The 104,045-nt window shown below is 61.7% G+C and overlaps 13 protein-coding genes across 15 annotated transcripts; 8 read left to right on the top strand and 5 right to left on the bottom strand.

The window, feature by feature from the left end:
• Nucleotides 1-875: 875 nt before the first annotated feature.
• LOC134433822 (ubiquitin-like modifier-activating enzyme 1) lies at nt 876-15,674 on the top strand (the record flags this gene model as incomplete). Its single annotated transcript, XM_063182531.1, is given in 13 exon segments — nt 876-1,041; nt 3,334-3,480; nt 3,483-3,529; nt 5,340-5,404; nt 7,157-7,352; nt 8,799-8,873; nt 9,776-9,965; nt 11,267-11,355; nt 11,452-11,544; nt 12,305-12,496; nt 13,421-13,522; nt 14,330-14,430; nt 15,436-15,674. Coding segments are annotated over 13 exon segments (1,599 nt in total), but the record flags the coding sequence as incomplete, so codon positions are not given.
• Nucleotides 15,675-16,133: 459 nt separating this feature from the next.
• Nucleotides 16,134-19,299, bottom strand: LOC134433813 (coiled-coil domain-containing protein 115-like). The gene is given in 8 exon segments (XM_063182519.1): nt 16,134-16,336; nt 16,423-16,638; nt 16,875-17,003; nt 17,236-17,327; nt 17,772-17,875; nt 18,690-18,790; nt 19,139-19,238; nt 19,240-19,299. Coding segments are annotated over 7 exon segments (783 nt in total). The 3' UTR covers nt 16,134-16,336; nt 16,423-16,441.
• A 20-nt stretch (nt 19,300-19,319) lies between these two features.
• LOC134433811 (U3 small nucleolar ribonucleoprotein protein IMP4-like) lies at nt 19,320-24,826 on the top strand. Its single transcript, XM_063182517.1, has 9 exons — nt 19,320-19,445; nt 19,831-19,939; nt 20,271-20,354; nt 21,034-21,143; nt 23,019-23,151; nt 23,918-24,072; nt 24,248-24,342; nt 24,423-24,493; nt 24,575-24,826. Exons 1-9 carry the CDS (start codon nt 19,443-19,445, stop codon nt 24,685-24,687), a joined length of 873 nt encoding a protein of 290 aa, XP_063038587.1. The 5' UTR covers nt 19,320-19,442; the 3' UTR covers nt 24,688-24,826.
• Nucleotides 24,780-25,981, bottom strand: LOC134433812 (tyrosine-protein phosphatase non-receptor type 18-like). The gene is made up of 5 exons (XM_063182518.1): nt 25,840-25,981; nt 25,546-25,601; nt 25,245-25,456; nt 25,094-25,168; nt 24,780-24,974 (listed from the first exon to the last, which is right to left on the bottom strand). Exons 1-5 carry the CDS (start codon nt 25,888-25,890, stop codon nt 24,907-24,909), a joined length of 462 nt encoding a protein of 153 aa, XP_063038588.1. The 5' UTR covers nt 25,891-25,981; the 3' UTR covers nt 24,780-24,906.
• A 703-nt stretch (nt 25,982-26,684) lies between these two features.
• Nucleotides 26,685-30,668, top strand: LOC134433816 (vacuolar fusion protein MON1 homolog B-like). The gene is given in 6 exon segments (XM_063182525.1): nt 26,685-26,736; nt 27,166-28,227; nt 28,615-29,431; nt 29,647-29,794; nt 30,485-30,631; nt 30,633-30,668. Coding segments are annotated over 5 exon segments (2,097 nt in total). The 5' UTR covers nt 26,685-26,736; nt 27,166-27,278.
• A 1,630-nt stretch (nt 30,669-32,298) lies between these two features.
• LOC134433821 (synaptonemal complex central element protein 1-like) lies at nt 32,299-35,175 on the top strand. Its single transcript, XM_063182530.1, has 10 exons — nt 32,299-33,002; nt 33,110-33,184; nt 33,475-33,522; nt 33,649-33,748; nt 33,846-33,935; nt 34,035-34,098; nt 34,205-34,271; nt 34,520-34,574; nt 34,661-34,750; nt 34,890-35,175. The coding sequence occupies exons 1-10, from the start codon at nt 32,750-32,752 to the stop codon at nt 34,942-34,944; spliced, it is 897 nt and encodes a 298-aa protein (XP_063038600.1). The 5' UTR covers nt 32,299-32,749; the 3' UTR covers nt 34,945-35,175.
• Nucleotides 35,176-35,346: 171 nt separating this feature from the next.
• Nucleotides 35,347-53,631, top strand: LOC134433817 (CXXC-type zinc finger protein 1-like). Its single transcript, XM_063182526.1, is given in 19 exon segments — nt 35,347-35,401; nt 35,479-35,576; nt 36,046-36,146; nt 37,259-37,362; nt 38,829-38,984; nt 41,138-41,216; nt 41,983-42,120; nt 42,123-42,148; nt 43,398-43,505; nt 43,884-43,916; nt 44,615-44,668; nt 44,670-44,782; nt 47,111-47,318; nt 49,947-50,057; nt 51,137-51,186; nt 51,468-51,564; nt 51,932-52,001; nt 52,004-52,083; nt 53,362-53,631. Coding segments are annotated over 19 exon segments (1,788 nt in total). The 5' UTR covers nt 35,347-35,380; the 3' UTR covers nt 53,503-53,631.
• A 705-nt stretch (nt 53,632-54,336) lies between these two features.
• On the top strand, nt 54,337-64,615 carry LOC134433814 (methyl-CpG-binding domain protein 1-like). Of its 3 annotated transcripts, none has more exons than XM_063182521.1 (16): nt 54,337-54,429; nt 55,718-55,839; nt 56,274-56,388; nt 56,661-56,920; nt 57,157-57,242; nt 57,640-57,680; nt 57,786-57,935; nt 59,482-59,616; nt 59,752-59,799; nt 59,904-59,960; nt 60,036-60,101; nt 62,933-63,043; nt 63,116-63,196; nt 63,279-63,365; nt 63,443-63,532; nt 64,169-64,615. In XM_063182521.1, the coding sequence occupies exons 1-16, from the start codon at nt 54,421-54,423 to the stop codon at nt 64,601-64,603; spliced, it is 1,893 nt and encodes a 630-aa protein (XP_063038591.1). In that variant the 5' UTR covers nt 54,337-54,420; the 3' UTR covers nt 64,604-64,615. The 3 variants fall into 3 exon arrangements, with proteins under 3 accessions (XP_063038591.1, XP_063038590.1, XP_063038592.1); XM_063182520.1 differs by having other exon boundaries at nt 60,033-60,101; XM_063182522.1 differs by lacking the exon at nt 60,036-60,101.
• A 1,134-nt stretch (nt 64,616-65,749) lies between these two features.
• LOC134433818 (activator of basal transcription 1-like) lies at nt 65,750-67,887 on the bottom strand. Its single transcript, XM_063182527.1, has 4 exons — nt 67,835-67,887; nt 67,323-67,682; nt 66,937-67,115; nt 65,750-66,155 (listed from the first exon to the last, which is right to left on the bottom strand). The coding sequence occupies exons 2-4, from the start codon at nt 67,675-67,677 to the stop codon at nt 65,862-65,864; spliced, it is 828 nt and encodes a 275-aa protein (XP_063038597.1). The 5' UTR covers nt 67,678-67,682; nt 67,835-67,887; the 3' UTR covers nt 65,750-65,861.
• Nucleotides 67,888-69,644: 1,757 nt separating this feature from the next.
• On the top strand, nt 69,645-82,123 carry LOC134433820 (metabotropic glutamate receptor 6-like). Its single transcript, XM_063182529.1, has 10 exons — nt 69,645-69,935; nt 72,044-72,260; nt 73,683-73,818; nt 74,636-74,790; nt 75,593-75,754; nt 77,201-77,398; nt 77,955-78,091; nt 78,780-79,323; nt 79,907-80,298; nt 81,860-82,123. The coding sequence occupies exons 1-10, from the start codon at nt 69,660-69,662 to the stop codon at nt 82,121-82,123; spliced, it is 2,481 nt and encodes an 826-aa protein (XP_063038599.1). The 5' UTR covers nt 69,645-69,659.
• Nucleotides 82,124-82,131: 8 nt separating this feature from the next.
• LOC134433815 (ZW10 interactor-like) lies at nt 82,132-87,520 on the bottom strand. Its single transcript, XM_063182523.1, has 10 exons — nt 87,462-87,520; nt 86,927-87,011; nt 86,431-86,536; nt 85,550-85,716; nt 85,214-85,264; nt 84,752-84,834; nt 83,481-83,655; nt 83,140-83,249; nt 82,715-82,871; nt 82,132-82,275 (listed from the first exon to the last, which is right to left on the bottom strand). The coding sequence occupies exons 1-10, from the start codon at nt 87,488-87,490 to the stop codon at nt 82,213-82,215; spliced, it is 1,026 nt and encodes a 341-aa protein (XP_063038593.1). The 5' UTR covers nt 87,491-87,520; the 3' UTR covers nt 82,132-82,212.
• Nucleotides 87,521-87,824: 304 nt separating this feature from the next.
• LOC134433819 (uncharacterized) lies at nt 87,825-90,554 on the bottom strand. Its single transcript, XM_063182528.1, has 5 exons — nt 90,387-90,554; nt 90,107-90,197; nt 89,925-90,016; nt 88,627-88,694; nt 87,825-88,049 (listed from the first exon to the last, which is right to left on the bottom strand). The coding sequence occupies exons 1-5, from the start codon at nt 90,552-90,554 to the stop codon at nt 87,851-87,853; spliced, it is 618 nt and encodes a 205-aa protein (XP_063038598.1). The 3' UTR covers nt 87,825-87,850.
• Nucleotides 90,555-93,842: 3,288 nt separating this feature from the next.
• Nucleotides 93,843-101,075, top strand: LOC134433810 (serine/threonine-protein kinase WNK1-like; the record flags this gene model as incomplete). Its single annotated transcript, XM_063182515.1, has 15 exons — nt 93,843-93,916; nt 94,797-94,952; nt 95,017-95,237; nt 95,299-95,456; nt 95,546-95,634; nt 95,721-95,940; nt 96,412-96,621; nt 97,029-97,032; nt 97,666-97,796; nt 97,868-97,969; nt 99,172-99,648; nt 99,724-99,840; nt 100,727-100,837; nt 100,916-100,943; nt 101,011-101,075. Coding segments are annotated over exons 1-15 (2,163 nt in total), but the record flags the coding sequence as incomplete, so codon positions are not given.
• Nucleotides 101,076-104,045: the final 2,970 nt, after the last annotated feature.

The raw sequence follows: 104,045 nt of genomic DNA, 5'->3' as shown, positions 1-104,045 counted from the left end.
GTGACCCGAGGGTTGGCCAACGTTGGGTTGGCTACGCCAAGTGGGGAGGGAGGAGTTGAGGAGACGATGAGGGGCAGAGCCAGGGGGAGTTGGGTGGCCACCCTTAAGATGCTGCCATTGAGTTGGCCAAGGTCAACAGTTGAGTTTCTTGGTCAACACCAGTGGTTGAGTTTCGTGCTCAACATCAACAGTTGCATTTCTTGGCCAATGTCACCTTCAGAGTTTCTTGGTCAACATCAACAGTTGAGTTTCTTGGCCAGTGTTACCAGTTGAGTTTTGTGCTCATAAGTTTCTTGGCCAATATTAATGATCAAGTTTTGTGCTCAACATTAACGGTTGAGTTTCTTGGCCAATGCCACTGATTGAGTTTCTTTGGTCAACGTCAACAATTAGTTTTTCGATTAATATCAATTACACTTTTGTACTCAACGTCAACAGTTGAGTTTCTTGGCCATTGTCAACAATTCAGTTTTGTACTCAGTGCCAGTAGTTGAGTTGTTGGCCAACACCAACGGTTGAGTTTCTTGGCCAACATCAACAATTGAATTTTGTGCTCAACATCAACAGTTGAGTTTCTTGGCCAACATCAACAATTGAATTTTGTGCTCAGCATCAACAGTTGAGTTTCTTGGCCAACATCAACAATTGAATTTTGTGCTCAGCATCAACAGTTGAGTTTCTTGGCCAACATCAACAATTGAACTTTGTGCTCAGCATCAACAGTTGAGTTTCTTGACCAATGTCACCGATTGAGTTTCTTGGCCAGCATCACCAATTGAACTTCTGAGATGCGTCAACGCCTTAGGAAAGGGGCGTGGCCCAGCAGGGCGTGTCCCGAGGGGCGTGGCTCACCTCCCCGCTGTCCCCACCCACAGAAGCTGAAGTCGGAGCGGGCGGCGGCGGCGGCGCGGGAGATGAACCCGGCGCTGCGCGTCAGCAGCCGCACCGACCGCGTGGGCCCCGACACCGAGCGCGTCTACGACGACGACTTCTTCGAGGGGCTGGACGGCGTGGCCAACGCGCTGGACAACGTGGACGCGCGTGAGCGCGGGGGGCTGGGGGCCACCGAGACCCCTGGGGGGCTGGGGGGACCTTTGGGGATTCCCCTTGGGGGCTATTGGGACCCTTGGGGGGGCTATGGGGACCCTTGAGTGTCCATGGGGATTCTTGGAGGTCTATAGGGATTCTTGGGGGGCTATGGGGACCCTTGAGGGTCCATGGGGATTCTTGGGGGGGGCTATGGGGACCCTTTGGGGGTCCCCCTTGGGGTGTTCTGGGGACTCTTGGGTGTCTATAGGGATTCTTGGGGGGCTATGGGACCCTTGGGGGTCTGTAGGGATTCTTGGAGGGCTATGGGACCCTTTGGGGGTCCCCCCTTGGGGTGCTCTGGGGACTCTTGGGGGGTATAGGGATTCTTGGGGGGCTATGGGGACCCTTAAGTGTCCATGGGGATTCTTGGGGGGATTATGGGGACACTTGAGGGGTATGGAGACCCTTGTGGGGCTGCCCCATAGCCCCTGCTTGTGCCCCAGGTCCCTCGTAGCCCTGGAGTGCCCGGTATTAGAAAATGCCCCATGTTTGGGGGTGCCCCATATCGGGTCCCCTATAACTTCTGGGTGCCCCATAACCCCCAGAGATCTAGACAGTGTGTACTGTGGGGTGTCCCATGTCTGGGGGTGCCCCATAGGCCGTGAGGGTGCCCTGTACCCCCCTGGGATGCCCCACAGCCCCTGGGCTGCCCCATAACTGCCCCACACCCTGTGGGCTGCCCCATAACTGCCCCACACCCCCTGGGCTGCCCATAACTGCCCCACAGCCCTGGCCGTGCCCCATAACTGCCCCACAGCCCCTGGGCCATGCCCCATGAACTGCCCCACAGCCCCTGGGCTGCCCCACAACCCCTGGCCGTAGCCCCATAACTGCCCCACAGCCCCTGGGCCGTGCCCCATAACTGCCCCCACACCCCCTGGGCTGCCCCATAACTGCCCCACAGCCCCTGGGCTGCCCCACAACCCTGGCCGTGCCCCATAACTGCCCCACAGCCCCTGGCCGTGCCCCATAACTGCCCCCACATCCCCTGGGCTGCCCCATAACTGCCCCACAGCCCCTGGGCCATGCCCCATAACTGCCCCACACCCCTGGGCTGCCCATAACTGCCCCACACCCCCTGGGCCGTGCCCCATAACTGCCCCACAGCCCCTGGCCGTGCCCCATAACTGCCCCACGCCCCGGGCAGGGCTGTACATGGACTGATGCTGTATTTACTGTAGGGTCCCTATATGACCCTGGTCATACCCCATATCTAGGGGTGCCCTACAGCCCTTTGGGGTGCCCCACACCCCCTGGGCTGCCCCATAACTGCCCACACCCCCTGGGCTGCCCCATAACTGCCCCACAGCCCCTGGGCCATGCCCCATAACTGCCCCACACCCCCTGGGCCGTGCCCCATAACTGCCCCACACCCCCTGGGCTGCCCCATAACTGCCCCACAGCCCCTGGGCTGCCCCATAACTGCCCCACACACCCTGGGCTGCCCCATAACTGCCCCACAGCCCCTGGGCTGCCCCATAACTGCCCCACACCCCCTGGGATGCCCCATAACTGCCCCACAGCCCCTGGGCTGCCCCATAACTGCCCCACAGCCCCTGGGCCATGCCCATAACTGCCCCACAGCCCCTGGCCGTGCCCCAGAACTGCCCCACACCCCCTGGGCTGCCCCATAACTGCCCCACACCCCCTGGCCGTGCCCCATAACTGCTCCACAGCCCTGGCCGTGCCCCAGAACTGCCCACAGCCCCTGGCCGTGCCCCAGAACTGCCCAACACCCCTTGGGCTGCCCCATAACTGCCCAAGCCCCTGGCTGCCCCATAATGCCCCACAGCCCCTGGGCTGCCCCATAACTGCCCACTGCCCCTGCCGTGCCCCAGAACTGCCCCCACAGCCCCTGGGCTGCCCATAACTGCCCCACTGCCCCTGGCCGTTGCCCCATAACTGCCCACAGCCCCTGGCCATGCCCCATAACTGCCCCACAGCCCCTGGCCGTGCCCCATGACTGCCCCACAGCCCCTGGGCTGCCCATGACTGCCCCACACCCCTTGGGCTGCCCATAACTGCCCCACAGCCCTGGGCTGCCCCATAACTGCCCCACACCCCCTGGGCTGGCCCCATAACTGCCCCACGCCCCCGGGCAGGGCTGTACATGGACTGATGCTGTATTTACTGTAGGGTCCCCTATATGACCCTGGTCATACCCCATATTTAGGGGTGCCTACAGCCCTTTGGGGTGCCCACACCCCCTGGGCTGCCCCGTAACTGCCCCACACCCCCGGGCAGGGCTGTACATGGACCGGCGCTGCGTTTATTACCGGAAGCCGCTGCTGGAGTCGGGCACGTTGGGCACCAAGGGCAACGTGCAGGTGGTGATCCCGTTCCTGAGCGAGTCCTACAGCTCCAGCCAGGACCCCCCCGAGAAGGCCATTCCATCTGCACCCTCAAGAACTTCCCCAACGCCATCGAGCACACGCTGCAGGTGCGTCCAGGTGTGCCCACGGCTGTGGGGGGCACCCTGGGGGGGCCCAGCTGGGTTTTTTTTTTGGGGGGTTTCCAGATGGTTGTGTGGTGTTTGAGGGGTGCTGGAGAGCACAGGGGTCTTGTTTTGGGGGCATCCAGACTCTGGGTTCCGTGGTTTGGGGGGGTTCTAGATCTGGGCTTGTGGTTTGGGGGGGTCTTGGACGCTGGAGTTGTTGTTTTTGGGGGTCTTGGACACTGGGTTCTGTGGTTTTTGGGGTCCTGGCTTCTGGTTTGGGGGTTCTGAACAATAGGCTGTGGTTTAGGGAGTGTCCTGGATTACTGGGGTCCCATTTGAGGGGATCCAGACTCAGTGTTCCCTGATTTTGGGGGTCCTGGACACTGAAGTGCATGTTCTGGGGGGTCCTGGACACTGGGGTTTTGTTTTGGGCCATCCCAGACTCTGGTTTGCTGCTTTGGGGGTTCTAGATCTGGGTTGTGGTTTGGGGGGTCCTGGACACTGGACTTGTTGTTTTTGGGGGTCTTGGACACTGGGTTCTGTGGTTTTGGGGGTCCTGGCTTCTGGTTTAGGGGTTCTGAACACTGGGTTGTGGTTTATGGGGTGTCCTAGACACTGAGGTCCCAGTTTGGGGGATCCCAGACTCCTTATTCCCTGGTTTTGGGGGTCCTGGACACTGAAGTGCACATTTTGGGGTGGTCTGGACACCAGGGTTGTTCTTTGGGGGTCCTGGACACTGGGGTTCTGTTTTGGGGCATCCCAGACTCTGGGTTTGCTGCTTTGGGGCGTTCTAGATCTGGGGTTGTGGTTTGGGGGGTCCTGGACACTGGAGTTGTTTTTGGGGGTCTTGGACACTGGGTGCTGTGGTTTTGGGGGTTCTGGGTTCTGGTTTAGGGGTTCTGAACAATAGGGCTGTGGTTTAGGGGGGTGTCCTGGATACTGGGGTCCCATTTGAGGGGATCCCAGACTCGGTGTTCCCTGGTTTTGGGGGTCCTGGACACTGAAGTGCATGTTTTGGGGGGTCCTGGACACAAGGGTTGTGGTTTTGGGGCATCCCAGACGCACAGTTCCCTGGTTTGGGGGGTTCTGGACCTGGGTTCTGGTTCTGGGGGTGTGGACACTGCACTCCTTATTTTTGGGGGGGTCTGGACACTTGACTCCCCATTTTGGGGGGTTTTGGTTTGGAGACACTGGGTTCTGGTTTGGAGATTTCCTGGGCATGCAGTTCCCATTTTGGGGTGTCCTGGGCACTGCAGTTCCCGTTTTGGGGTGTGCTGGGCACTGCAGTTCCTGTTTTGGGGTGTGCTGGGCACTGCAGTGCCCGTTTTGGGGTGTCCTGTGCACTGCAGTGCCCGTTTCGGGGTGTGCTGGGCACTGCAGTTCCCGTTTTGGGGTGTGCTGTGCACTGCAGTTCCCGTTTCGGGGTGTGCTGGGCACTGCAGTTCCCGTTTCGGGGTGTGCTGGGCACTGCAGTTCCCGTTTCGGGGTGTGCTGGGCACTGCAGTTCCCGTTTCGGGGTGTGCTGGGCACTGCAGTTCCCGTTTCAGGGTGTGCTGGGCACTGCAGTGCCCGTTTCGGGGTGTGCTGGGCACTGCAGTGCCCGTTTCGGGGTGTGCTGGGCACTGCAGTGCCCGTTTCGGGGTGTGCTGGGCACTGCAGTTCCCGTTTTGGGGGTGTCCTGTGCACTGCAGTGCCTGTTTTGGGGTGTGCTGGGCACTGCAGTGCCCGTTTCGGGGTGTGCTGGGCACTGCAGTGCCCGTTTTGGGGTGCCCCCGGTGCCAGGCCCCCCCCAGTGACCCCCCCATTGTTGCAGTGGGCGCGTGACGAGTTCGAGGGGCTCTTCAAGCAGCCGGCCGAGAACGTGAACCAGTACCTGATGTGAGTGTGGGGGGGTGGGCACCCCAAATCCCAATGGAGCCCCCCCAAATCCCACAGGAATCCCCCAAGGACCCCAAATCCCTGGAGGGGACCCTGTGCCTCATTGAGATCCCCCTTAACTCTCCACTCCTTTTCCCTGGAGACCCCAAATTCACCCCTTTGGGATTTCCATAATGCCCTGCACCCCTTTTCCCCGGGGACCCCAAAGTCCTGGAGGGGACCCTGAACCCCCATAACCCCCGAACCCCCATAACCCTCTGTACCCCGTTTTCCCCAGGGACCCCAAGTTCCTGGAGCACACCCATTACCCCTGCACCCCCATAACCCCTGTGTCCATTCTCACCCCATTTCTCCCCCCAGGGACCCCAAGTTCCTGGAGCGTACCCCTTAACCCATTGTCACCCCCTGCACCCCGTTTTTCCCCAGGGACCCCAATATCCTGGAGTGGACCCTGCACCTTTTGACCCCCCCATAACCCCCTGTACCCCCTTTTTCCCCCAGGGACCCCAAGTTCCTGGAGCAGATCCTGTGACACCCCTAACCCCCTGTGACCCATTGCCACCCCCTTTTATCCCCAGGGACCCCAAATTCCTGGAGCATACCCCTAAACCCATTGTCACCCCCTGCACCCCCTTTTCCCCCCAGGGACCCCAAGTTCCTTGAGCAGACCCTGCACCTGGCGGGAACCCCTGTGACCCCCCCTAACCCCTGCACCCCCTTTCCCCCAAGCCACCCCTGTGACCCCCTGCACCCCATTTTTCCACCCAGGGACCCCAAGCTCCTGGAGCGCACCCTGTGACCCATTGTCACCCCCTGCACCCCCTTTTCCTCCCAGGGACCCCTGTGATCCCCTGCACCCCCTCTTTTCCCCCAGGGACCCCAAATTCCTGGAGTGCACCCTGTGACCCATTGTCACCCCCTGCACCCCCTTTCCTCCCTGGGACCCCAAGTTCCTGGAGCGGACCCTGTGCCTTGCAGGCACCCCTGTGACCCATTGTCACCCCCTGCACCCCCTTTTCCCCCCCCAGGGACCCCAAGTTCCTGGAGTGGACCCTGCACCTGGCAGGCACCCGTGACCCATTGTCACCCCCTGCACCCCATTTTCCTCCCAGGGACCCCTGTGACCCCCTGTACCCCCTTCTTTTCCCCCAGGGACCCCAAGTTCCTGGAGCGCACCCTGTGACCCATTGTCACCCACTGTCACCCCATTTTCCCCGCAGGGACCCCAAGTTCCTGGAGTGGACCCTGCACCTTTTGACCCCCCATAACCCCCTGTACCCCCTTTTTCCCCCAGGGACCCCAAGTTCCTGGAGCGCACGCTGTGACCCATTGTCACCCCCCTGCACCCCATTTTTTCCCCCAGGGACCCCAAGTTCCTGGAGCGCACGCTCTGCCTGGCGGGCACCCCTGTGACCCATTGTCACCCCCTGTGACCCCCTGCACCCCATTTTCTCCCCCAGGGACCCCTGTGACCCCCTGTACCCCCCTCTTTTCCCTGCAGGGACCCCAAGTTCCTGGAGCGCACCCTGTGACCCATTGTCACCCCCTGTGACCCATTTCCCCCCCAGGGACCCCAAGTTCCTGGAGCGCACGCTGCGCCTGGCGGGCACCGCTGTGACCCATTGTCACCCCCTGTGACCCCCTGCACCCCATTTTTTCCCCAGGGACCCCAAGTTCCTGGAGCGGACCCTGCGCCTTGCAGGCACCCCTGTGACCCATTGTCACCCCCTGCACCCCTAATTCTCCCCCCAGGGACCCCAAGTTCCTGGAGCGGACCCTGCGCCTGGCGGGCACGCAGCCGCTGGAGGTGCTGGAGGCCGTGCAGCGCAGCCTGGTCAGCGACCGGCCCCACGCCTGGCCCGACTGCGTGGCCTGGGCCTGCCGGCACTGGCACCGCCAGTACAGCAACAACATCCGCCAGCTGCTGCACAACTTCCCCCCGGGACAGGTGGGCACCGCATAATTAATTAATTACCTCATTAGCCCGGATTAGTGACGCTATTAATTCCATTAGTTACCTTATTTACCCCCGTTGCTTCATTTACTCCTACCTTATTTACCCCAATATCTGCCAGCTCCTGCACAACCTCCCCCTCGGGACAGGTGGGCACCTGATAATTATCTCATTAGCCTGGTTAATTATCTCGTTAGCCTGGATTAATGATGCTATTAACCCCATTAGTTATCCTGTTTACCTCCATTACTTCCTTTACCCCAACCGCATTTACCCCAACATCCGCCAGCTGCTGCACAACTTCCCCCTGGGAAAGGTGGGAGAGCTTCATTAACTTGTTAATATAATTAATTACATCATTCACCCTAATTAATTTCCCTATTAACCCCATTAGTTACCCTATTTACCCCCATTGCTTCATTTACCCCAACCACTTTTACCCTGACATCTGCCCACTGCTGCACAACTTCCCCCTGGGACAGGTGGGAGAGCTTCATTAGCTCCTTATTTAATTAATTACCTCACTAGCCCAGATTAATTACCATATTAACTCTACTAGTTACCTTATTTACCCCCATTGCTTCATTTACTCCTACCTTATTTACCCCAATATCTGCCAGCTCCTGCACAACCTTCCCCTCGGGACAGGTGGGCACCTGTTAATTATCTCATTAGTCTGGTTAATTACCTCGTTAGCCTGGATTAATGATGCTATTAACCCTATTAGTTACCCTATTTACCCCCATTTCTTCATTTACCCCAACCACATTCACCCCAACATCCGCCAGCTGCTGCACAACTTCCCCCCAGGACAGGTGGGACTTAATTAACTTGTTAATTTAAGTAATTACATTTTTAGCCCAGATTAATTACCCCATTAATCCCATCAGTTATCTCATTTACCCCAATCAATTACTCATTTACCCCAACAGCCACCAGCTGCTGCACAAATTCCCCCCAGGACAGGTGGGAGTCCCTTAATTAACTCATTAACCCAGTTAATTACATTGTTAGCCCCAATTAATAACTGCAGTAACCTCGTTAGTTACTTCATTTACTCCAATATCTGCCAGCTGCTGCACAACTTCTCCCCAGAACAGGTGGCAGAGCCTTCGTTGCCTTGTTAATTTAATTAATTGGATTAATTACCACATTAACCCCATTAATTACTTCATTTACCCCCATTCCTTCATTTACCCCAACACCTGCCAATTAATTACCTTGTTAACCCTATTAATCACTTCATTTACCCCAATATCTGCCAGGAGAATAGGGGAGCACCCCTTGATTACCTTATTAACGTAATTAATACATTGTTACCTAAACATTATTAATATAAAATTAATACATTGTTACCTAAATTGGCTCATTAACTCCAATTAATAGCTCATTAATCTCAATTAATGATCTCATTAACTCTGATTTCTTTCTCCCTTGCAGAAAACGAACTCGGGCACCCTGTTCTGGTCGGGGCCCAAGCGCTGCCCCCACCCGCTCGTGTTCGACCCCGACAACGTGAGTGGGGTCACCCGGGGGGGGGAGGGGCAGTGCCACCTGTGCCACCTGTGGGGGAGGGGCAGTGCCACCTGTGCCACCCTTTGGGCCCACGGTCCCAAAAATCATTTTTGGGAATTGTCGGTCATTGTCGGGTTCCAGTTTTTGGGTGCCATCTGTGCCCCTCTGGGTGCCACCCCTGCCCTGTGGGTGACACCTTTTCCCTTCTGAGTGCCACCTGTCTCCCATGGGTGCCACCATTGTCCCTCTGAGTGCCCGCCATGCCCCCTAGGTTCCAATCCTCACCTCTCTGGGTGCCCTCCGTGCCCCTCTAGGTGCCCCCTGTGTCCCTTTGGGTGCCACATGTGCCCCATGTCCTGCAGCCCCTGTACCATGGGTGCCCCCTGTGCCCCCGTGGGTGCTACCCATGCCCCTGTGGGCGCCACCTCTGCCCCATGATGCCACCTCTGCCCTTCTGAATGCCACCTGCTCCCCGTGGGTGCCACCTCTGCCCTTCCGAGTGCCACCTGTGCCCTGTGGGAGCCACCTGTGCCCTTCTGGGTGCCCCCCGTGGGTGCTACTCATGCCCCTGTGGGTGCCACCCATGCCCTTGTGGGTGCCACCTCTGCCCCTCTGAGCGTCACCTCTGCCCCATGGCACCACCTCTGCCCTTCTGAATGCCACCTGCTCCCCGTGGGTGCCACCTGCCCCCCGTAGGTGCCACCCCTGCCCTGTGGGTGCCACCCCTCACCTCTCTGGGTGCCATCTCTGTCTTTCTGAGAGCCACCTGCCTCCTCTAGATGCCACCCCTGCCCCGTGGGTTCCACCCCTGACCTCTCTGGGTAGCCCTGTGGGTGCCCCCCGTGCCCCTCTGGGTGCCCCCCGTGCCACTTTGGGTGCCACCTGTGCCCTGTGCCCCGCAGCCCCTGCACCTGGACTACGTGGTGGCGGCGGCGAACCTGTTTGCGCAGAGCTACGGCATCGCGGGCTCGCGGGACCGGGCGGCCGTGGCCGAGCTGGTGCGGCACGTGCGGGTGCCCCCGTTCGCGCCCAAGGCCGGCGTGCGCATCCACGTGTCCGACCAGGAGCTGCAGAGCGCCAGTGCTGCCCTGGGTACGGCATGGGGGGCACTGGGGGCACTGGGAGAGGGGCTGGGGGCACTGGGACAGGAGCTGTAGAGTGCCAGCACCGCGCTGGGTACGGCACGGGGGGCACTGGGAGAGGGGCTGGGGGTAACTGGGGGCACTGGGACAGGGGCTGCAGAGCGCCAGCACCGCGCTGGGTATGGCATGGGGGGCACTGGGAGAGGGGCTGGGGTCACTGGGGGAACTGGGATAGGGGCTGCAGAGCGCCAGCGCCGTGCTGGGTACGGCGTGGGGGGCACCAGGGGCACTGGGAGAGGGGCTGGAGGTAACTGGGGGCACTGGGACAGGAGCTGCAGAGCGCCAGCACCGCGCTGGGTACGGCACGGGGGGCACTGGGGGGCACTGGGAGAGGGGCTGGGGGCACTGGGACAGGAGCTGCAGAGTGCCAGCGCCGCGCTGAGTACGGCGTGGGGGGCACCAGGGGCACTGGGAGAGGGGCTGGAGGTAACTGGGGGCACTGGGACAGGGGCTGCAGAGTGCCAGCGCCGCGCTGGGTACGGCGTGGGGGGCACCAGGGGCACTGGGAGAGGGGCTGGAGGTAACTGGGGGGCACTGGGGACAGGGGCTGCAGAGTGCCAGTGCTGCCCTGGGTACAGCATGGGGGGCACTGGGAGAGGGGCTGGGGGCACTGGGAGAGGGGCTGGGGGTAACTGGACCAGGAGCTGCAGAGCGCCAGTGCTGCCCTGGGTACAGGATGGGGGCACTGGGGACACTGGGAGAGGGGCTGGGGGCACTGGGGGGCATTGGGACAGGAGCTGCAGAGTGCCAGCGCCGCGCTGGGTATGGCACTGGGGGTACTGGGAGAGGGGCTGGGGCACTGGGGGCACTGGGAGAGGGGCTGGGGGCACTGGGACAGGAGCTGCAGAGTGCCAGCGCTGCGCTGGGTACGGCATGGGGGGCACTGGGGGCATTGGGACAGGAGCTGCAGAGCGCCAGCGCAGCACTGGGTATGGCACTGGGGGGGACTAGGAGAACTGGGGGGGTACTGGGAGAGGGGCTGGGGGCACTGGGTGAGGGGCTGGGAGCGCTGGAGAGCTGCCAACGCCACACTGGGCACAGGCTGGGGCCACTGGGACTACTGGGGTCCTGGCAGTGCCACTGTGGGTGAGGGACTGGGGGGGTCCCACAGGTACCGTGGGGTGTTAGGGGAGTCCCACAAGATGCTGTGGGGGTGCCAAGGGAGTCCCACAGGTGCCATGGGGGTGCCAGGGGGTCCCACGGGTGCCAGGAGGTGCCAGGGGTCCCACGTGTCCCCCTCTCTCCCCACAGATGACGGGCGCCTGGAGGAGCTGAGGGCGTCGCTGCCCAGCCCCGCGGAGCTCCCGGGGTTCCGGATGTTCCCCATCGACTTTGAGAAGGTGGGTGCTGCCCCCATGGGTGCTGCCCCCATGGGTGCCCCCCAGCCACCCCTGGGTGCCCCCTGCCCACCCTCACCCACCCCTGGCTGTCCCCAGGACGATGACACCAATTTCCACATGGATTTCATCGTGGCCGCCTCCAACCTGCGGGCGGAGAACTACGACATCCCCCCGGCCGACCGCCACAAGGTGGGCACTGGGAGCACTGGGGGATACTGGGAGCACTGGGAAGGGGCTGGGGGGCACTGGGAGAGCACTTGGGAGGGACTGGGGGAGCACTGGGGGATACTGGGGAGGCACTGGGGGATACTGGGAGCACTGGGAAGGGGGTGGAGGATACTGGGGGACACTATGGGGGCATTGGGGGAGCACTGGGGAAGAGCTGGGGGATACTGGGGGACACTGGGGGATACAGGGAGCACTGGGGAGGGGCTGGAGGATATTGAGGGAGCACTGGAGAGGGACTGTGGGATACTGGGAGCACTGGGGGAGCACTGGGGAGGGACTGGAGGATACTGGGGGGACACTGGGCAGGGCAGCAGTGTCACTCCAGATGAGAAGCTGGGAGCACTGGGGATACTGGGAGGCACTGGGAATGCTGGGGGGGCTGCTAATGTCGCCCTGGTTGAGGGGTTGGGAGCATTGGGGGCACTGGGAGGCACTGGGGGGCTGCTAATACCACACTGGGGGAGGGTCTGGGGGGATTGTTGGGGTGTCAAGGGTGCTATGGGGCTGTTATGGGTGCTATGGGGTTATTATGGGTGCCGGGTGTGCTTTGGAATATTCCAGTGATTATTCTGTAATGAGTGGGGCACACACAGACCCCATATGGACCCCACAGTGGGGCTGTGGGGATTCTGTGAATCCCTCAGCCTGATTTTTGGGGCCATCCCCCAAACCCTAAATCCCTTTTTTGTTTTTTTTTTTTTTTTTTGTGTCTCTCCCCCAGAGCAAACTGATCGCAGGGAAGATCATCCCGGCCATCGCCACCACCACGGCGGCCGTGGTGGGCCTGGCGTGCCTGGAGCTCTTCAAGCTGGTGCAGGGGCACCGCCGGCTGAGCTCCTACAAAAACGCCTTCCTCAACCTGGCACTGCCCTTCGTGGGCTTCTCCGAGCCCCTCGCCTGCCCCCGCAACAAGGTGGGCACTGCCAGGGCCGGGGGGCGAGGGCACGGCGGGTTTGGGGTGGCTGGGAGGTGCAGGGAGAGGGGGTTTGGGGTCCTGTGGGGCAGGAATCACATCCAGAGGGGGTTTGGAGTTGCAGTGGGGCTGGGGGTCACTCCCAAAGGGCATTTGGGGTCACAGTGGGGCTGGGGGTCACTCCCAAAGGGCATTTGGGGTGGCAGTGGGGCTGGGAGTCCCTTCAGGACAAGATTTGGGGTCACAGTGGGGCTGGGGGGTGTGGGGAGAGGGGATTTGGGGTCACAGTGGGGCTGGGGTCACTCCCAGAGGGGATTTGGAGTCGCAATGGGGCTGGGGGGTGTGGGGAGAGAGGATTTGGGGTCACAGTGGGGCTGGGGGTCACTTCCAGAGAGGATTTGGGGTCACAGTGGGGCTGGAGTTCCCTCCCAGACAATACTTGGGGTCGCAGTGGGGCAGGGGACACTCCCAGCAGAGATTTGGGGTCACAGCAGGGCAGGGGACACTCCCAGCAGAGATTTGGGGTCACAGTGGGGCAGGGGACACTCCCAGAGGGGATTTGGGGTCACAGCAGGGCAGGGGACACTCCCAGAGGGGATTTGGGGTCGCAGTGGGGCAGGGGACACTCCCAGCAGAGATTTGGGGTCGCAGTGGGGCAGGGGACACTCCCAGAGGGGATTTGGGGTCGCAGTGGGACAGGGGACACTCCCAGAGGGGATTTGGGGTCACAGTGGGGCTGGAGTTCCCTCCCAGACAATATTTGGGGTCACAGTGGGGCAGGGGACACTCCCAGAGAGGATTTGGGGTCGCAGTGGGGCAGGGGTCGCTCCCAGCAGGGATTTGGGGTCACAGTGGGGCAGGGGTCCCTCCCAGAAGGGATTTGGGGTCCCCCCCTGGCTCTGACCGTCCCCACCGTGTCCCCAGTACTACGAGGTGGAGTGGACGCTGTGGGACCGGTTCGAGGTGCAGGGGCTGCAGCCCGACGGGCAGGAGATGACCCTGCGCCAGTTCCTCGCCTACTTCAAGGTACTGGGAGCAACTGGGAGGGACTGGGAGGGGGGCAGGGGACAACTGAGGGACCCCAACCAAGAGGGGAATGCTGGGAAATGGGGAAAGGTCAATCCTCTGTGGTGGCCCATGTCCCCAAGGCTGCAGGGTTCCCGTGGTGGCCGATGTCCCCAAACCCTGCTGACCCCTGTGATGGCCGATGTCCCCGTGTCCCCAAGGCTGCAGGGTTCCCGTGGTGGCCGATGTCCGATGTCCCCAAACCCTGCTGACCCCTGTGATGGTCGATGACCCCTGTCCCCATGTCCCCAAGGTTGCAGGGTTCCTATGGTGGCCGATGTCCCTGAACCCTGCTGACCCCTGTCTGTGGTGGCCCATGTCCCCAAGGCCATGGGTGCGCCCTGTGGTGGCCAATGTCCCCAAGGCCATGGGGTTCCTGTCGGTGCCCCATGGTGGCCAATGTCCACAAGCTCCACTGACCCCCAAGGTGGCCGATGTCCCCAAGCCTCGCTGACCCCTGTGGTGGCCGATGTCCCTGAACCCCACTGACCCCTGTGGTGGCCACTGTCCCCAAGCCTCGCTGACCCCTGTGGTGGCCGATGTCCCCAAACCCCACTGACCCCTGTGGTGGCCACTGTCCCCAAGCCCCACTGACCCCTGTGGTGGCCACTGTCCCCAAGCCCCACTGAGCCCTGTGGTGGCCAATGTCCCCAAGGCCACGTGGGTCCCATGGGTGCCCCATGGTGGCCAATGTCCCCAAGGTCACAGGGTTCCCATGGTGGCCACTGTCCCCAAGCCCTGCTGAGCCCTGTCCCCATGTCCCCACAGAAGGAGCACCGGCTGGAGATCACCATGCTGTCCCAGGGCGTGTCCATGCTCTACTCCTTCTTCATGCCGGCCGCCAAGCTGCGCGAGCGCCACGACCAACCGTAGGGACACCGGGGACACTGGGACATACCAGGGACACGGGGGACATGGGGACATTTGGGTACTGGGGACACAGGTGGGGTCCAGGGCAGGGTTGGAGGAAGGGCACAGCCTGTGGTTGGGGGACATGTCCCAGGGGTGGGGACAGGGCGTGGCTGTGTCCCCTCCCTCTGTGTGCCCTGCCACTCCCTTCCTGTCCCCAAAGGATGACCCGTGTCACATGTCCCTGCCGTGTCCCCCGGTCGCCATAGGCTGACAAGAGACCATGTCCGTGCTACATCCCGTGTCCCCTCAGAATGACAGAGGCCACGTCCCCCATGTCCCCTGTCTCTGCAAGATGGCAGAGACCAAACCCCATCTCCCACCCCACCCCCCCAGGATGACCATGCCCCATGTCCCTGCAATGTCCCCTGTCCCCGCAATGTTCCCAATGTCCCCTATCCCCCCAGGATGACCATGCCCCATGTCCCTGCCATGTCCCCTGTCCCCACAGACTGACAGAGGCCATGCCCCCTGTCCCTGCAATGTTCCCAATGTCCCCTATCCCCCCGGGATGGCCGTGCCACATGTCCCTGCCATGCCCCCTGTCTCTGCCACGTCCCCCATGTCCCCTGTCCCCACAGGATGACCATGCCCCATGTCCCTGCAATGTCCCCTGTCCCCACAGGATGACAGAGGCCATGCCCCCTGTCCCCGCAATGTTCCCAATGTCCCCTATCCCCCCGGGATGGCTGCCATGCCCCCTGTCTCTGCCATGTCCCCCATGTCCCCTGTCCCCATAGAATGACCATGGCCCTTGTCCCTGCCATGTCCCCTGTCCCCATAGAATGACCATGCCCCATGTCTCTGCCATGTCCCCTGTCCCTGAAAGATGACAGAGACCAAGCCCCATGTCTCCCCTGTCCCTGCAGGATGACTGTGCCCCCTGTCCCTGCCACGTCCCCACAGGATGACAGAGGCTGCACCCCCTGTCCCTGCCATGTCCCCCATGTCCCCTGTCCCCGCAGGATGACAGAGATCGTGACGCGGGTGTCCAAGAAGAAGCTGGGCCGCCACGTCAAGGCGCTGGTGTTCGAGCTGTGCTGCAACGACGACAGCGACGCCGACATCGAGGTGCCCTACGTGCGCTACACCATCCGCTAGGGGGCGCCCGGCCCCGCCCCTCCGCCCGGCCACGCCCCCCGCACAGGCCACGCCCCGTCACGCCCCGCCCCTCTCCCATAGTCGTTGTTGTGTCGGCCCCGCCCCCTGGGTGGGGGTGGGGTCTGGGGGCGGGGCGAGGGCCCCACCCAATAAACATAGACCTTGGCAAAAAGGGGGCGTGTCTGAGTCACGTGGTGCTGGCACGGCTGGCATGTGACAGCGGTGACAATTGACCCTATGGTGGCACTCCTGTGGCTGGCATGTGATAACAGTGCCACCAGCATGGCCAGCACGCGACAGCAGTGACAATTGACCCTATGGTGGCACTGCCGTGGCTGGCATGTGACAGCGGTGACAAATGATCCCGCAGTGCCACCAGCATGGCCAGCACTTGACAGCGGTGACAATTGACCCTATGGTGGCACTCCTGTGGCTGGCATGTGACAGCGGTGACAATTGACCCTACGGTGGCACTCCTGTGGCTGGCATGTGACAGCAGTGACAACTGAACACTGCCACTGGCATGGCCAGCATGTGACAGCAGTGACAAATTACTCCATGATGGCATTGGTGGCACTGACAGAGCTGGCACCAGACACTGGTGACAAATGACCCTGTGGTGGCACCAGGGTGGCTTTATTGGGGTGGGGACATGGGGGAACCCCCCTCAGTCACGTGTGGGGCTCGGTGTCACCTCAGTGTCACCCACAGGCCTTGGGGACTTGGTGCTGCTGTCCTCAGTGTCACCGGTGTCAGCTGTGTCACCTGTGAAAGGTCAGCACAGCCCTGTGTCACCTGTGTCCCTGTGGCTCACAGTGTCACCTGCGCTCCCGTGCGTCCCCGTGTGGCACCTGCAGACGTGTCCTCGTGTCACGCAGTCACTGAGGTCGCTGTGTCACCCTCGGTGTCCTCGCTGTCCCCAGGGCTTCCCGTGGAGCTCTGGCTGTCCCCGCTGTCCCTATTGTCCCCATCCAGGTGACATTTCTGCCGCAGGAGCTGCCGGTACCGGGCGGCCGCAGCCTCCATGGTGGCCTGGAGCTCGGCCACCTCCACGGCCAGCGTCACCCCTGGGGACAGGGGGACACGGGGGGGACCGAGGGGGTCATGGGGGCCACGACCTTTAGGCCCTCCCCAGGTTTGGGGACACCCCAGATTTGGGGTTTTCCCCCCATTCTTGGGCCCCTCTGGGTTTGGGGACATTTGGTGGTTTTTGGGGACCCCCCATGTTTTTGGGGACCCCCCAAGTTCCTTCCCAGTCCCCCCCAGTTCCCCCCAGTTCCTCCCAGTCCCCCCAGTTCCTCACCCTTCTGGAAGCTTCCCTGGGCCTGCCGCAGACTGGGGGGCACCAGGACCCCAAACCAGCCCAGGGGGTCTGGGGGGGGCCGGCTGGGGGTCCCCCCTTTTTCAGGGGCTCCCCGGCGCTGCCGCAGCCCTGGGGGAGAGAGAAACGTCAGAGACTCCCCCCAAAAAACAACTGAGGGACCCCCAAATATCCAAAGGACCCCTTTAGAACCCCCCAGCACCCCAAATTCCCCCCCAGTTCCTCCCTTGCCCCCCCAGCACCCATAGGTGACATCCCCAGACCCCCCAGTCTGTCCCCAACATGCACTGAGGACCTCTTGGGGACCCCCACACCCCCCCAAGGGACCCCAACCCCTCCTCACCGTCACCCCCAACCTGCTGGGGGTCGGGGTCCTCGGGGTCCCCCCCTGTTCCGGGCACCTCCTCAAAGTGGGGGCGTCCCTCAGGGTCCTGCCTGCGGGTGACACAGTGGGGACAGCGTCACCACCGTGCCCTGGTGTCACTTGGCCACCACAGGGACGTCCCAGCAGCCCCCAGAACTCCTAAACCTCCCCCCACATTGGGGACATTGATGTCACCCCTGTGTCACCTCCCCAAACTGAGGTTGGGTCCCTGATGTCCCCATCCCCATGTCCCTCCCTGTGTCACTGCCACCCCCCTCAGTGTGTCCCCAATGTTCTCATGTCCCCCCCAAAGTGTCCCTGCTGCCCCCACTGAGTGTCCCCAGTGTCCTCTCCAGTGTCCCTGTCACCCCAATGAATGTCCCCAATGTCCCAGTGTCCCCCCCAGCGTCCCTGCCACCCCCCTCAGTGTGTCCCAAATGTTCTCATGTCCTTTCCTGTGTCCCTGCCACCCCCCATTGAGTGTCCCCAGTGTCCCCAGTGTCCCTGTCCCCCACCTGTGGCACACACGGACCCGTGGCACCATGGTGGCCCCGTACTGCAGGGACGAGACGCGGTGACATCCCAGGGAGTAACGGGCCTGAGCAAGGGACAGCCACCCCTGTGGGGACATTGGGGACAGTGGGGACACAGCCACCCCTGTGGGGACATTGGGGACACAGCACAGGGACAGCCACCCCTGTGGGGACATTGGGGACACAGCCACCCCTGTGGGGACATCGGGGACAGTGGGGACACAGCACGGGGACAGCCACCCCTGCGGGGACATTGGGGACACAGCACAGGGACAGCCACCTCTGTGGGGACATTGGGGACACAGCACAGGGACAGCCACCTCTGTGGGGACAGTGGGGACACAGCCACCCCTGCGGGGACATCGGGGACATTGGGGATACAGCACAGGGACAGCCACCCCTGCGGGGACATCGGGGACACAGCACAGGGACAGCCACCTCTGTGGGGACAGTGGGGACACAGCCACCCCTGCGGGGACATCGGGGACATTGGGGACACAGCACGGGGACAGCCACCCCTGCAGGGACACAGGGGGACATTGAAGGGGACAGAGGGACACCAACTCTGGGGCCACAGGGACACGGCATTAGGGACAGTCACCTGTGGGGACACAAGGGACACTATGTCGTGTCCCTTTGTGTCCCCACAGTGGGTGGCACATCCCCCCAGCATGTCCCATGATGGTTGGTGTGTCCTCAGCCACATCCCCACAACAGGGGACAGTCCCCAGCTGTGTCCCCATGGGGTTGGCACATCCCTGTAGCGGGTGACACCCACCAGGTGTGTCCTTGTGGTAAGTGGCACCTCCTCACAGGTGTCCCCACGAGGAGTGGCGTGTCCCCTTTGTGCCCCCATTGTGTCCCCTCTGTGTCACCACTGTCCCCATTGTGTCCCCTCACCTGCCGCAGGTGCTGCTCCAGCTGCTCCCGCCGCTGCTGCAGCAGCTCCAGCGCCTCCATCACCTCCAGCGCGGCCTCGTCCAGGGACAGCGACAGCGACCCTGGGGTGGGGGGGACACGGCTCAGGACCCCAAACAACACCCGGGGGGACCCCAGGGGCTCCCCCAGACCCACCAAAACCGCCCCTCCCGCCCAGGGAGCGGCCCCGTGTCCCCACGGTGTCACCCGTGTCCCCACGGTGTCACCCGTGTCCCGGGGTCCCCCCAGACACCTCCGGGCTCTCAGAGACTCCATCAAAGCACCCCCGGAAACGCGCTCAAAAAACCCTCGGGCTCCTGAGATCCCCAAAACGACCCCAAAACGTTCCCGGTCTTCTGGAAGCCCCCCAAAATCCCCGGAGAGCTCTAAAAACACCCCCGGGACCCCCGGAGGCCCCGGCCCTCCCTCACCGTCCATCGCCGCCCTCACCGCGGCCTCAGGCCCGGCCCCGCCTCGTCCAATCGCAGCCCGCCCCGGCACCTCTCGACCAATCAGCGCACGCAGCAGCACGGGGGGCGGGGCCGGCATGAGGGCCGGCAGCTCAGCGGAGTGACGCCGGCCCGGCCGCCATCTTGAGTGAGGGCGCAGCGTTTCCTCCCCTTTCCGGCAGCACCGCGCGATTCCATTGGTCCGCGTGCGCTCGGCCAATGAGAGGCGGCAGTGCTGGGAAGTGTCGGCGTGTGAGGAGCAGCGCGGAGCGGAGCAGTCGCGACCATGGTGAGGGGCCGGGGGTTGGGTCGGTGGTCCCGTGTCCCCTCCGTGTCCCCCCGTCCCTCTCGTGTCCCACATGACGTCCCAAACTTCCCCTCCGTGTCCCCCATCCTCTCATTTCCATGCCCCCACAGCGGGCCCTCCCCCCTGCCCAGCCTGCCCATATCCCCCCTCACGCGTCCCTCACTGTGTGTCCGCTGTCCCTCGATGTCCCCGCTGTCCCCTGATGTCCCCGCTGTCCCCCATTCCTCCATGCCGCCCCCTCAGCGCCCCCCATCCTCTCATCCCTCCATGTCCCCCTCACTGGGCTCCCCCTCATCCCCCCGTGTGTCACCTGAGTGTGCCACCGGTGTCACCTGATTGTGTCCCCGTGTCTGTCCCCGTGTCGCAGCTGCGTCGCCAGGCCCGGGAGCGCCGGGAGTACCTGCAGCGCCGGGCCAAGGAGCAGCAGCAGCAGCGGCAGCGGGAGCGCAGGGAGAGCCTGAAGCGGGCGCTGGATGGTACCGGAGCACGGGGAGGGGGGAAAGAGGGGCTTAGAGGGGGAAAAAAGGGTCTGGGAGAAATTTGGGGGGCTTTGGGAGGAGTTAAGGGGTGTTAGAAGAGATTCCGGGTGTGTGAAAAGGGGGTTGGGGGCGGCAAAGTGGATTTGGAGGAGTTGAGGAGAATTTGGGGGGTCGAGAGGAGTTTAAAGGGGTTGGGGGATGTTTGGGGGTGTTAAAGAGATGAGATGGGGGTGCTGCGGGCCCAGGGGTGTATTTGGGGCTGGGGTATTGCATCGGGGAGGGTTGGGGGTCCTGTCTAAGCCCCTCCGTTTCTCTCCTCACCCCCCAGAGAATCGGCTGCTGCCCACGGAGCTGCGGCGCGAGGCGCTGGCCCTGCAGAAGGAGCTCGAGTTCGACTTCCAGGCACCGGGGGGTGAGAGGGACCCCCACATCGGGGGAGAGAGACCCCCAAATCGGGGTGGGAGGGTGAGGAGAGGGACCACCCCCAAATTGGGGTGGGAGGGACCCCAAAATCAGGGTAGAGGGAACCCTAAATCGGGGGAGAGAGACCTCTGAACCAGAGGGAGAGGGTGGGGAGAGGGACCCCCAAATCGGGGGGGAGGGTGGTGAGAGGGACACCCAAATCAGGAGGAAAGGTGGGGAAAGGGACCCTCAAACTGGGAGAGGTTGGAATTTCCAAACCCAGGGGTCGGGGACGGGTAAGACTCTTAAATAATGAAAAGGGAATCCAGGGACAGGAGGGAGCCAGCCCCAAAAAAGACTTTAAAAAAACCTGCCTCCAGTTTCAGGAATTTCCCCAAATTCTCTGGGTTTTAAAATTCCCCAAATAAGATTAAATTCACCCCAGAATAAGTTTGGGGTTGCACCAACACCCATAGTCTGGGGTGCACCCTAAATGTGGGCCTTGTTCTCCCTACAGTGAGCCGTGAATTCCCCAAAATGGGAGTTAAACCCCAAAAATAGGAATTAAACCCCCAAAATCCCCTCAGAACCATCACTGGGTTGACCCCAATGACCCTGGGGTGGGTGTGGCTGCAGTGGGCGGGGCTGGGAGTGCAGGGGGCGTGGTCTGACAAAAGCCCCGCCCCCAGAGACAGGTGACAGTCAGGATGACGAGTACAGGTGGGCGGGGCTGGAGCCCCCCAAGGTGATGGTGACGACATCACGTGACCCCAGCGCCCGCCTACGGCTCTTTGCCAAGGTGGGCGTGGCCATATGTGGGTGTGGTCTGGGGTGGGTGTGGCTCTGGATGGGTGTGGCTGGGTTAGGGTGTGGCCCAAGATGGGTGGGGCTCTAGAGTTGGTATGATGTTTGGGGTGTGGCTAAAGCTGGGTGGGGCTCTGAGGTGGGTGTGGTCTGGGTGGGTGTGGCTAAAGCTGGGTGGGGCTCTGAGGTGGGTGTGGTCTGGGTGGGTGTGGCTAAAGCTGGGTGGGGCTCTGAGGTGGGTGTGGTCTGGGTGGGTGTGGCTAAAGCTGGGTGGGGCTGTGAGTGGGTGTGGTCTGGGTGGGTGTGGCTAAAGCTGGGTGGGGCTGTGAGTGGGTGTGGTCTGGGTGGGTGTGGCTAAAGCTGGGTGGGGCTCTGAGGTGGGTGTGGTCTGGGTGGGTGTGGCTAAAGCTGGGTGGGGCTTTCAGGTGGGTGTGGTCTGGGTGGGTGTGGCTAAAGCTGGGTGGGGCTCTCAGGTGGGTGTGGCCCAGTCTTAGCACTCTGACCCCACCCCCTGTGGCTGCTCCCATGGGGGTGTGGCCTCGAACAAGGGTGGGTGTGGCTTGGGAATGAGTGGGGCTTGCTTGGCCCCGCCCCTTTGGGGGGGCTGAGCCAATGCTGGGCAATGAAACTGATGGGAGTGGGAGGAGTCTGTGGGTGTGGCCTGAAAGTGGGTGTGGCTCATTGTAATCCTCAAATGGTGAAGGGGCGGAGCCACAGGATGGGTGTGCCATTGTCACCGTGTGCTGGGGGGACAGGGGAGGACACAGAATTGGGGACATGGAAGGGGTGATTTGGGGGACATGGGGGGTGACTTAGGGGACATGGAGGGTGACATGGAGGACGTGATTTGGGGGGGGACAAGGGGGGTGATTTGGGGGCATGGGAGACGTAATTTGGAGCACACGGGGTGGGGGGTGACTTGGGGGACACAGGAGGGGTTGTGGGGACACAAGGGGGTGATTTGGGGGACGGGGGGGTGATTTGGGGACACAAGGGGGGTCATTTGAAGGACACAAGGGAGGTGATTTGGGGAACATGGTGGGGATTTAGGGGATACAAGGGAGGTGATTTGGGGACACAGGGGAGGGAATTTGGGGGACACAGTGGAGTGATTTGGGGGATGATTTGGGGGCCATAAGGAGGGTGGTTTGGGGACACAGGGGAGGCAATTTGGGGGACACAAGGGAGGTGGTTTGGTGGACACGGGGGAGGTGACTTGGGTGACATGGGAGAGGCAATTTGGGGGACATGGGATGATTTGGTGGGCGTGGTGGGGGTGATTTTGGGGACACAGGTCGGGGATGATTTGGGGGATACAAGGGAGGTAATTTGGAGGACACAAGGCGGGTGATTTGGGGGACATGAGGGGAGGTGATTTGGGGGACACAGGGGGGTGGTTTGGGGGACACAAGGGGGTGATTTGGGGGACATGGTAGGGGATAATTTAGGGGACACGGGGGTGATTTGGGGGACACACAGGGGTGACTTCGGGGACATGGAGGAGGTAATTTGGGAGACACGGGCGGTGGTTTGGTGGACAGGGGGGAGGTGATTTGGGGGACACATGAGGGTGGTTTGGGGACACAGGGGAGGCAGTTTGGGGGACACAAGGGAGAAATTATTTGGGGGGGGGATTTAGGGGATACAAGGGAGGTGATTTGGGGACACAGGGGAGGCAATTTGGGGGACACAGGGAGGGTGGTTTGGGGACACGGGAGGCAATTTTGTGCACATAGGGGAGGTGATTTGGGGCACCTGTTGACGCTGTAGTGGCCCAAGCGGGGGCACGCTGGGTGAAGGGGTGACGCAAACAGGGCGTGGCAGGGCTGTCCCTGACCCCTCCCCGGTGTCCCCATGTCCTTGTCCCCAGGAGCTGTGCCTGCTGCTGCCCGGGGCTCGCCGCATGAACCGGGGCCGTGCCGAGCTGGGCGCTCTGGTGGCGGCGTGCCGGGCTGCGGGCGTCACCGACCTGCTGGTGCTGCACGAGACCCGCGGGCGGCCTGGTCAGTGCCAAACGTGGGGCTGGGGGCACCTTTGGGGGTCTCTGAGGGGAGGGGAGGGACTGAGGGGGTGCCTTGGGAAAGCTGAGATAGAATAGAGATAGGCAGAGTTAATTGAGAAAGTGGGGATTTATTAAAAAGGTGTTCTCAATGGCTCCACCTTGGGCAGCACAAGAGCCCAGCCGGGGCTGCGCCCAACGTGAACCAAAATGGTCACAGAATGAACCCAAGATGGATCCAAAAGGTCACAAAATGTACCCAAGATGGAACCAAATGGTCACAAAATGTACCCAAGATGACCCAAAATGGTCACTAAATGAACCCAAGGTGAAACAAAATGGACGACTGGTCACGGGGTCTCTCATTTTCATAAGTTCTGCTCCATTTGTATGTCGGAGTTAATTGTCCAATTACAGCTTTAGGTTATGGAGTTCGATGTTTCTTTCTTTTTTTTTTTTTTTCACTCCAAATCGTTTATGTTCTTGTGCCTAGATCATTTATCCTTGCTCCCCAGCTAGAGAAGGAATTGTTTTATGTCCTAGTCTGTGCAGAGCTCACCAATACTTAATATGAAGCTCAGACCCACACCCTAAAACAGCGCAAACTCTGAAAAATACAAAACCTAAAGCCTTAAAAATATCAAAGCTAAAACCTGAGGGACAAGGGAGTGGGTGGGGCTAATCTGAGGGACAAGGGGAGTGGGTGGGGCTAATTTCAATGGGGTGTGGCCTGTTTGGGGGTGTGTCCTAATCAAGCTCCACCCCCCCAGACGGGCTGACCGTGTCCCACCTGCCCCACGGCCCCACTGCCCACTTCACCCTGAGCGGGGCCGTGTTGCGCCAGGAGGTCGGGGGGCTCGGGGGGGCCCCGCTGGCCGCCCCCCACCTGCTGCTGCTGCGCCTGGATTCCACGCTGGGAAAAAGGGTACGGCCAGGGGGACAGGAGGGGGAAAGGGGGACACACACCTGGGGGGATGCGAGGGGATATGGGGGGTACCAAGGGCAGAAATGGGGACAACTGGGGAGGAGCACGGGAGGTCTCAGGGGTGGGGTGACCCCATCCCTGTCCCCATCCCTGTCCCCATCCCTGTCCCCTCTAGGTCGGGACCATCCTGAAGCACCTGTTCCCCGTCCCCCGTCCCGACAGCCGCCGCGTGGTGACCTTCGCCAACGAGGATGACGTCATTTTAGTGCGGTGGGTGACACGTGGGGACACAGGGACACGGACAGACCCCCCCTCCCCCAAACCCCTCTGACCCCCCCGCAACCCCACAGGAACCACGTGTACCGGCGCCGGGGGCGGACGGTGGAGCTGGAGGAGGTGGGACCCCGCTTCCAGCTGAGGCGTGAGTGTCCCCTGCTGTCCCCAAAAAATGCCCCCATGTGTCCCCAAATGTCCCACCAACCCCTCCTCGTGTCCCCCCCAGCCTACCTGATCCGCCTGGGCACCCTGGAGCAGGGGGACGCGGCCGACGTGGAGTGGCGCTGGCACCCGTACACGGCCACGGCCCCCAAGCGCCGCCTGCTCAGCGCCACCTGAGCCCCCCAGGACCCCCCGGGTGCGCCCCACCTGCACACCTGAGAGCACCTCGGCAGCCGACTCCCCTCTGGACTGGCCCAGACACGGCTGGGTTTCTCACAATCAGTTTTTATTTGTGATAATAAATCATTTTTGTTTATATTGGGTTCTGTAAGGATCAGCCGGGTTCTGCTGCGGCCCCTTCTCTGGTGGGGGGGAGCCCAGGGATCCGGACCCCCCTCACACCCGGGACCACTCGGCCGGGGGGTCCCGCGGGCCCTTGGGCTTCCCAATGCGGAAGTTAAACCCTGAGGGGAGGAGCAGGGGGTCAGTGATGGGGGGCTGGACATTGATGTCCCCCCTAAACCCCCCCAAACCCTTCCCAGAGACCGAGACCCCCCCCCCCCCAAGACCCCCCTATGCTCACCCAGACAGGGCCCACTGCCGGTGTCCACAGGGGGGGTCACAACCTCATAGGCGCCATCCGAGGGTCTGGGGGAGCCTGGGGGGGGGGCACCAGGGTCAGAATTATCGATCCTTGAGCCCCCCAAACCCCCCCGACCCCCCCCCCAACTCACCTGCCGGGCTGGGGGAGGGGCGGCGCACGGGGCTGCCCGGCAGCGAGCACGTGCCCGAGGGGGCGGAGTCTCGTGCGAAGGGGGCGTGGTCTCTTCCCAGAGGGGAGGGGCCTCTCCCTGCGGCCCCGCCCCCCCGGCGGGGCTTGTTGACCACGGCGTAGGTGACGTCCATGGCGGGGGGCGCGGGGGGCTCGGCCGGCACCGAAACGCTCCTGGATGGAGGGCAGGGGAGGGAGGGGACACCTGTCCGGGTCACCTGTCCCCGCTGTCCCTGTCACCTGTCCCCGCTGCGAGCACTCACCTGAGCAGCGCGGGCCGCAGAGCCCGGCGGGCCACGGCGTCCTGGTACAGGGGGGGCTGGGGAAGCACGGGGGGGTCACCTGCAGCCCCCCAAACGGGGGCGGCCGGAACTCCCGCGTCCCCCCAAGCTCTCAGGGCTCCCCGAGCTCTTGGGGTCCCCCCTCGACCGTCCGGGTCCCTTCTTTCACTTCCCCTTTCCGGGGGCAGGAAGTGCCGCGGCCGCCCTCGGGCGCCCACCCCGCCCCGGATGCTCGCGGCCCCCCGAGCTCCCCCCAGAACCGGGGTCCCCCCTCACCTGAACCCCGCGGGCCAGGCTGAGGTGGCCGGGGGGCGGTGGAGGTGCCATGGGGGTCTCGGGGGGGTGTCTCAGGTGTGTGGGGCACTGAGGGGACCTGGGGGGTTTTCAGTGCCCCCCGAGCCCCGCCCCTGGGTGGAGCCCCGCCCCTGGGCTGGACCCTAAAGCTGCGCTGGGAATTCCCTGTGGGGCTTTGGGGGGGCTCCTGGGGGACCCTATGGACACTGCAGGGGCTGTCTGGGGGCTCTTTAGGGCTCCTTGGGGTCCCTCCTGCCCCTACAGCAAGTCTGGGGGGGCTCTATAGACCCTCCAGAGCCTCTGTAGAGATTTTGGGTGTCCTAATGGACCCTACAGTCCCTGCATGGGTCCCCTGAAGCTCTTCGGCGGTTCCTATAGAATTTTTGGGGTGCCTTAGAGCTCTTGGGGGATTCCTATAGAGTTTTTGGGGTGCCCTAGAATCTCCCTCGTGTGTCTGTGGCTCCTGGGGCTCACCCGGGCCGCGCAGAAGCCGCGATGGGGCCGTGCCGGGGGGGGTCACAGGGGTGCCCCACACATTGAGGGGTCCCCTATGGCCCTGGGGGGCGGGGCCAGGCACCTATAGCCGCTATAGGGATCGCTCTGGTCCCGCCCCTCGGCACGAGGCTCCGTTCTGGCCCCGCCGCCGTGTGACGTCACGGGGAGTCATGAGGGAAGGGGGCGGAGCGGGAGAACCCGCCAAAAGAGACGTCACTCTTTAGGCCCCGCCCCGCGCCCGCTGATTGGTCGGCGCGCGGCGGCCGCGCCCCCTTCCCCCGCGCCGCGCGGTGATTGGTGGATGCGGCGGCGCGGTGACGTCACGGGGCGCGCGGCGCGGCAGCCCCGGAAGCGGCGGTGGCGGCGGGAGCGGGAGCGCGGCCGGTGAGCGCGCGCGGGGCGGGGACAGCGCGGGGGCGGGGCCAGCGGGGGTGGGCACGGCTGGGGGCGGGGCCTGAGCGGGGGCGGGGCCGAGTGGGGAGGGGGCGGCCCGGGGGCGATCTCGCCGAAAGGCGGGGCTTTGTGAGGGGGCGGGGTTGCCCGGGGCTCCCGGGGCGGGGCTAAAGTTCTTTGGGGCGGGGCTTAACGCCGGTGTGGGCGTGGTTTAGTTTTAGGGGCGTGGCCTGGGTGGCACGTGTGGGGTGTTCCGGAGCGAGGCTCTGTGGGGGCGTGGCTTGATACCAATGGGCGTGGCCTATGCAAAGACCACCAGGACTGGGTGGGGCTGGAGGTGTGGCCACAAGGTGTGGATAAGGGGTGGGGTGTGGTCTGTGGAGCCACGCCCCCAGTGACCCCACCCCACCTCCCCCACAGGTGCCCAGGAGCCCTGACCCCACCCTTGGTGTGGGCAGGGTGGGGCAGGGTGGGGCTGTCCAGGTGTGCAGGCACCGCCCCGGCGCCCCCTGCTGGTCACAGGTGAGGCAGAGATGGAGCCAGCCCGGACAGTGGACACGGCGTCCCCGAGCTGTCACCACAGCGGGGACGATGAGGAGGAAGATGTGACAGCAGCGGCGGCCATGACATCATCCGTGTATCACCCTGCTGGGAATGAGGAGGAGGAAGACAAGGAGGTGGCAGCAGTGGTGACAGCCACAGTGTCCCTGAGGTGCCACCCCAGTGAGGAGGAGGTGGCAGTGGCCATGACATCCCAAGGAGAGCCGTGTGGCAGGGATGAGGATGTGGTGGCAGCAGTGACAGCAGAAGCAGCCACAATGTCCCAGGGCTGTCATCCTGGTGAGGAGGAGAAGGTGACCATAGCAGGGACATCCCTGGGGTGTCCCCCACTTGGGGGTGAGGAGGAGGAGGTGACAACAGCGGGGACAGCAGCAGTGACATCCCTGGGCATTCGACCCAGTGAGGAGGAGATGACCGTGGCAGCAATGTCACCAGCACGTCCTCCTGTGGGGGATGAAGAGGAGGTGACAACAGCGGTGACATCCCCAGGGTGTCACCCCAGTGAGGAAGAGGTGACGGCAGCAGTGACATCCTCAGAGTGTCACCATGAGGAGGGAGAGGAGGAGGTGACAGCAGCAGTGACATCCCCAGGGTGTCACCATGAGGAGGAAGAGGAGGAGGTGACGGCAGCAGTGACATCCCCAGTGTGTAACCCCGGTGAGGAAGAGGAGGAGGTGACAGCGGCGGTGACGGCAGCAGCGGCCACATCGGCCCCGGGCGGGCGGCGCGGTGCGGACGAGGACGTGGCGGCCGCGGGCTGGCGGGCGCGGCGCAAACACGTGTTCGTGCTCAGCGAGGCGGGGAAGCCGATCTACTCCCGGCACGGCAACGAGGAGGCGCTGGCAGCCACCATGGGTGTCATGATGGCCCTCGTGTCCTTCATCCAGAGCGGCGGCAACGCCATCCGGGCCATCTGCTCCGGTACGGGGACAGCGGGGGGTGGACATGGGACACCCAAATTTACACAGACTCACCTGTGGGTAACCCCAAACCTGCCCAGCCCCATGTCCCCAGGTAGCCCTGAAACAGCCCCCAGGTACAGCAATCCCTGCTCCAAACACAACATCCCAACTCCAAAACCAGCTCTCCCAGGTACAGGTGAATCTACCAAATCAGCCTGCCCAGGTACAACCAGCCCCCCAAAACTCTCTTCCCCCAAAGCCCTTCCTGGGTCCTCCCACCACCCTAAAACCCTGCCTTGCTACAGCCACTCTCCAAAAACAGCACACCCCAAAATCACACCTGTCCAGGTACCCTCCGTGTCCCCCCTGCCCCGTGTGACCGCCGTGTCCCCTCTCTCCCCCGCAGAGGACCGCACGCTGGTGTTCGAGCAGCGGGGCCCGCTGCTGCTGGTGTCGGTGTCCCGCACACGGCAGTCGGCGGCGCAGCTGCGGCGGGAGCTGGCCTTCGTTCACGAGCAGATCCTGTCGCTGCTGACCCGCGGGGGCATCGCCCGAGTCTTCGCCCGACGCCGCGGCTTCGACCTGCGCCGGCTGCTGGCGGGCGCCGAGGCCGTGCTGGACCGGCTGCTCTGCGGGGCCGCGGCCGACGGGCGGCTGCTGCTGGGGGCCGCTCGCTGCCTGCCCCTGCCCGGGGGGCTCCGCCGCGCCGTGTCCGGGGCGCTGCGCCGCGCCGCCGCCGCCGCCCGCCCCGCGCCCGCCCTGGCCGTGCTGGCCGCCCGGGGCCGCCTGGTGACGGCGGCGCGGCAGCGGGCGCTGGCCGAGGGCGGGCGGCTCTGCGCCAGCGACCTGCACCTGCTGCTCAACCTGCTGGGCGGCGGCGCGGGCGCGGGGGCGGGCGAGGTGTGGACCCCCGTGTGCTTGCCACGTTTCAACCCCGATGGGTATTTCTATGCGTACGCGGCGCGGCTGGGCGAGGAGGAAGAGGAGGGTGTGACGCTGATCCTGCTGTCCACGGAGCGAGAGGGGTTCTATGCGGCGGCCGCGTGCAGGAGGCAGCTGGAGGACACGCTGCGGGCGCAGGGCTGGCTGGCCGAGCTGGCGGCGGCCGTGCGAGGGGGAGCGGGGTACGGCCCGTCCCGGCCCGGCGCCCCCGAGCTCCGGCACTTTCTCTACAAACCCTTGGAGGGGCCGGAGGAGATGCAGCAGCTGCCGCAGTTCACCAGGTGCGGGGACAGGGGGGGGACACGCAAAAATTGGGGGGGTGTGTGTGTCTGACCTTCACCTCATGCTCATGTCCCCCCTCCCTCACTGGCCACAGCTCCGAGCTGGAGGAGCCCAGCAAGGAGGAGGGAATGGAGGGGACATCCCAGAATTGGGGGGTGGGAGTGTTCCTGACCTTCACCTCATGCTCATGTCCCCCCTCCCTCACTGGCCACAGCCCCGAGCTGGAGGAGCCCTACACCAGCGAGGAGGAGCAGCACCGGCTCTTCGACCTGTACCACTACCTGCACAGCCGGGTGCACAGCCCGCACCGGCCCCTGCGCCTGCTCTACCACGTGGCTGAGAAGGAAACGCTGCTGGCCTGGGTGAGCAGCGGGGAAGGAGCCCTCAGCAGGGCCCAGAGGCAGCAGCACCTGTTTGTGCTGTTGTGAGAAGATGCCAGAGTTAGTGGGGGTCACTGGCTGGTGGTGCTGTTGGTAGATCTTGCAGTTAATGAGATGCTCGGTGTCAGTGCTGTCAGTAGGTCCCACAGTTAGTGCGATGTGGTGTCATCAGGGAGTCCCACAGTTAATGGGGTGTGGTGTCATCAGTAGGTGCCACAGTTAATGGGATTCTCACTGGCGGTGTTGTCAGTAAATCCTACAGTTAACGGGATGCTCACTGGCAGTGCCATCAGTACATCCCATAGTTAATGGGATGTTCCCTGGTGGTATTGTCTGTAAATCCTACAGTTAACAGGATTTTCAGTGTCAGTGCCATCAGTAGATTCCACAATTAAAGAGATGCTCACTGACAGTGCCATCAGTAGGTCCCACAGTTAACAGGATTTTCACTGGCAATGCTATCAATAGATCCCACAGTTAATGGGATGGTCACTGGCAGCACCATCAATAGATCCCAAAACTAACAGGACGTTTAGTGTCAGTGCCATCAGTAGATCGCACAATTAATGGGATGCTCACTGGCAGTGCCATCAGTAGATCCCAAAATTAACAGGATTTACACCATCAATACTATCAATAGATCCCACAGTTGACAGGCCTGGGTTCCCACAGGTGACCAGCAAGTTCGAGCTGTACAGCTGCTTCAGCCCGCTGGTGACGAAGGCGGGCGCCATCGCCGTGCTGACCAAGCTGCTGCGCTGGCTCAAGAAGGAGGAGGACTGGCTGTTCATCCGCTACCCGGCACCGTTCTGTGCCGCGCCCCGCGCGCCCCGAGGGGCCCGAGCCCGAGGGCTGACAATAAACACTGAGACCCCGGGGAGAGTCCTGACTTCGGGGGGACTGGGGGGCCAGGGGACACGGCCTGAGGGGTGAGGGGACAGGGGGACACGGCCTGAGGGGTGAGGGGACAGGGGGAACACGGCCTGAGGGGTGAGAGAATGGGGGAACACAACCTGACGGGTGAAGGGATGGGGGAACATGGCCTGAGGGGATGAGGGGACACGGCCTGAGGGGTGAGGGGGCATCCTGAGGGGTGAGGGGACAGGGACACAGCCTGAGGGGTGAGGGGATGGGGGGACAGCCTGAGGGGTGAGAGGACAGGGGAACACGGCCTGAGGGGTGAGGGGATGGGGGCACATGGCCTGAAGGGACAGGGGACATCCTGAGGGGTGAGGGGACAGGGGGGACACGGCCTGAGGGGACAGGGGACATCCTGAGGAGTGAGGGGACAGGGGGGACACAGCCTGAGGGGTGAGAGAACGGGGGAACACAACCTGACGGGTGAGGGGATGGGGGGACATAGCCTGAGGGGTGAGGGGACACAGCCTGAGGGGTGAGGGGATAGGGGGACATGGCCTGGGGGGTGAGGGGATGGGGTGACATGGCCTGAGGGGATGAGGGGACATGGCCTGGGGGGTGAGGGGATGGGGGGAACACGGCCTAAAGGGGTGAGGAGACATCCTGAGGGGTGAGGGGATGGGGGACATCCTGAGGGGTGAGGGGACAGGGGGACACGGCCTGAGGGGACAGAGGACATTCTGAGGGGTGAGGGGATGAAGGGACAGGGCTTGAGGGGTGTGGGGATGAAGGAAGGGGGGAGAGGAGATGAGAACAGCAACAGAGAAGGGGGAAAAGGGAACTGAAAATTAGAGAATGCAGGAGGGAAAATGGGGAGAAAACCTTAAAGGAAAGGTGGGTAAGAGCAGGCAAAAAAGAGGGAAAATGGAGCAGGAAAGAGAGGGGTGAGGGGACAGAAATTAGTGGGAAAATGTGACAGGAAAGGCTGGAAGAGGTGACAAGAAATGGAGAGCAAAAATAGATGGGAAAGGGAGCAGAAAAGAGGGAAGAGGATATGCTGGAAGAAGTGACAGATTGGAGGTGAAAAGGGGACAGAAAATGACATCAGGAAGGGACAGAAACAGCTGGGAAAGGGGACAAAAATCAGGGCAAAAAGTGGATGGAAAATGGTGGGAAGATGTGAGGGGAAAGGTGGAAAAATGTGAGAGGAAAAAGGTGGGGAAATGTGAGGGGAAAAGTGGGAAAATAGAAGGGAAATGGCATGAAAATGTGAGGGGAGAAAGGCAGGAAAACATGAGGGGGAAGGGTGGGAAAAATTAGGGAAAAAAGTAGAAAATGTGAGGGGAAAGGGGCAGGAAAACATGAGGGGAAAAGGGCGGGAAAAGGTGAGGGGAAAAGAGCGGGAAAACGTGAGGGGGGAAATGGCGGGAAAACGTGAGGGGGGAAATGGCAAGAAAACGTGAGGGGAAAAAGGTAGGAAAACGTGAGGGAAAAAGGGCAGGAAAACCAAGGAAAAGTGCGGGAAAATGTGAGGGGTAAAGGGCAGGAAAATGTGAGGGGAAAAGGGTGAGAAAACGTGAGGGGAAAAGAGCAGGAAAACGTGAGGGGAAAAGGTAGGACAACGTGAGGGGAAAAGGGCAGGAAAACTGGGGAAAAGAATGGGAAAACGTGAGAGGAAAAGAGCAGGAAAACGTGAGGGGAAGAAGGGGGAAAAACCTGAGAGAATGGGAAGGAGAAGAGCTGAGAAAGCTGCAGAAAGAAGGTGAAGGGAAATGGGGAATGAAAAGGGACAAAGTGTAAGGACACAGGAGAAAAAAGTGTAAAAAGAGGGTGTTGGTGACTGAAAACGGAGCAAGAGGGGAAAGGACTGAGAGGGAAATGAGGGGCAGAAATGGAAGGGACAGAGGCAGCGGGAACTGGAGGAAGCAGGTGACAGGAATGGGAGAAACCCTGGAGGAAAGAGATAAGGAGGGAGAAATGGTGAAACATGACAGAAAATGTGGGGCTGAGGGTGGAAAAAGGGGAATGAAGAGGATGACAAGGTGACAGGGGGGGACAAGCCCACTATCATCATCCCCCATGTACCCCTATGTCCCCACCGTGTCCCTCCAGGCTGCAGTAATGGACCCAGACCCACGCAGTGAGGGGCTCTACGGCCGAGACCCCCCAAGACCACCGTGTGTCCCAGTGTCCCCCCGCCCCAGGGACAAGGCAGTCTCAGGTGTCCCCAAGAGAGGCAGTGGCCCTGTGTCCTGCCCAGTTCCCCCCTCGGGTCCCCCTGGGGGGACCCGACAGCTGGACGGGCTGCTGAGGCAGGTGCACAGCCTGAAGGGTGAGTGTGAGGACCCCTGTTCCCCCATGTTCCCATGTCCGACATGTCCTCCTGTGCTCCCTCATGTGCCTGCCATGTCCCCCTCTGTCCCTCTGTCTGTCCCACAGTCCGTGAGGCCACAACAGAGGAGCTGGCGAGGGCACGAGACCGCAGTGAGGAGTTGCGCCAGGAGCTGGAGCAGCGTGAGTCACCTGATGGGGACACTGAGGGGTTTGGGGGATCCCTAAGGGGTCTGGAGGAGGTCCTCAAGGGGTCTGGAGGGGGACACAGAGGTTTCGGGGGTCCCTGAGGGGTCTGGAGGGGGACACAGAGAGGGGTTCTGGAGGGGGACTCAGAGAGGGGTTCTGGAGGGGGACTCAGAGAGGGCTGGGGACATGCAGAGAGGGGTCTGTGGGGTCATTGGGTGGTGTGTAGGGACCCTGAGGGGTTTGTGGGGACAGAGGCCTCTGAGCTCGTTTCCCTCTCCCCACAGTGGAACAGCAAAAGGAGGCACTGGAGAGGACCTGGCAGCAGGTGCAGGGTGAGCCTGGGGGGTCCTGGGGCCTTTGGGGCCCCCAAAAACCTCCACTGATGCCCCCTGAACCTCTGACCCCCTTGACCCCCATGATTCCCCTGACCCTTGTGGCCCCTCCTGGCTCCCCCACAGGGGGTGGGACCCCCTCACAGAGGGACCCCCCTGCCACCCCCCCAGAGTCACTGCAGAGAGCGCAGCTGCAAGGGAAGGAGGTGGATGCCAAAGGTCAGAGGTGAGTAGGGACACCTGTGACCCTCCCCAACCTCACCTGTGCCTACATGACCTCTGACCCCCTCCAAACACACCTGGTGCCCCCTGACCCCCCACAGGCGCTGTGGGCTCTGCCTGGAGCAGCAGCAGGACCTGGAAGGGACAAAGCAGCAGTGGGAGCAGCTGAAAAACCTGTGCCGGGAACAGAGGTGGGGCTGGGGGACACAGGTGGGGCTGGGGGTTGGCACCAGGTCACCCACACAGGTCATGTGACCACCGTGTCACCCCCTGTGTCCCCTCACTCTCAGGTGGCAGTACTGCCAGCAGCTTGAGGCCATCAGGGAGGAGCTCAAGCACCTGCGTGTCACACATGTGAGTGAGCCCCAGGCTGGGGTCCCTGACACACCTGGAGGTCCCACACACACCTGGGTGCCCTGGCACACCCCAGGATCACACCCTCCCCCCTGTCCCCCCACAGGCTCCAGCCAACCTGAAGGCCGAACTGGCAAAGCTGGAGAAGATGAAGGAGAAGTGGCTGAGCTTGGGTGAGCCCCTGACACCTGAGTGGCCCCCCCAGGACCCCCCTCAAGCACCTGAGTGTCCCTTCTGACACCTGAATGGCCCCTGTGACACCTCTGGGCACCTGAGGGTCACCCTTGGACACCTCGGTGCCAACACCTGAGTCACCTCCTGAGCCCCTCTCCCACAAGAACCTGAGTGACCCCCCCGGACACCTGAGCTCCCCAAACCCAGGTGTGTCCCCTTGGGCTGACCAGTGTCCCCCCATGCCCAGAGCGCCATTTGATGGACACCGAGGAGCAGCTGGGCCCAGAGGGAGCTGTGCTCTGGTGAGTGCCCAGCTCTGGCCCCGCCCCCTCAAAGGTGACCCCACCCACTCGGGCCTGTCCCCACCCCCTAACTCCCATTCTTGCAGGCGATTGGTTCAGCAGGAGCAGGAGTGGGCGGAGCGACAGCTGGAGGTGGAGATGGGCCGGCAGCAGCTGAGCCTGCAACGCCGTGACAGGTGTGTGACACCTTAGGGACAGGTGTGTGACACCTTAGGGACAGGTGTGTGACACCTGGGACAGGTGTGGCCCTGTCACCTGGGCCTTTAGAGGCCCTGCCCACCTCTGGCCCCACCCCTTCTCTGGCCCCGTCCCCAGGTTGGCAGAGGAGTTGCAGCAGCTGCAGCACTCCCAGGAGGCTCGCCCAGAGTGACAGGGGACGAGATGGACACACCCCATGGGACACCTGTGGCGCCTGTGTGACACCTCCGTGTGTCACCTGCGGGCCACCTGTGTCCTGCCATGTTCTCATGTACCCCATTCCCCATTGGGCTCCCCACCATGTCCCCCATGTCCCCAGTTTCCCCCCATGTCCCCTCAATGTCTCCCATGTTCCCCCACATCCCCGATGTCCCTCATGTCCCCAATAAATGTTCTGCCACCACTGCTGTCTCTCAGGCGTCTCTTTGCAACTGCGGGTGACACTTCCCCCAAACATGGCGGCCCCTTATGGCCGCCGCCATTACTCTCCTGGCCGCCGCCATGTTGTGGGCGGGCACGCCCTTATCCGGAAGCGGAAGTTGGATACGCCCCCGCTTCCGGCCGCAGTTGGGCCTAGCTGGGAGCGTCACTCGGAGGCGGCAGCAGCGATGGTAGGGGAGGAACCGGGGGTGTGTGGGGCCTCAGGGGGTCTGCGGTGTCTGGGGACCCCCCCAGGCCCTGACACCCCCCGCCTTTGCCCCCTCAGGACAGCGAATTCTCGGACGCGGAGGCGGCCCCGGGAGGGGAGGAGAACGCGCCGGTTTATTGCGTGTGCCGCAAGCCGGACATCAACTGCTTCATGATGTGAGGGGGGGGTCTGGGGGGTCCTCAACTGCTTCATTATGTGAGGGGGGGTCTGGGGGGTCCTCAACTGCTTCATGATGTGAGGGGGGGTCTGGGGGGTCTCCAACTGCTTCATGATATGAGGGGGGGGTCTGAGGGGGTCCCCAAGTGCTTCATGGTGTGAGAGGGAATGGGAGGGAGCGGGGTCTGCAGGTGCTCAGGATGTGAGGGGAGGGTCTCGGGGTTGCAGCAGATCTGAGGGTGCAGCAGCGCGGGGGATACAGGGCTGGGTGTCCCAGGTGCCTCTCAGGGTGGGAGTTGGGGCTCCCGGCTTGTCTTGGCCCCAGGGGGTGTTGGAGAGGATCCCTTGAAGCAGGGAGTGGTACAGGGTCGCCCCTTGGAGGGGTTTTTGGGGGTCCTTGAAGCGGGGAAGGATTCAGGGTCCCCCTGGTGCCCGGCTGAGGGTCTCGGTGTCACCCCCGTCCCGCAGCGGCTGCGACAACTGCAACGAGTGGTTCCATGGGGACTGCATCAACATCACCGAGCGCATGGCCAAGGCCATCCGAGAGTGGTACTGCCGGCAGTGCCGCGGTGAGAGGGGCTGGGGGCGCTCGGGGGGGCTCTGGGTGGGCGTTGGGGGGGCTCTGCAGGGGCTCTGGGGGGCCAGCAGGAGTCGCAGTGCCATGGTGAGAGGGGCTGGGGGCTTTGGGAGGGCTTGGGGGGCTTTGAGGGCTCTTGGGGTCCATTAGGGAGTGGTAGTGCCGCAGTGAGAGGGGTTGGGGGGGCTCTGGGAGGGCTTTGGGGGACTTTGAGGGCTCTGGGGGGCCATTCTGGAATGGCAATGTTGTGGTGAGAGGGGCTGGGAGGGCTTTGGGGGGGCTCTGCAGGGGCTCTGGGGGGCCAGCAGGAGTGGCAGTGCCATGGTGAGAGGGGCTGGAAGCTTTGGGAGGGCTTGGGGGGCTTTGAGGGGCTCTTGGGGTCCATTAGGGAGTTGTAGTGCCACGGTGAGAGGGGTTGGGGGGCTCTGGGAGGGCTTTGGCGACTTTGAGAGGTTCTGGGGGGCCATTCTGGAATGGCAATGTTGTGGTGAGAGGGGCTGGAGGGCTTTGGGGGGGCTCTGCAGGGGCTCTGGGGGGCCATCCGGGAGTGCCAGTGCCATGGTGAGAGGGGCTGGGGGCTTTGGGAGGGTTTGGGGGGCTTTGAGGGGCTCTGGGAGGCCATTCAGGAATGGCAGTGCTGTTGTAGGAGAGGCTGGGGGCTCTTGGGGGGCTCTGGGGGGCTTTGGGGGTCTCTAGAGGCTGGGGGCTCTTGGGGGGCTTTGGGGTCTCTAGGGGTCCATTAGGTAGTGGCAATGCAGCGGTGAGAGGGGCTGGGGGCTTTGAGGACTTTGGGGGGCTCTGGGGGCCATCTGGGAATGCTGGGCTGCAGTGAGAGGGGCAGGGGGCTTATTGGGGGCGTTCCAGGGACACCTGGGGTGTCTGGGTGGTTTTTTGGGGTGCTTGGCCCCATTTTTGGCGTGCCTGACCCCAGATTGAGTGCTCAGCCCGCATGTGCAGCGAATGCAAGGCAGGATGTTCCTGGTGGGATTTGGGGTGTCCCTGGTGGGATTTGGGGTGCCTGACCCCGTTTTTGGGGTGCCTGACCCCGTTTTTGGGGTGTCCCCGGGTGGAGAACCCCCTGACCCCTCTGTGACCCCCCCTCAGAGAAGGACCCATCCCTGGAGATCCGGTACCGGCACAAGAAGTGGCGGGAGAAGGAGCACGAGGGGGCCAAGGGGCAGGAGCTGGAGCAGGGCCGGGCTGCCAAGGTGGGCTCTGGGGGGCTCAGGGGGTGGGGACCCCCCGAATGGGACACCCCAATTCTGGGGGGAGGGCTGGGAGGTGCCTGAGTCCCTTGGGATGAGGATTTAGGGGGGGGCTGGGGGTGCTTTGGGTGAGATTTGGGGATCTGATCCTTTCTGGGTGACTGGGACCCCTGCCCAGGTTGGGTTTTGAGGTGTTCTTGGATGTGTTTAGGTGCATCTGACCCTGTTTTTGGGGTGCCTGACCCTGTTTTTGGGGTGCCTGACCCTGTTTTTGGGGTGCTGACCCTGTTTTTTGGGGTGCCTGACCCCATTTCTGGGGTGGCCAACCCTAGATCAAGCACTTGGGCCCACATGTACGGCAAGTGTGGGGCGGGGGTGTCCCTGATGGGATTTGGGGTGTCCTTGGTGGGATTTGGGGTGCCTCACCCCATTTTTGGCTTGCCTGACCCCATTTTTGGGGTATCTGACCCCAGATCAACTGCCCAGCCTGCATGTGTGGCGAGTGTGAGGCAGAGGTGTCCGCAGTGGAATTTGGGGTGCCTGACCCCATTTTCGGGGTGCCTGACTATGTTTTTGGGGTGTCTGACCCCGTTCTGGGGTGCCTGACCCCATTTTGGGCTGTCCGACACCGTTTTTGGGGTGCCTGACCCAGATCAAGCGCTCGGCCCGCATGTGTGGGTGAGTGCGAGGCAGGGGTGTCCTTGGTGGGATCTGGGGCGTTCCTGGTGTTTTTTGGGGTGCCTCACCCCATTTTTTGCTTGCCTGACCCCATTTTTGGGGTGCCTGACTATGTTTTTGGGGTGCCTGACTCCATTTTTGGGCTGTCTGACACCTTTTTGGGGTGTCTGACCCCAGATCAAGCGCTCGGCCCGCACATGTGGCAAGTGCGAGGCAGGGATGTCCCTGGTGGGATTTGGGGGATTCCTGGTGTTTTTTGGGGTGCCTGCCCCATTTTTTGGGGCGCCTGACCCCATTTTCGGGGTGTCCAACCCAGATCAAGCGCTCGGCCCACATGTACGGCGAGTGCGAGGCAGGGGTGTCCCTGGTGGGATTTGGGGTGTCCTGGTGGGATTTGGGGGGTTCCTGGTGGTTTTTGGGGTGCCTGACCCGTTCTGGGGTTCCTGACCCCATTTTTGGGCTGTCCAACACCGTTTTCGGGGTGTCCGACCCCAGATCAAGCGCTCGGCCCGCACGTGTGGCAAGTGCGAGGCAGGGGTGTCCCTGGTGGGATTTGGGGTGTCCTTGGTGGATTTGGGGGGTTCCCAGTGGTTTTTTGGGGTGCCTGACCCCGTTTTCGGGGTGTCAACCCCAGATCAAGCGCTTGGCCGCATGTGTGGCGAGTGCGAGGCAGGGGTGTCCCTGGTGGGATTTGGGGGGTTCCTGTGGGATTTGGGGGGTTCCTGGTGATTTTTGGGGTGCCTGCCCTATTTTTGGGGTGCCTGACCCCGTTTTCGGGGTGTCCGACCCAGATCAAGCGCTCGGCCCGCATGTGTGGCGAGTGCGAGGCGTGCCGGCGCCCCGAGGACTGCGGGCAGTGCGACTTCTGCCGGGACATGAAGAAATTCGGGGGCCCCAACAAGATCCGCCAGAAGTGCCGGCTGCGGCAGTGCCAGCTGCGGGCGCGGGTGAGGCGGGCACCTGGCGTGTCCCCAACGTGTCCCCAGCGTGTCCCCAACGTGTCCTTGGTGTGTGTTGGGAGGGGGGTGTGACCCCCGTGTGACGTGGTCTCAGTGCCTGTCAGGGCTGGGGGGCGGCTGGGTGACCTTGTGTGTCCCCCAGGTGTGTCCCCAGCTTGGGTCTTTGTCACCGTGTCCCTGTCATGTGGCTCTGTCACCGCCTCGTGTTCCTTTGTCACCCTGTCCCGTGTTCCTTGTTGACATTTCATCTTGTCCCCTGTGTCTCTCTGTCGCTGTGTCCTGTGTCCCTTGGTCACCATGTCTCGTGTTGTGACACATCCTTTGTCACCGTCTCGCCGTGTCCTCGTGTCTCTTTGTCACCTCGTGCCATGTCCCTGATGTGTCACGGTCCTGGCACGTCCCTGTGTCCCCCGTTCCTCACATGTTCTGTGTCCCCAGCAAGCTGCTGTGTGTGTCCCTGTGTCACCCTAAGGTGTCCCCAAGGTGTCCTGTGTCCCTAAGGTGTTCTGTGTCCCCAGCTGTCCCATGTCCGTGTGTCACTGTCTCACAGTGTCCCCAACATGTCCCCAATTGTCTCTTGTGCCCCATGTCTCTGTGTCACCACTGTCTCGCTATGTCTCACGCCCTGTGTCCGTGTGTTGCTCTGTCGGCGTGTCCCCAACATGTCCTGAGCATCTCTTGTGTCCCAAGTGTCCCATGTACCTGTGTTCCCATGCCCTGTGTCTGTGTGTCACTCTGTCGGTGTGTCCCCAACATTTCTTGTGTCCTCAACATCTCTTGTGTCCCCAAGTGTCCCGTGTCACCGTGTCCTGTGTCCCTGACATGTCTCCAGATGTCTTATGTCCCTAACTGTCCCATGTCCCTGTGTCACCGTGTCCTGTGTTACCTTGTCCTGTGTTACCTATCCTGTGTCCCTGTGTCACCCTGTCCCTGTTACCTATCCTGTGTCCCTGTGTCACTCTGTCCCATGTTCCTGTGTTCCCATGTCCTGTGTCCCTGACATGTCTCCAAGATGTCTTGTGTCCCTAACTGTCCCATGTCCCTGTGTCACTCTGTCCCTGTGTCATCCTGTGTCCTCATGTCCCCTGTGTCCCCATGTCCCTGTGTCCTATGTCACTCTGTCCCTGTGTCATCCTGTCCCTATGTTACCGTATCTGTGTCCCTGTGTCAACCTGTCCCCATGTCCCTGTATCCCCATGGCCCTGTGTCATTCTGTGTCCCCATGTCCCTGTGTCATCCTGTGTCCTCATGTCCCTGTGTCCCCATGTCCCTGTGTCCTATGTCACTCTGTCCCTGTGTCATCCTGTGTCACCCTGTCCCTATGTTACCGTATCCTGTGTCCCCATGTCCCTGTGTCACCCTGTCCCTGTGTCCCCATGTCCCTGTGTCCTGTGTCCTGTGTCTCCGTGTTCCTGTGTTCCCTGTCCCTGTGTTATCATATCCTTGTCCCTGTGTCACCCTGTCCCTGTGTCCCCATGTCCCTGTGTCCCCGTGTCCCTGTGTCCCGTGTTCCTGTGTTCCCTGTCCCTGTGTTATCATATCCTTGTCCCTGTGTCACCCTGTCCCTGTGTCCCCATGTCCCTGTGTCACCCTGTCCCTGTGTCCCCATGTCCCTGTGTCACTCTGTCCCATGTCCCTGTGTCACCCTGTCCCTGTGTCACTCTGTCCCTGTGTCATGCTGTGTCCCCATGTCCCTGTGTTACTGTATCCTGTCTCCCTGCGTCCCCCTGTCCCTGTGTCACCCTGTCCCTGTGTCCCCATGTCCCTGTGTCACCCTGTCCCTGTGTCCCCATGTCCCTGTGTCATGCTGTGTCCCCCTGTCCCTGTGTCACCATATCCTGTGTCCCTGTGTCACCCTGTCCCATGTCCCTGTGTCACCATATCCTGTGTCCCTGTGTCCCCCATGTCCCTGTGTCCCCATGTCCCTGTGTCACCCTGTCCCTGTGTCACTCTGTCCCTGTGTCATGCTGTGTCCCCATGTCCCTGTGTCACCGTACCCTGTCTCCCCGTGTCACCCTGTCCCATGTCCCTGTGTCCCCATGTCCCTGTGTCACCCTGTCCCATGTCCCTGTGTCCCCCCGTGTCCCCACATCCCTGTGCCACCGCCCTGTCCCTGACATGTCCCCTCGGTGTCCCCACAGGAGTCCTACAAGTACTTCCCCACCTCGGTGAGTCCCTGGGACCCTGGGGGAGGGGAAAGGGGGACCCCAGACCCTTCCTGTCCCCATGGGGAGGGGCCAGGCCTGGCTGGGGGGGGAGGGGCACCCCAAAACCCTCATTGCCCTTGGGGTGAGGGGGGGGCTCACAGGTACGGGGGGTGGGGGTGCCAGGACAGTGCTGACCCTCCCCCAGTTAGTGCAGGGGGGTCCTGGGGGTGCCATGAGGGGGTCCCGGGGGTGCCATGGAGGTCCTGGGGTCCCTGGTGGGTGCTGACCCCCCTCAACTGATGGGGGTGCCATGGGGGGGGTCCCTGGTAGTGCTGCCCTCCCCTCCAAAGCTGGCACAGGAGCACAAGGGGGAGCTCAGGGTGGTCCTGGGGGTGCCATGGAGGGTCCTGGGGGTCCCTGGCAGTGCTGACCCCCCCTCAGTTGGCACAGGAGCACAAGGGGGGGCCCAGGGGTGCGATGGGGAGGTCCTGGGGGTCCCTGGCAGTGCTGACCCCCCCTTAGTTGGCACAGGAGCATAAGGGGGGGTCCCTGGGGGGGTCCTGGGGTGCAGTGGGGGGGTCCCAGGGGTACCATGGAGGGGTCCCGGGGGTCCCTGACAATGCTGACCCCTCCTCAGTTGGCACAGGAGCATAAGGGGGGTCCCTGGGGGGGTCCAGGGTGCCATGGGGGGGTCCTTGGGGTCCCAGGGTGCCATGGGGGGGTCCCAGGGGTGCCATGGGGGAATCCCGGGGGTCCTAGAGGTGCCATGGGGGGGGTCCCAGGGGTGCCATGGGGGGGTCCCAGGGGTGCCATGGGGGTGGTCCCGGGGGTCCTGGCAGTGCTGACCCCCCCCCCCAGCTGGCCCGGGGGCGTGAGGGGACCTGGAGCTGCTGAAGGCGCAGCTGGGGGGGCCGGGCCCCCCGAGAGCCTCTCGGATGAGGAGCTGCCCCTCGACCCCCGGCTCTACCAGGAGCTCTGCGCGGCGCCTTCGACGAGCACGGCCTGGTGAGCCCCCAAAAACTGCCCCATGGGACCCCAAAATTGCCCCCCTGGGACCCCAAAACTGCCCCCCCCAGGACTCCAAAACTGCCCCTCCGGGACTCCAAAACTGCCCCCTGGGACCCCAAAACTGTCCCCAGGGACGCCAAAATCTGCCCCCCGGGACCCCAGAAACTGCACCCCCAGCCCTCCAAAAACAGCTCCCCCGGGACCCCAGAAGCTGCCCCCACAGGACCCAAAAGTGCCCCCTCCAGGACCCAAAAACTGCCCCCCTGGGACCCCAAAACTGCCCCCCCAAGACTGAAAAACTGCCCCTCCCGGGACCCCAGAACTGCCCCCCTGGGACCCCAAAAATTACCCCCACAGGAACCCCAAAACTGCCCCCTTGGACCCCAGAACTGCTCCCCCCAGGGCCCCAGAACTGCTCCAGGGTCCCAAAACTGCCCCCTCGGGACCCCAAATCTGCCCCCAGCACCCCAAATACCCTCCTTGGACCCAGAACTGCCCCCTGGGCACCCAAATCCCACCAGGCACCCCAAATATCCCCCCAAATATCACGGGAGCAGATTTGAAGGAGGGTTTTGCCCATCAGGCCTGGTTTAGTGTGTTTAGGTGTAGTTTAGGCTGTTTAGGCCTGGTTTAGGCTGTTCAGAAGTGGTTTTGTGTGTCAGGGTGAGCTCCAGGTGTATCAGGGAGTGTCCCCAAATATCCCCACGTGGGCCGTGCTCTGGGCTGTGTCCTCAAATGTCCCAGCGTGTCCCTGGCACATCAGGACATGTCCCTGTGGCACTCTGAGGCGTGTCCCTGCATGTCCCCAGCGTGTCGTGGCACATCAGGACATGGTCCCTGTGGCACTCTGAGGCGTGTCAGGCGTGTCCCTGCATGTCCCCAGCGTGTCCTGGCACATCAGGACATGTCCCCGTGGCACTCTGAGCGTGTCAGGTGTGTCCCTGCATGTCCCCAGCGTGTCCTGGCACATCAGGACATGTCCCTGTGGCACTCTGAGGCGTGTCAGGCGTGTCCCTGCAGTCCCCAGCGTGTCCTGGCACATCAGGACATGTCCCTGTGGCACTCTGAGGCGTGTCAGGCGTGTCCCTGCATGTCCCCAGCGTGTCGTGGCACGTCCCCACATGCCCAGGGCACCTCATGCCACGTTGGTCCCCTCATGGTCCCTTCACGGGCCACGCTCTGAGGCACGTCGGGGGTGTCACCCCACGTGTCCCCACGTGTCCCCATGTGTCCCTGGTCCTGCCAGCCCTGGCTCAGTGACGCCGAGGACGCGCCGTTCCTGGACCCCGTCCTGCGCAAACGCGGCCGTGAAGGTCAACACGTCAAACGCCGCGAGAAGAAGTCGGACAAGAAGGTGATGGACACTGGGAGCTACTGGGAGCACTGGGGGTTACTGGGAGGTTCCGTGGGTTGCTGGAGGGTTCTGGGTGGTTGCTGGGTTACGAGTGGTGGGTACTGGGTGTTGACAGGTCCCTGTGGTGGTTACTGGGTGGTGATGGGTGGTTACTGGTGCTCACTGGTGTGGAAGGAGGAGTGGCGGAATGAGCACTAGGAGACGCTGGCAGGTACTGGGAGGTTACTGGTGCTAACTGGTGTTAACTGGTGCAGAAGTAGGAGTGCTGCAAATGGCACCCGATACCAGAAGGGCTCTGGTGGTTACTGGGCTGTGAGTGATGGTTACTGGGAGGTTAGTGGGTGGTGACTGGGAGGTTACTGGTGCTAACTGGTGCAGAAGGAGGAGCGCTACAAGCGGCACCAGCAGCGAGTGTGGCCCTGGCAGTGCTGGGCTATGAGTGGTGGTTACTGGAGGTTACTGGTGCTAACTGGTGTGGAAGGAGAAGCACTACAAGCGGCACTGGCAGCGGGCATGCACTGGAGCACTGGGCTATGAGTGGTGGTTACTGGAGGTTACTGGTCTATGAGTGGTGGTTACTGGGTGCTAACTGGTGCTGACTGGTGTTAACTGGTGCAGAAGTAGGAGTGCTACAAATGGCTCCAGCAGCAGGCACAGTACCAGGAGGGCTCTGGTGGTTACTGGGCTATGAGTGATGGTTACTGGAGGTTAATGGGTGGTGACTGGGAGGTTACTGGTGCTAACTGGTGCAGAAGTAGGAGTGCTACAAATGGCACCGGCAGTGGGCGCAGCGCTGGAGCACTGGGCTAATGAGTGGTGGTTACTGGAGATGCTGGTCTATGAGTGGTGGTGACTGGGTGATTACCGGGAGGTTACTGGGTGGTGATGAGGATGTTACTGGGAGGTTGCTGGTGCTAACTGGTGCAGAAGGAGGAGCGCTACAGCGGCACAGCAGCGGGCATGGCACTGGGAGAGCTGGGCTATGAGTGGTGGTTACTGGGAGGTGACTGGGTGATTACTGGGTGGTGACTAGGAGGTTACCGTGTGGTTACCGGTTCTAACTGGTGTTAACTGGTGCAGAAGGAGAGCGCTACAAGCGGCACCGGCAGCGGCGCTGGCACCGCGAGCGCCGCGGGCACCCCGAGCGCGCCGACGCCCGCGAACCCCGCGGGGCTGGGCCAGTGCCTGGGCCCCGGCTGCACCCGCCCCGCCCGCCCGCCCTCCAAGTACTGCAGCGAGGCCTGCGGCATCAACTGGCTGCCAGTGAGTACCCACCAGTACGGACCAGTATGAACCAGTGCGGGATAGGACAGAGCGGTATGGGCTGGTATAAACTGGTACAGAATGGTACTGACTGGTATAGACCAACACAGAATGGTACGGGTGATATAGACCAGTATAAACCAGTTCAGGACAGTATATGACGAGTATAGCACAGTACAGACCAGTATGCACCAGTATAAACCAGTGTAGGACAGGGACCGAGCGGTATGGGGACTGGTGTAAACCAGGACAGACCGGTATAGGTTGGTATAGACCAGCGTAAGCCAGTACAGATTAGTAATGATCTGTATAGACCAGTATAAACCAGTACAGAGCAGTACGGTCAGAATAGACCAGTATAAACCAGTACAGAATGGTACAGGTGGTATAGGGCTGGTATAAACCAGTACAGAACAGTGCAGGCTGGTACAGACCAGTATAAACCAGTACAGATTAGTTGGACCACTATAAACCAGTACAGACAGTATAGACCAGTACAGCACACTACAGACCAGTATGCACCAGTATAAACAGTGTGGGACAGGACAGACTGGTATAAACTGGTAACAGAATGGTACTGACTGGTATAGATCAGTAACGGAATGGTACAGGTGATACAGACCAGTATAAACCAGTCCACAATGGCACAGACCAGTATAAACCAGTCCACAATGGCACAGACCAGTGTAAACCAGTACAGAGTGGCACAGAGCAGTATAAACCAATAATTACCTGTACAGACTGGTGCAAATCAGGATAGACCAATATAAACCGGTACAGACTGATACAGACCAGTAATAAACCTGCACAGACCAGTATAAACCAGTTATACAAACAGATCCTGCCTCAGTGGATCCCAGGGATCTCGGAGATGCCATTAACCCTTCCTCACCTTGATCCCAGCCGGATCTATGAGACCCTGCCTCAGTGGATCCCAGGGATCCTGCAGCCCCATTAACCCTTTCCTCCCTGATCCCAGCCAGATCTACGAGATCCTGCCTCAGTGGATCCAGGATCCTGGAGCCCCCATTAACCCTTTCCCCACCCAGTCCCAACCAGATCTACGAGATCTTGCCACAGCGGATCCAGCAGTGATCCCAGGGATCCTGGAGCCCCCATTAACCCTTTCCCCCCAGTCCCAACCAGATCTACGAGATCTTGCCACAGCAGATCAGCAGTGGATCCCAGGGATACTGCAGTCCCCATTAACCCTTTCCTCCCCCCAATCCCAGCCGAATCTACGAGATCCTGCCGCAGCGGATCAGCAGTGAATCCCAGCCCCATTAACCCTTTCCTGCACCCGATCCCAGCCGGATCTACAGCCGGATCTACGAGATCCTGCCTCAGTGGATCCCAGGGATCTTGCAGTCCCCATTAACCCTTTCCTCCCCCCGATCCCAGCCAGATCTACAAGATCCTCTCTCAGTGGATCCCAGGAATCACAGGGCTGCCATTAACCCTTTCCCCACCCCGTCCCAACCAGATCTACGAGATCTTGCCACAGTGGATCCAGCAGCGGATCCAGCAGTGGATCCCAGGGATCCTGGAGCCCCCATTAACCCTTTCCTCCCCCCAATCCCAGCCGGATCTGCAAGATCCTGCCGCAGCGGATCCAGCAGTGAATCCCAGCCCCCATTAACCCTTTCCTCCCCCCAATCCCAGCCGGATCTATGAGATCCTGCCTCAGTGGATCCCAGGGATCTTGCAGTCCCCATTAACCCTTTCCTCCCCCCGATCCCAGCCAGATCTACAAGATCCTCTCTCAGTGGATCCCAGGAATCACAGGGCTGCCATTAACCCTTTCCCCACCCCGTCCCAACCAGATCTACGAGATCTTGCCACAGTGGATCCAGCAGCGGATCCAGCAGTGGATCCCAGGGATCCTGGAGCCCCCATTAACCCTTTCCTCCCCCCAATCCCAGCCGGATCTGCAAGATCCTGCCGCAGCGGATCCAGCAGTGAATCCCAGCCCCCATTAACCCTTTCCTCCCCCCAATCCCAGCCGGATCTATGAGATCCTGCCTCAGTGGATCCCAGGGATCTTGCAGTCCCCATTAACCCTTTCCTCCCCCCGATCCCAGCCAGATCTACAAGATCCTCTCTCAGTGGATCCCAGGAATCACAGGGCTGCCATTAACCCTTTCCCCACCCCGTCCCAACCAGATCTACGAGATCTTGCCACAGTGGATCCAGCAGCGGATCCAGCAGTGGATCCCAGGGATCCTGGAGCCCCCATTAACCCTTTCCTCCCCCCGATCCCAGCCGGATCTACGAGATCCTGCCGCAGCGGATCCAGCAGTGAATCCCAGCCCCCATTAACCCTTTCCTCCCCCCGATCCCAGCCGGATCTACGAGATCCTGCCGCAGCGGATCCAGCAGTGGCAGCAGAGCCCGTGCGTGGCGGAGGAGCACGGCAAGCGGCTGCTGGAGCGCATCCGGCGCGAGCAGCACCAGGCGCGGCTGCGGCTGCAGGAGATGGAGCGGCGCTTCCACGAGCTCGAGGGGCTCATCGCCCGCGCCAAGGGGCACCCGCCCCGCGAGGACGAGGAGGTGGGCACCCCTCGGGGCTCACAGAGGGCTGGGGACCCCAAAAATGCTTTAATTCTACCCAGTTTGGGTCATTCTTGAGATTGCCCTTGGTCTGTCATGGATGCCTGGGTGCCCCCAAACCCTTTAATTCTGCCTGGTGTGGGTCCTTCTGGAGATACCCTTTGGTCCTTCATGGACTCCTGGGTGCCCCCAAACCCTTTAATTCTCCCCGTTCTGGGTCCCTCTTGAGATGTTTCCTGATCCTTCATGGACACCCAGGTGCCCCACAAACCCTTTAATTCTCCCTGTTTTGGGTCCCTCTTGAGATCCCCCCAGTCCTTCATGGACTCCTGGGTCCCCCCAAACCCTTTAATTCTCCTTGTTTTGGATCCCTCTTGAGATCCCCTTTGGTCCTTCATGTACACATGGGTGCTCCCAAATTATTTAATTTTCCCCATTCTGGGTTTCTCTTGAGACCCCTCTGCTCCCCTGGTTACCCACACGCAGCTCCTGGAAGGCTGGGGACCCCAAAAATCCTTTAATTCTCCTCATTGTGTGTCCCCTTTGAGACCCCTCTGCTCCCCTGGGGACACCTGGGCACCCACACACAGCTCCTGGAGGGATGTGGACCCCAAAAACCCTTTAATTCTCCCCATTCTGGGTCCCTCTTGAGATCCCTCCTGGTTTGTTGTGGACTCCTGGGTGCCCCAAAACCCATCGAGTCCCCTCTCACTGCCCTTCCCTGGGTAGCCCCCCAAAATCCCTGGGTCCATCCTGGTGCCCCCAAACCCTTTAATTCTCCCCATTTTGGGTCCCTCTTGGGATGCCCCAAACCCTTTAATTCTCCCCATTTTGGGTCCATCCTGGGTGCCCCCAAACCCTTTAATTCCTCCCATTTTGGGTCCATCCTGGGTGCCCCCAAACCCTTTAATTCCCCCCCATTCTGGGTCCATCCTGGGCGCCCCCAAACCCGTTAATTTCCCCCATTTTGGGTCCATCCTGGGTGCCCCAAACCCTTTAATTCTCCCCATTCTGGGTCCATCCTGGGTGCCCCCAAACCCTTTAATTCTCCCCATTATGGGTCCATCCTGGGTGCCCCCAAACCCTTTAATTCCCCCCATTTTGGGTCCATCCTGGGTGCCCCCAAACCCTTTAATTCCCCTCATTTTGGGTCCATGCTGGGTGTCCCCAAACCCTTTAATTCTCCCCATTCTGGGTCCATCCTGGGTGCCCCCAAACCCTTTAATTCTCCCCATTCTGGGTCCCTCTTGGGATGCCCCCAAACCCTTTAATTCTCCCCTTCTGGGTCCATCCTGAGTGCCCCCAAACTCTTTAATTCTCCCCATTTTGGGTCCATCCTGGGTGCCCCCAAACCCTTTAATTCTCCCCATTCTGGGTCCATCCTGGGTGCCCCCAAACCCTTTAATTCTCCCCATTCTGGGTCCATCCTGGGTGCCCCCAAACCCTTTAATTCTCCCCATTCTGGGTCCATCCTGGGCGCCCCCAAACCCTTAATTCCCCCCATTCTGGGTCCATCCTGGGTGCCCCCAAACCCTTTAATTCTCCCCATTTTGGGTCCATCCTGGGTGCCTCCAAACCCTTTAATTCCCCCCATTCTGGGTCCATCCTGGGTGCCCCCAAACCCTTTAATTCTCCCCATTCTGGGTCCATCCTGGGTGCCCCCAAACCCGTTAATTTCCCCCATTTTGGGTCCATCCTGGGTGCCCCCAAACCCTTTAATTCTCCCCATTTTGGGTCCATCCTGGGTGCCCCCAAACCCTTTAATTCTCCCCATTCTGGGTCCCCTCTTGGGATGCCCCCAAACCCTTTAATTCTCCCCTTCTGGGTCCATCCTGAGTGCCCCCAAACTCTTTAATTCTCCCCATTTTGGGTCCATCCTGGGTGCCCCCAAACTCTTTAATTCTCCCCATTTTGGGTCCATCCTGGGTGCCCCCAAACCCTTTAATTCTCCCCATTCTGGGTCCATCCTGGGTGCCCCCAAACTCTTTAATTCTCCCCATTCTGGGTCCATCCTGGGTGCCCCCAAACCCTTTAATTCTCCCCATTCTGGGTCCATCCTGGGCGCCCCCAAACCCCTTAATTCCCCCCATTCTGGGTCCATCCTGGGTGCCCCCAAACCCGTTAATTCTCCCCATTTTGGGTCCCTCTTGGGATGCCCTCAAACCCTTCAATTCTCCCCATTCTGGGTCCATCCTGGGTGCCCCCAAACCCTTTAATTCTCCCCATTCTGGGTCCATCCTGGGTGCCCCCAAACTCTTTAATTCTCCCCATTCTGGGTCCATCCTGGGTGCCCCCAAACCCTTTAATTCTCCCCATTCTGGGTCCATCCTGGCGCCCCCAAACCCCTTAATTCCCCCCATTCTGGGTCCATCCTGGGTGCCCCCAAACCCTTTAATTCCCCCCATTTTGGGTCCATCCTGGGTGCCTCCAAACTCTTTAATTCTCCCCATTTTGGGTCCTCCCTGAGCATCCCCAAATCTCTGAGTCCTCCCTGAGCCCTGTCCTGGGTCCCCCATGGACACCAGAGTCCCCCCAAACCCCTCCCTGGAGCCCCTGGAGCCCCCTAATTTTATGTCCTCCCAATTCCCGGGTGTCCCCTTGGACCCCCTGACCCCGCTGTCCCCCCAGAGCACGGAGGGGGACAGCGAGGACACGGACCTGCAGATCTTCTGCGTGTCCTGTGGCCACCCCATCAACCCCAAGGTGGCCCTGAGGCACATGGAGCGCTGCTACGCCAAGGTGAGCGCGGGGTCTGGGGACACCTCTGGGTTCCTGGGGGTTCCTGGGGTCTGTGGGATCATCCATGGCACTCCAGGCTCTTGTGGGATCATCCATGGGGTCTGTGGGATCATCTCTGGGGTCTGTGGGATCATCCATGGCACTCTCTGGGCTACGGTGGGATCATCCATGGGATCTGTGGGATCATCCATGGGATCATCCATGGCACTCTCTGGGCTACGGTGGGATCATCCATGGGATTTGTGGGATCATCTGTGGGATCTATGGGATCATCCATGGCACTCCAGGCTCTTGTGGGATCATCCATGGCACTCTCTGGGCTGCTGTGGGATCACCCATGGGGTCTGTGGGATCATCCATGGGGTGTGTGGGATCATCCATGGGGTCTGTGGGATCATCCATGGGGTCTGTGGGATCCGTGTGCCGCTACTGGTTCTTGGGATCTGTGGGATCATCCATAGGGTCTGTGGGATCATCTCTGGGATCTGTGGGATCATCCATGGCACTCTTTGGGCTGCTGTGGGATCACCCATGGGGTCTGTGGGATCATCCATGGGGTCTGTGGGATCCGTGTGCCGCTACTGGTTCTTGGGATCTGTGGGATCATCTTTGGGATTATCTGTGGGATCTGTGGGATCATCCATGGCACTCTCTGGGCTGCTGTGGGATCGTCTGTGGGATCTGCTGGATCATCTGTGGGATCTGTGTGCCCCTGTTGGTTCTTGGGATCTGTGGGATCATCCATGGGATCTGTGGGTTTTGGGGATCTGTGGGATCGTCCATGGGATCTGTGGGATCATCCATGGGATCTGTGGGTTCTTGGGGTCTGTGGGATCATCCATGGGATCTGTGGGATCATCCGTGGGACTCTCTGGAACTTTGGGGGTCTCTGAAGGGTCTGGGGGGGCTGTAGGGACCTACTGGGAGCTTTGTAGGGGCTGAGGTCCATGGGGAACCTATGGGAGGGCTCGGGGGGCTCTGTAGGGGCTGAGGGTCCCTCTGGGGGTCCATAGGGCCTGGGGGGGGGGGTTTGGGGGTCCCATCCCGACCCCCCTTTTAACCCCCCCACCCCATTGCAGTACGAGAGCCAAACGTCCTTCGGGTCCATGTACCCCACCCGCATCGAGGGGTGAGTGGGGAGGGGGCTCTGGGTGGGGGGAAGGGGCGCCCTGGGGGGGCTTTCTGGGGTGGGAAGGGGACCCCAGACCCGTAAATCCTCCTGGGAAGAATGGGGAGCAGCCTGGGGAGACCCCAGACCCCTAAATCCTCCTGGGCAGCACCCAGGGGAGGCTTTTTGGGGTGGGGGTGTCACCCTGGAGAGGGAGCACCTAGGGGGGAGTTGTGGCTGTCTTGGGGGGTCCCTCAGCCCCTCGTACCCCCAGCCCAGGACACCTCTTGTGTCCCCCCCAGGGCCACCCGGCTGTTCTGTGACGTTTACAACCCCCAGAGCAAAACCTACTGCAAGAGGCTGCAGGTGCTGTGCCCCGAGCACTCCCGGGACCCCAAGGTGGGCACAGAATGAGATTTTTGGGGTGGAATTTAGGGGATCTGTGCCCCGAGCACTCCCGGGACCTCAGAGTGGACGCAGATGTGATTTGGGGGTGGAATTTATGGGATCTGTGTCCAGAGCACTCCTGGGACCCAAGGTGGGCACAGAATGAGATTTTGGGTGGAATTTAGGGGATTTGTGCCCAGAGCACTCCCAGGACCCCAAAGTGGACACAGAGGGGGACAGGAGAGGGGCAGTGCCCAGGACACCAAGATGGACAGGAGAGGACAGATCAGGGGCAGTGCCAGGACCGCAGGGTGGCCGTGGAGGTGGCAGAGGGGCTCGGGGTGTCCCCAGCCCCGGCGCTGACCCCGTGCCCGCCCAGGTGCCCGCGGACGAGGTGTGCGGGTGCCCTCTGGTGCGCGACGTCTTCGAGCTGACCGGGGACTTCTGCCGCGTCCCAAGCGCAAGTGCCACCGTCACTACTGCTGGGAGAAGCTGCGCCGCGCCGAGGTGGACCTGGAGCGCGTCCGCGTGGTGGGTGTCACCAAAGTGTCCCCAGAGTGTCCCCACGCTGCTCCGTGTCCCCATGGTGTCCCATGTTCTGATAGCTCTACACTGCTCCATGTCCCCGTGGTGTCTGTCCCGTGTTCTGGTGTCTCCACACTGTCCCATGTCTCTTTGTCACCATGCTGTGCTGTGTCTCTACGCTGTCCCCACACTGTCCCCATGTCACCACACTGTCCCGTGTCCCTGTCCCACACTGTCCCTGGTACTGTCCCCACGCTGTTTTTGGCACTGTCCATGTCCTCACATTATCCTGTGTCTCTGTGCTGTCCCCACACTGTCCCCATGTGTCCACACTGTCCCTGGTACTGTCCCCACACTGTCCCCATGTGTCCACACTGTCCTGTGTCCCTGCAGTGGTAAAAGGTGTTCGAGCAGGACAGTGTCCCTGTCCCCACACTGTCAGAGTCCCTGTCTGTCTCCCACACTGTCAGTGTCCCTGTCCCCATGCTGTGCTGTGTCTCTACGCTGTCCCCACACTGTCCCCATGTCACCACACTGTCCCGTGTCCCTGTCCCACACTGTCCCTGGTACTGTCCCCATGCTGTTTTTGGCACTGTCCATGTCCTCACATTATCCTGTGTCTCTGTGCTGTCCCCACACTGTCCCCATGTCACCACACTGTCCCGTGTCCCTGTCCCCACACTGTCCCTGGTACTGTCCCCACACTGGTTTTGGCACCGTCCCCACACTATCCCATGTCCTCACATGATCCTGTGTCTCTGTGCTGTCCCCACGCTGTCCCTGTCCCCACAATGATACAATCTGGACAAGCTGTGTGTCACTGTCCCCACTCTGTCCCCACACTGTTCGTGTCACTGTCCCCACACTGTCCTTGTCACTGTGCCCACGCTGTCTCTGCCCCCTCAAGTGCTACAAGCTGGACAAGCTGTTTGAGCAGGACAGTGTCACTGTCCCTGTCCCCACACTGTCTCTGTCTCTGTCCCCACAGTGGTACAAGCTGGACTAGCTGTGTGTCACTGTCCCTGTCCCCACAGTGTCCCCACACTGTCACTGTCCCTGTCCCCACGCTGTCCCCGCAGTGGTACAAGCTGGATGAGCTGTGTGTCACTGTCCCTGTCCCCACGCTGTCCCCACAGTGGTACAAGCTGGACGAGCTGTGTGTCACTGTCCCTGTCCCCACGCTGTCCCCACAGTGGTACAAGCTGGACTAGCTGTGTGTCACTGTCCCTGTCCCCACAGTGTCCCCACACTGTCACTGTCCCTGTCCCCACGCTGTCCCCACAGTGGTACAAGCTGGACGAGCTGTTCGAGCAGGAGCGCAATGTGCGGGCGGCCATGACGAACCGGGCGGGGCTGCTGGCGCTGATGCTGCACCAAACCATCCAGCACGACCCTCTGACCACGGACCTGCGCTCGGACCGCTGACCAGGGCCTGCCTCAGACCACTGACCACCCCTGGAGCCCCCAAACCCCCCCCAGACCCCTCCCCACATCCCCCCACCCCTGGTTCCTGGGTGCTCCCCCATCCCCAAATAAACTGGGTGTGCAAATGGAGTCTGGGGGTGTCCCTTTTGTGGGGTCGTTCATGGGATATAGAGGGGCTTCTGTGGATCTTTGGGATTCTTGGGGTGCCTTTGGGAGGAATTTTGGGAGCCCCCAGTTTCTGGTACCACCCCAGACCCTGCAGAGGTTGTGGGGATCTCTTCTCTGGCCTTGGGGCAGCTGGGGGGTCCTGAGAAGGTTGGGGGGTCCTTAGGGGGTGGAGGGGCTGGAAATGGGAGCAGCAACCATGGGGGGGTTGGGAGGGGTCTCTGGCTGTTTTGGGGGGTCCCTTTGGAGGGGGTTGTGGATGGGGGGGAAATGGGAGCAGCATCCTTGGGGAGATTGAGGGGTCCCTGGCAGTTTTTGGGGGGTGCTGAGGGTCGTGGTGGGGCTGGGAGGGCTCTCTGGCTGTTTCGGGGGGTCCTTTAGGGGGGGTCAGGGGGGTCCTGGGCAGGGGAAAGGGCCCCAAAAGGCCCCAGGGGAACGCTCAGGGCTAATTAGCATAGCCACGCCCACACAGAGCTCATTAACATATCCCCTCACTCCTGGCGTCACGTGCCCGGCAGTCACATGCCTCGCCCTCTTCACAGGTCGCGTATCGCCCCGCCCCTCCCTGGTTCTGCCCTTTCCAATTGGTCCATTCCGCTTCACGTGTCCGCATCCCCCGCCCACTGCTTTTCCCGCCCGGCGTTTCCGCTTCCGGCTCGGGGTCCCGCCCCCCGCGGCCTCGCGGCGTCGCTGGAGGAAGAGGAGGAGGAAGAGGAGGAGGAAGAGGAAGAGCTGCGCCACAGGCGGGGGCGGATGGGAACGGTGAGGGGCCGGAGGGGTGCGGGACTGCAACGGGGCTGAGCGAGGAACGGGGAGCGAGAGGGATCCGAGCGGGGAGACGCGGCCTGTGGGGACGGGCGAGCCGTGAGGGAGGGGGGGGGGGCGGCTGAGGTGGGTTCGTGTGGGGGAAGGGGCGGTTTTGGGGTTGTTTCTCAGGGGGAAGGGCAATTTGGAGGCAGTTTGTGAGGCGGAGGGGCGGTTTTGGGGGCAGTTTTTGAGGAAAAGGGGCAGTTTTGGGGGCAGTTTGTGCGGGGGAGGGGCAGCTTGCGGGCAGTTTGTGAGGAAAGGGGGCAGTTTTGGGGGCAGTTTGTGAGGGGAAGGGGCGGTTTGAAAGCAGTTTGTGAGGAAAAGGGGCAGTTTTGGGGCAGTTTGTGCTGGGGAGGGGCAATTTTGGGGGCAGTTTATGAGGGGGAGGGGCAGTTTTGAGGGCAGTTTCTGAGGAAAAGGGGCAGTTTTGGGGTTTGTTTCTGAGGAAAAGGGGCAGTTTTGGGGGATGTTAATAAGGGGAAGGGGCAGTTTTGGGGGCAGTTTGTGACGGGGAGGGGCGGTTTGAGGGCAGTTTTTGAGGGGGAGGGGCAGTTTTGAGGGCAGTTTCTGAGGAAAAGGGACAGTTTTGGGGTTTGTTTCTGAGGAAAAGGGGCAGTTTTGGGGTTTGTTTCTGAGGAAAAGGGGCAGTTTTGGGGGATGTTAATAAGGGGAAGGGGCAGTTTTGGGGGCAGTTTGTGAGGGGAAGGGGCGGTTTGAAAGCAGTTTGTGAGGAAAAGGGGCAGTTTTGGGGCAGTTTGTGCTGGGGAGGGGCAGTTTTGGGGGCAGTTTATGAGGGGGAGGGGCAGTTTTGAGGGCAGTTTCTGAGGAAAAGGGGGCAGTTTTGGGGGATGCTAATAAGGGGAAGGGGCAGTTTTGGGGGCAGTTTGTGACGGGGAGGGGCGGTTTGAGGGCAGTTTTTGAGGCGAAGGGGCAGTTTGTGAGGGGAAGGGACACTTTGGCGTGGGGGAGGCACCGCTTGGGAGGTTTTTGTGGTTGGGGGCGGAACTCCGGGGCAGTTTTGGGGGTGTCCTTGCGGGGGAGGGGCGGACCCGGAGCTGTGTTTGTGTGGGGGAGGGGGAGCCCTGGCGGTGGGGGAGGGGAGGACGGGGTCACGTGGGGAGGGGGCGGGGCCGGGCTGTGTTTGGGGGCGGGGCCGGGCGTTGTTTAGGGGCGGGGTCCGGGGCTGTTCGGGCTCTCGGCGCCGGTCGTGACCCCCTCCCCACCCTCTCCCCGGGGCTCTCAGCCCCCCCGCAGGATGGCGGAGGGCTGGGCCGAGTGCCCGGCGCTGGGCCCGGGCTGGCAGCGCCGCGAAGCTTTTCGGAAATCCGGGGCCACCAGCGGCCGCAGCGACACCTACTACAGGAGGTGCCTCTCCCCAAAAACCCCCAATTCTCCCCTCCCTACCCCACGGGACTGCGGGTGGGGCCGGCTCTGCCTTTTCTCCCCTCCTAGACCCCATCCCGTGTCCATTTATGGGCTTCCCCCTCACCCCCCGGTGGTGTTTCAAGGGGGATTTCAGAGCCCCTCTCCCATCTCCCCCTCCACCCCCTCCAGGATCTCCCCAGGGCCACCTCAGAGCCCCTTTCCCCAAATATTCCCATTCCTCTCCAAGTTTTCCAAGCTATTTTGGGGCTCGGTGGGTCCTTTTTGAGAGTTTTGGGTTCCCCTGAGCTCTGTTTGGTCCCCCTTTCCCACTCTCCCTTTGGCATTTGGGTACTCCCCCAGGCTCAGCGGTCCCCGTGGGGTTTTGGGGCCATTCCTGGGTATTTTGGGTCCCCTCTGACCCTACCCCTCGGCAGCCCCACAGGGCAGAAGTTCCGCAGTAAGATCGAGCTGCGACGGTTCCTGGGCCCTGGGCATGACCTGAGCAACTTCGACTTCAAATCGGGGCAGCAGCGACCTGGCCCCACTCGGGTACGGGGGATGGGACCCTAAAAACCACGGGAGGGGCACAAAAATCCCAAAAAGGGAGGGAAACCTGCAGCTCTCCCACCTTGGGGTGGGAGCCCCATAACAAGAAAGGGATTGGGGGTGGAATAAAGAGATGGGGCAAAAGGAGCTCCTCGAAATGAGGTTGAGGAGAACCTGAATTGGGGGGGGAAACAAGGGGTCCTTAAATTGGGGAGGAACAGGAATGAGGGGGATCACAAGGGATTGTTATGACCTCCCCATTTTCTGCTTTTCAGACCAGGAAGAGCCCCAAATGGCACCTGCCCGCCGGGCCCCTCCCAGAGCCCCCCAAAATCTTCACAAAGGAGGAAGAGGAGGTGGAGGTGGAGGTGGGCGGGGCTGAGACCGAGAAGGCCCCACCCTCACCAGGTCAGGCCCTGCCCATCCCCAGCCAGGCCACGCCCTCTTCATCCATGGCCACGCCCCTGAGGGAGCCCCCCCATCGCCGGACCCGGAAGCGGCCGCCCCTGGAGCCCCCCCAGGATGGGGTGATGGCGTGAGTGGGGGAAGGGGGGGGGTCCCTGGGGGTCCTTTAGGTGTGGGGGAGGGGTCCCAGGAGTGGGGAGTGACCCCAGGAGAGAGGGATTGGGGTCCCTCGGGGGACTTTGGGGGATCCCTGGGGAGAAATTCAGAGTGGGGGGTTTCCCTCAGGGGGGCTGTGGGATTGTGGAGGACAGTGAGGGTGTTGGGGTCCCCCTGGCACCCCCAAAAATGCCACTCTCTCCTCTGCAGGCTGTGTGCTGGCTGCCAGACCCTCTTCCCAGGGGTGTCCCTGCCCCCTCAGCGCCGCTGCCGCTGGCTCTGCCCCGACTGCCGTGGTGAGCTTTGGCCTCAGTGCCTTCCTCCTCATCCTCCTCGTGCTCCTCCTCATCCTTTTCATGCTCCTCCTCCTTCTCTGAGTCTTTTTCTAACTTTCTTCAGCTCTCTCAGAGCTTTTTGTGTTTTATCCTCTTCCTTATTTTCCTGTTCTTCTTGTCCTTCATTCCCTGGGTTTTTTCCCTCCATCATCATCATCATTCCCTGAATTGTTTCAGCCTTGTAATTATAATTTTATTCCAGCTTCCCATTCCTCCTCCTCCTTCCTGGTTCTTCCCTGCCCCCCTTGCCCTCTGCTTTGGACCTTTCTGGGGGTGGGGAAGGAGTTTGGGAGGGGGGTCAGGGAGGGATCCCAGCAAAGTTGGGGTGACCCTGACCCCCCTCCTCCACCTCCCCCAGCCCAGAGACGAGACTTCAACCGGGAGCAGCGATTCTACAAGGTACCCCCAATCCCTCAGGGACGGAAATGGTGCCCTTGGGCATTCCCCAGATCCCTCAGGGAGGGTTTGGGGATCCCCCAGAGCTCTGACACCCCCTCCCCACAGCGGGTGGGCTGTGGCACGTGCCAGGCCTGCCGCATCCCCGAGGATTGTGGCATCTGCAGCGCCTGTGCCCGCAGCCCCCCCGGGGGCCCCTCCGGGCCCGGCCGGACCCCCAAGTGCCTCCTGCGCCGCTGCCTGCGCATCGTCAAGAAGGTACCGGCACCCCCTTGTCATTGTCACCCCTCTCGGTGTCACCGGCACCCACCCTGCTGTCACAGCACTCCCCATGTCAGTGCCACCCCCCTGATGTCACTGTAACCCTCTCTCCCTCGGTGTCACTGTCACTCCCCTTGGTGTCACTGTTACCCCCCAAGTGTCACCAGCACCCCCTCAGTGTCACTGTCACCCCCCCATGTCACCATAATCCTCCCTCTCCCCATGTCACTGTCACCTCCTCTGTCACCACAAAGCTGTGTGTCCCCCATGTCACCTTTGTCACCTCTGTGTCCTCTCCTTCATTGAGGATGCACGTGGCGCTGTGTTAATTAGCATTAATCTGTGTTAATTAACATTACCAGTGTTACTGTGCGTGACTGATACCCCACGTTATTTTACAGTATCGCCTTTTATCCCTGTTATCTCACGTTATTGTGTGTTATTCCACTTTATTCCCTGTTAAACCACGTTATTCCGTGTTCACCCATGTTATCCCATATTTTCCCACTTTATTTTGTGGTGTTTCACCTCCTGCCCATCTCCCTGCAGAGCCTGGGCTGCAGCTCCTGCCTTGTCCTGTCCCCTGTCCCTCTGTCCCTTGTCTGTGGCTGCTCCTTCGCTCATGTTCTCCTATATCCTCTTGTGTTATCCCATGCTCGTTATCCCATATTTTCCCACGTTATCCCATATTTTCCTGTGTTTTCCTGTGTTTCCCCATATTTTCCCACATTTCCCCATGTTTTCCTTGCTCTCCTGGGTAACACTGTGTCCCCACAGGGCCTTGGCTGTGGCTCCTGCCTTGTCCCCTGGCCCTTGTCTGTGGCTGCTCATTCACCCACATCCTCCTATACCCTCGAGTGTTATGCCATGTTTGTTATCCCATATTTTCCCATATTTTCCTGTGTTTTGTCCCCGCAGGGCCTGGGCTGACACTCCTGCCTTGTCCCTCTGTCCCATTCCCTTGTACTCCTGTACCCTCGAGTGTTATCCCCATGTTTGTTATCCCATATTATCCTGTATTTTCCTCTGTTTTGTCCCCACAGGGCCTGGGCTGACACTCCTGCCTTGTCCCTCTGTCCCATTCCCTTGTTCTCCTGTACCCTCGAGTGTTATCCCCATGTTTGCTATCCCATATTATCCCATATTTTCCTGTGTTTTGTCCCCACAGTGCCTGGGCTGACACTCCTGCCTTGTCCCTCTGTCCCATTCCCTTGTCGGAGGCTGCTCATTCACCCACATCCTCCTATACCCTCGAGTGTTATCCCATGGTTTTATCCCATATTTCCCTGTGTTTTGTCCCCGCAGGGCCTGGGCTGACACTCCTGCCTTGTCCCTCTGTCCCATTCCCTTGTTCTCCTGTACCCTCGAGTGTTATCCCATGTTTGTTATCCCATATTATCCCATATTTTCCTGTGTTTTGTCCCCACAGGGCCTGGGCTGACACTCCTGCCTTGTCCCTCTGTCCCATTCCCTTGTTCTCCTGTACCCTCGAGTGTTATGCCATGTTTTTTATCCCATATTTTCCTGTGTTTTGTCCCCACAGGGCCTGGGCTGCGGCTCCTGCGCCGGCTGCCTGAGCACCGAGGACTGCGGCAGCTGCTGCATCTGCCTGCGGCGCCTGCAGCCCGGCCTCAAGCGCCAGTGGCGCTGCCTGCGGCGCCGCTGCCTGCGCCCCAAGGTGGGACTGTCCCCCCAGAGCCCCCCCAGTGTCACCCCTGCCACCCCTAGGACCCCCAGTGCCCACCCCGGTGTCACCCTGGTGTGTCCCCCACCCTTTGTCCCCTGCTGACCCGTCACCCTGTGTCCCCCCTAGAAAGCCAAGGTGGCCAAGAAGCCGCAGAGCCCCCGGCCCCTGACAGAGGTGAGTGTGAGACCCCCACACCTGTGGGCAGTGGCACAGTGGAGACCCCCGGGTGTTCTGGGGGACCCCCAAAGTGCCCCCCTCAGCCCCATTTCTCCCCCCAGAAATGGAAGCCTCTCGTGGAGCGGGAGCCCAGCGACGCCTCCAGCGCCAGGCACAGAGTGAGTGGGACCCCCCTGGGCACACCTGGGCACACCTGGACCTCCCCCCCACAAACCCCCCCTCCCTCCCAGAAGCTGCTGAACAAGGGCAAGGAGAAGAAGAAGCCGGGGCGAGCCCAGAAGGCCCCTGGGCCCCGCGGGGTGAGTAACAGACTGTAATCCCGCCCCCTGTCTCATAGCCCCACCCCTCCATCAATGGCCACGCCCCTCCCAAGAGCAGCTATTGGGGCAGGGGGGAAGCCGTAATGCCCTGAATATAGGGGCCTGTAAAAGGGGGCAGTATTGGGGTGCGGGTACCGTAATGATCCTAGTGGCTGTTCCAGCACATATTGCTGATTTTTAGGACCCAGAATAATGGGGTGCAAATACTATACATTTTTTAAAGGCTGTGCCAGCTGCTAGTATTGGGATTCAGGCCTTGCAATAATGGGGTGCAGGTACTGTAATTATCCCATGAGCCGTTCAAAGGCTGAATATTGGGGTTCAGCACATTCAAACCACGCAGATATTGGGGTGCCAGTACCGTAGTACCCCTAATGCTGGGGCCAGGTCATTGTGACACCCCAAAAACTTTTAACAGCTGATGGTGGGATCTGAACAACCCTGGCTGTGGGGCTGGGGCACCGTAATGTTCCAAGTAATAGGGTTCAGGTACCCCAAAATGTCTAATATAGCGGGGTTTGGTTACCGTAATTCTCCTAGTAACCACTTCAGGTTTAACAGCAGGACTTAAGGTAGCAATACTGGGGCTCAGATACCGTAATGCCCCAAGTAGCCTTGCTCAGATACCATAATGCCCCAAATACTGGGGCTCAGATACCGTAATGGTGCTAATAGGAGGGTGCATACCGTAATACTTCTAATAGTGGGGCTCACGTACTGTAATGTTTCTACTAATGGGGCTCAGGTACCATAATGCCCCAGATAGTGGGGCTCACATACCGTAATGCCTCTAATAGCAGTGTGTAGACACTGTAATGCCCCAAATGGTGGGGCAGATACCGTAACGGTTCTAATAGCGGGGTGCAGATACCATAATACCTCTAATAGCAGAGTGCAGGTACTGTAATGCCTGTAATAGCAGGGCTCACATACCGTAACGACTCTAATGGTGGGGTGCAGATACCATAATGTCCCAAATACTGGGCCTCAGATACCATAATGTCTCTAATAGCAGGGTGCAGATACCGTAATACCCCAAATAGTGGGGCTCACGTATCATAATGTCTCTAATATAATGGTGCAGATACCACAATGCCCCAAATACTGGGGTTCAGATACCATAATGTCTCTAATAGCAGGGTGCAGATACCGTAATACCCCAAATAGTGGGGCTCACGTATCATAATGTCTCTAATATAATGGTGCAGATACCGTAATGCCCCAAATACTGGGGTTCAGATACCATAATGCCTCTAATAGCAGGGTGCAGATACCGTAATACCCCAAATAACGGGGCTCACGTATCATAATGTCTCTAATATAATGGTGCAGATACCGTAATACCCCAAATAGTGGGGCTCACGTATCATAATGTCTCTAATATAATGGTGCAGATACCACAATGCCCCAAATACTGGGGTTCGGATACCGTAATGCCTCTAATAGCTGCTCCTACTGGAATGCTCGTCCTAACCTGCATTTGCTGCCTGGCTGCCGTAATACCCCTAACACCGCCACATCTACCGTAACGCTCCTCATAGCTGCTCCCGCACTAACCCCGCGCCACTGGGCAGGCCCTGGGGACCCCCCGCACTGCGGCAGGCCCTGGGGACAGTTGGGGACGCGGGGGTGACGCCGCTCTCTGTCGGCAGCGGGGGGCGCGGAGCCGGGCCAGCCGGCGCTGCGGGGTGTGCGCAGCCTGCCGGCGCCCGGCCGACTGCGGCCGCTGCGACTTCTGCCGGGACAAGCCCAAATTCGGGGGGCAGAACCTCAAGCGCCAGAAGTGCCGCTGGAGGCAGTGCCTGCGCTGTGCCATGGTGGGTGCCCCCCCAGCGCTTCCTCCCTCCCAGCGAGCCCCAGCCATCCCCTCCACCCCCTTTTCCTCAGCGATCCGACTCCTTTGGCCGGGGAAACTGAGGCACACGCAAGGTTCAGGCCACCCCGGCGCTGGGTGCAGCCCAGTTTGGACAAGTTTGGGGTGGGAAGGGGGGCATTGGTTGGCACGCAGGTGGCACCTGGACACTTGGGTCTTGTTTTTGGGTGGGGATGGGGGGGTTGCCTGAATGCCCGGGTCCTTCCTGCATTGCTTGGCTTTGGGGGGCTCACCCTGGGTCCTTTTTTGGGGGAGTGGGTGGGGGTCCCTCAGCCAGCCAGGCCCACTCGGGGGGTTCTTCCTGCATTCGTGGCACTCCCACCCCAAATCCACATCCCCCTCCCCTTGGCGCTGCCCCCCCCTGCTCTGAGGTCTCTCTCCTGGCGCAGAGGCGGCTGCTGCCGCTGGGGGGGGGGCGCTGGGGGTCCCCCTGGAGCGGCCGCCCCCTCCCCCTGTCCAGGCCCCGCCGCCGCCGGCCCCCCGGCCCCCCCGCGCCGCCGCCCGGAGCCGCCGCCACCTGCCCCGCCCCCCCCGCAAGGTAACGGGACCCCCCCTCTGCTCAGGGGGGACCCCAAAATGCTCCTCCCACCCCCCGTCCCCCTCCCCCAGAAATAACCCCAAATCCTCCCCCCTCCTTGGCTGTGCTTGCTTTGCTCTGCATGGACCCTCCCCACTCGGGGGGACCCAGGTGTCAGGGGAGGGGACCGAGGTGTCCCCACGCCCCCCCCTCCCCCGTGGGAGGGGCTCTGGGTTTTGGAGACCCCCAGGTGCCTCAGTCCCCTCCCCCATGACCCCAAGGCTTGTGTGTGCCTCAGTTTCCCCACGGGGGATGAGGTGGGGGGGGTCTTCTGCAGACATTATTCTGGGTGGGGGGTTCCTCCTGGATACGTGGGGGGGATTAGGGGGGGGGTCTCACCTGCCTGCCCTTCCCCCACAGGAGAAGGAGGAGCCACTGGGGGGGGCTGAGAACGGCCCCAGGCCCCTCCCGGGTCCCCCCCTGCGCCTCTGCCCCATCAAGGAGGAAACAGGACCCCTCCCCCGCCTCGAGGTGAGACCCCCCGGCTGCCTGGGACCCTCCCTGGACACCTGGGACCCCCCCGTGACCCCCCCTGCCCCCCAGGACCCTCGCCTGGGGCTCCTCATCGCCTCGGCCCCGCGCCTCAAAGGGGCCCCCCCGGAGCCCAGCGTCGCCCCCCAAAGGGTGAGTGAGACCCCCAAACGCCCCCTGAGGCTCCTCGGAGTGCCTGGGACCCCCATAACGCCCCTGCCCCCCCCTTTTCCAGCCCCCCCCAGGGGATTTGGGGGTCCTGATCGCCGCCACCCCCCGCGTGAAGCAGGAGCAGCCGCAGCCCAGCGCGTCCCTGGTGCCGGTAACGGGGGAACTGTGGGGTTTGGGGGGGTCTCTGGGATTTGAGGGGGGGTCCTGAGCCTCTGCCTTCACCCCCAGGTGCCCCCCCAGCCTCCCCCTCCCCAGCTGGTGGTGCTGGATGACAGTGAGGAGGAGGAGGAGGAAGAGGAGGAGGGCAGCAGCCGAGTGGTGAGGAAGAGAAGGGGGGTCAGAGGATTTGGGGAGGGTCCTGAGGAACTTGGGGGGGCTTTTAATGGGATTTGGGAGGGGGGAGGTTCTGGGAAATGGGAACTTTAGTGGGGTTTGGGGTCTTGGTGATATGGGGAAGGGATTTTGGGTGGGGGAAGGTTTTTGGGGACCTAGTGAGTTGGGGAAGGGATTTTGGGGAGGGTGGGGAGGTTTTTGGGCTCCTGGTGAGTTGGGAAAGGGATTTTGGGGAGTTGAGGGAGGTTTTTGGGGTCCTGGTGAGTTGGGGAAGGGATTTTGGGGAGTTGAGGGAGGTTTTTGGGGTCCTGGTGAGTTGGGAAGGAGATTTTGGGGAGGGTAGGGAGGTTTTTGGGGTCCTGGTGAGTTGGGGAAGGGATTTTGGGGAGTTGAAGGAGGTTTTTGGGGTCCTGGTGAGTTGGGAAAGGGATTTTGGGGAGTTGAGGGAGGTTTTTGGGGTCCTGGTGAGTTGGCGAAGGGACTCTGGCCATGACCCTTGGGTTTATTGGGAGTGTCTCCAAAGCAGGGTGGTTTACAAGGAGGAGGTTCCTGCTGGCTGGGGAGATTCTTGGGGGTCTCTTAAGTGCTCCCCCCACCCTATGAACCCTTTCTCCCCCACAGCCCTTGCCGCTGTCCCCCGCTCCCCAGCTCTGGCCCGGCTCCTTCCTGGAGGAACTGGCCGAGATTCCCCTCCCGGCTCACTGGGGGGTCGTGGGGGCTGACGGTGGTCCCGGGCCGTGCCCGGCTCGGGGGCTGCGCCTCGTTCAGCGCTGTCCCCGCTCCTCCATGGCCGCGGCCGCCGTGCTGCTCAACCCCGGCTTGGCATTCCGGGTCCTGGTCGCCCGCGGCCGCCCGGTGCCACCCGGGCACGAGGTGCTGGCCCGGCGCCCCCCCCTGCGCTCCGTGCTGGACCTGGTGGAGCTGCTCTGCGATCTCGAGGCCTACGGGCCCTGCCCGGGACCCCCGGCCCGGCCCCCCGCCCCTCGCTGCCATGTCCTGGTGAGGGGGGGGCGCTGCTGCCGGCCCTGCCAAATGCTGGCAGGGGAGGGGCATTGAGGGAAACGGGGAGGAGGGGATTTGGGATTTGGGGAGGAGGGGATTTGGGGTGGGGGGGAGCAGCTGGAGGGGGTGGGAGTGAAAAATGTGGGGAAGGGGGATGTTGATGGGAAGGGAAATGGGAAATGGGAAAGGAAGCAAAATTTGGGGGGGTTGGGAAGTGATTGGTTGAACTGGAATTGGGGTGGGAATAAAATTGGGAGGGGGAGAGGAAAATGAGGGACCTAAAAGTGAGGGGGGAACTAAAATTGGGGGATGTGGGGGTGGTGGGGAGGAGGGATGGGGTGATGCACCTTTGGGGAGTGGGATTTGGGGATGGAGCCTTGGGTGTAGTGGGAGAGGGGCACGGGGGGTCCCCAGGGTGGGATTGGCACCCCGGGACCCCCTGAGAGTCACTGGGAGGTTCTGGGGTGCCCCCCAGGTTTGGGGACAACAGGACCCCACTGTGGGGATTCAGGGGTACCCCAGGGTGACACCCCGGTTTTGGGGACCCCTGCCCCCCCCCCCCCAGTGTCAGGTTGCCCCTCCCCCAGTGACACAGCAAGGCTGAGGGACCCCAGTGGTGGCATTTTGAGTGGGGGGAGTCCCCAGTTTGGTACCACTCCCCCCGTTTGGTTTCCCAGGGATATTGGGGTGCTCTCAGCACCCATTTTTGGGGGGGCTTGCCCCCCACCCCCCAGGTTTATGGGGACATCAGGTTTATGGGGCCCCGAGTTTGTTTGTTCTCCCATTTCCCCAGTGCCATACTGGGGCCCCTCCCCCACCCCCCAGAGCTTCTATTTTTGACACTGGAACCGCCCCCCCGAAATGGGGGCGCGGCCCCTTTAAGAGCCCTGCCCTGCCCTTTGTAGAGATTTAAATTACCTGTTTAAGGCGCGGGGAGGGGCGTGGCTTTCCCTAGCCCCGCCCCTTTGTTCAGGCCCCGCCTACACGCACCTTTCACCTGCTGTTGCTTCCTTAGGCCACCTCCTTTTATGGTAAAAGGGGCGTGGTCTGAGCTGCTTAAGCCACTCCCACTCCCCGCCCCTTGCGCTTCCTTCAGGGAGTTTCGCGCCGAAGCCATAACCCCGCCCCCTCCCCTTAGCCCCGCCCCCTCGGCAGAATTTAAAGAGACCGCGAGGAATTATTTTTGTTAAAAGTAATAAAAGCTTTAAGGAGAAAAATAAAACATCTGGTGGTCCTTGAGACAGGAATCGGTGTCTGGAGGGGGCCCTGGCGATCCACACACCTGGAGCCCCCCCAGATTTGAGGGAGGGTCTCACCGGCCTGTCCCAAACACCTTCTCCAGCAGGCTCTGGGGGGGCGCGGCCGGGGGGGGCCGAGCTTTGCGCCTCCAAATCTCCTCTTCTGTCGGTCTCTGGGTGAAGCCCCAGGTCCGGGGAGGGGCTGCGGGGTCTCCCGAGGTTTTGGGGGGCTCCTTGGAGGCGTGGCGGGCGTAGAACCCCCCCTCCCGCTTGGCCTGGGCCACCTCGGCCCGCAGGCGCTGCGCCCGCACCTGGCGCTCGTAGCTGAGCCGCTCGCTCAGGTGAGGCCACCGGAAGCCGGGCAGGTACTGGGGGAGGTGGGCACAGGTCAGGGCACCCCCAAACAACCTCAGACTGCTCCCCCCAAAAAGGTTTGGGGGTGTTCAAACCCCCCTCAGCTGCTGGGCCAGGTGTGTGGGAGGGGTCCCCCAATGCAGTCCAGACTGTCCCTTCCTTTAGTGTGGGGGACCCCCTTGAACCCTAAAACAGAGACCCCCAGTGGGGCAAAACCATCCCAGACCCCCTAAAAAGGGACCTGGGTGCGTCATACAGATCTGGGACCCCCAAAAAGGGACACCAACCCCTTTACCCATAAAGGATCCCAGTTACCCAGGAACCCACAGGTGGCCCCCATCCTCTCCCAGGGCACCCAAAGATCTGAGATCCCCCAAAAATTGACCTGAGATGCCCCAAAAAAGGGACCCAGATGCTCCCTGCAAATCTGGGAACCCGAAAAAAGGACCCAGGGCTACCCCAACCTCTCACCCATAAAGGGCTCCCAATTACCCAGGAACTTACAGGTGCCCTCCCTCCTCCAAAGGTCTGGGACCCCCTGAAAACGGATCTGAGACCCCCCCCCCAAAAAAGGGACCCAGGTGCTCCCTACAAATCTGAGACCCCTAAAAAGGGACCCCAACCCCTCACCCATAAAAGGTCCCAATTACCCAGGAACCAACAGGTACCCCCCCACCCTCTCCCAAAGCACCCAAAGATCTAAGACCCCCAAAAAAAGGATCAGAGACTCCCCAAAAAGGGATCCAACCTCCCCTAAAACCGTTCTGAACCCCCCCAGGACCCCCCGAGCCGCACCTTGATGCTCCAGTAGTGATGGCGGAAGGGGCTGCGGGGCCGGGGGGCCATGGGTGCCCCGTGCAGGAGTTTGGCCGCTCGCTTGGCCGCTCGCTTGTCCCGGAATTCCACCCAGCCCTCGGCGAACGCCACGGCCGGGGGTCCCCCCGGGCGCTGCCGCCGCCGCCGCACGGAGCCTCCTGCGGGAACGGGGAGGGGGCGCTGAGACCCCCGGGAGGGCTGAGACCCCCACCCAGGGGTGCTGAACGTGGTGTCAGCGGGGCTGCGAGGGGCCCTGACCCCCAAAATTCTGCACGTGCCTGCGGAGACCCCCCCCTTCCCTATTGCTGGGACACCCTGGCCCCTCCCAAAACCCACCCAGAAGCCCGCGGCACCCCCAGACTCACCGTGGGGCTGCAGGAAGACCCTGCCCAGCTCCCCGTGGGGCCGCAGCAGCGCCCGGGCCTGGCGGGGCCCGAAGCCCGGGGGGAGGAAGGACAAATAAAGGACCCCCGGTACCACCGGCTTTGGAGGGGGGTCCGAGGGGGCTTCGGCAGCGGGGGAGCCCGCGGGACCCTCCTCTTCCTCCTCCTTTGCTTCCTCTTCTTCCTCCTTCCCTTCCTCTTCTTCCCCCTCCATTTCTTCCTCTTCTTTCTCATCCTCCTCCTCTTCTTCCTCCTCCTTTTCTTCCTCTTCTTCCTCCTCTTCCTCCTCCTCCTCCTCCTCGCCCCTCCCGTGCGGGTCCCGCTCGGCCGCAGCCATGGCCCCTGCGATGGGCAGGAGGGAGTTAAAGGGAAGCCACCACCCCCAGGGCCCCCTCACCCCTTTCCAGGCTCTGTTGCAGCCCCGAATTCCCCCCGGGAACCCCAAAATCGCCCCCCGGGTCCCCCCCCCCGGGTCCCCCCCCCCGGTCACGCACCCTCACAACGCGGCCGGCCGCGGTCGTAAAACACCAACACAGCCGTAAAGCACCGCCAGCAGGGGGCGGGGGAGTCGCGAAAAAGCCGTAAAGCGCGGAGGGGCGTGTCCGAGCGGTAAGTGGGCGTGGTTATACTGAGGGGGCGTGGTTACACGGGGGCGTGTGTCGATTTGAGGGCGTGGCCTGGCAGCGGCGGGAAGCGCGCGCCGCGGTTTGGGCGGGAACGGCTGAGGCGGAGTTTTGGCGGGAAAGGCCCCGCCCCGTCTGGGACCCTTCGAACTCTCCCCCAGTGCCCCCCCCACAGCCCCCGGACCCAATGACACCCCCTCAGGACCTACTGACCCCCCTCAGGACCCACTGACCCTCTCAATGTCCCCTTCTTGTCCCCTCAGAGCTCTCCATGGTGGGTTCACCCCGCCATGTCCCCCACAGACCCCTCCGTGCCGCTCCATGGCCCTCTCAGCCCCCCACATGTCCCCACAGCCCCCCAGGATCCCCCTCACCCTCCCAGAGCCCCCCCCAGAGTCCCCCTCAGCCCGCCCGTGTTCCCCCTCCCTCATCTGGTGCTGGGGGGGGGGTCCTGGCTGCAGATGAGCAGTGGATTAACCCCCCCTCCCATAATCCGACAGCTGGGGGGGATTAGAGCCCTCCCGGCCCCCCCAAACCCCTCGGGGGCTCAGCCCCACCATGGGACCCTCTGAGGATGTGTTGGGAGGGGCACCCCTAATCCCCCTCACCTCCCCCCCCCCGAATAATTAACATCTGGTTTAATTGGGGGGGCCCAGGGGGCTGCGGGAGTTCGGCCAAACCGGGATTGGGGGGGGTGGGGGGTGGAGCCCTCCCCCTCCTGTACCCATCAGCATCTGGAGGGACCCCGAGGGGGGGGAATTGGGGGGGACTGGGGGGGGCCAGGGCAGGGGCGGCCCCCACCCGCTGTCCCCAGCGGCTGCACAGCGACAGGAGCACCCACGGGCCAGGTGAGCGGGATGGGAGCACAGAGACCCCACACTGGGGGGTGCTGGGGACCCCCGAACCTCCCTCCAGGCAGAGCCCCCTGCCCCATGGGGGGCTGCCCCCACATTGGGGGTGTCGCTGCCGCATGGGGTGTCATTACACCCCTCCCCAGTGGATACCCCCTGTAACCCCCTCTGTCCCCTACTGCCCACCCTGGCGTCCCTGTGACCCCCCCTGGTCCCTGGGGTGCCACCCCCACCCCCCAGGTACGGACCCCTGCCCCATGGGGTGCCAGCAGCACTGCCCACCCTGCTGACCCCCCTGGTGGCCCTGCTGTCCCTGTGCCCCCCCTGGGACCCACCCTGCCCCACAGGGAGCCACCTCTGCCCCATGGGGTACCACCCTCACCCTGCCGTGCCACCACTGCCCACCCTGCTGTCCCTGTGCCCCCCTGCCCCACAGAAAGCCCCCCAAGTCTGCCCCCCATCATCCCCTAACCCCCTCTCTGCCCCCAGCCCACCATGCCAGCCCCGCTGGTGACCCTGCTGTCCTTGTGCTCCCCTGCCCCACAGGGAGCCGCCTCTGACCCCCATCACCCCCTAACCCCCCTCTTTTCCTCCAGCCCACCATGCCAGCCCCACTGGTGACCCCGATGGTGACCCTGCTGGTGACGCCACTGGTGTCCCTGCTGGTGTCCCTGCTGTCCCTGTGCCCGCCGTGCCGCTGCCCCCCGGCGCCCACCCAGCCCCACGCCATCCGCCTGGAGGGTGACCTGACTCTGGGGGGGCTGTTCCCGGTGCACGCCCGCGGCCCCGCCGGGGTGCCCTGCGGCCCGGTCAAGAAGGAGAAGGGCATCCACCGGCTGGAGGCCATGCTGTACGCGCTGGACCGCGTCAACGGCGACCCGCGCGTGCTGCCCAACCTGACGCTGGGCGCCCGCATCCTCGACACCTGCTCCAGGGACACGTACGCGCTGGAGCAGGCGCTGAGCTTTGTGCGCAGCCTCCTGCCCCCCGAGGGGGGCGAGGGCAGCTGCCCCGACGGCTCGGCCCCGCGCCGGCCCCCGCCCGAGCGCCTGGTCGGGGTCATCGGGGCCTCCGCCAGCTCCGTGTCCATCATGGTGGCCAACGTGCTGCGGCTCTTCGCGGTGGGTTGGGGGAGCTGGAGGCCCTGGGGGTGTTGGGGACATGGAGGGACATTGGGGACGTGGAGGGGAATTCGGAGATTGGGGATGAGGGACATGAAGGGACATGAAGGGACATTGGTGCCTCTTCCAGCTCCGTGTCCATCATGGTGGCCAACGTGCTGCGGCTCTTCACGGTGGGTTGGGGGAGTTGGGGGTGTTGGGGACATGGAGGGACATTGAGAACATGAAGGGACATTGGTGCCTCTTCCAGCTCCGCGTCCATCATGGTGGCCAACGTGCTGCGGCTCTTTGCGGTGGGTTGGGGGAGTTGGGGGCTTTGGGGGTGTTGGGGACATGGAGGGACATTGAGAACATGAGGGGACATTGGTGTCTCTGCCAGCTCCGTGTCCATCATGGTGGCCAGCGTGCTGCGGCTCTTTGCAGTGGGTTGGGAGGTTTAGGAGCGTTGGGGACACGGGAGGCCACTGAGGACATGAGGGAACATGGAACGGCACTGGGGACATGGGAGGCCACTGAGGACATGGGGGGACATTAAGGGCATTGGTGTCTCTGCCAGCTCCGTGGCCATCATGGTGGCCAACGTGCTGCAGCTCTTTGCAGTGGGTTGGGGGAGTTGGGGGCTTTGGGGGGGTTGGGGACATGGAGAGAGATTGAGGACATGGGGGGGACATTGGTGTCTCTGCCAGCTCCGTGTCCATCATGGTGGCCAACATGCTGCGGCTGTTCGTGGTGGGCCGGGGAGAGTTGGGGGCTCTGGGGACATGGAGGGGCCGTGGGGACATGGAGGGGACATGGGCAGCTGTGGTGCCTCTGCCAGCTCCGTGGCCATCATGGTGGCCACAATGTCCAGTGGCTCTTTGTGGTCACTGGGGTCGTTGGGGACATTGAGGGGGTGTTTGGGGACATTGGGGTGTTGTGGGCGCACTGGGGGGAATTGGGGACATTTAGGGGAACGTGGGAGGTGTTTTGGTGGGGGCTGTTTTGGCTGGGGGGACTTGAGGGGACATGGGACAGTGCTGTCCCCACAGCGTCCTCATGGTGTCCATTCCCTCCCTGAGAGGGGGGGCCTGGACACCTGGTCCCCCTCTGTCCCCCCCCACTCCCCCCCCGGGTCCCTTCCAGAACCTTCCCCCCCTCCCCCTCGGGTGTTACCCACAATCCCCTGGGACGGCAGCAAATGGCCCAGGGGGATTAGGGGGGATTAGGGACAGGGACAGGGAAGGGGGGGTCCCACAGTACCAGGTCCCCTGGGTGTCACCCAGGCCCCCCCGCGCATGTCCCCAATGTCCCCTTTGTCCCCAGCCTAGAGGCTGAGACCCTTTCACTCTCTCCAATGTCCCCCCCAGATCCCTCCTACACCAACAGCTCCACACTGACCCCCCCAAAGCCCCTCACCCCAATCTTCCCATGGTCCCACCACGTCCCTAACTGCCACAATGTCCCCATGTCCCTAACATACTCCTGTGTCCCTAATGTTCCCAATGTCCCCATCCCTGACATACCCCGATGTCCCTAATGTGCCCCTGTCCCTGACATGTCCCCAATGTCCCCCTGTCCCCAGCATGTCTCTGATGTCCCCAATGTCCCCATGCATCTGACATGTCCCCAATGCCCCCATATCAGCTACGAGTCCATGTCCCTTGAGTTGTCAGACCCCTGTGTGTCCCCAATGTCCCCCTGTCCCTTACATGTCCCCAATGTCCCCCTGTCCCTGGCACGTCCCCGGGTCCCCAGATCCCTCAGATCCCCCAGATCAGCCACGCCTCCATGGCCCCCGAGCTGTCTGACCCCTGTGTGTCCCCCACAAACCCCCGATGTCCCCCTGTCCTTTACGTGTCCCCAATGTCCCTCTGTCCCTGACACGTTCCCGTATCCCCAATGTCCTCCTGTCACTGACGTGTCCCCAATGTCCCTCTGTCCCTGACACGTTCCCATATCCCCAATGTCCCCCTGTCCTTTACGTGTCCCCAATGTCCCTCTGTCCCTGACACGTTCCCATATCCCCAATGTCCCCCTGTCCTTTACGTGTCCCCAATGTCCCTCTGTCCCTGACACGTTCCCATACCCCCAATGTCCTCCTGTCACTGACGTGTCCCCAACGTCCCCAGATCCCCCAGATCAGCTACGCCTCCACGGCCCCCGAGCTGTCGGACCCCGGGCGTTACGAGTTCTTCTCGCGGGTGGTGCCGCCGGACTCGTACCAGGCGCAGGCCATGGTGGCCGTGGTGCGGGCGCTGGGCTGGAGCTACGTCAGCACGCTGGCCTCCGAGGGCAACTACGGCGAGAGCGGCGTCGAGGCCTTCGTGCAGAGCTCCCGCGAGGCTGGTGGGCTGGACTGGGCTGTACTGGGTTATACTGGGCTGTACTGGGGTGCACTAGGTTGTACTGGGCTGTACTGGGCTATACTGGGCTGTACTGGGCTGTACTGGGCTGTACTGGGGTGTACTGGGTTGTACTGGGCTGTACTGGGCTGTACTGGGCTGTACTGGGTTGTACTGGGCTGTACTGGGCTGTACTGGGTTGTACTGGGTTGTATTGGGCTGTACTGAGGTGTACTGGGGTGTACTGGGGTGTACTGGGGTGTATTGGGCTGTACTGGGCTGTACTGGGCTGTACTGGGCTGTACTGGGTTGTACTGGGCTGTACTGGGGTGTACTGGGGTGTACTGGGTTACACTGGGTTGTACAGGGTTGTACTTGGTTCTACTGGGTTATATTGGGTTATACTGGGGTGTACTGGGCTGTACTGGGTTGTACTGGGGTGTACTGGGGTGTACTGGGTTGTACTGGGTTGTACTGGGCTGTACTGGGTTGTACTGGGTTGTACTGGGTTGTACTGGGTTATACTGGGCTGTACTGGGCTGTACTGGGCTGTACTGGGTTGTACTGGGCTGTACTGGGCTGTACTGGGCTGTACTGGGGTGTACTGGGTTATACTGGGCTGTACTGGGCTGTACTGGGCTGTACTGGGTTACACTGGGTTGTACAGGGTTGTACTTGGTTCTACTGGGTTATATTGGGTTGTACTGGGGTGTACTGGGGTGTACTGGGTTGTACTTGGTTCTACTGGGTGATGCTGGGTCATATTGGGTTGTACTGGGTTGTACTAGGGCACTAGGAGCACTGAGAGGGCGCTGGATTATACTGGGAGCACTGAGAGGGGCACTGGGTTATACTGGGAGGGGCACTGGGAGCACTGAGAGGGCGCTGGATTATACTGGGAGCACTGGGAGGGGCACTGGTTTATCCTAGGAGGGGCACTGGGAGCATTGGGAGGGGCACTGGGTTATACTGGGAGGGGCACTGGGAGCACTGGGAGGGCACTGGGAGCACTGGGAGGGCACTGGGTTATACTGGGAGGGGCACTGGGAGCACTGGGAGGGCACTGGGTTATACTGGGAGCACTGGGAGGGGCACTGGCTTATCCTAGGAGGGGCACTGGGAGCATTGGGAGGGGCACTGGGTTATACTGGGAGGGGCACTGGGAGCATTGGGAGAGGCACTGGGAAGGCACTGGGTTATACTGGGAGGGGTGTTGGGAGCACTGTGAGGGCACTGGGTTATATTGGGAAGCACTGGGCCTTACTGGGATGTACTGGGAGGGCGATTTCTGCTCACCCTCTGTACTGGGAGGGTGAAGGAAGGGGGAGGTTGTGAGGCCAGGGCAGGGAGGGTGGTCCCCGTCCACATCAGTCCACACTGATCCGTACTGGTCCATACTGGTTTATACTGGTCCGTACTGGGGCAGGGGGCCTGTGCATCGCCCAGTCCATCAAGATCCCGCGGGAGCCGAAGCCGGGGGAGTTCGCCAAGGTCATCGGGCGCCTGATGGAGACGTCGACCGCGCGTGGGGTCGTGCTCTTCGCCAACGAGGACGACATCCGGTGAGACCAGTGCATCCCAGTGCACACCAGTACACACCGGTGTGCCCCAGTGCACACCAGTGCCCACCAGTACACACCGGTGTGCCCCAGTGCACACCAGCACACACCAGTGTGCCCTAGTACACACCAGTACACCCCTGTCCTGCCCCAGTCTCTCCCCAGCCCGCTGGAATTTATCCCAGTTCATCCCAGTCCCTCTGGGCACACGCCAGTACGCACCAGTACACACCAGTCCTGCCCCAGACTGCCCCAGTCCCTCCCCAGCGCTCCTCAGCCCACCGGAGTTCATCCCAGTCCAGCCAGGTCCCCTCCCAGTGGCTCCCCAGTCCAACCCAGTGGCCTCCCAGTCCTTCACAGTCCCTCCCAGTAGCCTCCACTGTTCATCCCAGTAGCCGCCCAACCCGTTCCAGTCCCTGCCAGTTACCTCCCAGTGCCCTTCAGTCCATCCCATTAGCCCCCAGTTCATCCCAGTAGACTCCAGTGATCTCCAGTCCCATCCCAATAACCCCCCAGTGCCCCTGAGTCCATTCCAGTAGCCCCAAGTCCATCCCAGTAGATTCCAGTGATCTCCAGTGCCTCCCAGTCCCATCCCAATAACCCCCCAGTGCCCCTGAGTCCATTCCAGTGACCCCTAATCCTTCCCAGCAGCTCCCAGTCCATCCCAGTAGCCCCCAATCCATCCCAGCAGCCTTTGAGCCCATCCCAGCAGCCCCCCAAGCCATTCCAGTCTCTCCAAATTTCCTCCCAGTAGCCCCCAGTGCCTCCCAGTAGCCCCCAGTCCCTCCCAGTTTGCCCAGTAGCCGTGCCTGTCCCGCAGGCGGGTGCTGGAGGCCGCCACTCTGGCCAACCTGTCCGGCCACTTCTCGTGGGTGGGCTCGGACAGCTGGGGGGCCAAGATGGCGCCGGTGCAGGGCCTGGAGGACGCGGCCGATGGAGCCATCACCATCCTGCCCAAACGAGCCTCGGTGCCCGGTGAGCGCTGGGAGGGACTGGGGACACTGGGAGGGACTGGGGGGGACTGGGGACACTGGGAGGGAATGGAGACTCTGGGGGCACTGGGATGGACTGGGAGGTACTGGATGGACTGGAGGCCACTGGGAGGGAATGGGGGCACTGGAGGGACTGGGAGGACTGGGAGGGCTGGGAGGGACTGGGGACACTGGGAGGGACTGGGGGGGAATGGGGACACTGGGGGGTCTGGAGGCACTGGGGGGGCACTGGATGGACTGGAGGCTACTGGGAGGGACTGGGGACACTGGGGGACTGGGGAGACCTGAGGGCTGGAGAAACTGGGATGGACTGAGGGCTACTGGAATGAACTGGGGGGACTGGGAGGGAATGGGGGGGACACTGGGGGGACTGAGGGCTGGGGAAACTGGGATGGACTGGGGGCTACTGGAAGGGACTGGGGGCTACTGGGAGTTATTAGGAGGGACTGGGATGTATTCAGAGATGCTGGGAGAGACTGGAGATTGCTGGGGGGGCTCTGGGGGCTCCGGGGGGGCTCTGGGTGCTCCAGGGGGGCTCTTAGGGGACTTTGGGGAGACCTGAGGGGTTCTAGGGGGACCCAGGTGGGCTCAGGAGGGGCTCTGGGGGGAACTCGGGGGTGTTTGGGGGACGTTCATGGGACACTCCAAGATTCTGTGGGTCCCCGTGGCTCTGTGGGGTCCCTGGTGGCTCTGTGGGGTCCCTGGTGGCTCTGTGGGGTCCCCCTGACTCCGGTGGCTCTGTGGGGTCCCCCCCTGACCCCGCGGTGTCCCCGTGTCCCCCCCAGGCTTTGACGAGTACTTCACGTCGCGCTCGCTGGAGAACAACCGCCGCAACCTCTGGTTCCACGAGTTCTGGGAGGACGATTTCAACTGCCGGCTGCCCCACGGCACCGCGCCCCACGGGGACCCCTCGGGGGCACCCGGCGCGCCCGTGCGCAAGTGCACAGGTACCCTGCCCCACAGGGACCCTATAGAGAACCCATAGAGACCCCATGGGGACCCCACAGGTAGCCTGCCCTATAGGGACCCCATAGAGACCCCACAGGTACCCTGGCCCACAGGGACCCTACAGAGAACCCATAGAGACCCCATAGGGACCCCATAGAAACCCATAGGGACCCCACAGAGACCCCATAGAAACCCATAGGGACCCCACAGGTACTCTGCCCCATAGGGACCCCATAGAGACCCCACAGGGACCCCATAGAGACCCCATAGGTACTCTGCCCCACAGGGACCCCATAGGGACCCCATAGAGACCCCACAGGTACTCTGCCCCATAGGGACCCCCATAGAGACCCCACAGGTACTCTGCCCCATAGGGACCCCATAGGGACCCTGCCCCACAGGGACCCCATAGAGACCCCACAGGTACTCTGCCCCATAGGGACCCCATAGAGATCCCATAGAGACCCCACAGGTACCCTGCCCCATAGGGACCCCATAGAGACCCCACAGGTACTCTGCCCCACAGGGACCCCATAGAGACCCCACAGGGACCCCATAGAGACCCCACAGGTACTCTGCCCCACAGGGACCCCATAGAGACCCCACAGGTACTCTGCCCCATAGGGACCCCATAGAGACCCCACAGGTACTCTGCCCCATAGGGACCCCCATAGAGACCCCACAGGTACCCTGTCCCACAGGGACCCCATAGAGACCCCACAGGTACTCTGCCCCATAGGGACCCCCATAGAGACCCCACAGGTACCCTGCCCCACAGGGACCCCATAGGGACCCCATAGAGACCCCATAGGGACCCCATAGAGACCCCACAGATACTCTGCCCCATAGGGACCCCATAGAGACCCCATAGGGACCCCATAGAGACCCCACAGGTATTCTGCCCCATAGGGACCCCCATAGAGACCCCACAGGTAGCCTGCCCCGCAGGGACTCCATAGAGACCCCACAGGTACTCCGCCCCACAGGGACTCCCATAGAGACCCCACAGGTACCCTGCCCCACAGGGATCCATAGAAACCCCATAGGGATCTCACAGAGACCCTGGCCCATAGAGAGCCCATAGGGACCCCACAAGGACTTCACAGGTAAGTTAGGGTGCCCATGGCAGGTTTAGGGTGCTATGGGGGGTTTGGGGTGCCCATTTGGGATCCTAACCATCCCAGGCTGGGAGCACATGGGGTGGTACTCGCTCTACGAGCAGGAGGGGAAGGTGGGGTGTCCATGACAGGTTTAGGGTGCCCATGGCAGGCTTAGGGTGCTGTGCTGGGTTTGGGGTGCCCATGTGGGGTCTCTGGTCCCCCAGGGCGGGAGCGCATCGGGCGGGACTCGCCCTACGAGCAGGAGGGGAAGGTGGGGTGTCCATGACAGGTTTAGGGTGCCCCTGGTGGGTTTGGGGTGCCCATGTGGGGTCTCTGGTCCCCCAGGGCGGGAGCGCATCGGGCGGGACTCACCCTACGAGCAGGAGGGGAAGGTTCAGTTCGTCATCGACGCCGTGCTGGCCATGGCCCACGGGCTGCACTCGATGCTGGGCGAGGCCTGCCCAGGCGGGGGGCTCTGTGCCCACATGGACCCCCCCGACGGGCGCCGCCTGCTCACCCACATCCGCAGGGTGGCCTTCAACGGTACTGGGGGCACTGGGAGCCTACTGGGATATGGGGGGGGGGGGCACTGGAGACCATGCTGGGAACAACTGGGAGGCACTGGGATATACTGGGGGGGCACTGGGAGGGAGCTGGGGGCACTGGAGGCCATATCAGGAACTACTGGGAGGCACTGGGATATACTGGAGGGCACTGGGAAGGAGCTGGGGGTTCTGAAGAATGTACTGGGACATACTGGGAGGCATTGGGATGTACTAGGACGTACTAGGGGGAACTGGAAGCAGGATGGGAGCACTTGAGACCGTACTGGGACATACTGGGAGGCACTGAGAGAGACTGGGAGGCACTGGGGAGGGGATGGCAGCACTGGAGACCATACTGGGACATACTGGGAGGCACTGGGGGATAGTGGGGTGGGGATGGGAGCACTGGTGAACATACTGGGAGCACTGGTTTGCCCTGTAGTGGGGGCATGCCAGGGCTGGGGGGTCGCTGACCTTTCCTGCGGGGCGGCAGGGTGTGTCCCTGGACCTATACTGGTGGGTACTGGTTTATCCTGGTCCGTACTGGTGTGCAGGCAGCGCAGGGACGCCCGTGTCCTTCAACGAGAACGGGGACGCCCCCGGGCGCTACGACATCTTCCAGTTCCAGGGGGGCAACGGCACCGGGGCCTACCGGGCTGTGGGGCAGTGGGTGCAGGGGCTGCACCTGCAGGTGGGTCTGGGACCCCTGAGCCCCCCAGAGCCACGGGGTGCCCCCCAGGGTCAGACAGAGAGATGCCAGTGGCCAAATGGGAGTACTGGGTGGGGGATGCCCTGTTCCCCCTGAGGGGGTGTCCATGGGGGACCCATGAGGTGCCTGTGGGGGGTGTTTGGGGGGTCTTTGAGGTGGTTTGGGGTGTCCATGGAGGGCTTGAGGTGTCTATGGGGGGTGTTTGGGTTTTCCATTGGCTGTTTAGGGTGTCCATGGAGGGTTTGGGGGATCCATGAGGTGCCCATGAAGGGTCAGGGTGTCCCTGGGGAGGTTTGGGGTGTCCATGGGGGAGTTTGGGGGATCCATGAGGTGCCCATGAAGGGTCAGGGGTGTCCCTGGGGAGGTTTGGGGTGTCCATGGTCAGTGGGATTTTGGGGTGTCCATTGAGGGTGCTTGGGTTTTCCATAGAGTGTTCAGGGTGTCCCTGTGGTATTTGAGGTGTCCATGGAGGGGTGTTTGGGTTTTCCATTGGCTGTTTAGGGTGTCCATGGAGGGTTTAGGGGATCCATGAGGTGCCCATGAAGGGTTGGAATGTCCATAAGGTGTTCAAGGTGTCCCTGGGGTATTTGGGCTGTCCCTGGGGAGGTTTGGGCTGTCCCTGGAGTGTCCCTGGGGAGGTTTGGGGTGTCCCTGACCGTTCCCCCACCAGGAGGACGCCATGGCCTGGGGCTCCAACTCGTCGTCACCGCCACCCTCGGTGTGCAGCCTGCCGTGCGGCCCCGGCGAGCGCAAGAAGCCGGTGAAGGGGGTTCCGTGCTGCTGGCACTGCGAGCTCTGCGGGGGCTACCAGTACCGGGCCGACCTGTTCACCTGCCTGCCCTGCGCCTCTCACCTGCGCCCCACGCCCAACCGCACCGCCTGCCGCCCCACGCCCGTGCTGCGCCTCAGCTGGGGCCACCCCTGCGCCGCCGTCCCGCTGGCCCTGGCCACGCTGGGGCTCATGGCCACCGCCTTCGTGCTGGCCACCTTCGTGCGGCACCACGAGACGCCCATCGTCAAAGCGTCGGGGCGAGAGCTGAGCTACGTCCTGCTGGCCGGAATCGCCCTGGTCTACGCCATCACCTTCCTCATGGTGGCCGAGCCCGGCGTGGGGGTCTGCGCCCTGCGGAGGCTCTTCCTGGGCATGGGCATGAGCCTGACCTACGCCGCACTGCTGACCAAGACAAACCGCATCTACCGCATCTTCGAGCAGGGTAAAGGGGCTGAGGGGCACAGGAGGGGCTGGGGGGCATGGGGTGAGGGGCTGGGGTCTCACCTGTGCCATGCTCTCACCAAGATCAATCTACATCTTCGAGCAGGGTGAGGGGCTGGGGGCCATGGGTGAGGGGTGGGGTCTCACCTGTGCCATCCTCTCAGTAAGACAAACCACATTGCCACATCTTTGAGCAGAGTGAGGGGCACAGGAGGGCATATGGGGGGCACAGGAGGGGCAGGAGACTGGGGTGAGGGGCATGGGGAGGGCACAAGTCGAGGGGCTGGGGTCTCACCTGTGCCATGCTCTCACCAAGACCAACCGCATTGCCACACCTCAGAGCAGGGTAAGGGGCACAGGGGCACTGGGGAGCAGGAGCCTGGGGTGAGGGGCTGCACGAGGGACACAGGACAAGGTGCCCACCCTGTGCTCCTCACTGAGACCACCAAGGGAGGTGACTTCCAGGGCCTCCAAAAGTGTTGGAGTTCCAGATCAAGCTGAGGGACACGGGGTACCCCCAGCCCTTCAGGCCGGGCGAGCTCTGGGGGTGCCAGCAGCCCCCCATAACCCACCGTACCCCGCAGGGAAGCGCTCGGTGACACCGCCGCGCTTCATCAGCCCCACCTCGCAGCTGGTCATCACCTTCACGCTCAGCGGGCTGCAGCTGGTGGCCGCGGCCACCTGGCTGCTGGTGCGGCCACCCCACGCCCTCATCGACTACGAGATGGGCCGGACCCCCGACCCCGAGGCGGCGCGGGGGGTCCTGCGCTGCGACATGGCCGAGGGGGCCACGCTGGCCTGCCTGGCCTACGCGCTGCTGCTGATGCTCACCTGCACCGTGTACGCCGTCAAAGCGCGCGGCGTCCCCGAGACCTTCAACGAGGCCAAACCCATCGGCTTCGCCATGTACACCACGTGCGTGGTGTGGCTCGCCTTCGGGCCCATCTTCTTCGGCGCCGCCCAGTCGGCAGAGAGGGTGAGGAGGGGGCTTTGGGGTCCCTGGGGGTATTTGGGGAGTCCCTGGGGGGGGTCTCTAGGGGTATTTGGGGGCTCACTGTGGACACACATGGTCTGGTTTATTTGCCACCACCCAGTCGGCAGAGAGGGTGAGGAGGGGGCTTTGGGGTTTCTGGGGGTATTTGGGGGGTCCCTGGGGGGGGGTCTCTAGGGGTATTTGGGGGCTCACTGTGGACACACATGGTCTGGTTTATTTGCCACCACCCAGTCAGCAGAGAGGGTGAGGAGGGGGGTTTGGGGTCCCTGGGGGTATTTGGGGGGTCCCTGGGGGGGGTCTCTAGGGGTATTTGGGGGCTCACTGTGGACACACATGGTCTGCTTTGTCTTTGAGCCCATCTTATTTGCCACCACCCAGTCAGCAGAGAGGGTGAGGAGGGGGGTTTGGGGTCCCTGGGGGTATCTGGGGGATCACTGTGGGTACATGTGGTCTGGTTTGCCTTTGGGTCCATCTTCTTCAGAGATGCCCAGTTGGCAGAGAGGATGAGGAGAGAGAGCTGGGGGTGCTTGAGGGTATTTGGGGAGTTCCTGGGGGTATTTGGGGCGTCTCTGGGGGGGGTCCCTGTGGGTATTTGAGGGATCAGGGTGGGCACTCGTGGTCTGGCTCATATTTGGGCCCATGTTTGCCATCGCCCAGTCGGTGGAGAGGGCGAGGAGGGTGATTTGGGGGGGGTCCCTAGGAGTATTTGAACGTCCCCTGGGAGCACGTGGGGGGTGTGCAGGGGTATTCGGAAGTATCCCTGTGGGATCTGGGCATCAGTGGGATTTGGGGACACCCGATTTTGGGGCCAGTGGGATTTTGGGGTACCATTTTTGGGGTGCAGGTGCAAGTGCAGATGGCCATGTTGGCTGTGTCCATGAGCCCTCGGGACACTTGGGTTGGGGAATGGCTGGGTTTGGGGGGTCAGTGGGATTTTTGGGTCAGTGGGATTTTGGGGTCAGTGGGATTTTGGGGTCAATGGGATTTTGGGGTCAGTAGGATTTTGGGGGCAGTGGGATTTTGGGGTCAGTAAGATTTTCGGGTCAGTGAGATTTTGGGGTACCGTTTTTGGGGTGCAGGTGGAAGTGCAGACGGCCACGCTGACGGTGTCCATGAGCCCTCGGGACACTTGGGTTGGGGAATGGCTGGGTTTGGGGGGTCAGTGGGATTTTGGGGTCAATGGGATTTTGGAGTCAGTGGGATTTTGGGGTACTGTTTTTGGGGTGCAGGTGCACGTGCAGACGGCCACGCTGACGGTGTCCATGAGCACTCGGGACACTTGGGTTGGGGAATGGCTGGGTTTGGGGGGTCAGTGGGATTTGGGACGGAGGATTTTGAGGTCAGTAGGATTTTGGGAGCAGTGGGATTTTGGGGTACCGTTTTTGGGGTGCAGGTGCAAGTGCAGATGGCCATGTTGGCTGTGTCCATGAGCCCTTGGAACAATTGGTTTGGGGAATGGCTGGGTTTGGGGGGTCAGTGGGATTTTGGGGTCAATGGGATTTTGGAGTCAGTGGGATTTTGGGGTACCGTTTTTGGGGTGCAGGTGCACGTGCAGACGGCCACGCTGACGGTGTCCATGTCCCTGTCGGCCTCGGTGCCCCTGGGGCTCCTCTACGCCCCCAAGGTCTACGTGATCCTGCTGCACCCCGAGCGCAACCAGCCCAAGCGGCGCGGCGCCGACCCCCCCCCCGTAGGGACCCCCGGATTGGGGGACCCCCGACACCCCAAAACCCCCGACCCCCAGAGCCCCCTCCCCACAATAAAGCTGCTCCTGCAAATCCCCAGAAATGGATTTTTGTTGGGGTGAGACAGAGCTGGAGAAGGGGTGGCTGTGAGTTTATTGGGGTGCAGTGGGGTTTTTTTATGGGGGGGGGGATAAAGGGGGATCCCCTCTTTTCAGGAGCCCCCCCCCACCAGCAGCTCCAGCCACCGTGTCAGAGTTGGGGGGTCTGGGGGTGCCTGTGGAGGAAAAGGGGGTTTGGGGGTCACTGCCAGGACCCCGCCATGCCCCCTTGAGAATCCCCCCAAACCCAGCAAGAACCCTAAAACCATCCCTGGGATGCCCAAGTGCCTCTGGGACACCCCTAAATTGCCCTCAGTGATCCCCAAGGACCCCCAAACCACCCCCAGGAGCTCCCAGTGTGTCTGGGACCCCAAAAATTGCTCTCAGTGACCCCCAAGTGCCCCCCAGGACCCCCAAACCACCTCCAGGCACCCCCCAGTGCCGCTGGGAACCCCAAAATTGCCCTCAAAGACCCCCAAGTGCCCCCCCAGGACCTCCAACCCACCCTCAGGGACCCTCAAACTGCCCCTGGATCCAAAAACCTGTCCCACAGACCCCCCCAAATCCCCTCTGAGGGACCCCCAAACACCCCACAGACGCCCCCAAAGGACTCACAGGGATGGTGGGGGCCCCCTTTGTGGGGGGCAGCAGTTTCACTCCCCCATTCTTGGGGTACCCCGGCTCCACCTGCAGCGTCCAGAGGGTCTGGGCACCCTGGGGACCCCCCAGGACCTGCAGGAGCCCCAGGTCCGGCTGCCAGTCCAGGGCAAACCTGAGGGATCACCAGGGGGGTTGGGGTGAGCCCCCCAATTAACCCCCAGCCCCCCCAATCAACCCCCCCACCCTGGCAATTACTTCAAAGCCCCCCAGAACTGCCCCAAAACCCCCCTCACCTTCTACAAAGACTCCCCAACCTCTCCCACAGCCACCCCAATTAACTTCCTAAATGCCCCTACCCCTCCCAGTTACCCCCTAGACCCTTCAGACCTACCCCAAAGACCCCCCCAGCTGCCCCCAAAGCCCCCCAAATCCCCCCTCACCTGTTCCTCAGGTGTGCCACCTCCTCCCAGAGGCTCCAGCTCTCCCAGCAGCGCTGCTGCAGCTCCAGCAGCCCCGGGCCCAGGGGAGGGGGCAGCCCCAGGGGGGGTTCCTGGGGGGAAAAAAGGGAGGTGGGGACACCCCAAAACCACCCAGAACCCCCCTGACACCCCCAGATCAGTCCCCAACCCCAAAGTGCATCCCCACAACCTTCCTGACCGCCAAAAGTTCCCCCCACAGTGATCCCCCAAATCCCTCCCAGCGCCCCCTAAGCCCCCAATCTCACCCCCCCTGAGCCCCCAAATCCTCCCCAGCCCCCCAAAATCCCCCCACAGCCACTCACCTGCAGCTGGACCTCCCCACTGGGGGTGAGGGAGAGGCAAAGGGGGGGAAGGGACTGGGAGGAGCCAGGAGGGGGTCCCAGCTCCAGCTCAAGCTCCTGCTTGGGGGTCCCTGGGGAGGGGGGCAGCACCCGGGCCCCTGCCAGGGTCTGGTACAGCTCACACGAGGCCTTCACCCTGTGGGAAATGACAAAATGTGGGTGGGGGGGACACAACCACACCCCCAGAGTTCTTGGATTGTGGGAATTTGCAGGCAGGCCTGACATGGGAAGAGATGAGAATGTTGACTCCGTGTTTCATTTATTATTTATGGATACATTTCATTATATATATTATTTATTATATTATACTCTATTTTACATTATAACTATAATATTTATATTATATTATATTATGTTATATTATGTTACATTACATTACAATATATTACATTACAATATATTATATTATATTATATTATAACATATTATAATATATTATATTATATTATATTATATTATATTATATTATATTATATTATATTATATTATATTATATTATATTACATTACATTATATTATATTATATTACATTACATTATATTATATTATATTAACCATACATAGTTTTTATTAAAAACTACATATGCATAATTTTATTATTTATTATTAAAATGATATATATATAGTTTATATATATATAAGCTATATATATAATGATATATTAAATCTATTTTACATATATAATATATATTAAAATTATACATAAAACAATAGAAGAAAAGATTTCATCAGAAGGCTGGCAAACAAAGGAAAGGAATGATAACAAAATCTTCTGACTGAACAAACAGTCTGGGACAGCCAAACTGTGATTGGCCATTAATTAGAAACAACCACACGAGATCAATCACGGATCCAGCTGTTGCATTCCACAGCAGCAGATAATTTATTGTTTACATTTGGTTTCTGAGGCCTCTCGGCTTCTCAGGAGAAAAAAATTCGAAGGAAGGATTTTATAGAAAATAACATGGCTACACTGGATCCCCCCCACTATCCCTGGAGCCCCACCTGGACACCTGGACTGCCACTGGGATCCCTCCAGGGCTCTCCTCTACCCTGAGGATCCTTCCCCTATGCTGGAGGTCCCCCATCCCAAACTCCTGAGTCTCTCTCAGGACCACCCCCCAAAATCCCAGGGGCCCCCAACCCTTCTCACCTGTGCCCATCCCATGAGCCCCTCACCTGTCCTGGCTTCACCAGACCCTCTTCACCTGTCCCCTGTCCCCACCCCTCACCTGGCCGCTCTGTCCCGCAGTCCCTGCAGCTCCTCCTGCCGCCGGAGCCGCTGCAGGCGCCGCTCCTGAACCCGCCGGAGCAGCTGAGGGGAGAGAGAGACCCCAAATTGGGGGGCAAACACCCCAAATTAGAAGGGAAAGAGACCCCACATTTGGGGGAGAAAAGACCCCAGACTAGGGAAGAACGAGACCCCATATTTAGGGGGAAAGAAACCCCAGATTGGGTGAGACAAAGTCCAATTAGGAGGGTAAAAGACCCCAAATTTGGGGAGAAAAATTTGCAGAGGAATGAGATCCCAAATTGGGGGTAGACCCCAAAAGGGGGAGAAGGAGCTGAGACCCGAAGTGAGAAGGAACCCCAGAACAGATCCCACCGTGGGAAGGGGCATCCCAAGGTAAGTGGGACCCACCAGGAGCCCCCACAGGGCAGGGAGACCCCAAAGAGTGTCCCCCAAATCTCACCTGGTCCCGTCTCTCTGTGGCCTCACGCACCTTCACCTTCAGCTCTTCTTGCTGGGGGGGGGGAAAGGGAGGAACAGCACCCATGGGTGCCCCCAGACCCACACTGTGCCCCCAACCCCCAAAGGAGCCCCCAGACCCACAGTGCCCCCAGCCTCCTTACACCCATCCAGCACGCCTAGGACTCCCCAGGATCCACATTGTACCCCCAGCACCCATGGGACCCCCATCCCCCCAAACCCACTGGACCCTCCCCAGCACTCTGGGACCCCTACCCCAGAACCCATGGGATCCCCCAGGGCCCACACTGTGCCCCCAGCCCCCCTGGGGCCCCCGTACCTGTTCCAGCCGTGCTGCCAGGGCTGCCTTCCCTCGCTGCAGCAGCTGCTGGCCCCGCTCCAGCTGCTCCAGGGCAGCGGGCACCGCCTCCTCCAGGGCCCCCAGGGCCTCCCCGTACTTTGCCTTCAGCTCCTGCCAGTGCCCCCGAGCCTGGGCCATTGCCGAGCCTGGGGGGAGCCCCAAATCAGCCCCCCCAAAACAGGTGGGACCCCAAAAAGGGACCTGGGAATCACCAATCCCACCCAAAGGGGTCCTGGGAATCACCAATCCCTCCCAAAGGGGTCCTAGGAACTCCCAAACTGGACCCAGGAACCCCCAAACTGGACTCAGATATATGGGAATTCCCAAATAGCCTGAGCTCCCTCCCCAAGGGGACCCAGGAACCCCCAAACCCCTGCCCCAAAGAGGACACAGGAACCCCCAAACCCCTGCCCCAAGGGGACCCAGGAACCCTCAAACCCCTCCCCCAAAGGGGACCCAGGAACCCCCAAACCCCTGCCCCAAAGAGGACACAGGAACCCCCAAACCCCTGCCCCAAAGAGGACACAGGAACCCTCAAACTCCTGCCCCAAGGGGACACAGGAACCCCCAAACTCCTGCCCCAAGGGGACACAGGAACCCCCAAACCCCTGCCCCAAAGAGGACACAGGAACCCTCAAACTCCTGCCCCAAGGGGACACAGGAACCCCCAAACTCCTGCCCCAAGGGGACCCAGGAACCCCCAAAGCAGACAAAAAGGATCAAGGAGTTTTGAGGTTCAGGGTCAACCCAGGATTTTGTGGGGGGGTCAGGTGGTTTTGGGGGAATAACACAGGCTAAGGGCAGCTCTGAGTTCAGTTTGGGGGCTCAGGGGGTTTTGGGGGTTCAGTTTGGGGGCTCACGTAAGTCGCTGGGGGCCAGGGGCTGCCCCGGGTTCTCGATCACCCCCAGGAGCAGCTTCAGCACCCGGAGCTGGGACAGGAGCAGCTTCTGCTTCCTCCGGGTGTCCTGGGGGGCAGGTTTGGGGTGTCACGGGAGATTTGGGGTGCCCAGAGGGTTGGGGGAGGTCACAGAGCAGGTGTTAGAGGTGGGGGGGAAAATGGGGTGTAGAGGGGAGAACTGAGGGAACAAAGGAGAATTTTTTAATGGAAAACAAGGGAGCAGGGAGGATGTCACAAATAGGGCAGTTGGGAAACTTTGGAGGATAAATATAGGAGTCACTAAAAGAATCAGGGCCAGATAGGGGGACTGTGAGAAGTGTGTGGGGGGGTCAGAAATAAATTTAGAAGAGGTATGGGGGAATTGGGGGGTAATTACAGAGACCAAGGACACCAATGGGGAAGACGTGGGTGCTGCAGGTTTACTGTGAGGTACTGTGGGGCAGGTTTGCCGTCTCACCATTTGATGTTCCACCAGGACCCGGCTGGGGACATCACCTTCCTCCTCCTCCAACTCCAGGGCGGCCTCAAGCGCTGCCAGCGCGCTGGGGACAAGTGTGGGGACACGGGTGGGGATGGGAGGGACACGGGCGGGGATGGGGGGGACGCCCCCAGACCCCTCCAGGAACGAGGAGAGCCCCCCGATATCCCGCAACGACACGAGTGGGGACATGGAGACAACCAGGACCGCCTCGGACACACGTGTGGCCCCGAGGATCCCTGTGGGGATGAGGAGGATCCTCAGCGACCCCCTCCCTCCCCAGAGCCCTCAGGATACGTGAGGGCAGGGACACACTGCAGTGCCCCGTGTGGGGCTGGGCGTCACCCCAAGGAGCCCGTAAGGACCCGGTGAACCCTCAGGGAGTCCAATAGCACCCAGTGAACCCCCCGAGACCCCCGCAGGGTGGTGGGGGCCGCTCCCGAGCCAATATGGCGGCCGGGCAGCCCTCAGGGGTTCCCGCCTTTGGGGGGGGGGGGGGGGGTCGCGCGCTCACCCCCTCGCGCGCTCCAGTCGCGCCGCCATTGCCGCCCCGTCTTCCCGCGCTCCCGCCTCGCTCTGCCCACCCGAACGGCAGCGACCAATCAGCGCCCGCGCCTACCCAGTTTGTCTAGTTGACCAATCACCGCTCGCCCCCGATCTAGCCAACCAATCATAGCGTGAGGCAGGCGAAGGGCATTCCCACCGATGCAAAGTGCAACCAATCACAACGCGCAGTGAGAAAGCCACGCCCCTCACTGCCCTGGGGCCCTCAGAGCGGTCGCCATGATGGGCGGGGCAATGGGAGGGACTGGGCTATACTGGGAGGGACTGGGTTAAACTGGGAGTTATCTCTGCGGTCGCAGTGGGGCCAGGGGCTCTCTAAGCGGCCTCTCCCTTCAATAATCACACAACATCTCTTCCCACACCCCCATGGGGGGAGGGGCCTTTATTCCCCCCCAGTTTGGGGAGCAGGGTGGGGGAGGGGTGTCCCCCAAGCTGGGGGGGGACACACAGGACACCCCTCCCCCCATCATCGCCGCCGCCGCCGCTGCACCACGGTCCAGCCGTCCGAGGGGGGCGGGGGTGTCCCGCACTCCATGGCCTGGGGGGGGCAATGACGTCATCAGTATGACACTCCCCCTGTGATGTCATCAGTGTCACACACATCCCCCAGCGACGTCACGGTGCCCCTCCCCTTCCCTCACAGTAGTCCTGGAGTCCCTCTCCTGAAATCTGGTGACACCATCACTGTCCCACCCCCATCCCACCTTCCCTCTACTTGATGACATCATCAGGACTGAATGACATCATCAGCAATGACATCATCACCCCCTAGCCCCTCCTCACTTGGGGGTCCTGGGAAGTCTCCACTCCCCAATTTAATGACATCATTAGTATTGCTCCGCAGTTACACCCCATGATGTCATCACCACATCCCCACCTGCTCTGATGACATAATCAGGGAATGACATCATCACTGGAGCCTCCAGCCCCCCTCACTTGAGCTTCCCAGGGAGTCTACACCCCCATTTGATTACATCATCAGTGTCACCTCATGATGTCATCACCCCATCCCCACCCCCTTTGATGACATCACCAGCCCCTCCCACTCCAATGCCCCCCCAGCAATGACATCATCAGCTCCCCATGACATCATCCCAATGATGTCATTCCCTCACCTCCTCCTCTTCCTCGTCGCTCTCCTCCTCTTCCTCCTCCTCCCCTCTCTCTGGGGGGTTCCGGGGGGCTGTGGGGGGGGTCCCGGGGGGGCTCTGGGGGTCTCCCCCCGGGCGGGCGGTGGCCAGGGCGGCGGCCAGGGCGGGGCCACGCCGGGCCAGAGCCCCCAGGGCCGCCCCCACCCCCCCAACATCCCCTCCCCGTGCCCGGGCAAAAAGGGTCACCAGCTCCCGGCTCACCTGCAGGGGGATGGACACTGGGATGGACTGGGAGCCACTGGAAGGGACTGGGAACCACTGGGAGGGGACTGGGATGGACTGGGGATCACTGGGATGGACTGGGAACCACTGGGAGGGGACTGGGATGGACTGGGGATCACTGGATGGACTGGGAACCACTGGGAGGGGGCTGGGATGGACTGGGGATCACTGGGATGGACTGGGAACCACTGGGAGGGGGCTGGGATGGACTGGGGATCACTGGGATGGACTGGGAGCCACTGGGAGGGATTGGGAACCACTGGGATGGACTGGGAACCACTGGGAGGGGACTGGGATGGACTGGAGATCACTGGGATGGACTGGGAACCACCGGGGAGGGCACTGGGAGGGACTGGGAACCACCGGGGAGGGAACTGGGAACCACTGGGAGGGACTGGGATGGACTGGGAACCACTGGGAGGGCACTGGGATGGACTGGGAACCACCGGGGAGGGCACTGGGAGGGACTGGGAACCACCGGGGAGGGCACTGGGAACCACTGGGAGGGACTGGGATGGACTGGGAACCACTGGGAGGGCACTGGGAGGGAGTAGGAACCACCAGGGAGGGGACTGGGATGGACTGGGAACCACTGGGGAGGGAACTGGGAACCACTGGGAGGGACTGGGATGACCTGGGCACCACAGGGGAGGGGACTGGGATGGGTCTGGGAGGCACTGAGGGGCCATGTGTGGGACTGGGATGTACTGGGAGGAAGTAAAAGAGCCCTGAGAACAGACTGGTCTATACTGGGAGGTGCTGGTAGCACCAAAGGATGGTGGGAACAGCCTGGGAACGGAATGGAATCAACTGGGAGTGGCTGCTGGGAACATCCTTGTCCATACTGGTTTATACTGGGAACTACTGGGAGCACTCGGGAAGGTACCAAGGGTACCAGGAAGGGACAAAAGCCACTAAAAGATGCTGAGAGCTGCCCGAGGACAAACTGGGCTGCACTGGGAGTGCCTGGGGGAGGCTGGCCAGCTGCTGGGAGCCCATTGCTCCAAACTGGTCCGTACTGGTCCGTACTGGGAGCCCACCTGCTGCAGGCTGCCGTCCTCCACCACTGTGTCGAACTCGTTGTCCATCACCTCGGCCAGGAAATCTTCCACCTCCTCCTGCTCCAGGTCAGCTGAGGGGGGGGATAGGGGGGTGTCACCTCTGCCCCTCCCCCCCCAGACCCTCCCTTCCCCCCCCGCCGTGGGGGAGGGGCAGCACGCACCGTTCTGCGTGAAGAAATCGAGCAGCGCCGAGCTGAGCCACGCGGCCTTTTCGGGACCCTGCGGCCCCCCGAAACCCTGCGCCACCGCCAGCTGCGGGGACAGCCCGGGGGGGACATGGGGACACCCGGTGCTGGTCCCGCGGTGCCCCCTCTGTGTCCCCAAGTGCCCCCCGAGCCCCCTCACGCTGTCCCCTCCTCATCTGCAGCGCCGCCCACCCCCACAGCACAGCTCGAAGCTGTCCCCGGTGTCTCCCCAAGGTGTCCCCGGTGTCCCCCTCACCTGCAGCGCCGCCCACCCCCCCAGCACGGCCCGAACCCCCTCTGCGAACAGCGCCCGCGCCTCCACCCCGGGGGCCGCCATGATGGCGATGCGCAGGCGGCGCGGTCGAGCGCCGAATCCGCGAGCGAGCGAAGCACGGAGCGATCCCCGAATCACCGATGGACGCATGGGGGCGTGGCTAAGGGCGTGGTAGTTGATGGGCGTGGTATTGGGGGCGTGGCCACAGCCAGAGGCAGGACGGGACTACAGCTCCCGACAGCCCCCGCGCGGCGGTGGTCACGTGACGCGGGTGAGAGGTGGGGGTCTGGGGGGCTGTGGGGGATATGGGGCACGGGGGGGCTATGGGGACACAGGGGAGATATGGGGACTATGGGGCAGAGCGGGAATATGGGGCACAGGGGGGATATGGGGGCACAGGGGGCTATAAGGACTGTGGGGCGGAGGGGGGCTATGGGGACACAGGGGAAATGTGGGGGCACAGAGGGGATAAGGGGGCACAGGTGGCTGTGGGGGATATGGGGGCACAGGGGGGATATTGGGCGCAGGGGGAATGTGGGGGATATGGGACACAGGGGGGATATGGGGGCAGAGAGGGGATATGGGCACAGGGCTGTGGGGGAAATGGGGGCACAGAGGATGTGGGGGATATGGGGGCACTATGGGGGTGAGGGGCACACGGGAGCTGGAGGGATGTGGAGAAGCTCTAGGGGGGCTCCATGGGGTATAGGGGACACAGGTTATAGGGGCTGGGGGGCTCTATGGGGTATAGGGGGGCACAGGAGCTTTAGGGGCTGGTGGACTCTATGGGGTTTAGGGGCTGGGGGCTCTATGGGGTATAGGGGATTTAGGGGCTGGGGGCTCTATGGGGTATAGGGGATTTAGGGGCTGGGGGGCTCTATGGGGTATAGGGGATTTAGGGGCTGGGGGGCTCTATGGGGTATATGGGATTTAGAAGCTGGGGGGCTCTATGGTGTTTAGGGGATTTAGGAGCTGGGGGGCTCTATGGTGTTTAGGGGATTTAGGGGCTGGGGGCTCTATGGTGTTTAGGGGATTTAGGAGCTGGGGGGCTCTATGGGGTATATGGGATTTAGGGGCTGGGGGGCTCTATGGTGTTTAGGGGATTTAGGAGCTGGGGGGCTCTATGGGGTATATGGGATTTAGGGGTTGGGGGCTCTATGGTGTTTAGGGGATTTAGGAGCTGGGGGGCTCTATGGTGTTTAGGGGATTTAGGAGCTGGGGGGCTCTATGGTGTTTAGGGGATTTAGGGGCTGGGGGGCTCTATGGGGTATATGGGATTTAGGGGCTGGGGGCTCTATGGTGTTTAGGGGATTTAGGGGCTGGGGGGCTCTATGAGGTATAGGGGATTTAGGGGCTGGGGGGCTCTATGGTGTTTAGGGGATTTAGGGGCTGGGGGCTCTATGGTGTTTAGGGGATTTAGGAGCTGGGGGGCTCTATGGGGTATGGGGGGACACACAAGAACTGAGGGGGGCTATAGGGGGTGGGCTATGGTGGTCCAGGGGGGGATCAGAACTGGGCACACCCCGCCCCTATAGGATACATAGGGAGCCCCACAGTCAGGCTGGGGGCTGAGGTACCTGTGGCACCCTGAGGGGGGGTACCTGTGGCACCCGGGGGGGGGGCGAGGGTACCCATAGCACCCTTGGGGGGTACCTATGGCACCCTTGGGGGTACCCAGAGCCCCCCAGAGCATCCCGAGGGTACCTACGGCATCCTTGGGGGCGGGCGTACCTGTGCCATCCTTTTTGGGAGGGGGGCTGCCCCCGGAAGTCCTTCCTCCGCAGGAAGAGCAGCCGCTGTGCGGGGGGGGGGGGGGCCGGGGGGATGCTTCCACCCCCCCCAGATTTCGGGGACCCCCCCAATTAACCCCGCTGCCCTTATTAATTACACCCTCCCCCCCCTTTCTCCGATTGCCCCCCTCCCCCGCCCCATCGAAGCCTCTTTGTCTCCCTCGCAGGTCCCCCCCCCGCGGGGGAGGGGGTGACGCGGCCACCGCCGGTGCCACCCGAGGGGGGGGGGGGACACCCCTAAAATCGAGGTGACCCCCCCCAGACCCTCATAACCCCCCCCCGGACACGCGGCCCCCTCCCCTCCTTCATCCATAGGGGCGGCAGGGGCTGGCGAGGGGGCGGCGGCGGAGGGGGGAGGGGGGGGTCACCCCCTAAAATTTTCGGGCGGGTTTGGGGTGGGGGGGGTGGTGGGGGAGTGGGGACAACCATGGCCGCCGATCTGGGGGACCCCAAAACTCCCGCGTCGCCCCCGGCCCCCCCAAAACGCTTCTTCCGCAAGAGCGTGGAGGTGCTGGAGGAGGAGGAGCGGGGCGAGCGCGGCGGCGACCCCGGCCCGCGGGGCGACCCCCGCCTCGGCGGGGCGAGGAGGGCGAGGAGGAGGCGGAGATGAAGGCCGTGGCCACCTCGCCCGGCGGCCGCTTCCTCAAGTTCGACATCGAGCTGGGGCGCGGCGCCTTCAAGACGGTCTTCAAGGGCTCGACACCGACACCTGGGTGGAGGTGGCCTGGTGTGAGCTGCAGGTGAGCCCCGAGTCGCGGGGGGGGTCGTGGGGGGGAGTTGGGGGTCGTGGTTGGTGTGTGGGAAGTGAAATTGGGGTTTTTTTAGGGTTATGGGATGGGGAGGAGGATGTATGGTGGGTTCTTGGGAGGGTTTGAGGCTCTTTGGAAGATGGGGACACCCCAAAATTTGTCACGAACCGCCTGATTGGCCTCTCAAGTTGGTGTTGAACTTCTTCCGAAGCCGTGAGTGGCTCCTCAAACTCAGCTTGAGGCTCTTCTGATGTCAGCGATCCCCAAAATCCTCCCTTGAATCCCACAGTTGGTCCTTTGAGCTCACCTTAAAGCTCTCCCAAACCCCAAAATTCATCATGAACCCCTTGACTGACCCCACAAATTGATGTTGAAGCCCTTCCAAAGCTGTGATTGGTTCCTCTAACTCAGTTTGAGGCTCTTCCAATATCAGTGATCTCCAAAATCCACCCTTGAATCCTATAGTTGATCCTTTGATCTCATCTTGAACCCCTCCCAAAGACTGGGACACCCCAAAATTCATCATGAACCCTCTCAAATTCGTCATTGGCTCCTCAATTGATGTTGAAGCCTTTCAAAGCTGTGGTTGGTTCCTCACACTCATTTTGAGCCTCTTCCAGAATCAGTGATCTTCAAAATCCACCCATGAACCTTTCAGTTCACCTTGAGCCCCTCCCAAAGACGGGGATACCCCAAAATTCATCATGAACCCCCTGACTGGCCCCTGAAATAATGACCTCAAAAATCACCACAAACCCCACAGTTGACCCCTCTGCCACCTGTGCACCCCAAATCCCATCAATTCCCCCCAAACTGAGCTGCTTGTCCCCCAAAGTGCTTTGTTACCCCTTGAAATTGGGGAATGATGATGATGATGATGAAGGAGTTTGGGGGTGAGCATGACGACCCTGGAGCTGGGAGATGACGATGATGACAATGACGATGATGATGATGGAGTTTGGGGAGGATCATGGTGATGATGATGATGCTGGCAACGACCCTGAGGTTTAGGGACAATGATGATATTGGGGTTGAGAGATGATGATGATGATGATGATGATGATGATGATGATGATGATGATGATGATGATGACGACGACGACAGCCCTGGAGTTTGAGCATGATGGTGATGATGGTAATAATGATGATGATGATGGAGTTTGGGGAGGATCATGATGATGATGATGATGCTGGCAACGACCCTGAGGTTAGGGACAATGATGATATTGGGGTTGAGAGATGATGATGATGATGATGACGATGACGACAACAGCCCTGGAGTTTGAGCATGATGGTGATGATGGTAATAATGATGATGATGATGGAGTTTGGGGATGATGGTGATGATGATGATACTGGAGTTGGGGGATGATGATGATGATGATGATGATGATGATGATGATGTGACGACGACGACAGCCTGGAGTTTGAGCATGATGGTGATGATGGTAATAATGATGGTGATGATGGAGTTTGGGGATGATGGTGATGATGATGATACTGGCGTTGGGGGATGATGATGATGCTGTCAACAAGGTTTAGACATCATGATGATAATGATGATCCTGGGGCTGGAGAATGATAACGAAAACGATGATGATGATGTTGCTGCTGCTGATGATAACACTGTAGTTGGGGGATGATGATGATGATGATGCTGTCAACGAGGTTTAGACATGATGATGATGATGATCCTGGGGCTGGAGAATGATGATGAAAGCGATGATGATGATGATGATGATGATGATCCTGGGGCTGGGGGCTGCTGATGCTGACCCTGGCACCCAGACCCAACACCGCTGCTGGACTTTGGGGTGTGTGTCTGTGCCCCCCAGGACCGCAAGCTGACCAAGGCGGAGCAGCAGCGCTTCAAGGAGGAGGCCGAGATGCTCAAGGGGCTTGCAGCACCCCAACATCGTCCGCTTCTACGACTCCTGGGAGTCCTCTCTCCGCGGCAAGAAGTGCATCGTCCTCGTCACCGAGCTCATGACCTCGGGCACCCTCAAGACGTGAGTTGGGGGCGCGGGGGGGACACCTTGGGGGGGTCCCGGCGTGGCTGACGGGACCCCACAGGTACCTCAAGAGGTTCAAGGTGATGAAGCCGAAGGTGCTGCGGAGCTGGTGCCGGCAGATCCTGAAGGGGCTGCAGTTCCTGCACACGAGGACGCCGCCCATCATCCACCGCGACCTCAAGTGCGACAACATCTTCATCACCGGCCCCACGGGCTCCGTCAAGATCGGCGACCTGGGGCTGGCCACGCTCATGCGCACGTCCTTCGCCAAGAGCGTCATCGGTGAGCGCCGTGGGGACCTTGGGGACGCCCCTGAGGGCTCCCCTGACCGCCCACCCCACAGGGACCCCCGAGTTCATGGCCCCCGAGATGTACGAGGAGCGCTACGACGAGTCCGTGGACGTCTACGCCTTCGGGATGTGCATGCTGGAGATGGGCACGTCCGAGTACCCCTACTCCGAGTGCCAGAACGCCGCTCAGATCTACCGCAAAGTCACCAGCGTGGGTGTCCCACCACCCCCGAGACCCCAAACCTCCCCTGAGACCCCAACCTCCCCTCAGAGCCCCCAAGTCACCGTGTCCCCCCACAGGGCATCAAGCCGGCGAGTTTCCACAAGGTGACGGACCCCGAGGTGAAGGAGATCATCGAGGGCTGCATCCGGCAGAACAAGGCTGAGAGGTGGGGTGGGGTGGGGTGGAGTGGTCTGGGACCCCTGCGGCCCCCCAGGACTGACCAGCACTGCCCACACACCCCGTCCATGCCAGGCTGTCCATCCGGGACCTGCTGGACCACGCGTTCTTCGCCGAGGACACGGGGCTGCGCGTGGAGCTGGCCGAGGACGACGCGGGGCTGGACCCGGCGCTGGCGCTGCGCCTCTGGGTGGAGGACCCCAAAAAGCTCAAGGGCAAGCACAAGGACAACGAGGCCATCGAGTTCAGCTTCAACCTGGAGGCTGATGTCCCCGAGGAGGTGGCCTATGAGATGGTGAGAGAACGACCTCAAAACCCTTCAGGTTTGGCCCCTGATTGCTCTTGATTCTCCCCAAACGCAATGAACCTCCAAAATTGTGGCTCAAGCTCATCTTGAACACCCCCCCAAAGGCAGTGGCACCCCAAAATCCACCCAGGGTCCCAACAGTTGGTCCCTCCAACTCTTCTTGAGCCTCTTCCAGAACAAAAGTCACCCCAAAATTCATTCCTGAACCTCACCATGAACCTCACCTTGAACCTCTCCCCCAAAATTGATCCCTAAACTTCACCTTGAACCTTTCCCAAAACCGATACCCCAAATTTCATCTTGGAACCTCTCCCAAAACCAATGCCACCCCAAAATTCATCCTTTAACCTCACCTGGATCCTCTCCGAAACTGACATCCCCCAAAATTCCCTCTGGAACCAACCCTGAGCCCCCGCAGCTCTCGGTGCCCCCCCGGACACCCCAAATTCCCTCTCTCAGGTGAAATCCGGGTTCTTCCACGAGAGCGACTCCAAGGCCGTGGCCAAATCCATCCGGGACCGGCTGGCGCTGGTGAGGAAGACGCGGGAGAAGAAGCAGGCGGAGGGCAGGGGGGGCCCCGAGAGCCGGGGGGGGCCCCGAGAGCGAGGACACCGAGGTCGATCAGCACGTGAGGCAGCAGCTGCTGCGGGAGCAGCCCCCTCCTGGTCCTGGTGAGACCCCAAAACTGCCCCTGGACACCCAGAACTGCCCCCTAAAACTGCCCTTAGTGCTCTCAAAACTGCCTCTGGACACCCAGAACTTCCCCTAAAACTGCCCCCAGTGCTCTCGAAACTGCCCCTGGACATCCAGAACTGCCCCTAAAACTGCCCCCAGTGACCCCAAAACTGCCCCTGGACATCCAGAACTGCCCCTAAAACTGCCCTTAGTGCTCTCAAAACTGCCCCTGGACATCCAGAACTGCCCCCTAAAACTGTCCCCAGTGACCCCAAAACTGCCCTGGACATCCAGAACTGCCCCCTAAAACTGTCCCCAGTGCTGTCTAAACTGCCCCTGGACACCCAGAACTGCCCCTAAAACTGCCCTTAGTGCTCTCTAAACTGCCCCTGGACACCCAGAACTGTACCCAGCCCCTCAAACTGCCTCCTAAAACTGCCCCCGGTGCTCTCAAAACTGCCCTGGATAACCAGAACTGCCCCCAGACCCTCAAACTGCCTCCTAAAACTGCCCCCATTGCTCTCAAAACTGCCCCTGGACACCCAGAACTGCACCCAGACACTCAAACTGCCCCCTAAAACTGCTCCAGACCCTCCAAGGGCCCCCTAAAACTGCCCCCAGTGACCCCTAAACTGCCCCTGGACACCAGAACTGCACCCAGACCCTCCAACTGACCCCTAAAACTGCCCCAGTGACCCCAAAACTGCCCCTGGACACCCAGAACTGCACCAGACACTCAAACTGCCCCCTAAAACTGTCCCCAACCCTCAAAACTACCTCCAGCTTCCCAGGCTGTCCCCAGCTGCTCAAAACTGTCCTCAAAACTGCCCCCCTTGTACCCCCAAACTGCCCCCTCGTACCCCCAAACTGCCCTCCTCGTACCCCCAAACTGCCCTCCTCGTACCCCCAAACTGCCCCCCTCGTACCCCCAAACTGCCCCCCTCGTACCCCAAACTGCCCCCCTTGTACCCCCAAACTGCCCTCAGGCCCCCCAAAGTGTCCCCTGCCCCCAGTGACCCCCCCTTGCTCCCTCCCCAGCCGAGGGGGTCCCGGACAGCGTCCCCCCCCCAGATGTCCCCGGTCCCTGCGGTGTCACCGGAGCCCTTGAGCAGCTCTGGGGGTACCCACAGGGAGCCCAGGATGGGGTGTCCCCCCCTGTGCCACCACCGGTAAGTGCCCGTCACACTGGGGGGGTCCTGGGGGGGTCCAGACCCCCCTGGCACTGCCCTGTGTCCTGCAGGTGACCCAGGGGACCGAGGGCACAGCAGAGGATGGCACCGGACGAGGCACCACGGAGCCACCTGGGCCCGAGGGGGACCCCTGTGGCTGTGGCGGGGGGTCGGTGACAATGGGGACACAGCCACAGGTGGCACCCGGGGCACCGGGGCCGGGGGTGGCACCGAGAGTGGCAGCGGGGGTGGCACTGCCAGCTGCGGGGGTGACAGCGGCTCCTGGAGTGTCACCAGCGCAAGGGGTGCCACCTCCTGCTGGAGTGCCACCGGCCTCGGGGGGGACGCCAGCTCTGGGGGTGCCACCTCCGGCTGGAATGCCACCAGCTCCAGGGATGGCATCAGCTCCAGGGGTGCCACCATCATCTCTGGGGGTGACACCAGCCCAAGGGATGCCACCAGCTCTGGGGGTGCCACCTCCGGCTGGAATGCCACCAGCTCCAGGGGTGACACCAGCCCAAGGGATGGCATCAGTGCCAGGGGTGACACCAGCCCAAGGGATGGCATCTGTGCCAGGGGTGACACCAGCCCAAGGGATGGCATCTGTGCCAGGGGTGACACCAGCCCAGGGCATGGCATCAGTGCCAGGGGTGGCACCAGCCCAGGGCATGGCATCCGTGCCAGGGGTGACACCAGCCCAAGGGATGGCATCAGTGCCAGGGGTGACACCAGCCCAAGGGATGGCACCTGGTCCAGGAGTGCCACCCCCAGCTGGGGTGCCACCACAGTTGGTCCCCATGGTGCAGCTGCAGCCAGGCCCTGGAATGCCATCAACAGCCCCTGGGATGCCACCAGGTCCAGCAATGCCACTGCCATCTGGGATGCCACCAGCCCAGGGGATGCCATCACCCACAGCCAGTCCCCACCATGCAGCCGCAGCTGGTGCCAGGGATGCCACCAGTGGTGGGGATGTCACCAGCTCTGGGGCTGCCACCACTGTCTGTCATGGCACCAGTCATGGGGATGTCACCGGCCCCGGAGATGCCACCTCCATCCATGATGCCACCAGCCCAAGGGATGCCACCTCCGTCTGTGATGCCACCAGTCATGGGGGTGTCACCAGCCCCAGGGATGCCTCCTGCCCAAGGGATGCCACCACCATCCATGATGCCACCAGCCTCAGAGATGCCACCACCATCCATGGTGCCACCAGCCATGGTGATGCCACCAGCACAAGGGATGCCACCAGCACAAGGCATGCCAGCTCCACCCATGATGCCACCAGCCCCAGAGATGCCACCTCCATCCATGGTGCCACCAGCCCAAGGGTTGCCACCAGCCCAAGGGATGCCACCTCCATCTGTGATGCCACCAGCCCAAGGGTTGCCACCAGCCCAGAGATGCCACCACCATCCCCAATGCCACCAACTATGGGGATGCCACCACCCCAAGGGATGCCACCTCCATCTGTGATGCCACCAGCCATGGGGATGTCCAAGCTCCAGAGATGCCACCACCATCCATGATGCCACCAGCCATGGGGATGTCCCAAGCTCCAGAGATGCCACCACCATCCATGATGCCACCAGCCGTGGGGATGTCCCAAGCTCCAGAGATGCCACCACCATCCATGATGCCACCAGCCATGGGGATGTCCCAAGCTCCAGAGATGCCACCACCATCCCCAATGCCACAACCCCCGATGCTCCCTGGCCCCGAGGAGCCCTCGGTGCCCGCCGAGGCCGCGTCCCTGCTGCGTGTCCCCGATGTCCCCGACGTCCCCGGGCCGCGTGCCCGGCAGCGCCGCGCGTCGTGCCAGCGCCCTGCCCGCTTCCAGCTCACCGTGCTGCAGGTCAGGGCGGGGCTGGGGGCCGGGGGGCAGCACGGGGACATCCCTGCACGGTCACAGAGTGTCACCACCCCCCAGGTGTCCTCAGCTGGGGACAACACGGTGGAGTGCCAGCTGGAGACCCACGACAGCAAGATGGTCACCTTCAGGTTTGACGTGGATGGGGACGCGCCCGAGGACATCGCCTGCTACATGGTGACCCCCGAGCTGTCCCCGTGTCCCCAGCCCGTGTCCCCTCCCCAGTCTTTGTCCCCTGTCCCCAGCCCATGTCCCTTCCCAAACCCATGTCCCCCTCCCCAGTCCTGTGTCCCCATGCCCCCAGTCCATGTCCCCCTCCCCAATCTCTGTCCCCATGTCCCCAGTCCATGTCCCCCTCCCCAATCTCTGTCTCCCTCCCCAGTCTGTGTCCCCTCCCCACTCTGTGTCCCCAGCCCGTGTCCCCTCCCCAGTCTTTGTCCCCTGTCCCCAGCCCATGTCCCTTCCCAAACCCGTGTCCCCCTCCCCAGTCTGTGTCCCCGTGTCCCCAGTCCATGTCCCCCTTCTCCAGTCTCTGTCCCCCTCCCCAATCTGTCCCCATGTCCCCAGTCTGTGTCCCCTCCCCACTCTGTGTCCCCAGCTCCCAAACCCATGTCCCCCTCCCCAGTCTGTGTCCCCATGTCCCCAGCCCATGTCCCCTTCCAAACCCGTGTCCCCCTCCCCACTCTGTGTCCCCATGTCCCCAGTCCATGTCCCCCTCCCCAATCTCTGTCCCCCTCCCCACTCTGTCCCCGTGTCCTTCCCAATCTCTGTCCCCAACCCCGTGTCCCCCTCCCCAATCTGTGTCCCCATGTCCCCAGCCCATGTCCCCTTCCCAAACCCGTGTCCCCCTCCCCAATCTCTGTCCCGCTCCCCAATCTGTGTCCCCCTCCCCAATCTCTGTCCCCCTCCCCAGTCTGTGTCCCCATGTCCCCAGTCTGTGTCCCCATGTCCCCAGCCCATGTCCCCTTCCCAACCCCGTGTCCCCTCCCAATCTGTGTCCCCCTCCCCAATCTCTGTCCCCCCAAATCATGTCCCCCTCTCCCAACCCGTGTCCCCCCCACAGGTCGAGGACAACTTTGTCCTGGAGGGGGAGCGGGACAAGTTCGTGGAGGAGCTCAAGGCCATTGTGGAGCAGGCACGGGGGCTCCTCGGGACCCCCGCCCCGGACCCCCAGGTGCTCCCCCTGCCCCCCCATCTCACCCCTCCTCCCACCCAGACCCCCCCGCTGACCCCCCAAATTTGTCTCCCCCAGGTGGGACCCCTGGAGCCGCCAGCAGGTGGTGAGTAGTGGGGGAGGGGAGGGGGCTGGGGTTGCCCCCCACCCGCTGACCCCTCGCCCCCCACCAGGGGAAGGACCCCCCCAATCGTCACCCGTGGGGCGCTGGAGGTTCTGCATCAACCAAACCATCCGGAACCCGCGAGGCCACCGGTGCGTCCCCGGGGCGGGGAGGGGACACGGAGCTGCCAACACCCATCTCTGGGGCTGGGGGTGCCACCCCGGCCTATCCCTGATGGGGTGTCACCCCTCACCCATCCCTAATGGGGGTGTCACCCTCACCCATCCCTGACAGGGGTGTCACCCTCATTCATCCCTGACAGGGCTGTCACCCTCACCCATCCCTAATGGGGGTGTCACCCTCACCCATCCCTGACAGGGGTGTCACCCTCACCCATCCCTGACGGGGGTGTCACCCCCACCCCATCCCTGATGGGGGTGTCACCCTCACCCATCCCTGATGGGGGTGTCACCCTCACCCATCCCTGACAGGGGTGTCACCCTCACCCATCCCTGACAGGGCTGTCACCCTCACCCATCCCTAATGGGGGTGTCACCCTCACCCATCCCTGATGGGGGTGTCACCCCCACCCATCCCTGACGGGGGTGTCACCCCCACCCCATCCCTGATGGGGGTGTCACCCTCACCCATCCCTAACGGGGGTGTCACCCTCACCCATCCCTGACAGGGGTGTCCCCCCACCCATCCCTAATGGGGCTGTCCCCTCCCCACAGGCCCTGGGGGACCCCCACCTGCCCGGAGAGCCCTGGGGACATCCCAGGGGGGTCCCCAAGAACAGGGGACAAACAAGAGCGGAGCATCGGAGCAGGATGGGCCGGGGCGACCAGAGATGGCGGTCCCCAAAGCCCAGGACCTCGATGTCCCTCAGGGACAGGAGTCAGCTGTCCCCAAACTGGAGGAGCTGGGTGTCCCCCAGGCTTTGGGGACAGCTGTCACCGGTCCCCAGGAGGTGGCTGAACCCACAGGACCAGAGGGGATCAACCCCGAACCCCAAGATCTGGGGGCTCCCCAAGGCTCGGGGCTGAGTGTCCCCAGCCCTGGACACCTGGACGTGGCTGTCCCCAAACCTCCGGAGCTCAATGGCCACCAAGAGCCCCTCGTCCCTGGGGACACAGAGCCAGGTGTCCCCCAGGAACAGGGGACAGTCACTGCCCCATTGGAGCAGGAGGGACCCAGGGAACCGCCCGAGCCCACAGAGCCGGACGTGTCCCAAGAGCCAGGTGACCCCCAAGGACTGGGGACAATCGTCACTGGAGCCCCAGAGCCACCAGGTGACCCCCAAGGACTGGGGACATTTGTCACCGGTGCCTGGGGGCAGGAGGGACCCCCAGGACCAGAGGTGAGTGTCCCCCACCCCAAGAGCTGGACACCCCTGAGCCCCAGGTGTCCTCCGGTCCCCAAGGTCTCAGTGTCCCTCAAGGACCAGAGGCTGCTGTCCCCATCCCCAGAACTTTGGTGTTCCCCAAACCCAAACCCCAAGACCTCAGTGTTCCCCAAAGACCAGGAATGACTGTCCCCAGCCCCAAACTCCCTGTCCCCCAAACCCTGAGTCCTTGGTGTCCCTGACCCCAAACCCCAACGACCCCAGAACCCCAGCCCCAAGGCCTTGATGACCCCCAACTCCAAGACCCCAACGACCCTAAACCCAAACCCCACGCTCCTGATGTCCCTTTAACCTCAAAATGTCAGGATCCCTCAAACCCAAAAGGACCTGATGACCCCAAACCCCCAACCTCAAGACCCCGATGTCCCCCAAAACCTCAAAACCTTGATGACCCCAGGCCCCAATGTCCCCTCAGTCTGTGGTGTTCCCCCCAATCCCAAACCTCAGTGTCCCCAAACCTTCAACCCCAAGACCCTGCTGACCCTGATGCATCCCGGCCACGCTTACACCCTGTTCCCATTGCTCTTCTCATTCTCATTCCCATGCCCATTCCCGTCATCGTTTCTGCTTCCATCTTTATCCCATATTCCCATCCCCAATCCCATTCCCATTCCTGTTCCCAATCCTGTTCCTGTTCCCATATTCCCATCCTCGTTCCCATGCACAATCCTGTCCCCATTCCATATTCCCAATCCCAATCTCACTCCCATATTCCCAACCCTGTTCTTGTTCCTGATTCCATTCCCATATTCCCATCTCCATTCCCACATTCCCATATTCCATTCCCTTATTCCCATATTCCCATCCCCATTCCCTCAATCCCATTCCCACATTCCCATTCCCATTCCCATATCCCCACGTTCCCATCCCCATTCCCTCAATCCCATTCCCATATTCCCATATTCCTGATCCCACATCCCCACGTTCCCACATTCCCATATCCCACATTCCCACATTCCCATATTCCCATATCCCCACATTCCCATCCCCCCATATCCCCACACTCCCATCCCCATTCCCTCAATCCCATTCCCATATTCCCATATCCCCACGTTCCCACATTCCCACATTCCCACATTCCCATTCCCATATCCCCACGTTCCCACATTCCCATATCCCCACATTCCCACATTCCCACATTCCCATATCCCCACGTTCCACATTCCCACATTCCCACATTCCCATATCCCCACGTTCCCACATTCCCATATCCCCACGTTCCCATATCCCCACGTTCCCACATTCCCACATTCCCATTCCCATATCCCCACATTCCCATATTCCTGATCCCATATCCCCACGTTCCCACATTCCCATTCCCATATCCCCACGTTCCCACATTCCCATATCCCCACATTCCCATTCCCATATCCCCACATCCCCACATTCCCACATTCCCATTCCCATATTCCCACATTCCCCATTCCCATTCCCATATCTCCACACTCCCATATCCCCACATTCCCATATTCCCATCCCCACATTCCCATATCCCCACATTCCCATATCCCCACATTCCATATCCCCACATTCCCATATTCCTGATCCCATATCCCCACATTCCCACATTCCCACGTTCCCACATTCCCATATCCCCACATCCCCACATCCCCACATGCCCACATTCCCATTCCCATATCCCACATTCCCACATTCCCACATTCCCATATTCCCGCATTCCCAACCCCACCTTCCCGCCA

Source organism: Melospiza melodia, unplaced genomic scaffold, assembly GCF_035770615.1.
Source record: "Melospiza melodia melodia isolate bMelMel2 unplaced genomic scaffold, bMelMel2.pri scaffold_269, whole genome shotgun sequence".
NCBI lineage: Eukaryota > Metazoa > Chordata > Aves > Passeriformes > Passerellidae > Melospiza > Melospiza melodia.
The sequence above is the reverse complement of the archived record's forward strand: the minus strand, read 5'-3'. Positions and strand labels throughout refer to the sequence as shown.

Excerpts from the sequence above, each read along its gene's own strand:
- LOC134433811 (XM_063182517.1), top strand. Across the intron at positions 19,940-20,270 it reads CCTGAAGCGGGCGCTGGATG|AGAATCGGCTGCTGCCCACG; the intron begins GTACCGGAGCAC and ends CTCACCCCCCAG. Across the intron at positions 21,144-23,018 it reads GCCTACGGCTCTTTGCCAAG|GAGCTGTGCCTGCTGCTGCC; the intron begins GTGGGCGTGGCC and ends CCTTGTCCCCAG.
- LOC134433812 (XM_063182518.1), bottom strand. The coding sequence starts at position 25,890 with ATGGCACCTCCACCGCCCCCCGGCCACCTCAGCCTGGCCCGCGGGGTT. Across the intron at positions 25,602-25,839 it reads GCCTGGCCCGCGGGGTTCAG|CCCCCCCTGTACCAGGACGC; the intron begins GTGAGGGGGGAC and ends GTGCTTCCCCAG. Across the intron at positions 25,169-25,244 it reads CCCCTCCCCCAGCCCGGCAG|GCTCCCCCAGACCCTCGGAT; the intron begins GTGAGTTGGGGG and ends CCCCCCCCCCAG.
- LOC134433821 (XM_063182530.1), top strand. The coding sequence starts at position 32,750 with ATGTACCCCTATGTCCCCACCGTGTCCCTCCAGGCTGCAGTAATGGAC. Across the intron at positions 34,099-34,204 it reads AGCACCTGCGTGTCACACAT|GCTCCAGCCAACCTGAAGGC; the intron begins GTGAGTGAGCCC and ends GTCCCCCCACAG. Across the intron at positions 34,751-34,889 it reads AGCCTGCAACGCCGTGACAG|GTTGGCAGAGGAGTTGCAGC; the intron begins GTGTGTGACACC and ends CCCCGTCCCCAG.
- LOC134433814 (XM_063182520.1), top strand. Across the intron at positions 57,681-57,785 it reads GGGAGCAGCGATTCTACAAG|CGGGTGGGCTGTGGCACGTG; the intron begins GTACCCCCAATC and ends CCCTCCCCACAG. Across the intron at positions 59,617-59,751 it reads GCCGCTGCCTGCGCCCCAAG|AAAGCCAAGGTGGCCAAGAA; the intron begins GTGGGACTGTCC and ends TGTCCCCCCTAG.
- LOC134433818 (XM_063182527.1), bottom strand. The coding sequence starts at position 67,677 with ATGGCTGCGGCCGAGCGGGACCCGCACGGGAGGGGCGAGGAGGAGGAG. Across the intron at positions 67,116-67,322 it reads GGTCTTCCTGCAGCCCCACG|GAGGCTCCGTGCGGCGGCGG; the intron begins GTGAGTCTGGGG and ends CCGTTCCCGCAG. Across the intron at positions 66,156-66,936 it reads ATCACTACTGGAGCATCAAG|TACCTGCCCGGCTTCCGGTG; the intron begins GTGCGGCTCGGG and ends CACCTCCCCCAG.
- LOC134433820 (XM_063182529.1), top strand. The coding sequence starts at position 69,660 with ATGCTGTACGCGCTGGACCGCGTCAACGGCGACCCGCGCGTGCTGCCC. Across the intron at positions 73,819-74,635 it reads GCCAACGAGGACGACATCCG|GCGGGTGCTGGAGGCCGCCA; the intron begins GTGAGACCAGTG and ends CCTGTCCCGCAG. Across the intron at positions 80,299-81,859 it reads CCGCCCAGTCGGCAGAGAGG|GTGCACGTGCAGACGGCCAC; the intron begins GTGAGGAGGGGG and ends TTTGGGGTGCAG.
- LOC134433815 (XM_063182523.1), bottom strand. The coding sequence starts at position 87,490 with ATGGCGGCGCGACTGGAGCGCGCGAGGGG. Across the intron at positions 85,717-86,430 it reads CCTGGCCCCCAGCGACTTAC|GCTCGGCAATGGCCCAGGCT; the intron begins GTGAGCCCCCAA and ends GGCTCCCCCCAG. Across the intron at positions 83,656-84,751 it reads CTGCGGGACAGAGCGGCCAG|GGTGAAGGCCTCGTGTGAGC; the intron begins GTGAGGGGTGGG and ends CATTTCCCACAG.
- LOC134433819 (XM_063182528.1), bottom strand. The coding sequence starts at position 90,554 with ATGCGTCCATCGGTGATTCGGGGATCGCTCCGTGCTTCGCTCGCTCGC. Across the intron at positions 90,017-90,106 it reads CGATTTCTTCACGCAGAACG|CTGACCTGGAGCAGGAGGAG; the intron begins GTGCGTGCTGCC and ends CCCCCCCCTCAG. Across the intron at positions 88,050-88,626 it reads GCGACGAGGAAGAGGAGGAG|GCCATGGAGTGCGGGACACC; the intron begins GTGAGGGAATGA and ends TGCCCCCCCCAG.